Source organism: Salminus brasiliensis, chromosome 20, assembly GCF_030463535.1.
Source record: "Salminus brasiliensis chromosome 20, fSalBra1.hap2, whole genome shotgun sequence".
Lineage (NCBI taxonomy): Eukaryota > Metazoa > Chordata > Actinopteri > Characiformes > Bryconidae > Salminus > Salminus brasiliensis.
The window spans coordinates 11,586,190-11,693,033 of record NC_132897.1 but is presented as its reverse complement, the minus strand read 5'-3'; the positions used below and the strand labels follow the sequence as shown (position 1 = coordinate 11,693,033).

The window sequence follows — 106,844 nt, the reverse complement described above, 5'->3', positions numbered from 1 at the left end:
TTTACTGTCTAAATGAAATTTGATAAATATGATTGAAATGAAAATAATTGAAATGATTCAACCCCTGTTTCAAATTAGGTTTATTAGCAGAATGTACAACTTTCAGCTGTTTGCAATAAACCAATCAAACAAGACAAATTTAAGTAGCTCAACACCTAACAACTAATATAACAAGTGCTTCCTCCACACTCAACACAAAATGCCACTTTTAACAACTACTGCAGTCTCAGAATTATTCAGTCCCTTCATGATGAGCATCTTTAGAGCATCAGTTTGCTGTTATGACCTGCTGCAAACATGATGCATAATTGGACACCAGCTTCTGGCGGTGTTCCTGAGTAATCTTAGTCCATTCCTCATGGACAGTGGCCTCCAGTTCACTGATATTCTTGAGTTTGTATGCTGCAACCGCCTTCTTCAAGTCCCACCAATTTTCTATGGGGTTCAAGTCAAGCGACTGTGACGGCCACTCCAGAGTGTTCCATGACGTCTTCTAAAAAGCCAGGGCTCGATGGACTTTGAGGTTTATTTGGGATCATTGTCCTGTTGGAAGGTCCAATGACATCCAAGCTTCAGCTTCCTCATAGAAGGCATGACGTTTTCTCCTAGGATTTCCTGTTGCTTGATTGAATCCATCTTGCCATCCACTTGCTGCTGTTTTCTAGTTCCAGAGAAAGGAAAGCAGCCCCAGAGCATCACTGAGCCACTGCTATGCATCATTGTGGGCTGGGTGTTCTGATCAGCGTCTGCTTCCTTCTTCCTCTTCCAGACATACCACCAAGAATTGTACCTTTTTATTTAATCGCTCCACTGGACAGAATCCCAAAACGTATGTGGCTTTTTTTATATGGTTTTATTTTATGTGGTTTTGTGTATTTTTTTTTTTAATGGTTTTGAGCAGATCTATTCATCAGTACCATAAACAGGATGTATGTGCTATTAGTATTAGTTCTATACTTTTCCTTGTGAATATTTGTTAAAGTATAATAGTGCTCAATTTATTCAGACCACTCTCCACATAAACAACAAAAGTAGAAGAAGCTCATGCGAATAGTTTATTTTCCTGTTTCAGTTACCTGCACGAACATGTATAAAGAGGGAGGCCATGAAAGATGACTGTCAGATCTGGCTATGCAGCTTCACTAAGGGCACTGTCTTGCACACAAGATTCAGGAAGTAAAATACATGTCAAAACAACTGGCTTTGGGAGTGAATGTACTCAAACATAACTGTACAAGGGACCATTCTACTGTCATCACTAAAAATACATTTAAGGGCAGGTTTTATAAATGAGATGTTTGGTCATTTTCAGCTTACGTGATCAGGTTTCTTCTACATGTACAGGCTTTCTTTGTTAGAGAGAAAGAACTAGGTCTTTCTCTACCTGTTCTAAAAAAGACCTACAGTAACATTCTATAGGGTTTCTATAGTACTGTATAATACTTAGATGCCGTTGCTGTCATGCTGAAACCTTGAATCTATTTTTGCTGTTTTCCACTTTTACCTTTTTACCTTTTGACCTGGTCCAGCTAGTTAAGCTAGTTTACCAACTTTGACCAACATGGGGTATGTCTACAAGAATGGTCAACCTGACCTGGATAGACCACCAGCATGACCAGCAGGAACGAAATCAAATGCAACATACACTATGCTGGTAAAGAGCTGGTTAACCAGCTAGCTTGCCTGTATAGGGTATGTTTTTGTTTGCATGGTCTGCTTTTCAAACACTTTGACCATCAAAGACCAGCTTAGACCATTTGAAAGTTAATCAATCTGGAGAAATGTAAAGTGCTCTAATTGCAAATTAATGTAATAATGATTTTAATATATAGTTGAATGAATCTAGCTCTTTATCTTGTCTTAAATGCATACATGCACCACACCAGGATTGGACATCGATTGTTGAGTGTAGCAGTTTCCTTTATGACTCAGATTGGATCTATGCCTGTAAATCAGTACAGCTGAGGACTTTTGATCAGATTTTCTTTATACCTATATGTATAGGTCTTTAAAGGCACAGTAACAGAATGGCTCCACACTTGGTAGAGTAGTTCCTTATTGAGGTTCGATCAAAACTGCTTTAATTTACTGAACTAACAATTGCACTTCAGAGCCTATAAGGAAAACAAAGCCATAGCAACTCTATTAACTAATAACAAGGAGTTCGGTTGATTCTTCCCAATTTTCAACAGTTTATTCCTTTGTAACTCCTGGTTACTATTTAGGACTACTAGTGTTGGGAGGATGACAGCTAGCTCAGGCTTTCTCCAGGCTAACCACTAATAAAACATGATTGGACAGCTGAACAGTGCTTGGAGGAGAACACTAACTAGCAGCTCTGTTACTTTAGCTAGGATGGCTATGGCATCATTGGGGATCGAATCTGCAATCACCTGTTGACAGGGTTAATGCTTAGACAGTGTAGAAGCCCCTTCTCATTCTGAATATTAGTTTTGCAACATAGCCATTTAAATGTCTAATGTTGAAAGTACTGCTTTGCTTGTAAATAATGTGAAATAATGTGACCACAACCCTAAACTGGATCAAATAAATACAAATATGCTACAGTGACCTTTAGTTTGGAAATCATGCTTTTCTTTAGTGTAAAAAGAAAGAGAATGGGGATGTAACTGCTTTCCATTGTGATGAGAATATGTCATGTCTGAATAAAGTACTGCTGAGTCTGCACAACTGTATTCCAAAATGAATAAAAATGTGAATTGTTCAGTGAGCTTAGCTCACTGTAAACTTTTAGTTCTTCTGTCCTAATTATTTGACTGTAAATAAGCCCATGACAAGAAGATAACTTAATAGTGATATATTAGAACATTTATAGAAAATAACTGGTTTGGGATTTAACTGCAAACCACCTATTTCCTGTTTCCTGCATCTACACAAGCTCACATTTGCTGACTGGGCTAAAACAGTAACCTTTCGTTAACCACCTTCTCTCTGATACCGGCCCAACACTGCACTTTCAGTATCTCACAAGTAGGATCTATGCAAACATCTCACGCCCCTGCATGCTCCAAATGTTTCTCTTGTCAATAGAGTCTTTATGGATCTTTCTGATCCAGCTTACATCATAAGCTTGAAAAGTGTTGGTTAATCAGGACAGGCATATGCAAAATAATGTTTTTTTTAGCCTAAAAGACAAAGGAACACCTAGGCAGCCCAGTAAAATATATTCATTTTTAATGAATTAGTGATAAAGGAGTCTAATAGTATATTCATACTATGGGCAAACCCACGGTATAGCAGAGTGGACAAAAATTTAAGATACATTTAGACCCATTAATTATGGAAAGCCCACACAGTGTACTGACAGAACTTGTGAATTAGCGATTGGGATGGTAGGAAAGCTTCCATGGTATCCGCTGAAAAAGACTGGATTATATGTGATGCTTCCTGTTATCACTAAAGTGAAACAAGCCAAGAAGGGAATTATTTGTGAGGAAGTCACTCATATTTTTTCTAAACTTCCTGTTTAAATATGGATATGGGCACTCAAACAGGAGCCCAGCTGGACTGAATATATGCACATCAGTGTAGGAGGATGCTGTGCATTTTTACACAGCCCAGGTTCTCCTCAAGGCCAGTAACCCAAGAGGCAGACTGTTTTTCTAAGTAAGCATCTGGAATCGGACATGATGAGATTTACTAATGATAGGAGATAACGAATGGCTAATGTCTGTTATACAGTTTAACAGTCCCATATGTAGCAGCAAGCTTCGTTTGGTCACTACACTGATGGACACTCGTGTGACAGTTCTCAGAGGATTTTGAATCTTTTGATTGAGTTTCTGGCCACATCATGATGTGTCTGCAGGAAAATCCTCTCATTTCCGGCAGACATTGAACTTATGATATCCGCTGTGATACCAGGTCATAAAGAGCATCTGACTTCCATTACCATCCACCAGGCTGGAATAAGAAGCAATCTGGCTCAACTCTACACCTGTAAGTGGTTATAGGGACTTCTCTAGTGGCTGTTGCTTGACTGGTATACACATTCTGCACTGGTTTACTGGATTAAGTTGTAGTTTATTTTGACGTTGCAAAGTAAGAGTATTTTGCCTGTACTTTACTGTATCTGACTGTACTTTTTTTCTTTGAGGCCCGTTTATGATACCTGTAAATAACATTGAGTGTTGTATCTACCATAAACGGTCATATTTAATTTTACATGTCTGTTACTCTGCCTTTAGGGCTGATTTATTTAAATGACCTCTGTCCTGCATTGTGTCTCACTCAAAAAGTAGTCCAGGTTGAAATATTCCTTATAACTTCAGTGTGAATGGGTGGAGGTACAGTACGGCGGTGCTGAATATGCAAATATATGCAAATACATGGGGAATGGTGACATCACAAAAACAATAAATTCAAAATGGGCTTTTTGCATCCTAATTTTTAAATATTGGCAGTAATGACATTAGAGGGAATGGCATTGCTTGCTTACGTGCTTGCGGAGCAAGGTTGTATTGTATAAGATGATATCAGATATATAATTCATTGTACACGTTTCAGTGAAAACTGTAGACTTGAATGCAACAAAAATTGAACCCAAGAGAAATTCAAAGAATGCAGAAAGAAATGAACCATAGCTGCGGAAGCAAGTAATACATCCTGTATAACTTCTCACAATGTGAGAGAGCATTGATTCCAAACGGAGGTGAGATAGAAGTGGTCTTCCAAAGTTTAGTGTGCACCCTGCTCAGGTTCAGGACGGGGCTGAGAGGGCCCTCTGTGCACAGTAGAGGGATCCAGTTGCACGGGGCTGAATTGGTGCTCTGTTGGGGCTCTGCTGGACACTGTCACTCGGTGTTTGTTGAGGGTGGGTCAATGAGGGCTCTATTTGGAGGAGGAATTTCACAGTGCTGGACGGCACCAGTGAACCCGCTTCAGGATCGAGAGGGCATGGCTGAAAGCAAGCGTAGAACAAAATGAGTTGCACGATGTACTGTGACTGGCTATTATCATTACAGGCCGTTACTACGATATGCCCACCTGTCTTATTTTAGCATCTCCTCTTATAAAATTCCAGAAACAAATATTTGTTGTTATTATTATTATTATTATTATTATTATTATTATGCTGTTGTTGATATTAAAAGAATCTTAGTTTAGATTTTTTAAAATAAATTGTTTAAAACTAACAGACCTTCATAACAGATGATGTTAAAATCTGGAACTTGAAGTAAATTATTTGTTGTATACGTTCACACGTGAGAAAGATAATTCACTGGATTCATATTAAAAGGTTGGTTTTATCACAATTTAGGGGGATGGGGGGGGGGGGGGCAAAAGAAGCTGAGTGGGACATCTCTAGTTATGAATGTCTGAATATCCAGAAAGACAGCATATCATTTATTGAATTTTGACAGTGTAAACCCTTCTTTTAAAACAATCTTAAGCAACCAGTAAATCAAATACACTGTGGTAGGGAATAAGCTTTTCAATAGAGACAACACTATTTCCTGGGCACCATATCATGAATATTTCTTTAATATCTGGATTCCGTATCAGTTATATCAATAAAAACTGAAAACTGATCACGGTATACGATATGTGGTCGATATATCGCCCAGCACCGTTGGCTGGTCCTAGACCGGGAGATCTGCCACCGTACCAGAGAATTTACACCGTTTACACGTTTTAAATATAACAAGTGTTTGCAAGGGAATAACATCTGTTGCATAAATATAATTACTGCCAAAACTTCAGAACCTAAAAAAAATAAACTGCTCATTTAACACGTCGCATTCATTCGCAACCACATTTAAACCATGTAGCTTCATTCAAAGAGCCATGTAGCTTCACTTTTCCAGAGCAGGAGGACACACCTTCAGAGGAATGGCTTCTTGTCACACAAGCTCAGCGGTGTGTCTCTCTCTCAGAGTCAGTTGAGGGCGACAGAGGGAGGTGTGCTTCACTGTGTCCTGAAATTTCCTCAACATTCCTCCTCAACTTAGTTTGGCTTCAGTCACTGCGGCTCTCGCACGGCGCTTGTCTTGAAGCTTATCTTCTAACTCCGCGAGTCATGGCTCTACCGAACTGGACCTAACTTTCCCTCCTCAGAGTTCTTCACCCGCGGCGTCTGGCTACTCTTCCTCTCAGATGGAGTCCTTCGTATCGCGGCTTGTTGTCGGTCATCTCCTGCAGGAACGAGGTTTTCATTTGGCACTTGGAGAGGAGCACCAGTCCTTGTAGCCTAAACTGCACTTCGCCGTTTTTGCCTCGACACCACCAAGTATTTTCGTGCTGTTTTTTTTTTTTTTTTTTGGGAATGGAAATAGTCCACATAAGCCTGTCATGCCTTGACAAACACTCTCTAGAAAGAATGAAGTAGCCGAGATGGAGACGGACAATGCCCCGTACTCCAAACTCAAACCAGCTGGAGTCGGGGGGTGAGTAACCTCAGAAAACTCAGAAAACAGCAAAATGAACAACTTCTTGTCCTGTCACTCTGAAGGTCATGAGCTCCGTGACTTGTTAGAGCTGAATGTCTGTACTTGTAACTTGGTCGCCCGACATGTTTCTTGTTGGTCTGCTGAATGAGGAGAGGCGAGTAAAGCGGGGTTTATCCGCTGAGTACTGGAAAGAGTGCAACGAACGAATGAATGAATGGGATGTAGCTTAGCCTAGTTAGCCAGACTCCCACAGCAGGGCTCCCACAGTCTGTCAGAGCCAATCGGCAACTTACAAAGACACGGTTCGACAATCTAGTCTGATGTGTTTCGCTCGTTTTATACAGTCATTTGTAACTAATGCATGAATCGAAATTTGACCTAAATTGGGGACTGTTTCACTGTTTCAGCTCCGAGCCGCTTCAGATGTGAACCAGTGAAGAAACTTCTGAACGTTGTCGTCCCGGTAGACTAATGTGTCATCCTATATTATGACTGATGGGTTCATACATGGGCTAGTTTCCACTGTTTCCACAGTCTACTTGATTCACACACTTGATTCAGATTTCTCAGAGTGTTGATCTGGAAAGGCTGGATGGGATAAGAGGTTAGGATAGAGGTTGCTCCTATTCCTCATTCCCTAAATAGGAGTGACTGCAATAACCCATAACCATTCTGCTTTGAAATGAAGCATTGGGTTGACTGAGAAGAAAACGCTTTAAAAGCTGCAGTATGGTAGTGTTAATAGGTCTACCTTTTGGCTGTCTGGTAGTTCTATGTGCTTAGGATGGAGAGTAAATGCATGAGGATGCAACCTCAGTGCTACGCTACATACCAGCAGTTAGTGCCAAACCAAGCAGTTAAGGCATATTCCATCAGACTGAGGCTCTTCATATTCTTATGCGTCCTCTGCTGTGAACTGCTGGAGAAGCAAATTGGAATGGATTTCGGAAATGATTTACTCCAGGTGAACTGGAATTGATCCTTAAAGAGGAATTCCACCAACTCCTCAGTTTTTCAAATTTCACTGAATGTGAAATGATTCATTTTAATTGTACAGAAAATGATGATCGTTACAGTGGCGGTGATTGGCATCAGGGGTTGCAATGGCTAAAACACAAATATAGACATTGTACATATGCCTGTGTAATAGTGATAAGGGGAAAATAGCATAAAAAGCCGTAAAACAAAGGTTTTTCCAGCTATTATTTTACCTTACTATGCCCTGTATGTACGTCTCCACCATGAAATAATATTTTACTCCTGAAACTGAAATCACACCATAGCGTCTTAAGCATCGGGGAATGTATTGATACCATACCTATTTCACAGCTGTCTGTGTGGTAGCTATTAGGTGATCGCTTCAGACTGCTTAAGATGTCTGGTTCTTGTCCCCACCACTGAAAAACAATTCTGACTCAATAAGTCTGTCAACAGTGCCAATACCGTTTCATGTCAAACCACTCCGAATGTAAAATGACAATCTTTAGTCCACTCTTGGCCATTTACTCAGTCACTTGCCACATAAAGTGCATGTCCTCAAGTTGCCTCCTGATGCCTCAATACTGGCTAGGATAGGAAGCGCTGACCTTCTGCATTGAGGGCTGTGAGCGTTTTGGATTCCGGGCAGCTGATAAGTATCTGGTTGCCCTGTGAGCAGCAACAGCTGTAAGGGCTTTAGAGGAAGAGCTGCTCCTTCTGCTGCTGCTGAAGCTGCTGCTGCTCCTGCATCCATTTGCTCCAGGCCCTGAAGGCAGGTGGATCAGTATTCTTGGAGAGTGCTCCTGGAGAGTGACTAGGTTTGTAATTCGGATGAATGCTGTCCCACTGCGGCGCAGACTAGAGCAGTGTGTGTCAGGACACTCGGGGAAGATTGGCGCCTAGGTAGCCACTTTCAGCTCCTCTCACACAGCTTGACCTCTGTGACTTTCCATGGGCTTTTATGAGGGTCTTAGGACATTGTTTCCAGGGACACCTGCTGCTAGCATCCTAGTGTTCAAATGTATGTGGGTAGGTCTTAACAATATAGATCATGTGTAATTGTTTTTTTGATGTTAGCTTGATGTTCCAGAAGGTTGTGGTATGCAGATGAGCTCTTTAGCACTCTGACAGACATCCCAGTTTCAGATGTGCGAATAGTTGGGCATCTTGATGTACCAGGGGTTTCACAAAATCCAGCAAAATAACTAGGAATGTCCCAATCTAGTTGTGTTTGGCCCCTGATCTGAGTACTTTACTGTAAGAGGACTTTTGTTTTTAGTGTTTTTAGTAAGCAGTTTAATATAATTTGACATTCTGTGCTGGCTTATTTTGTTTGGTTGCTTATACATTTGGAGAAAAACAGCTCAAATGCAGTCAAAGCACTAGAACCACAGATTTTACATTAGGTTTATACGTTACACTCTGAGAATGCTCTTTCTTGCTGTGGACTGTGAATAATGTGTGTTAATGGTGGAGTCAAATTGTAACCTGGAATTGGAATCCTATCGATATGGGCAGGTAATTGCTTTAAAAATGACATGAGACAGATAAGTTTTGATTATATTTGACCAGTTTTATGTATGATGTTGTAATATGTACCAAAGGTTTTAGACCAAAAGGTCTGCATAGAGTCACCTTCAGAAGGTTTCCCACCAATTGGAAGAACTCTTTTACCAGGCAAAAACAACATTTAGTAATTCACATGTTTCTTTGAGTTGTCATGGTTCTTTGAAGAACCACTGCCTTTGCTAAAGAACACTTGGAGAGTGTAATTTGTCTATATTGTGTAGCCCTGGTGTCTACTGAGTTATGAGAAACTATGACAGAGTAAAGAGTAAGCAAATGTGGGCGATTATATATATTGCAGTACTTGGAAGACATTTACATTATTCAGAGTCTGCATGGTTTTATTAGCTGCATTGTCCACATTCAAAAATGTTATAGTAATTTTAGGCCACAATTAACTAAATTCACTTTATGTAACACCAAGCTGTATGGCTGTTATTACATTATAGGGATTATCTAGTCAGACACTTTATCTTGTATTTTGAAAAGTGTGTACTCCTCCATAAAGCTTCCTCATGAACTCAAAACACAAAGTGTGCAATATGCTTCTTAGAATGATTCCACAAAGATGTACTTTTTTTAAATCATGAGATGGTTTTAATTGCTAGCAGCTGTAATAACCCAGTTGTAATTGCAATAGGCCAATCAGCCTTAACCCGCTGCATTTCATCTCCCTATATGAATCTTTTATCTGACCGTACAGCCATTCCCTTCAGGACGCTAATGCAGACCAGCGGCTGGGTTCACAACTGGCTTACTAAATATTAGATGCCTGAATGAATGTACCAAAAAACAAACCAAAGAGGGTCTGACCATGTGATTTGTACTGTTTGGAGGTTTCTGGATTGTTTTCCTAAAGCCAGCACTGATTGCTAGTTTTGGCTGTAGTCTATACTTTACTCCTACATGCAGCGGATTTGTGCTACATTTGAGAGATGTTGTGTACTGTATGTCAATTTGGCAGACAGCAATTTGGGAACACACTCAAGGACAATCTTCATCTCATTTAGAAAATCCTTTTTTTACTAAATGGTCTGTGCCTGAGTGGACAAAGAATGAACTATTGATTGAACTATTGACATGATTATATGAATTATATATCTTCACTTTCATTTTTGATTGAGTTTTAAAACATTTGTTGAAACCAAAGAATTTTAGAGTTTAGAGTTTTGTTAAATGCTAAATTGTACATCTGTCAGGACAAGAGCAAGGAATATCTGTAATATGAGGCTTGAGGTTCTGAATGATGACATTTTAATTACATGTTTAAAAATGTCAGTCTCTGTTGATGAATAACTGGTCTATTTGTTTTTTCAGGAGAACTTTATTTCTCTGCACGGTCCTCTACTGTACCTGCTATCTGGGGTTGGCACAAGTACAGTTTGAAGGTGAGATCTTTTTTCTTTGTGTGAATGTCTTGTGTTACATTTGTGATCTAAAATCTTACATAATTTCCATTAACAAAAGACTTGAATGTAACGAAGTAGGTCCTTGGTTGAAAGTAACTTGGTGATTATCCGTAGGTAATAGATACAGTTTGCAAATATTTTGTGGCAGAAGAATGTCACTGAAAACCTATATAAAGGGCTGGCCTGAGTAATTTGAAACATTTAGTATTCATGCATCATGTTGGTATTCATTTATCAATATCATATTCAGGAGCTTTGTCTTTTCGAACTACAAATAAATGTGATCACCAAAAGCCCTAAGTTGAAACAGGCAGTGGTAATATTTGAAAAATGTTTAAAATAAATATGTTACAGCTGATTTAGTGATAACGGTTACAGCTGATTTAGACATCACGGTTTGCTGTCATTGCCGTCTACTAGATATATTTGTTATAACTGTTATAACAACAGTACATAAAAATATAGTTACAAATGATATATAAATATTGTTTTTTTGGGGGATTTTTTTGAAAGACCACTGAGTATTGGAAGCTTTGCCATTCAAGCCTTAGCTAGCGCTGTGCTTTTAATCTCTTAAAACCTGGGCATATTAGTTCAGTAGTATCAGTTAGTCTTATTATTAAGTAATTTCTATGATTTTTCAAGATGACAGAAATAGACTGTGACTCTGTGTACTCTATGTAGTTGTCTATGGTTTAAGGGGTTAAAATACCAGTAGCCAAATGAAACCAAGATCAGACCTTCTTACTTGGCCCTAAAGTTGGCGAGTATTCTTTGCAACATAGTTGAAAAGACATTTGATGGACAGCGATGAGATCGTTTAAATAAGCCTGCCTCTAATATTACAAGTTTATTGGACTTTTCCATGAATTGGAGGTCAGTGAGGCAGCCAGGTCTACGATTCTTCTGTGGACTAGTGTAAGCCTTATTTGCCAGAGCTAACAGTTGTCTGATTTATGCAGAAGCCTCAGATCACTGAGACAGGTCTGCTCCGAGCCTATTTGCTTAGCTCTGGAGCTTGGAAAACCCTCGCTTCAGCACAGATACGCTATCCATCCATCCGCTACCTCATCTGAAAGTAGGCTTGTGCTTAAATTTAGATGGCAAGAGGGAGAATCAGATTGGATATTTCTGTATTTTGAGATTTCCCTGTGGTTAGTTTGAAATTGACCTGAACAATATATCATTAGTTAATATTGTAATATTTGGCACCACAATACTAAATTGCTGTGAAGTCTGAAGTCTGCAGTTTAAAAATGAGCCCTCTAATACAATTACAGAATTGTTTATAGTGCAAGAAGACCATCCTGACCAAATCCTGAATATACATTGATTAGTGTTGACTGTTTTGATTAATTAAGGCTTTTACATAATCCAATAAAGGTAGATGAATTTGTTTAAAACAATACTGTTTTATACATTTTATAAAAATTAAAAAAGTATTTTATTTTTTTAAATATCATCAGGCATTGTGAAATCGTTATCGCATTAATATCTGCACAAGAACTGTGCTCCAAAAGCTTCATGGCATGGGTTTCCATGGCCAAGAAGCTGCATGCACAGCTATACATCACCAAGTACAATGCCAAGTGTTGGATGGAGTGTAAAACACACCACCACTGGACTCTGGAGCAGTGGAAACGTGGCGTAATGAATCACGCATCTCTATTTGGCACCCTGATGAACGAGTCTGAGTTCAGCAAATGCCAGGAGACTGTTTCCTGCCTCATTGCATAGTGCCAACTGTAAAGTTTGGTGGAGGCGGGATTATTCTATGGGTTGTTTTTTGAGGTTGGCCTTGGCCCAGTGAGTGAAAATTATATTGCTTCAGCATACCAACACATTTTGGAGAACTGCATGCTTCTAACTTTGTGGAGGCCCTTTTCTTTCATGGAGCATGACTGTGCCTCAAAAAGGTCCGTAAAGGCATGGTTGGATGAGTTTGGTGTGAAAGATCTTGACTGGCCTGCGCAGAGCCCTGACCTCAAGCCCATGGAACACTTTTTGGTTGAACTAGAATGAAGTTTGCGAGCCAGGCCCTTTTGTCCATCATCAGTGTCTGACCATACGAATGCTCTCCTGGATGAATGGGCAAAACTTTCCACAGGCACTTTCTAAAATCTTGTTGTTTTTCCAGAAGAGTGGATGCTGTTATAGCTGTAAAGGGGGGTACAAACTCCATGTTAATACCTATGGATTTAGAATGGGATGTCATAAATGCTCCTGCATATGTAGGTGGCAAACGTATAGTACACGTATAGTGTTTACATATAGTAAACATCATGACATGTCATAGATTACCTCCATATGCTTCCACCTCAGTTAGTCTTCAGGGACACAAGATGTTGATGAAATGCAGTCAATCCAGAGACTAACTTTTCTAGATATCGATAGATTGAAAACTGACAGGTATTTCTCAAGAAAGAGCATTTGCTTCACAGCAGTGGCTTTATGATAACCACAGAGCCCCACTGGTGAAATCCCACATAAATAAATAAAATGAAGTTGTGACAACAAGATTCTAAGTTGTGGCCATGAGTTAGTAAGGCGTGGGAATGAGATCATGGCCACACTAGGTAAGATGAAATCTTGTTCCTACACCTTAATAAGTCGGGCCACAAAAGTTTATTCACATGGGATGTTACCAGTGGGGCTCCATAGGATACTAGATGGTATGTAAAAAGCAAATAGAGATGCTGTAGACCAACAAAGATGACAATGTTTGTACTTTGTGGAGTCACATCATCTATTAAAGTGAGACTTGGGTGTTGAACATCACGTAATCCTCTCCTTCTTGTACATGTGTACATCACATATGCTCCATGATCTCAAATGAAAATGCTGAGGAACAATGCATGCTCCTGTCAGCTGCATATTACTAGCTCAGCCAGCCAAGTGAACTGACCACATAAAAAGAGGCACAATTCTCCAGCTCACAGAGCTCTGTGAGCCCTGCCTTGTCATCATCATGTAACGTTCCATGACAGCTACTGTTCGATTCGGATGGTCTTTCAAATATCTCTTTCAGCTCTAGTGGAAAGTTTAGCTCAGTGTCCCGTTAAAGCAGTTGACTGAATTAACCGTTTTCACTGTTTCAACTCGCTATTGTGTTTTACGCGGCACTTCAGCTTAATGAAAGATGCTTTTGTTCTGCTTGGAGAGCATGTGTGATGGTTTTTCCATGTGTGGGACTGTCCGTAGAGCATGCTCTCCCACTACAGCATGACTTATCTTCAGACCGTCTTTGTAAGCCACAGTCCGGGAGTTTCTGGAATGTTTCTATCATTGTTGGCTTTAGGTTCGGTTTGTTATACAATTTACAGTTTATGGCTTTCCACCATCAGCTTACACTCCATTCACTACAAGGGAAAAGAGCGCTCAGCTTTCGACAAAGAACCCTTATGTATGAGTTGAATAACAATTTACAGGCTTTCTACTCTATCCTGGGACTTGGAGCGGCTAAGCTAAGCAGTGCAGATGCGGCATTGCCTTCTTTCAAGCGCATCTACAGTCTAGTCTCTGTGGAACATCAACGTCTGCAACTGCAGCCCAGATGCTCTCCGGTCTCCTGCTTTGCTCTTCGAGTTTCCCAACATTTGACTTCTCCATGACTCATTCAGACGGATTTCTCAGAGTAATGTTCTGAATGTAGCATGACTGGCGGCTTTCCACTCATGTGTTCCATCACTAAGTGAGGTGTAACTCCAGGGCTGAAGGTTTAGTTTCACAATCACTTTCTTGTTTCTTTGGTATCTGGATCCCCTCATATTGTAAATGGACATCAGGTGTTCCTCTTCTCTTTGTCAGATGATGATGATGATGATGATGATTTGTCATCTTCTCACGAGTCTCTTCATATCAGATCATAAACTTTAGTGACCATCTGCTCTTAAGTGTAATACACTCATTTGCTTAAAAGATTAGTGCTTTGCAGTTCTAAATGCAAAGGCATGTGTCTATTTCCTTATCTTTTCTTCAGTTCCTTCTTTTCTCTCATTCTTTTGTTCTGTTCTTTCTCCCTTTTATTTTCTTTACTTCATTTCCTTCTGCCTTTCATTGTTTAGTTATGTTGCTTTCCTTCCTTTATTTCTTTTTCTTCCTTCCTTCTTTTATCATTCCTTCCGTCCTTGTCATTTGTTAGTTCTTTCTTTCTTCCTTCTCTCAGTCATTCCTTGCTTCCTTCCTTCAGTCATTCCTTTCTTCCTTTCTTTGTTCTATTTCATTGTCATTCATTTGTTCTTTTTTATCTATTCCTTGTTGAGTTCTCTTGTCATTTGTTCTTTTTTATTCTTTCTTTAATATTTATATTTGTTTACTGAATCCTTCCTTCCATCATTCCTTACTTCCTTCTTTTCGTCTATTATCCATTCTTTGATCCTTTCATTATTCCTATCTTCTTTTCTTGTCATTTGTTCTTTCTTTTCATTCATCCTTTCTTCTTTCCTTCTCGCATTGGTTCTTTCTTGTCTTCCTTCTTTGCTTCTCTCATTCAATTGGTTTTGTTCATCATTTCTTTTTCTTTCTTTCATTCTTGTCACTGTTTGTTTGAGGAATGGTCTGTGTCTTTGTCTCTCAGGGTGGTAGGCCATATTTAAGTCCATATCAGCCGCTCTGTTTTTGCGCACACTCAGCAAAGCTCTATTCTTTTCCTTAAACATGATTTCTATCTCCCCTGGGGAGCTTTCTCTGAGGGTTTTCAAACAAAAACTCATATATCTGTTACATAATCTCCTGACCGTCTTCTGCCTGTTAAGGTTGGACAGTGATGTATGGCCTAAAGCCTGTGGAGCATGATTTAGCCTGCTCATTGACAGTATTTTACCATGTGCTTTTCATTTGGTCTCACAAAGGGTAATCTGCAGCTGCCAATCTTTAGCCAGATTGTGTTTAACTGTGATACTTGTGGGTAGGCATAGAGACTGATTAGGCATAATGACATATTTATTTCTTCTTTTTTTTTCAAATGAGTAACTTGCTACTGGGGTCTCAGAACTGTTAAACAGATGATAGATGATGCTAGGTTTTCCCCTGTGCTGATTATTCAGACATGCTTTGGTTCATTTGCATGAGGGAATGGTGCTAGGAAAGGTAAAACAAATGTAGTTTTGCTTTCCCACTGGCAGACCGCGGCATGCAGTCTCCAGCACTGCTCTAGCTGTAACTCTTGACCAGTAGTGTCAGATTCTAAAGTGTTTTTGATTCTTCTTGACATGGTTTTACTAGAGCTTTCTTTTGCAATTTATGTGCAAATTAATAGTTGATATATTATAGACACTTGTGGTCTCCTAAATATGCAAGTCTGGAAGGCTACTGTGTCCTTGTGAATGTGTAAATCTCATTGAAACATCTTCAATGTTAAAATCACACTTTTCTTTGTGGTTTGTTGCATTGCTCATAAGCTACACTCCTTTCAGTTGATAATGCTACGAAGAACCATTACGGTTCATGATGTACAAGTGTACAAGAACCTTTTTAAATTCCACAAAATGTAAAAGTTCTATACATATGAAAGGTTTATCCTAGACCTAAATGTCCAAGCCTAGAACTGTTGCCCAAACTTTACTTTTCAGAATGCATGAGGCCATGTATGCTAGGCGCAGCTGTGATCCTCAGCCTTATTCTTGGAGAAAACTAAGGTTCTGTTGGGAGAATGTTATGCTATATAAATCTTTTTGTTCATTTCTGTAATGTCTGGCTCCATCTGTTTTTTTGTTTTGTTTTTTTTTTCAGATGTGGACATCCTCCAGAAGCTGGGCCTGGTTGGAAAGAAACCTTCCACAGGGACACGCTCGACTCCACAGGGCATTATTCCCTTCAAATCAGGAGTCATCCTCACTCAGAGGGCACGAATTGAAGTGCCTGTGAGCACTGTGGTGCCGGTACCGCTGGGCACGGAGTTTTCGCTCATCCTCAGCGTATGCTCGCATCGCATCAACAATGCTTTCCTCTTCACCATTGTGTCAAAGAGAAAGAGACTGCAGCTGGGGGTGCAGTTCATCCCTGGGAAAATTGTAGTCTATGTGGGCCAAAAGAACTCTGTATATTTTGATTATGACGTCCACAATGGCCAGTGGCATAACCTGGCTCTGGACGTCCAACATCAAAGGGTTACTTTATATACTTCTTGTGGGAAGACAAGTGTACATGCAAATTTGCATTTTAAAAATGAGGAAACTCTGGACCTGGATCCAGAGGGCTCCTTTCTTCTGGGCAAAATGAGCCACAACTCTGTGCAGTTTGAAGGAGCCATCTGCCAGTTTGACATTCATCCTTCTGCCAAGGCAGCTCACAACTATTGTAAGTACATTAAAAAACAGTGCAGGGAAGCAGACACCTATCGACCAAACCTACCGACCATTTTGCCACTGTTACCCCTGGATCCTAATATCACCTTTCGGACTCCTAGTGCCATAACAGAGCTAGCCAAAAAAGGCTTTACCCCTAGTTTGTCACCAACACGAGGTAAGACGAGGATTAACTCTGACCGCTCTGGAGGTCTAAACTCTTCTGTCCTAACAACATCAAAGTCTCGTTCCTTGTCTGTTGCTACGCAAGGAACAGTGCCTCCAAGGACAGCCAAACCAACCCTACAACTTCCAGTCCAGAGCAAGACACCAACCTTTACTGCCCCCCTTAAGACCAGTGGATCATCAACCCTCCTCAGACCTACTCAACTGAGCAGCACCAAGAAGAGCATACATGAAGGAACTACCAAATCCCAGAAATCCAAGGGGATCAGTGTATCTTTGACTGTCAGGCCGACCAGACAAAAGCCAAGTGTTCCACCTTCTACAGCCACCAAACCTAAACTCTCTAGCACTTACAGTCTTTTGCCTTCCTCAAAGAGGCAGCTGACCACTGTAGCAGTAAAGAGATCTGTCCCAGAAGTGACCACCTTTCTGTCTTCCAAGCCGACCTCTTTTGTCCCGGTTACGCCAGCGGCCACTGACGGTTTTCAGACCTTCGACCTGGAACCAACACAGTTTTCCCTCCTGGCCGGGCCACCTGGATTGAAAGGAGAACCAGGAATACCAGTAAGACATTTTGGTTAATATCTGTAGAAATGACACGTACTATACAGCATGTACAGTATGCAACAAATGGCGGTGGCATGAGTGATAGAAATCTCATATTTTGCATAAATCCTTTTGAAATCAAGAGTTTATCCTGCTTTTGTTGGGGTAACTGTCTGCTGTCCAGGGAAGGCTTTCTACTAGATTATGGAGCAACTCCCAAAAATATTGAATGGCACGCAGTCATTCCAGAGAACTCACTTCCACAGCTCCACAGCTTAATGCTGGAGCAACTGGATGCAACTTAAAAAAGCTGAATGTATTCATTAGATGAGGTGTCCAGAGACATTTGCACAAAGAGTATAGCTCTTCTGGGGCTTTACCTATCTGTACCAAACTGCAGAAAAACTAAAGTTGTGATGTATGGCTCAGTATCAGCAAAAAAGTCTTTCTTTTTTGTTCTATTCTCAATCCTAATCCTCACGCATGTTAAACAGAAAGTCTTATTTAATAGTGCTAAGTTAAAGCACACGCTTTAAAATGTAGGTGTATTCTTTCGTCTCTTTTATTCCTCAGAATGAATGGAAAGGATTTTCCCTGGGAGCAGAGCATGCTTATATGAAGTGTTCTTTCTAGCCTTCTGCTTGGAAATAGTCTGGCACGTAGACAGTCTTCGTCAGTCTTCGAATGTCTGTGCAGGAGGATTGGCATACAGGTGATAGATTCTTCAGTGAGACTGGGACTGCTGATAGTGAATGGGGTAGTATTGAAGCTGGGTCAAAGGTAAAAGAAAGGGAAGCAGCCTGAAACGGTTGAGAGTGTAGACATTAGCGAACCAAAATTAGTGAGTCAAAATGTTGCTTTTTAGCCAGTGATGTTTATCATGTACTGACTAATTAATTATTTCACAATATTAGTTTGATTAGTGTCCTTAAATGGTGCTTTGGTGAGAAGAGATGGGGAGCAGATTAAAAAGATTTAAATCCTAAAAGCTTACTCTGAGCTGTAGGGTTTCTCCCTTTCTGCTCAAAAATGACCAGTTGGATATAGAACACCTGTCGGGGCTGTTACTCTTAAAAACGAACTTCACTGACAGTGCAAAATATTGAAACAGCTTTCAAAACTATAACAAGCTAATATTCAACTAGCAGCAGACCATTGACAGTGCCATGTAGATCATTTTTTCCTACCACATAGCGTGTCTTATGGTAGCCAGATGGCAGACTTAGCACTTTGCTTATTTTTAAGAACTTGTTAAATGTGAGTTATTAGCTGTGTCCATGTGTTCTCAGCCACTGTAGTGTGCTCTAACCTTAATACTTTCTTTTTTTGGATTGGTTGGATTGGAGTGCTAAGTAAAACATACGGTTGAAAGCAATGGTTTGGGCACCTTTGGCCACATAACACATTTTGTCATTTGAGAATAGTAAATGCAGCCTCTGTAGCTAATTAAACATAAAACACAGTGTTTTAATACATGCTTCTGCACACTTACTATACCTGTAATTAAATAAAAAGCTAAATCATTATTGTGGTCTGTGCAAAAGTTTGGACATCTTTCAGAGCCGGTACTTGCATCGCCTTTGTCAGAAATCACAGTTTGGGTTAAAGCTCTTTCAGTTCTTGTAGCATATGAGCAGTTCTCTCCGAGATGTCCTCTTGACCACTGCAGTTCCCTTCTTCTGTCTTTTTAGAGCCGTCCCCTGCCTTGTGGGCATTAATTACCTTTGTTTTTGGATCTACAGACCGTTTTTTAGAGGAGCTCATGTTTGACTAGTGTTGGCACAAGGTTTGATGGGAATGTATAAAGCTTGGAAATGTGATTCAGTTGGCAACTTCTCAATCATTTGGCTATGTATGCTGGAACTGTAACATGTAACGCATCACTTGTTCATTCAGTTTTGTTTACGGCTTTGCACTTTTAATACTCCCATTAATCATGATTTTTAGCAATAGAAAAACATATCTGGATGAAAAAGCATGGCATTGAAAAGGATGGAAACAGCAGTGTGCGGTGTCCTCACTGGTGTGTCTGGTAGACTTGGTTCTCTGCCTGTTTATGTAATCCTTTGAAAAATGGGCACTGCTGGCCAGGGGTGTTTCTGGCTATAGAATACTTACACTGATTTTCCCATTGTTAAAACGCTTAGGTCATTGGGCAGAAGTTCAGTATGCTTTGTGGGCCATGATGACCACCTGATGTTGCATGGCTTATCCCACCAACATTTTCTTTACTTTTGTAACCGTTTCTACTCTGAACATTGATCCTGGCTTCCATGGAGGCTGCCAATCTCCTAAAATAGACAAACAAAAATGAAAGTATAATGTGTAACAACTGTTCTGCTATTACAATGAGCTCAGCACTGGCAAATTATTGTTGCACTGAGACCAGTTAGAGCCTTATTGGCTTTGTGATCATCACTGTCCAACAGATTTTTATGGAGTCAAGAACCACTTTTGATTGACTACAGAACCCAGTGGAAGAGGTCTATTTTTTCTGTAAACAGGAACCACTTTGAAGTTAAAAGAATCTCCACATAATGCAAAGGTTCTATATCAGGGATGTACACTACCTGTCCTAACAGTCCTGATCTACCAAACAGCTCCACTTCAAATCCATCACACCTGAGCCAGGTAACAGTAGTCTTCTGGGTCGTCTAATGTAGTAGAACCAGGTCCAGTGGTAGATCTAGCATTGGGCACCCCTGTTATATACAAAGTAAAGTTAGCTATGTCTAGTCTTAACAAGGCCTGGGTGATGAGGCCTGATGGATTCACATATCAGCAGTGATTCCCTAACAGTGTCAAACATTGAGTACTGTTTTAAGTATTTTGGTCTCTCCCCATTCAGTAGGTGATTCTGGGCTACAATTAATGACAGAAAGTGGGCCTCCAATTTGGACCCGTTTCCAAATAAGCAGAAGGTTGGCTTGTAGGGGTGAAGAGATGCACTCTGTGGACAGTTTAATTTAATTCACAGAACTTTGATGCTGTTTCTCACAATATTCTAAACCAAATGTGAATGAAGAAAAGCAATGGCTTTATACAGTTATTGCATAATATGCTAGGAGAGGTGGGAGAAGCGTGCAGCATGACGTGACCATGCTGGAGGCTGTCCGTGCCGGGTGTTTTGTGTTCTTATATGTTATTATGTTATATATCATAATTGATCAATGACCATGCATCTCCACGCTTTTATATTGCAATGTTACAATGTTTCCATACATTGTTATACTCATTGTTATCACTGGGTTGTGATACTATGATATCAGGCTATGTTCAGGTTTTTAGATTAGAGTAGGGCTTCACTTATATGTGAATAGAGGGCTGATGTCTTATGTAGAAGTTGGGACTAAATCTACCAGGCATGCAGACTGCTTCTACAAACATTTGTGAAAGTATGGGTCGCTCTAAGGAGCTCAGTTCATTCCAGTGTGGTACTGTGATAGGATGCACCTGTGCAACAAGTCCAGTTGTGAAACTTCCTTACTACTAAATATTCCACAGTCAACTGTCTGCAGAGTCAATCGCTACAGACCGTCAGACACTACAGATTATCTCAAGAACAGTACGTAGAGAGTTTCCATTGCCAAGCAGCTGCATCCAAGCATCACCAAGTGCAATGCAAAGCGTTGGATGCAGTGGTGTAAAGCCTGCCTCCACTGGGCTCTAGAGCAGTTAAGATGTGTTCTCTGGAGTGACGAATCACGCTTCTCCGTCTGGCAATCCAATGGACGAGTCTGAGTTTGGTGGTTGCCAGGAGAACGGTACTTGTCTCACTGCATTGAGCCAGGCCTTCATGTCCAACATCAGTGTGTGACCACACAAATGCGCTACTGGAAGAATGGTCAAAATAACCCATAAACACACTCCTAAACCTTGCGGAAACTGCAAACAGTGGCCCAACTTCATATTAAACCCTATGGATTAAGAATGGGGCGTCACTCAAGTTCATATGAATGTAAAGGCAGGCGAGCGAATACTTTTGGCAATATAGTGTATTGTGCACCTGCTGATCTTGAAAGTGGACCTAGTACTCATATGTTATATAGTTTTATTAGCAAACTATCTGACCAGCACTGGCTTAGCAGCTACAAAACAGTATGTGACCTTGCAACCCATCTAACCTGTCACGTACATACTGTGCTAACTGTGAGCATGTTGGGCAGAGTGAACACCAGATGTCCTTGTTAGTATGTTTGGCACATGTACGTACACACACACACACACACACACACACACACACACACACACACAGCAATTTGCAGAAGAAGCAGCTACTCTAGGCTCTGTTTCCTTCTATCCTAATCTCTGCGTTCTTTTAGGAATGAGAGTGAGATCTCTTAATACTCTTCTTTTACTCCAGAGAGGAAATGTGCCACGTGGAAGAGGTTGGGGGCTCAGAGGGGCTGATCTTAGTTTCACTCTCTCTCTCTCTCTCTCTCTCTCTTTCTCTCTCTCTCTCTCTCTCTCTCTCTCTCTCTGCAGTCCTTGTTAAGCTAATCTTCAGCATATCCAAACATTTATACACATGGCTTTTAGCTTTGTAAGGATACAGTGCTTGTACATGCTTTTATATAGCATTTGTTTTGAGTTATAAAATGAGCTAATGAGTTAATTCGTCCATTCATATAGCATGTATTCCTTTAACCACTTAATCCCACACCTCATCACTATCTTAGTGACATCATTGTCATCATGGACATCAGTTTCATAGGCCCCAAAATAGAACCCTGTTGGACTCAACAAGATATGCTAAACCTACAGTTGCCAAATAGTAAGGGGTTAAAGCCACATTCATGTAGCATATTCTGCTTTAATACTTTCTAGAAATATGTGTGGGAATTGTTTTGAAAGAGAACAGAAATCCGCAAATCTCTAGACACTGCAAACTTTCTCCATTCTCTCAAGGTGAATGTAATATTGTTCCCAAGTCAGGTTAAGAAATGATCTTGACTTCAAAGCCATGCCAGTTTTAATGTTATGGCTGATTGTTGTACAAAGCAAATGTAATAAAAGTACATTGAAATCACACAGCATTAGATATCACTCTGTACTGAACCACTTTAGAGTATTGTGACTACATTGTGATAATGCAGCTAAGACTTCACCCAAGCTAATAAAGTAGCGTTCAGGTGCTGCTTGCCTGGAGCGTAATCCCTCCCCCTAGTTTTACTGTATCTGTTCTGATTGAGGAAATGAAGACAAAACACCAGCCTTTAGACCAAAAGAACCGCTCTGTGTTTGGAAGCTGACCTCTTGTTAAATGTGACCCCTCAGTGCTCAGTTAATCCATGTGTGTAATTGGTTTAAAGCTAGATGATGCCCATAATTAACAAGGGTGCCTACGCCTGGAGTCAACGTGGAGATTTCGTGCCAGTAAAATGAGTCAGACTTCACTAAAACTTTAGTGCTTTGGGCTCAATTTATTGGCTACAGAGGAAGTCCCATGCTGCCTCTATAGCTGCGTATTAATTCTACCAATGACATTGTCCAAAGAGAATTCCACCTCTTGGGTGCCAGCAATGCAATGTGCAATATACAGCCATAAAAGCCTGTTTCAAATGTGCCCTATGAAAAACCCTATGAGTGGAAGTGGTTCTAAGTGGTTCTTAGATTCTAGAAAATCACTAGAGAAATTTATCTTGAACTTTTACATTTACAAATATTCTACAAATGGGTTCTTTACACTAAAGACTGAAAACACTTCAGTTGGTATAGGACCTTTACATTATGAGGTTCATCTATAAAACATGCATTGGCTGGTTCTTCTTTGGCATTGCTTTTAGAGTGTAGCAGAAAGCACTGACTTTGGAAGCAGCTCCTCACTGGCTATGGTTCACTGGCTATATCCCAGTACAGGGATTACTGCGATGTTGGAGGCTTCACTGAATGTTAGCAGGTAGACATGCAACACTAAATGGTCTTACTCCTTCTCACAATGTGGCTTTTTCTTTTTCTGTCTTTCAGGGACCTCCAGGACCCCCCGGCAAGCCAGGATTACCAGGGAAGAGAGGGCCTCGGGTAAGCCTTAAAGAACTCCTGCTGACGTGTATTGCCAAGCTCTGCCGCAGGCGAGCATATTCTCAGTGTTCCATCAGTGTGCTCCAACTAATTATTCCGATTAAGTAAATGGTTTTGTCAACCTAGTATTTCTTAGAGCGTGATGACTATTAGAGTTCATTTGCCAGGGCAGATTTTAAAGGTGATGAAGTTTTTTGAAATTTTAAATCCCCCTAAGTGGTTCTTTACACTGAACAAGCTAAAATCAACACTAGCTCACCTCGCTTAGTGAGTCCCAAAGGTCAGTGCTATGACTGTGTGTGTGTAACCATTCCTTTTTCTTTGGAAGACTGACTCAGACTTGAGTGACAACACTGGTCATAATTTCAAAGAAACGTATTTTATTTTTGTTAGAAAACCAGACATGATATTATGACTTAAGTTTGGACTTTTTATTTTTTGTTTGGACAGAAGTTGCATTATTTCATTGCCTGGGAGATTCCCTTTCAGAAACCAAAAACTATGGCACAGAAGATGATCTAAATCAATAAATAACTGCTAATAATAAGTACCATGAGTTATAGTTCTCCTCCAAAATGCTCTCATGTTTCTTATTGAGAAACATTAGTAGATATTCTTCCAGAAAATGAGTCATGTGGGGTTCACAAGCTCTTATAATTCTTTTGCCCCAAAAAAGTTTTGTTTTCCCAAGGCTACAGGCACGTAATTCCAGCTAATACTGAATTTGACCATCAGAATGCAGACTTCTGGAGAGATGGCAGTCCTCTGAGATAAGAAACACAACCATCTTTAGATGAGATATCAGCATATCATCGTTATCACAGCTAGTCAGATCTTTATACCTCCATTCTCCATCATGTATTAAAAACAATACCAGTGTTTCTTTACATTGTGTCACTATTTCCTAATGAATGGACCAGTAGAAACGGCCGTCAGTTATTGAAAAAACATCTAGATAAATGAACTTGCATGGAAGTGTTGTTATGGCAGTGACAGAATCTACTGTATCACAAATTACACTAAGGCATGTTTATTTTCATTTCTGATTTTATAGCCACTCACACATTTCATGAGGCAACAATTTGTTGCCTTGTTTTTTGGACAAAGACACCAAAGTAACAATGTGTAGAACTGCTGAACCGAAAAAATTGAAAAAATTCAAAAAGGCTTTCCTAAATCTTTCCTAAAAGGTTGGGTGTGTGTGAGATACCTGTTGTAGCCTATGAAGCTACCCTTTACCAGGGCCTCTTAGGGCTGCAATGTGGGAACCCAATCTGTAGAACGGAAGAAAGAGGTCTTTGTGGCGGTCTTATTAAAGACATTTACAGCCTTGCTGGTGTTTGTCTGATCTTTAGCTGCTCAAAAAACCTGGTCAAACAGCCTTGGACATCAATGATCGTGAGCAATTAAGTGATTAATATGGGGATATTGTTCATTTTACTTTCTTTTATTTATTTTATTTAAAACATTATATAAATAGAATTTATATTATTTCAATATTATTTATATTATTAGTTTACTGCATATACATATAATTCATATTATTTAACAGTATATACATAGAATATGAAATGATTTAAAACTTTATAAATATAAATTATATTGAGAGGATATAAATAGGAGTTATATTATTTAAGACTTTTAATTTAAAGAACTGGGCATTTTATATAGAAAGAATGCATACTAGATAACATTCTAATAGAATTTATATTGTTTAGGTGTTTATGTCTGCTGAAATCTTTGGCTTACATGTATTTGAATATTTTTTTAAACTTTTCATTTTTCTCTCCATGTCTCGCTGCGTATCTCATTCGCACAAGACATCAGACTTCTCAAGAAGCAAACATATCTGCCAAAACGGAATTGATCTCCTGATCAATCAGAGAGTTCTTGTAGTTTTTTTTATGTGAGTGCAGGACTTCTGTTACAGTCAGGGGCACAGTATGGGGGGGGTATAAGTAAGGATGATTCTAGGGGCCTGTGACTGACAGGGGCCCAAAAGGCTTATTAACGGAGTATTTTGGCAGAACTGTTAGAGTTGTGGGGCCCAGTGTAATAGCTTTTCATGGGGCCCAAAATCCCTGGCAGTACCCTTGGTCACAGTATAAAAGTAAATCCATCCGGCCACATAGCCGGCCACAGTTGTGCGTGAGTCTATTTCGGGTTGTCAGCATTTTCTGCTGCATTTTGCCCGTCCTCAAAAATCACCACCCTAAAGAGCGTCTTCATAAATCTCCATGTACAGTCACCTAACATTATATGTTCATTTGGACAGGAGACCAAAATGCACAGAAAGGGCTCTTTCTGTGCAAAGCCAGATATGTGCGGATGGGGCTGTACAAAAATACAAATGTAATATTTTATTCATTCATCATCTGTGGCAGAAGAAAACAGAATGAATCCAATTTGGTTCTGTAACAAATGTAGCCTAAAATATCAAAGTCAAGTAAAGAAGGTCACTTGATAACAGAAGCCACATGTAGCCTAATGTTAACATAAGAACAAGCCGGCTATTCAGCAAAACACATGTTGGAGCTGCTATAACATTGGCTGTGTGGAAATGCTACGTGCTTTGAGATTGCAGTCTTAAGGGAATTTCTTAATTTAAAAAGAGTTCATTTTAAACCTGAGTGTCATAAATCAGTATAATGTAATAAGTGTCAGTATCAGCTGATTCTCTCTCTTTCAGTATCCGTTTTGGAAAAGCAAGCGTGGTATTGTGCCATCTGTAGCCAATTAATTTATCAGGTTAAAAGCATGATTCAGTGAAAAGCAGCAGCAGTGATTTGTCTGTGCCAAAATGTATCAGTTCACTGCCGATTATTGTCTGTGTGTGCTGAGTTTGGAGCGCAATTTGAGCTTCAATTCTGCATTTCTGTAGATCATATGCACATGGCGGCATCTGATTGATTTAGGGCACTTTAATTAAAAACACAGTTTGTTTGAATGAAGCACTCTCTCTTTGAGAGTTCATGAGAATGTTACAGCCAGTTTTTAAACCCATCCTGTTGTTTATTTCGTAGGCTCTCCGTCATAAAAGCAACTAATGAATTAGGGCTGTTGTTTTGGAGCTTATCTGCATGCCACATTGGAAATGGAAACTCTGAAAGCAGTAAAATGTGCATGTGTGTTTGTGTTCTGCTAATGACACAGTATGCATAATGTGGGAGGAAAATCATACCGTTGGGACCTGTCGCTTGTCCTGGCATTTGACATTTGACCTCAGGGAGAAAGTAGAGCTTGCTGCTGGTTTAAGAGCAGCAGTGGTCTTTCCTTTGCTGGGCTAACCTAACCTGGTAGAGGCATCTGGTCCTGGTTCAGCGCCAATTGGAAGTGGGAATGACCAATCCTCTGCAGAGGCTGCCAGCACGGCCTGTAAAATGTTTAGACTCTTAACTTCAGTTTCTTGCAGACGTCAGACTCTCCATTGTTGTTTACTAACATTTAGAATATCCCTAATGTGCCCTCAATATGGCAGATGCTGTGTGTTTCACTTTCTCATTAGGTCATTGTTTCCTGATCTGTTTCCTGAGGAATTGTATGGCTGAGGCCCTCCAGAATGTTTCTAATGGGCCAAATGCAGGGTCAATAGTCTAGGCAAGCATGGCTCATGAGACCTGACCCATCACATGGACACGCGCACATGTGACATCTTTAAAAAGAGGACCGGCTTGTAGAAACATTAGTCAAAATGAGAATTTTTGCCTTTTGGCAGAAGCCACTATTTTTTTCTCCTCTTGGACTGAGATTTTATGAGCTTTAAGAGAAATGCAAATGCACTGCATGAATGCAGTAGGGCTCTCTGTCTTCCTCTGACCAATCTTAAAGCCTCAAACCCAAAAGCACTTTGAAAAAGCAATGGACAACCAAAGCTTTGTGCTTTGTCATTTTGGCACGGTCAGTTTGAGAACACTGCCTGTAAATCACAGTGGTGGAAAAAAGAACTTCTGCCATTGTTCTACATTACGTCCTCTTGCCAGCCCTCCATAAGTTGGATATATTGTTAATGTTTATAGAGTCTTTTTTCCTATTACATCCTCCCAGCCTGAATGAGCATAAACGAGTCAAAGAAAACTATAAACAGAACTGCTTCCCAGTGTGGCTGAAGTCATGATTTGCGTTTCTGGGTCGTGTGGCTGGTCTGTTCTCAGTAGCTTGTAAAGGACTGTGCTCAACAAGTCACCCCTGTAAAAGTCAGCGATCTCCAGTGTAGATCCGGCCTCTGCTCCTGCTTCTTGTGATGCTGTAGCCTTTGCAAGACTTTGGAAGTCCTCCACCAGTCAGAATGGATTTCAGGACACTGGTGCTTCCCCAAAAATTGGACGGATGGAGTGGAGTGGAATGGAGATTACTCAAAGTGTAGAAAGATGCTTTGTGCACTCGAAAGGGAAGGAGTGGAAAATGGCTCTTTTTAAAAAAGTCGTTTGGCAAAAACTCTATTACACTATTTTTGTCCATCCCTAAATGAACTCCATTAGACAAGACATGTTTGGTGTTCATAGACTTGCTTATGCTGTTTCTATTCCTCATCTGTATATGAGTGGACAACAGTGTGAGCAAATCTCAGGCTTACTGATGGCTGAAGGAACTGCTTTAAGCTGCAGTGTGTAAAAGTGAAACAATGCAAAACTATGCAAAATAGAGGCATTTCTACTGCTGATCTCAGACCCTGCTTTAAATGATATACTGTTGTGCATGCTCGAATATCAGTATGTCATAAAGCAGAGATCTTATAAACATGTCTATTTAGATTAATCAACTTCTTTGGTTAAGGAAAATGTCAAAAATGTTACCTTGTTGGATACATTGACCTTGGCGCCAGTCCAGTGCTTATATTGAAATCAAAGAGAATAGATCCTCCCCCAGGGTCCTTAACAGCTAGCAGTCAGTCTTGTCCTACACTCGTATGACGTAAGTCAGAGAACTTTACCACACAGGTTAGTCAGGCCAAAATATACGAGGTGGAACAAGATGCCTGCCACTGGCGTGGTCCTAGACATCAGCCCACACTGACACAGGCCTGGGGTGGTATTATATAAAGCAGTCTAAGAGATAATGAAAGGGCCCCTGTCTTGGAAACTGACTTTTCTTCACTTTATTGAAATAAAGAAGTATTGTTCAGTTCCAGTCCATACCGTCCGTGTATGGACACTAAGTTGCAAAAACCTCAAGGAAATACAAAAAGAATGTAGGATATGGCCCATTTAAGACCAAAGTGGAAGTAAGACACAGCAATACCCGATAAACCTGCACAGCAGAGTGATGCACAAACTAAACTTAACTTGCTTAGTGCACTAAAATTTTTGGTTCACATGCACAGGGATTGGGTAATGTGAAATGCCCTTTGAATGCACTGTGAGAAGAAGGCTTCCTACCACTCAAACACGTATACTCATTATGTTTTCTACAGCACTGTGATGCTCTATATGATGTGTAACTTAATAAGTTTACCCTAGATATATATTTTTTGTGGCTCTGTCTGGCTGCTAACCACTGCCACATGTGCTGTATCCAAGAAAATTGCTGTATGCAGAGCATTGCACCGAATTGTGGAATAAAGAGGCGGAAATCTGTAGATGAGCTTCTGGTAAGTGTCTCCATATGGCCAGTATGTGCAGAGTCAGCAGGCAGGCAGACCGGCAGGTCTATGGAAAAGAGGCCCACTTACGGCTGGCCCAGGATAGATCATAACGCGCTGCAACTATGACAAAGGGGAATTAGTCATATCTTGCACTAGGGCTGTACAGTATGGACAAAAAGACTTGTACTGCATCAGAACTGCTTTAAATTTGAAATTCAATAGTACAGTTTTTTAAAAGTGATGAGTGAACCAATTGTGACCAAAATAATGTTCTTTTGTCAGTTTACACAAACCTTGCAATTCATCAAAACCCCCCACAGAGAAACAATTATCTGTAACGGTGATTGGTGAGGACACTTGTAGCAATAGCCTTTGTCTGGGTTATAGCCTGGGCTTAGTATTGGTTAGTATTGCGCTGACAATTAACAAACGATATAATGAGCAGGCCCAACCTGCAGTATCTGTTCTTTCTCCATTGATATCCTCACGCTAATGCCAATATCAGCCTTCTACTGGCTTCTGTTGGCAGTAAAACCCCTCTGGCACCTAGCTAGCACATTAGCATTCTGGACGCCAGAGTCTTGGCCTCAATTCTTAAGCTGCCTTGTTGAGTTTAACTGCTAGTGGATGTTATAGCCCCACTCATTTGCTCTCATTATCTTTTCTCACTCCTCCTTACCTGTGACATCTGGACAGAGTGAGCAGGTCAGCTGACCATCAGCTGGTCTTTGAGCTTTTTTCGTCTCTCTCTCTGTTTCTCTTTCTTTCTCCACCTCCCTCCCGCTCTCCCTCCATGCGGGCCTCATGTGTGTGGGTGAAGTGACAGGATGAAGAAAATCACATCCATATGCCATAACTAAAACACAGAGTCATTTTCCATATGGTCCACAGAAAAAAAGGTTTTGTGAGAACACACAAACACACACAGAGGCACAAAGCTCAGGTCAGGCTTGACCTCCCCTGGAGCTCAAGCTGAGAACGACATTAACTCAATGCATGAACTCATGACACAATGCAGACGTGCAAGGGAATTTCGGGAAGCAGCGTTTTAAACATAACTGCTCGCTTGTAGTTGTGTAGCTTCTGAAGCTGTGAGTTCTTGGAATACATCACTCATCTCATTTGTTGGAGCAGGCTAGGACAATTAACAAGGACGATTTCGTAGCCTTGGATGGATCCTTGATGTTATTTTATAGCAGCATCATTTTTTTATTATTATTATTTAAATTACATTGTTCTCTTTCTCTGTCATGATTTGTAACCATTCTAAGCATTGTACAATCATTCTCAGTGATCATCAGTGTACAGTTCTACAATATAAAAGACTGCTTTACATCAACAAAATGTTGCCAACAAATATACAGTAGCTATACTTTGATTGCTGTTAAGTAAAACTATACAAATAAGGGTCCGTGCAAATGAAAAAGGAGACCGGATGAGCCACAAACAAGATAGGATGCTGTAGCTGTCATTATGAATTTATACATAATATAAGAATGAAGCCCAGATTTAAATTATTCGGTTATCATCTTGTGATAACAACTTGGTTTCCCTGACCTAGAATCTGTGGCTTTGGAGAGTAACATCAGCTGTGGTTAGGGGTGCCTGCAATAAAAGATTCAGTCAGGGATCACTAGACACACGGTATCACAAAGCACCTTGGCAGATTAATAAATGATTACTAATACACCATCCTATAAATCATGCCCTGAACAGTTACACTCTCTCCACCTCTACACCAAATGCACACAACTCCAGCAGCTGTGCCTATAACCAAACACAACCAGATTAACCCCTTAAACAGCCTATGGATTGTAATAAGCCTTTCTGTGTAAATACATGTTAAGTAAGGGGTTTTTATCATGACAAAATCTTCTATTTGTATCGTTCTGGATTATGTTAGTATTTCTGCAACAGTGGCCATCTACTTACTTTTTACAAATGGCACCAATTGTGATGTTGAGTATCATCTGATACTGATACTGATAACAATGTGAGCTACTAAGCTTCTAAGCTTTTAAATAAGTTGTTTTAATTGAAGCACTTTGATAAGATTAACCTAAGATTAGCTTCACTTAAGGTTAGCTTCCAAAAGATTCATCCAATCAGATTCACAAACTTTTCCCTATTCGTTCATTTTTCCCACATTTTTCCGGAATATGTGTTGGTGTACAGTGTTGGCGCCTGATATTGATACACATCAATACCAATATGCCACAGATGGGATTCCAGTGTTGCAGAGCTGTTTGAAGTTTGGCTAATTTATTGGAAGATAGCAAGTTTGAATTCCGACAAAGCCAATACTCCTAGCAAACATAATTGAAATTATTGTGACGTATTGAATATGAGATTTCTTTATAATTGATTAATATTTATTGATGCATTGTGCCTGTTTCCGTTTATTTACATTTATATTAATGCCATTTGCCTGATACTCCAGATTGATCTACAGTACTTTTGAGTCATGTTACATAGTATTAAGATAAATAGATAAATTTATTGTTGTGAGTCTTTGGCCAGGGAATTGAGCCCTAGTTTGTACTGCCTAACCATGAAAGCCAACATTTAAGAATTGCACTTAGAACAGCAGCCTATTGTTTAATGTCTGGATGAAACATTTTAAACATGAAAGTCCTGAATGTTTTCTTGCAGTCTAAATAACCGTGCTAATGCTGCAGTGATAACAATTATATGAGGAAAAAAGCTGCAAGCTGTACTTTGAGCTTTGGTGCAGTGGTGCACTGATGGAATGATTCACATCCTTAACCACAAGATAGCAGATTAAAGCTATGTTTGAGATGTCCAAGTTTTAATGTTTTTGACCTTCTATTGTGTTCTGCTGTTGCACCCTCAAATAAGGCAAATTCCCAACACAAAAAAGCTACAGCACTGTGGGCTGTTTTTAAGTGTTTAACTAGTCATCTAAAGCATTTCTTCTTTTAAGAGTAACCCATAGTTCAGAAGAAACTATAAAACCCTGCTGTAACAAAGCCATAAACCAGGATCTTTAACCTTTCACCTTACAATGCTCAAATTTTAGGGGCACAAGAAAGCAGTGGCATTTACAGTCAACACATTGCAGCCCTTGCATGCACAGTGCTCGACATCCATACAGACATGTCCCAGTTAAACAAACTGCTTGGCCATTAACCACTGCCAGACACTGTTTACACTCTTTATGTCCCTCTCCTCCCTTTCTTTTCCCCCGCAGCTCCCGCAGGGAAAAACAATAATGCAGGTCAAGGCCCGCAACCCAGGCCTAAGTACCCTGTCGTGATTGCATTGTAAATATGGAAGTGATGATACACAAATAAAACGTGGCCGTGTGCTTGTGTTGCAGGGTCCTCCAGGTCCACATGGAAATCCCGGTCGCCCAGGGCCTCCAGGACTCAAGGTTTGTACTGATGCATTTCAGCTGTGTTCTATCCGCCGTTACCGTTTTTTAACGGCGTTTTTTAATCTGGTATTTGTTCTTTACATTGTATCACCAAGTTTTATGGTGACTACACCAATAAAAAGGCTCCAAAATGACTTGGAATAAAATCTGCCATCGAAAGTTAAGAATATATATATTTTTCCTTTTCCTCTAAAGTTGTCATTTAGGACATCAAGGTTTTTGTGTGACAGTGACGATAAGATCTTGTGCAGAATAACTTCTACTGTTCCAGGTTCTTTACAAATGTATTTACTGTTTAAATCAGTGTGTTGGCCCCTTCTGATGACAAGGTAGGAGTCGTTAGAAAAGTGGGTGAAACTGCAACTGTTTTTAAGTGTATTTTTGGAGGCAGCTATATGAAGTGCTGCAGATTCACCCACAGTACAATCTACCTCAAAGCAGTTGTAGTGTTTACTTGTAGAGTTCCTCCTGTACTTTTGGTATGTCATCAGAAGAGGGTTTTCCTAGTCTGGCCAGAGAAATGACTGCCCAATTTACAAATAGTGTATCTGTGCAAGTTCCCTAAATCACCTCAACTAGTCTGGGATTACGTGAGAATAGTGTATCTCTCAGGTACAAGAATACCCTGCACAGTAGTGTCTATACTCTCGTTTTGAATAAATAATCATGAGCTCAATTTGAACAGGACTGCTACTATTATGGGGGCTCTGGGTTTAGCTACAGGAGGCCATTAGTTCCTTACTACTGATAAACTTGTAAAACAAATGACAAGCTTTGTTGATTTATACTGATTAATACTATGGATCTTGTCAGTAATCGCTTTATTAATAGTTTTAGTTTTTATGCCAGGTTTACACCACAAAATTTTAGCCCTGATTTTTGAGTCAGCAACTGTTTTTGGGTATCACCAACAAAAGCCTCAGGCAAATCATCTTAATCGCTCACTCGGCCGTTATGTGTAAACTGCTAAAAGACGTCTTTAGCAGGTTTCTAGCAGGTTATCTAGCAGGTTTAATATGAGGGCATGAGACACAAGTGATGTTCACTCCCTGGTGAAAGATCTTGTCATTCGTGTTGCTGATCAGTTGTGAAATATGCAAACCTCCAAAAGATTCCTGACTGCTAGATACGAAGTTGTGTAGTGGAGTGCAATGATCTGATGACTGAAAGTTGAGTAGTGTGTAGAGGGCATTAGTTAAGTTGATTTAGTTACATTAGGCTACATTAAAGTTAAAAGCAGCAGTTTAAGTTTAGTTTTAGCCTAGGCTTCATGTTTGTAGTCCACACATGTTAGAAGTTAGAAAGATTTCTGTTTGTCATTACTTCTATCACTTCTAAATTCACTTCCACCATCACTGTCAACAGCTAAAGCTGCATCTGCTTTATTCAGAGTTATCCCAAACTGCGCTGATGTGCTAGCAAAGACACAGTAGGGATTCACTATAGGGAAATTGTCTTTCAATAATTGGAAGTGGAACACAATTAATGGCAGGATGCGTTTTTAGCGTTTAACATTAACAATTATGTTAATGTTTGAACTGGGCTTTACAAGAGCACCGTTTTTGTATCACTGCTTTTCACTGGTCTCACTGGTTTCACTCTCAGCCTGTCTTGACAGTGAATCAGTGTGGGAAAGCCGGAGCTACTTTTTGGTTGAGGTTTACGAGTTTTGCAAGGTCAGCAGCTCTGCCTTTTTGAGCCAGGATCCAAAGTAACTCGATGTACTTTTGAGGGGAATGTTAATTGCTTGTTGATGCCCAACTGAGTCACCAAATCGCTTCTCGTAGGAGAAATGCTCTCTTTTCAACCCTGCTTACTACAGCTGGCCCCTTACATGCGTCCTCAACTTCCAGCCATGGGCATCACATGGCACAGCTCAGGGCTGATCCAGGCTAATGAGTGCACCTCTGGTTTGTAGGCAGCATTTACTGGTGTGCCCCTCACTGCATAGCTTGCGTCATATACTCTGCAATGACTTAAAGCGTACTGTGTGTAGACCTTAATCACTGAAGAGCTTATTAGTGGTGATCTGGATCTCATTAGTGGATAACATTTGTAGAACACTAGCAAAGGGGTCATTAAAAACCATGCACAAGCTTTGATCTATTCTATAGCTCTACGTTATCACCCATACACACCAAGAGCAACACCTACTTGACTGGATGTTTGTTCCGCTTTTAAAAGACAGTAAGTATGGCGTAATAAAGAAAATGTTTGAAGCATTTCCTTTAAACCCATTTTCTTCATAACCCATTTATTACATGACTCAAAAGGAAATGAGATCATTATGTAAACTATGTTTGTGTATCTGCTCATATAATTGCTATGACTAGCTGGTGATGAGAGGATTGAAGATCTTTCTACTAGGGCTGGGCAATATGGAAAAAATGTGTACCAAGGTGTATTATGTTTTGTGGTTGCATGGTATATTCATATCAATATATTTCAATTTATTCATGTATTATTTATTTTTGCCAGTAAAAGTGAACGCATTTAAAATGAAACGTCTTACTTTTTTAAATAGAATCCTATTAGAAATAGTAGGCCTGTCTTTAAAAGTTAACAGTGGCTTACTTTACTGCTACACATATTTAACAAAACAAGTATATTTCTGTTATGTTATAGCGTGCAAAGCAGAACTCAATCATAAATAAACCTGTCAAAAATGTGTTTTGTAATAAAGTTTTCATTTCAGAAAGCTTTTGTAGCATGTTCAGAAAGTGCTTTGCATCCCACAAGTAATTAAGTCAGTAAGTGTTTGAGTGTGTGTGTGGTGAGAGAGGTGCAGAGAGATTGAAGGTTGGGTTGTACAGTATCATTTGTTGTATTGATCATATATTATGTCACAATATTCTGTGTAAATGATATCATTGGTGTCAACGGTACTGCTTAAAAACCAAAACACTGCACAGATCATAAAATATGTGGATTTGAACCAGTTATATAGAACTTATGAACAACAAGAGATATATGCAGAAATTCGGCATCACTTGTCCTGCTCCTGTCTGCAAACTAAAGATTTCAACATGTGTATATTTGACATTCTGCTGAAATTATATGGTAGTCAGTGTCGTGGGCCTATTTCATTTATATTTTTGAGCTACTACAGGCTATAATTATTTCTAGTAAGCATAAATCAGACTTTATCCTTTTTAGATGCCTATGCATATTTCTGGCAATCTGACTGCCTCATAGTTCATAATTCAAGTGCAGTCTGATTTGTGCGAGAGTTGTGCAAAAACTGTTTAAAATGAGTTCACTCTTTTTTTGTTATCCTTTTATATTATTTACGTATGCATATCTGCATATCTAGACTCGGTTTACATCTGGTCACTTCATGTGACTAGTATCTGGATTGTATCCTGATAAGATTTTAGCCACATGCATTTACACCCGGTCTCTGGTTAGCCAATTATAGCAATTATTACTGGTGTGTTAATGTGGCTCAATTTAGTGTCAGATCACCTCCTGAAGTGGTTTGAGTGATTTGAGTGAGGGCTTGAGTGATTTATGTGCGGCTTGGCCTTATTCAGAAATAATCCTGATACTCAAGACAAATTAGCTGACCAGGTATAAACGGGGTTCTAGTGACAGGTAACTGATGGTTGAGTGGTTTCTCAATCTGGTACATTTTGTATACAGTAAAAATAAGGCGTGACTGAGAATGTACTTTGTGTTAATATGATAATGTTTAGTTTATTAGCACATTTGTCGTTATTGAAGTAAAATATTAGCAACAAAAGCTGTGCTTTCGAGCACCCAGATCAAGCTGTTGTTGGTGATACCCAAAAGAGGGAGACCGGGGTTCGAGTCACGCTCTGGGTGGCTATGCTGCGCTACACCAATAAGAGTCCTTGGGCAAGACTCCTAACACTACACTGACCCACCTCTGTAATACGAGTAGCCTGGAAGTCGCTCTGGATAAGAGCGTCAGCTAAATGCCATAAATGTAAATGTAAATGTTATATGTTAACCTTCTTGCTAACATGCTAGTTACAGTATGTTGAGTGATACAGTGCGATACAACACGATAGGCAGCGATATTGTTGCATTTTTACATCCCTCATAGTTAAGTTTTACATGAACCCGTGAAGGGGATTATTGTTGCAGACTAAATACAACAAATTACTGGTCTCAGTTTATTTTAGCATTTTTAGCTATCTTTAAATGTGACATTACTGACTTACTGCTGGTTTATTTTAATTAATTTATTTACTTTCTATTTTACAAGATGCTCACTTCTCAACTCAGTCCTGTTCAACAGAAATGTTTCCTGAAGTAGCCAGACGTTGTGTTCAACATGGTCAGTTTTGCTGGAACAACCATGTGAGCATGACTCTTTAATTAAACGCAAGGGAGCCCTGGCTTTGTGATGGGTCTGACTGAATCAAATTTGAAGACTATGAGGGCTCACTGACTGGATTAAATATGAGGGATGTTTTCAGTTAAAATGGCCGCAGTCTTTGAGGCACGACCACAAATCCGAACTGTCTCCCATTGCCTGAAAAGGCAGAAGAATGTGCCTGGTGATCCCCAGTGTCTTTGGAGCGGCTTACTGTAAACTCATTCTTGCAGGCATACACGGGCCACTCTCTTGTGTAAATAACCTCGCTTGGGTCCGAGAGCGTTTATTAGTCTCGTCCATGTAAACCGCCCTGGAAAGTCTCACGACTAATAACATTACAGTGTTCTGTAACTGGAGGAGGTGGCACAGATTGTTAGTGTGTTGAGTTCTGAAGCCAGCCAGGGCAAGTCACTGGAGTGTAAATTCTGGAGAATTAACCTCTTACTCTTACTGTATGTCATGGATTAAATACTAGCATTGTGATTTATATTGCTGCGCATTACTGTTGTAGCAAACCTGGCAATACGTTGAAGTTACCTCTCACTCTCCTAGTGCTGCCAGCATAAAGGCTAACATGTGCTTCCTTCAAGACATGTTAAGTGCTTCCACATCTTTCGCATTTCAAATCGTTAATGCATCATCAGTGAACAGCTTATCACATATTATCAATTATTATTATTATTACTATTATTATTATTATTCTTTTAGCCATCAGTAGGCTAAATCAGTGCGGATCTAAGTCATAATCTGTTAACAACAGGGCAATTATTGGATTAGTATAATTCATATTTTTACTGATATATAAATGATATACACTGTTAAATTGGCTAAATCTGACCTCACTTCCTCTGGATCTGCCCTCTCCGTCTATTCAACAAAGTGCTTGCCAACATCAGGGCCTGTTAGTTTAGAAATGATGCTTAATATTCTCCTCCAAGCATGAGCTGCCCAGTGTCCAGTTTAAAAACCAGACTCGTAAGACGGATGTTTTTTTTTACACTATAAGCAAAAAGAGTACTACGTTTTACTTTAAAATGGCCATTTAGAATAGCTGCAATCATTTTAGTGCTCCCTGTTCCATAGAACCCTCTACACCAATCTTAAGACCTTTAAACATGCAAAGAATCATTTAAGTGTCCAAAGGGTTCATTGGCTTGTCATGGTTTTCTATAGAGCCAAAGAACTTTCAAAGAACCCTTGTATTTTAGACTGTTCCCTCCACTGGTAGCATTGTGTAATGGGGGTAATCTAGCTAGTGGGTGGCAATGGGAATTGGTAATGGTATTACCTTTTCAGGAAATGTGACATGGTTGCAGGCTGGCATGTACTATTTTGACCCAAACCCATTTTCATATATATATTTTTTTATTTGCATGCCTTGATTACTCTCTGGAACACTATTCTGGTACAGTGTAGAAAAGTACAGTGATTGCTTATAAAGGACAATATCCTGATATACCTGACGCCAAATGAAAAATTGCGACTGCTCTCAGAGTTTATGCACGCACACAAAACTAAAGTCCATATGTCTCACCGAGTGCAAGCACTTTCACTCTGCAGCTGCAGTTCACTGCCTCAGCATGATGTTCTGTGTGAGAATCAGTTGTTTCCTCTCTCTGTATGTCACAGGGAAGAAAGGGAGACCCTGGACTTTCACCTGGCGGAGCGCCAAATGGAGCAAAAGTATGCAGTTCTTCTCTCCTTCTCCTTTGATGTAGCTGCACTTGTATTTCTGTGTAGTTGCTGATTTAAGGATTTGTATGCATATGTTGTGGTGTTTTTCTTTGCTTTAGCGGAAGGCAGAATGAGCACAGTACTTAAATTAGAATCTTTGTGGAATTCAGTAGTGTATACAGGAGTACTGTGTATACAGGAGTACTGTGATTTCTCACAGAATATGCATGTAATATTTCAAGGATTTTTACATGTTGGTTGTGAATGCACAATGTAAATTGTATATGTTATGTATATTACCTGGAGGATCCAGGGCTGCTGTGACCTAATACTTCCTCACTTCTGCAGGGGGACCCTGGGATCCTGGGACCACCTGGACTACCTGGCCAAGCTGGTCGAAAAGTAAGACGTCTTATCATAGCTAATAATATAGTTTTAAAGTGCCCAATAATACTTTGTTTAGGGTGTATTATTTAATTAGTTAGTGTGTTGTTAGTTAGTTAGTGTAGTGTGCATTGGGGGGAAGGGTTCAGCCTGGAAGGAGACCTGATGAGACCTGATTTACACTGTTGTGGTTGCATAACCATCATGACCACTATAAGACCTTTTCACAGATCCAAGGAATGTGTTTCCAGGTGTTTGAGACTGCTTTGGTTGATTTTTGAATGTAGTCACATTTTCCCAGCAAACATAATTTCTATGGCAGACATCCAGCACTGCTGAGCTAATGCATCTGAAGCCTCACACAATTCACCAGCTGTTTCTCAAATTTTGCTTCTTAAAGGCTTCTATATGGAGCTGTAAGTCTTAAGCCGGCAAACGCTCAACAGCTCTGTGGGTGAGTGATGGCGTGCTAGTGTATGTTTGGGTTTTCCATGAACAGGGGCCCCTGTTTAACTCTTTAAACTCCAGACATGCTATTCAGACTTATTAGTCTGTAAGTATTGAAAAGATCTACTAGGGCCCGGCCGATATATTGTTTGGGCATCTTAGTTCTTGACAGCTGATGTTCCCAGACTTTCTTATATTTTAAGAAACAAACACCACTTATGTGCAGGAAATAATTAGCTTATTTTAAAAAAGGATTTTTAAAATGATCACTAGCAAGGTTTCCATCCATGTATTTATATGCTTAATATGGCATATTTAAGGGATAAAAGATACAAGATAAAAGGGACAATTCATGATCTTCCCATGTAAAATACAGCAATACATTTAAACAAATAGTGAGAAGAAAATGTCTCTTGTCCGAAGAATGTTTTAAGATGCTCAATATTAAAGATTTCTATGCTGGTATCACAAAATATCCATATCAGTCGTGAGCTCTAGTTACTGCTGTGAAACAAATATTCAGGTTATGCCTTTATGAGACTGAGGGATTGAAGTGTTGACCCACATAAGAGCCTTTAGAGTCATCTGGGGTTAAATCAGTACAGTGTGAAATCCCATTGGCATTAGGAAGGATCGTTGTGGAGGGTAGAGCATCTGCCTCACGCTGGATGTTGATGCTGATTCTCACTCCCCCATTCAACACTGAGAGAGTGTTGCAGTGAATTTACTGGATTTAAAAGTGTACAGCATTTCCACTGTAGTAAAACGTATGACATCACAGCAGTTTTGTCTTTTTAGTTTATTTCATTTGGACAGTAATTGTGTTGATGTAATGCATTTTGTTACACATTGCTGTTCAGTGTGGATGCAGTACATTCCCACACTGCTGCTTGAAGAATGCTGTTCCTCTGGGCTGAAGTAGGTCATCGTCAACTACCAGTAAACGAACTAAATCAGCTAATTCGATAGTTTTGGCGCCAGTGACTGGTGATGTCATTGTGTGTTCCCAGCTGTGGGCCCTTGACTTAATGGCCCTTTTGCATGACAAAGCAGTTTTAGAGTGACCTCCCTTTATCCATGTTCAATCCTTCACTGTACAAACTGCAATCCTTCATTTACCCACCATCAGGGGAACTTAGGGGTATCAAATAAGCCAGCTAGTGCTGGTGCCAGTGGGGAAGGCTATTTGAAAAGGATCAGTCATGTTTTCAGAGAGCATATTTACAGGCTCACACAGAACAGATTGAGAGGAAGCGATTGGTTCTGCCAGAGCTTTTTGGACAGCTGGCCCAAATGCTAAAACACTCCGTTTGGCCTCTTGCCTGTTGCTTCTACTCTAAAGTCTAAGAAAGCTCCACGCTTGCTCTGCCTTCAAACAAGGAAAATGGGCTTCTCTGTTTCTAAGAATTTTCCAATTTCATACTCAAAGCAATCTTTCACATCCAATTTTTCTTTTAAGGCCTGATGCCTGTCCAGTACTGTTTTATAATTATTCATTTGTGTGCTGTAATGCTAACCAGTGCATAATGACGCACATCACACTCAGGTCCATACACAGACTTTATAACTTTTCTTTATTTACGTATGAATAGGCTTCTAGTTAAAAAGTATTTTGGAGGCAAATGCGACTCCCTGAAACATTGTAAAGTCATGGAATTACCTGGCTCCTCTAGCTGCTCCCATGTGTTCTTAATCAAAAAGTTGTGGTTGAAGAAATATATTAAATGCTCGCCGGTGGAAAAATACTTGGAGACGCTACTTCTGCTAAATTACTGTTGGCAGCAAACCACAAGGTTATTCCATACATGGTCTACGTCCAGAGGAGAAATCCTTATAAGAAAAAAGGAAGACAGATTCAACAGAGCCAAACATACAGTACCCTATAACAAATGAGCAGAGCACAAATGTGTTTCCTTATATTTCCAGGTACCAATTAGTGGGAAGCGAGCAAATGCTCTTCATTAGCAATTGTGTTTAGCTGTGCACAATCCATCAGACCCTTTCACACACACATTTCTCAGCAGAAAAGCAGATGTCGTCTCTGGCAGTGAGAGACAGTGTTGTGTAATAGGACCAGCGCAGGCTACTATTATCTGCTACAGAGCATCCAGGAATACAGTACTGTGCACTTTCTTTCATAAAAGAATTTGGGCTCCGAGTGGTCCAGCCACTATGACCTGAGGATCGCTGGTTTGAATCCCGGTTCATGCTGCTTGCCATCAGCAGCCGGAGCCTGAGAGACCACAGTTGGCCTTGCTCTCTCTGGGTGGGTAGATGGCTCACTCTCACAGGCATCTACTAGCCAGTGCATCAGAGCTGGGTACCCGGTGCTTTTTTTTGAGCATGTTGGTCACCTGGTAAAGTTGCATCAGTGGCTGTTTAAAAAGATTCCCTGTTTGGGTAGGCACACCACACTACTCCAAGAGAAGTCATTTGGCAAGACTTGTAACACTAACTTCTCTGACCTGTGTAACATAATTAGAATGAAGTCACACTGGATAAGAGCATCAGCCAAATGCTGTAGATGTAAATGTAAAAATTTCAACCATCAGTGATACACTATATGGACAAAAGTATTGAGCCACCTGCTCATTCATTGTTTCTTCTGAAATCAAGGGATTAAGGGTGTTATCCTGCTTTTGTTGGAGTAACTGTTTCTACTGTCTAGGGAAGGCTTTCTATTAGGTTTTGAAGCTTTGCTGTGAGGACTTGATTGCATTCAGAGACAAGAGCTTTAGTGAGGTCAGGATGTTGGATGATCACCACCCCACCTCATCCCTAACTATCCAACTCATTCCAAAAGTATTTGGATGGAGCACAAACATTCCAGAGAACACAGTGCTGCTGATCCACAGCTCTATTCTGGGGGCTTAAAACCCATTTAACCCACGCCTGGCATTAGGCATGGTGTCAATAGGTTCATGTCTATCTGCTCCAAAAAGTCCTGTTCTATTGGCAATACTGCTCTACAGTGACTAGACACGGACCAGGTTTTATATCCCTGTAACTCCCTTTTACTTTACTTTGGCTAGTAGACAGACAGCAAAAAAACAGAAAAAGGAATGCAGTGTACAGCATTATCTCATAATAGTCCTGAATTTTAGCTACAATGATTTATTTAGGAAAAATTATTGACATTGTTTGAGCATGGCTTGAACCTTTTAAAACAAAAACAAAATTACAAAATTTGCTTAGCTAGTTAATTAGCATGCTGAGGCTAGCAATTGCATTCCTGCTGCCTGTTTCCTCTTCCTTTTGGGGCTACACATTTAGTCATGTGGTGAGGCTGTCAAGGGCATGTTAAACCTGTATTAAAGCAAAGCAGTTGTTTCAAGGTTGGAGGCGATACCACTGGGCCTGCTGGGAGTACTCTTGCGCTTGCTAATTCCAGATGCAAAATATAATTGAATTTAGATTTTCAGCTTTCTGTTGGGACCCAATGAGATCTAATTAAATGTAGGTAGCGCAGAACAATGTCTTTCCTTACCTTGGATCAGTTGCTGTTCATCAGTCTTATTGAAGTTCATTGACCATATTAGTAGGAGCTGATCTTGGATCATTTAAGTTTACTCAACTGCGAGTGATACGACAGTCCGGGCCCGGGGCCAGAAATGTCCTCAGGCTGTGCTGAAAATGGGTAAACACTGTAATGAAGCAAGGTCAGGGCCCTGTCACTGACTGAAACTGTTTAAGCAGAGGAGACAAGAGGAGTGGGCAAGCTGACATGCCGCCTGGTTTATAGGCGGATAGAGACTCAGCGGAAAATATATAAAAATAGCTAGTGGACCTGGGAATTGGTACAGGCTTAGGAATGGAAATCTTGGAGGAGGGTCAGTCTCCTGGACAATTGTTGGAACTTTTTGCACGAAAATTAGGAAAGAACTAGTGATGCACCAATGTGGAATGTTTGCACTGATTACAACCTAAATAGTGCCTTAGATCAGCACACCAGTGTACTATTGTGAATATACCACAGTTTGATTGAGCGATTTTGCGACAGTGAAGACTGATGAGTTTATTTACACTCTGCAAAGGAAAATAGTCCCAGTCTATATGCAAATGCTACTAAATAACTGGCTAACCAGAGTAAACAAACTTTAATGTAACATAATTTTATTCCATGTCATTTTAGAGCATTTCTATTGGTCCATTCGCCAAGAAATTGTAACACAAAGTAACGATCAGAATCGAATTGTGTTAGAAAGTAAAATCTGCAAAACTGGAGATTTATGCAGGACAGCAATGATATATTGCTCTGTACTGTGTAGTAGATAACAACTAAAGGATTTACCATAATTGTTTGCTCAGTCATGCCTAAGCCTAAACTCGTTACAGGTTAAGCTAACTAGTTTAAACAGGACTAAACAGTATATCTCATAAATTTTAGCCCTGTTATTTTTTCTGATTTAGGTGGAAATACATGTCTCAGTAATTGGTCATGTAAAGTCATGACGCACTAAACTAATAATGCATTTATCAATCTCAAGGTCAAGTGGGAGCTGGAAATATACATTTAATAATGAGTTATTCAGGTAAGGATACAAAAACATGATATTAATAAGTGTCTTATGGCTGTTCATTGACAAGTAATTCAACACACAGTTGCAGACCAGTCAAAATGTCACGAGTGTTGGAATTGCACCTTGGAGAAATGGAAGGCAGTCGCTTTATTTTAAGGGCTAAAAAAGTTTGGGAAATGGTCATGTAAAATTGTATAGTATGATCAAATAAAATAATATTCCAAATATGGAGGTAGTTCCTTTCATGTGACTTTGTAACTTTTGCAGGTATTCAGTGTCAGCCACTCTGAAAAGAGTCAGCAGCACATTCTGGAGACCTCCATAAGTGTCTGTCTAAACAGATGGGCCACAGCTGCCTGCCACTGGCAGCCAACTCATTTGAGCTTCGCTCTGTCACTCACCTGCCCTCAACCTCAGCCTTGTTTCTTTCTCATGCTGTTTATCCAATCATATGATTACCCTCAGTCTTTGTCCTTTCTTACTCCAGTCCTGTAATCCCTGATCCAATGCATGAGTAGACATAAAAACAAAGAGCTAGCTTTTAGTCTCTGGAGGGAAAAGAAGGGGGGGGGGGGGGGGGGGGAACAAGCGATGGAAAACCCCTGGCCTGAGTCAGCAAATCAGAGGTGAATGTCCATTTGGGAGGAAGCAGATACCGCCCCTTTGGCACAGCAAAATGCAACCACAACAAGCTGCTATTTTGGAATAGGAGACATCCATTCATTGCAACAGAGGTAGAGGCAAGAAACAGCGCAGAACAATTAGAGAAAAGTGAAAGATATACAGGGCTGAAGTGTAAAAGAGCTAAAGCTTGTTCATGTTAGTATGGAACCTTGTTTTCAGATCCAATAAAGAGTGGGGTAGTAACAAGTAGTAAGCTTTGGGTTTGGCAGCAGAGACTGAGCTCTATCCATATCTCAGAATGACCTTTAGTGAAATTTATTCATTTCATCTTCTTCATTATTGTCATTACTCACAGTTGCTGTTGTCTGTTGTCTCCAAAATCTGGGAGTATCACTATATATCATCCCAAGTTTTTAAAGTTGTTGTTGACTGTTCAGAGCCGTTACAAGAGCTGCAGGAGATGCTACAGCTCCGTGGAAGGAGAAGTTCTGTTTAGATTTAAGTGCAGACTATGTCTCAGGTCAGGCAGAGTGCAGTTTTAAGGTGCCACTCATAGGCAGCAGGCTGTTTGAAGCATTGTCAGATGGTTTTAACGCTTTGTATCAGCACTGATAACAGTGCGAGTGTCAAAGGCAGTTAAGAGCAAGCAGCCGGGGCAGGCGCCATCTTGTCTCCATCACCCGCACTCAAAGCTGCAGCATTTAAAGCGGTCCAAGTCATTAAGAGCATCGATTAATCAATTTGTCTGTCAAAAAAGAAAAGCCAGATTTCCAAAAGCCCAAAAAGGGTGTTGGATTGAACAATTCCACACACACAAACACACACACACACACAGATGCACTCTCATTTTATACTCTCCAGCGCAAACAAAAGGCATCAACTACTTTTTTAACCTCTTAATCGCTGCCTGTAGGCCATCTAGTGGCTATTCTGTAAGTGAAATGGAAATCAGATGTTAAGATTTTTTGTATTTTTTGTATATACCAGAGACATTATGAAATATGCATGTTTTGCACTATGTATAGTGAAATAGATCAGCATGTATGATCAGCATTTTGTGTTCTACCAGGTTTTTTATTGCTGTATAACAGACGTACAGATGTTGTTGGATACACTATGTGTTTCCTGAGTGAGAATGAAAAGGGGAGGAGTGGCTTTCTCAATCAGAATGCTACTCGCATTTGGTTACCAAACGCAGGGGAATGTTTTTTGTTAATTTAACAAATCTTTTTGACTGGCTAATTGTAAAGGTAGCATGGTAATGAAGCTGCCAAGCATAACAAATGGAGTAGTTTACTACCTAAAGCCCAGTTTGCAAATGTTATATATTGAAATTCATGATTTTGAAATCTCCTGCTGTTCCCCTGCTGAAGTAGACACCAGTCAGCCATAACATTATCACAGCCTGCCTAACATTTAATCGCCGGCACAACAGATACGACCATTCAAGACTTGGACTCCACAAGACCTCTGAAAGTGTCCTGTGGTATCTGGTACTAAGACGTTAGCAGCGGATCCCTTAAGTCCACTGTTATGAGGCTAATGTAGCTAGCGAATGATAGAAATATATTAGCATTCAATTGGAATTTGACAGACTACATGCCTAAATGCTATCAAACTTCGTGCATAAGCAAGTCTGTTTGAGATTACTTAACATTGTGTTTTAGGGCAACTGAGAGATGTTTTAGATAACATATTTAGTGTAAATTTTACTTACCATGTTGCTTGTTAGGAACACTAGCCTTGTAGCTCCAGTTCAAAAATAAAGAAGCAAAGTTTCTATCTTTGTTATTGATCCACATATGACGTGGAAAATTGTACAAATGAAATATTTAATCAAATGGTTGTTTTTAACTGCTTATCACTTATTATGTGTGTCGTTTCCTCAACAATTGCTTTAAATCATTCTGTAGCTACTAGGAAATTAATACATTTACTATTACAGTGGGGAACTGAAGTATGGACCACATACAAACCCTTACATTATAAGGGGTTAACCACACAGGCACACATACACACACACAAATACTCCCTCAAACACTAAATTGCTTCCTCAGACCACAGTTGCTCCAGATTGTAACGCTAGGGGGCTGTTTTCTCCCCCTATATGTCTGCAAGACAAAAATTGGCTCCTATGGCCAGACACATTCTGGTGCTCTTTTCCATGGCTGTGCAGTTTAGCCAGCCCAACTCCTTCACTTTAACTCTTCTCTCGGGAGCTCGGTTGCCTTATATAATATATTTCCATTCTTCAGGGGGTGGACTCAGCATTGTTCTTTGTCCTCCACTCCCTGCAATCAGTTCCAGTGTAAGGATCACAGGCTGGCGTGTTTTGCTTTTAAACTGCATGACCCACTGTGCGCTCTTCCTTTGATCCCTGTCTCCCCACCCCTCATCTGTGCCAGTCTATTATTTATGTTGTTATTTACTTTGAAGAGAGGCTGCTGTAATTTCGTGGCCTTTTGTGACATGTACAAAGCCAGTGTTTAGTAAAGAGATTCGGCCTCCCAGCCGGCCGTCAGATGTAGTGAATTGATGTTGATGGAACGGCTGGCATTGGCACAGTAGCTGCTACGTGGAGTGTGTTTGTGCAGATGGTAGTCCTCATCACTGGTGGAATGCTGTGACTCGATACAGCAGCCACGGACATGGAGGCCACGCTGGCCTGCTGCAGCGATCACACTTACACAGAGCAGTAGGGCGTAACGGGTACTAAGGGTACTAAAGTAAAGGGTACTTTAGTCATGCCATTTAATGTAGGAGATCAAACTGGCGGTCAATCTTCCAGTTATGAGGCTGCTTCTTTAAACTTCAGGCTATGATTGCCCCGTTTAACTGCTTTATCCAGTAGGAAAATTTCCAAAAAAAATGTTACAGTGTTCTTGTTTCAGTGCTATGCAATGGTCTGGTATGCTATGCTATGCTATGCTGTGCTATGGTTTACTTATGCTATGCAACTCCTGTGAGCCGTCGTGGTGCCCACAACCCTGTGATAATGTGTAATTTCTAATGGCAGCTTTCTTGGAAAGGTTAGAGGAGGTGGCTTTGGACCAGAAGGTCGCCGGTTTGATTCCCTGGGGAATCAAAAAAGTGGGGTCCAGGGGATTAAAGGAACAGTGCTTTCTCCTTCCTCAACATTCCCGACCGGTGGCCTAGAGCAATGCACATAATTCCCAATTGCTCCTGAGGCACACTGCCCATATTCACTAGTGTGTGTGTGTGTGTGTGTGTGTGTGTGTGTTTGTGTGTGTTCACGTGTTCACTGCCACTACACTTTTCACTAATATTTGTAAAATGTAGGCTACATTTTGGCTAGGAAGTGTGACCTTAATATTATAAATTTTTTTATGCATGTCTGTATATATTTTTATGTATGTCAGCAATGCAGTGATTTCCATGCTGCTTCTCCTAATGCATCACCCTCAGATGTTGCTTGGAAAACTATGGACAGTAAGTCATATTTAGGGATCCCCTGCTGGTTAGGGAGTAGAAAAGAATCGCGACTCCCTAGCACAGAAGAAATCACTTCAACCGCTGTTAGTTTCATTCCTCTAACAGCTCAACGCGACGTCTTAAGGGATATTTCAGGGCGGTCTGATTAAAATCAGGCTTCTTGGCACCTCAATTCAACCGCTACTCTCTTTATTACATCTTAGTCAGCACACAAACACACTTTTATTTATTTTAATTTTTTTATAGTCACAAGGAAGGTGATTGTCAGCCGTTCTGCCAAGACACATACTGCTGCATCGCTCGCAATCAAAGATGGAGGAGCTGAGCGTATTAGGATTCCACTTGTTCCATCAGCTAGGCCTGCCAGTGTTGGGTCACTTGATTTACAGTGTTCTACTGAACTGCACTGCCTTTTCCTGCACTGTGAGTTTTATACTGACATCTTTACAAGTTCTGTAATTTCATGTTTCTGCAAGAGCCATGATGGTGCTTTTGAAACATTACTTTTTTTTGTTGTTGTTAACGTTAGGTTCATTAGCTGTTTCTTGTTGCTCCTAATTTACGATACCACAGCACATTTGTCTGGTATTTCATGTGCACTGAAACAAGCTTGCAGGATTCAGTAACATAATAAACCAACGTCATTAAAGATGATGACCTCCAGAAGCCCTGAGAACATATGGAGAACCGATTTCAGTTCCCAAGCGCTGGATGACATAACGCATAGCTGGCCTTCTCCTGGAAGCTTTAAGGAGCCACTCACCAGTTATTGAGGTTGGAAAGTGGTGATAGCTCTGCTTGTAAGAGAGGAATCTGCTGCTCTGTGCTTTGAGAGCTATTAGATCCTCCACCACTTATTGCTTTTCCACTGCTGGTTGTCTCCTTTGCTGGAAACATTTGTAATGTACTAGGTCTTGTACGACTCTGTTTTGCTGTTGCTAATGGAAGCCACACACTGCGCTCTGCAGGAGTTCCTGTTCTAAGATGGGGACTATTCATTGTCTGAGACGTACCAACCCACCAGCAGCTGACTTGAGCTCATTTAGTGGGCTTTGGGTGATAATTGATACTCCTGCAATGCTGAAAAGATCTCACAATTCAGGAAAGCTCCTAGTAAATCGCTGACTTGCACTGTGGTGTGTGTGGTGCCTGTGGTGATGTGCAGTGTTATATCATGTCCTGTGTAAGAAACTGATGTTGCTAAAGCAGTTCTTTGCCCTTGCCATGGTTTCTTCTCTAGGATCCACAGCTGATATCCAGACCTGGAATACGTTGTCTCCCTCCTCACCCCCACCACCTCCCTTTCTGTCTCTCTCTTGTACCTCATTTTCTCTATCTCTCTATAGCTTTCTTTTAGTCTGTCTCTTTTGCACTTTCTCTCTCTCATGCTCTCTCACTGTCTTTCTCTCTTGGTGTATCCTTTATGCTTTCTGTCTGTCTCCTACTGTCTCTTTCTCTTTCCGTCTCTCTCTTTTGTGCGTTTTGTCCCTGTCTCTTTTTCTCCTGCCGTCATTCTCATGTTCTCTCTGTATCTCTGGTGTATCTGGTTTTGTAGTGACCTTTTGACAAGTATTTTAAATGACTAAAACTCACCTACACTCACCTACCTCCTTCATATTGTTTTCTCTTTCTCTCTACAGGGACAGAAAGGTCACCCTGGTCCACCTGGTCATCCTGGAGACCCTGTGAGTGTTTATGCTGGTTCTTCTTTTTTACAGTACAGCTCATGTTCCCACTTAAGTAGAAAAACCAGATCAACCCTTACTTACCCACATAACTATACCCGAAGTAACACAATCTGATCATATCTGTATGATTTAATGTAAGTATAATCCCATATTGAAATATTCAGCAAAAAAGTAACATATGACTCCTAAGATTCTTCTTTTTAAAAAAGAGTTCCCTCAGCTCTCTTCTCAGTCTTCAGTTTACTCTGCCATATGCTGGCGTGTCTGACTAAGCTGGTAAACTTTGGGTGTTCTCTTGAGTTTGATTGAGCCTATGCTCAGCGTAAGTACAGGGGAAAAAATGAATACGCTTCTAAGAAATAACATCTAAGCCAGTCTAAGGACTGTTCGCTGTAGTTTCTCTACATTTTATTGAATTTTTATTTCTGTAAATTTTGATAGTACTGATACTCCAAAAATATTTGGGTAGTGAGAAAATGTTTGTGGGTTTGCGTCCATACACAAGATTTTCAGCTTTAATTCAAAGGGGGTTAACAAAGGTATTGCTTTCACCTTTCAGGAATAACAGTCATGTGCATGGAGAAGAAAAGAAGGGTCATTTGTCAAACTTGATGGAGGCACTGTTGTAGCATGAACATGTATGGGTGCCAGTGGAACTGGATTGTAACTCATGTTGGTTACCCAATCATCTCTATTTAGCTCTGCACTGGGGTTCTTCCATGTTCTTAGGCATTCCTGAACGTGCACTGCAAAGTGCACTTGGCTGTCCCGTGTGATGTGGCCATAATCATACACACAGAGAAAACCTTGTGCTTAACAAATGGCAACATTATAGTGTTTTTATATGTCATATAGGCAGGGAAGTCACAAAGCTAGCCTTGATATGAATCAGACATTTTTCATATGGGATATGACCTCACTGCAATACTCATACAAATACTCACTCTTCAGTACCTCATTAAACACTGTTCAAAGGGGCATCTTGACTTCTTTTACAAGATCCCGGGTTTATATTTCCCGCAAGTTTGAACTCAATCCTGTTCATCTCAACCGGTTTGACTCAGTAACAGCTGGCCGTAACTGTGAATGTCTAAACATTTTCCCCCAAAGTGATTCAGAACAGTTACCCGGCGCAATGTACACGGTTATATAAATTCCTTCCTAACACAGTAATTGCACACGGCATACAGAATGTTTTCTATTTTAGCCACTTTATTGTAGTTGTGGTCTTCAGTAATGATCTAAACTAGAGTCACATATTAACAAGAATTGGAGGGACAGTAAACACATGGCACATCATAAAAAAAGATATGGGTCTTTCATGCATAAATTGTTTCTATGATCTTAAGTTGCAAATCTTTTCTAAACTGAGACTCTTTCTAAATACAGAATATACATAAGCACTGTGACTACTGGCGATGGTTACTCGTTTAAATGATACATTGTGTGTCCAAAAGTATACAGACATCTGCTCTTTCAATGTTTCTTCTAAAATCTAGTGTGTTAATGGGGAGCGTGTCCCTCCTTTGCTGTAAATCAAATCAGAAATCAAATCACATTTATTGTCACATCACATAACATTACGATAAAGTTGGGTAAAAAACTTGAGTACATTGTCCCTCACAATAGTACAAAAAACCCCACAATTTACAAAAAAGAGATATTGAATATTTACACATTAACTTATACTATATATCTACACACACTATACACACATTATTTAGTATTTACTGTACACTATATGTTGAAGCATTGCTGTGAGAATTTGCATAGTGAATTTAGGCTTGATTGCCTGCTCCTGAGCATCCCATTCTATTGGTGCACACAGAATCCTGCCTTGTGTGTGCAGCTGAATGCCTGTTTTAGCAGTGGGTGCACCTTAAAGTAGAAGCACCCATTAATTAAGAGAGGTAATTGCATGTTTTGGGCGTACAGTGTATAATGCAGAATCCTATGAAAAGCATGTTCTTTCAAATTTTCTATAATTGCTAATTCTATAATCCCATGAAGTCCGCTTGGAGGAGTTGGGCTGGGGCGCCAGACTTCACTGTTGAGCCTTCCGGACGTGTCGCTGGCTTAATTCAGTAAAAACACTACAGAAGAGAGGTGACCATCTGATGACCCCTGTAAAGAGCTTGTGGTGCAGTGGGTGATTAGTGTATGTAGGGAAGGTTATGTGTAACTGTAACTGTTGTTGCGTAGGATCTTGTCGTCTTCCTTGTTCCAATTGAAGTGTTGCTGATCAGATCATAAACAAACACTGTAACCTTAACTATCATGTGTAGGATCTTCTGATGTTCGTTGATTATTTCATCTGCTGTTAAATATTGGCTATCAGATCATAAGCAGCCACAGCAACCTTAATTGTCAGGTGTAGGATTTTGATTTGGTGTTGTTAAATGTGTAAGGGAGAGGTGAAGGTGTTGCTGGTCGGATCATAAACGGCCACAGCAACATTGGAAGGAGGTGCATACCTGAAAGACCTTGTGATGTAGTGCCTAATTAGTGTATTGGGGAAGGGAATGGGCTGGGCCCCAACTGTTAGGTGCTGTTAAGTTTTTTTGTCATCTTCCTGTATTAAGTTACGTAATTGCCCATCTCTACTTAATACAGTCTCCCCTGCAAAACCCACAGCAGAACAGTGCATGTTACATAATATGAACAGTGAAAGTAGTAGTGCTGGGAAGGTTTAATACATAATGTTTCAGCCATATAATAACACTGAATCAGAATGGTCATACTGTCCCAACCCTAACCAGAATTGGGATTACATTGCAGGAATGAGGTCAATCTCTTCACCAGTATTGTATATAAAATGAGAAATGTTAGCACTGGTTACACTTTAATGTGATTAATGTATCCATTCTTCTATCCCTCCCCTATGTCTCTCCTTCTTTCTCCACTATTTCCACAGGGGGAGCGAGGGCTTGATGGAAGTCCGGGTGCCAAAGGTTATCCTGGCAGGCAGGTGCAGTAAATCTCCTGTTGTGCTGCTGTGCTGCTTCGTGCAGTAGCCCTAGAAATCTTTGTACTAAGACCTGCAAAATGTGCACTCAGTATGCAGTTATGCAGTTTGTCAGGTAGTTTATAGTCTGTATGATGCCCACTCTGCTGAAGTCACTAGCTTATTTCAATATGCTCAGTCCTTAGAAGCCCCTAAAGCCTCCCAGTAACATAAAACTACCAGAAAGTGCATAAAAAAGTCTGTTGTATTTGTGGGTTTAACACTCGTCAACAACAGGTATAATCTTCTTTGAGGGAGCCTGAGGCATGAATAACATTCCGAGTGCTGAAAAACTTTGTTTGGCACATGACGGATGTCCCTCACACACAGCTGAGCATAATTGCAATGGCTGGCCATTATAAATCTCGCTCAGCTTCCTCCTTACAATCTCCAAACTCTGCACATCTGGCAGAGCGGTTCGGACTTGGCCACAGCTGAAATGTTTATGATAGTAGGGGATCACAAATCTGGACCTTTCTCCTGCCTCCGTCATTAAAGCCTGCTCTAGAGAGCCCAGCTGGAACAGTGGTGGTTGATGGGAGCTTCAACAACCCCATAGCAACTGCAAAGTGGGCCTGTCAATGTCGATTATATCTATAATGAACAAACTGATGTGTTATTGTAATGATTAATTGGGTAAGCAGAGAAAAAGGCTAAACAGTAAAAACGGCTTTAATTGAGCCTAGCCTTTCAAAGATTTATGACCACGTTTACTGGAAACCATATCTTTAATGTGGTATGTAAATATTGTTAGATTTAAAATGCAGTGTTCAATCATTACGACTAGCTAAGAGAGCATATAAAACTGTAGAGATGGCCTTGTATATATGTATATATTAATCTAAAAAAAAAAAAATATATATATATATATATATATATATATATATATATATATATGTTATTGCTTGTAAAAACACCATTTACCAGTCACCTCAGAACAGATGTAACTACACACAAATGCAGTGACAAGTAGCAGGAACTTAACATTTTGAAGCAAGTAGGTGAGATCTTGTGAGCTAGTTTGAAGAAGAATGCTTGGTTCCAGATTTTTCCTGGACACCTCCAGCCAGCATGTGAATGTGTTTAATTCCATCACCAGCTCTCCTGATTTACCTTCATGAAGCACTGATTTACCAAACCAGGTGTTGGATAATAACTGTAAATAGCTGCTAAACTCCTGTGAGAAGAGCTTTAGGGATGTTTTAATGAACGCAGTGATGTAAAACTACTAATATTTGTATTAATATTATATGTATTTAGTCTAATATTAGTGTTTTACTGAATAATCCTAAATAAACATGTACTGTCCATGTACTGTAATTAATTTTGCCTAAAACATTTATAAAAGGGTAGAATTGTGAAAAAAATGTGTTTTCATTAATTATCACATTATTTTGTAAGGTTTATTTTTTTTTGTAATTTAATTGCGTCAATGTGACAGCTCTACTGCAATAGGAGTGTAGATGCACTGTAGCACATGGCACAGATTGAAGGATGGAACAAGCTGCAGGTTCCTCCATGCTGGTGCCAGCACAGCGAAATAAAGAACAGATTCAGAGTCGTTCCCAATAGGCTGCAATAGGCTCCCTACCTCCAGTTGGGAATTTCAGAAGATTCATTCAAGTCACTATTAACTGGAATGTTTCACAACTCAGTTGTTCAGATCATGACATGCTTAGAGTGCTCTGAATTGGCTCCCATCACTGAGCCATTTCAGTATTTGCTTCTTCTAAATATTTGAAAGGATGTTGTAGAGAACTTGGAGCGGTGTTGATAGGAAGTTAGGGAGATGAGTCCAGCTGAAACACGGTTTGCCATTCTCTACTACAGCATGGTTAAGAGAAAGAGACTTTGGCATGGCTCACTGCTTCATCAGCACGGTTTGGACTGGATTTGCAATGCTTGATTTGATTTCAGCCAGCACCCTCTCAAGCTTTCAGTTCAGACCTTTAAATGTTGAAACTTGGATGGACATTGAGTTAAAATGCAGAGTAGAGCTTGTCCCCCTTTGTTGCAGTAACTGCTTCTACTCTTCTAGGAATGCTTTACAGTAAATGTTGGGACATTACTGTGATTATTGATTGTATTCAGCAAAATGTACATTGGTGAAGTCATGTACTGATGTTGGATGTTTTTTTCTGGATCACAAACCACACTCCAGCTCATCCCAGAGGTATTGGATGTAGCTACATCACACCCGAGAAAGCAGTTCCACTGCTTCACAGCCCATGCCCTGAGCATGGTGACTTTAGACTCATAGTTGGCTTCTGCAGAGCTTCCCATTGTATTGCGAAAGCTATTTTATAAGTATTACAGAAGTTGCATGATTGCAATTAAACCTCAGCAGTAGGTGCAGCGATTTTAAAAGGAGGTATATGCATGCTATTGGACACAGAGTTTTGCACAGGCCTGCGTATTCATATTTACAACATTAAATGACTTAATCGAATACCAATGTAACCAATGTAACATGGAAGACATTAAGTTCAGATGTGAGTTCCATAACATAGGCAGCTTCGTTCCTATTTCAGATTATACACTCAGAGCTGTTATTATTGATCCAAGCTGCAAGCAGGAAAACGCTACTTCACAGAATCAGTCTTGTGTTTTGTAGGGTTTTCCAGGGCCTATAGGAAATCCAGGACCAAAAGGAGTTCGGGTGAGTCACAAAGAACTTTATTTTCTACATTTCTTCTTGTTTTTAACTGCATTACACATCAAATACACTTCAAAATAAAAGTGCTCAAAATGGATCTTTGGGACATTGGCATGCAAGAACCACTTTTGGCTTTCAGTGGATGGTTCTTGGTTTATAGAGGGTTTTTTTTTTAAGTTGTAAGAATCTTTACATAATGTATAGTTTCTTTACCAGTATATCCTAGTATTTCCTTTGGGGTTATTGTTTGAGTGTAGTGATTGTAGCTGATGAATTTTTGGTGAATTCATTTTACATGGTCACTGTATGTTTATAGTTCTCTCTGTTGTCAATTTTATTGATGTATCGTGGTGATAACCATTTTCACATCGATGCTGTCATCAAAACCTTGTATCTCTTTTTTTCATAATCATGGATTCACACATCTTATTTTCATATAAATAGATCAAAAGAAATTATCCAAATGGACTTGGAATTAAATCTTACATTAATGTACATCAGAGTGAAGAATGTTTCTTCTTTCTCCATAACATTACTATATAGAATTACAAGGTCTTGTTTTGATAACTCTTGTTACAGTGTTCTTACTTTTCATATTGATACTTAGTGTGTGACAAAGATGCTGCTTAATACACTATTTCACAAAATTTTTCAACAGTCATAACCTTAAAACTGTTAAGAGGCATATAATAAAGAATGATATAGAACATTAACTGTTCTAATGTCTACTGTTATGATTAGACTTCAAGGGTTAAATATTACTGCAATTTCTCTATCACTGTATCTTACATAATTTGTAAGATACATCATATTTCACTTAAGAATAAACCCAAGCTTTAGAAAATGCCATCCATAACTGTTATTCAAACTGTGAGATCTAAATCTTACCAATCAGCAGACTAAACTATAAACACACATAAATTGCTGTTGCCATGGTCAAAGACATATTCACTAATAATGATATACTGTATCGTGGTTTACAAACAGGAAAGGTTTTCTGTGAGATACTTTTATACAAAGACTAGTGTTGGTGGAGTTGATTTGTCATTTTATTCCTGTACATCCTTATATTTCTGAACAAGTGTCATTACCTCATTTTCTCATTAGAGGTTGAAGTTATCACCAGCAAACAAAAGCATGGTATAATTACCAGCTTGGTCTCAAGAGGAATTTATACACATAAAAAAAGACCATGTAACTAAAAGACCATGTACTAAATATTGTAGCACAACCCTGACAACCAAAATCAAACAATTTGAACAGAAAATGTTACAAAGTTAAAGATAAACGTAACCCTTATCCTAACCCTAAACATAACCATAGTAGAGTTTCCATCCAGTAGTTGTGTAAACTCCATTCACTCCTTGTGAATAGTAAATTATGTACAAAATATGAAGTGGGAGGAATTTCTTAGGGTGTGTTTTAGAGGTATATGTAAGTTTTTTTTTTTTATGACTGCTTGTTGATCATGCAGAATTACTGTAGTTATGTATCATTCCTAGCTATATTTGTTTATAAAACCAAATAATAGATATGGTATTTGAATATTAATGTAATGACTAAAAATTTGCTGTTATATTTAAAGCAATGGTCACCAATTCTGGTGATCTATCTTCCAGTGGAGTCGACCACAGTTCAAACCACAGTTTATGACCACACTGCCCCAACTTATTAACTTGGACCAACTCAATCAAATGCATTTGTGTTAAGTAAGGGGGCGGGGAGGCTGCAGCTTGTTAGAGACAAGTTGGAACTAAACTCACTTTAGAACGTAGTTTAGAGTTTAGAACGTAAGAAGGTGAGAGTTGGTGGCCACTGACCTACAGGCTTGTTTTGCAGAATGAAGAACGAACCTTTTCATATTGAAACAAGTGGAAAGTGTCAGAATGAAATAATTCAACCTATTTATATATTTATTTCATATATATATATATATATATATATATATATATATATATATATATATATGTGTGTGTGTGTGTGTGTGTGTGTGTGTGTAAGTAACTTAATGTACTTCATTGCATAACTGTGTAGTTAAATAAAATTAAATTCAGCAGACCAAAGTTAACAACTATCATCTTCTAAGGATTCGCTCTTGTTTTCTCCACTCACACCATGATCATAACCATCATTCCTGTGTGTTTAGCCCAGTGCCTCCCAGCTGGACGCCTCAGTGATCCCTGGCGTGAGGGTATGTGCCCTTGGACTACATCGTGGAAGCCAGCACCATGCAGTCCATGGGCATATACACTTGCCTCAAGGCCTTGTTCTTCATGGAGACTTCCCTCATCCACTGAGGCTATCTGCTGGACTCCTGTAGACTTCACAAGAAGCTTTAGTTGAAGCGAAGCTCAGGGTGCTACAACCACACATTGTTAAAATTTCTGTTTGTCTTCTCTCTCCGTCTCTCTCTGTCTCTCTCGCTTGCTCATTCTCTTCTCTTGTAGGGCTTCATTGGAATTCCTGGCCTCTTTGGTCTCCCGGGGCCTGATGGAGAAAGAGTGAGTCTAGCTGTCGATCCTGACCTTTTAGACAAGCACATGACTCTATCAGCGCTGTAATGGGTAGCTCTTAAAAATGTTCCACTGCCATTTTTCTCTGGGGATACAATGAAACTCTTGAGATTCTGAGTCATTGGGGCTTAAGTTCATGCTGAGACCTTTTTTTATCGCCAACATAACGTAGCAAGAATCATGACCTTCCTAATTCTGTGAAAGGGTGAAGTGGAGTCCCTGGAGGGAGAGTGGCAAGTTCCACTGGAAAAAGCCTCCTTTTGATCATACAGGGGGTTCTGGGCGATATATTGTGGGTTGGTGTATTTATATTGTCACAAAATAGGAATTTATGAAATATAATAAACATTGTATCTGTATAGTAAATGTTTCCAATAGCGTGTAAGGTTTCTTTTGTTTGTTTGTTTTTGCGAAGAAAACAAAAAGTCAAATCAAAACAAGTTGAAGGGATATGCAAGAATTGGTATTTTTGCTCCTGGGAACAAACTCTTCTGATACAGTGATCTATTTAGAAAATAGTGTGCTATTCATTTTGATTATTACAGCCAGCACTACCCACGTGCCACTTCGCTCTCTTTGCCATGGCAGGCCAAAGTGCTCGTGCTGATTGCAGAGTCTGATGAATAGGTGCACGCTCCGCTAAAACTACATGGATCTCGCAAGTGGCGTGGGCAGTCACCACTCTATCAATATTTGCACTGGGTCTTTGAGCTGGTGGAATTCCAGCTAGTCCTACTGTGTGGGAATAGCATTATAAGCTGCTCAGGAGCTGGAAGAAAGCCTGCCCGCGGATTAGCCGGATCAGGTCGTTCGTTTTTAGGCTCCAGAGGGAGTGAGTTGTGCTCTGATAGAGTCTCTTTTGTGCGAGAGGAAAGAGAGAAAAAGCACTTTTCAACACAGACACAGTACATTACATCCACCATGATTGCTTATTAATTGACCCTCTTGGCTCTTTTTCTCTCTCTGCCTCTTCTCTGTCTCTCACTCTACTTTCTTTCCTGTGTTTCTATCTCCTTCATAGGGTATTCCTGGTGTTCCTGGGAAGAAGGGCAAGATGGGTAGGCCGGTAAAGTTTTGTCTCAACATCCTCTCTCTCTACGAATCTCTGTGTATTGTGTATTGGCATTTGTGTTTACACTAGGGCTTGACCAATATAAAGATATTATGACCGTTGCCCATTCTTAAAACTGAACAAATAGCCAACATCATTTTAGATTTTAAAATTTAATTTTACACCTGTAGTTAAGTAGTTAAAATGTGCTTTACTGACTTTACTGATGTGATAGTCAGACACCAGTGAATTGTCAGTTATAACTGATGCTTTCACTTTCTTCAACTTAAATAATTTCTTATTTTAATTATTTCTTTTGAGAGGAAAATGTTGTAGTGTTGTTTTCAGGGGATTTACTAACATTGATAGTAATTCATAATTTAGGTTATAATAAATTAATCACATTAAAAGCAGTGATTTATTTCTATTTATTTCTTATTTCTTAACTATTCTTAACTGTGGACAAAGATTCATCAGAATGTTTTTATTAGTTTCAGTAATTCAATAACACTATTATCATGTCAAGTGAGAGCGACAGTTGCTACATGTTGCAATTAATGAGTATATATATCATTTAGACAGTCTGCGGTTCAGCTCCTCCACAACTGTAACCTCTACATTTACATAGACATAAAGCATCTGGCTGACAATCTTATCCATATTCACTTCTAGTGTGGTGTGCCTGCCCAGCTGGAGAATGAAACCCCAATCTGCCACTAGGAGGGCAGTGTTGTTAATTATTATGCTACAATAACCTCTAGCTCTTGCGCTTGTTGCTAGAACTTTGCTGTTGGGTTTGACAGTTTGCTGCTGGTTGATTTAACTATAGGTCTCTGTAGGTGCTGTGCGGTGTAGTCTACTGAAGGTGCTGAAGACATGCTTTTAGTGTCAGAGAGAGCCACGGTTGCAGATATCAAGGCAGCAACATGCAAATAGCTTGACTTCATTTTGGTTCCAAGGCCTAGGAAAGTGTCTTAATGCTGTGATGTATGTTCAAAGACCTCCACGTCTCCACCTCCATTGGTTTGATTTGAAATTTTAAACTGTGTAGCAAAGGGACATATCAAGGAACAGTGAATGTTTGTCCTAAACATTGTTCAGATTGCCCAGTCCAGTCTGACTATCACTTTAGTAGTCTCTACGAAGACATGCCGACCTTTGTTTCAGGCCATAGCGTGCACTGCTGCTGTGCTGTGGTTCTGAGAAGGATTTCTTAGCTGGGATTTTATGGGCCCTCGTTGAGAGAATATTGGAGTGTTTTCTCTGCTCGAAAAGCCTACCCTGTGTTTAAACATCGCCCGCATGTCCCGCAACGCATCACTGTAAATCAGTCATTGAGCTACTGTGCTGCTGACACAATTGAGCCTCAGTGAGCGAAGGCTGTTCACAGCACTGCTCTAAGGCGGCCCTCGCGCTCTCCGTGTCAGAGGTCGAGGTGCATGTTTCTTAAGAATCTTAGCCGTCAGACTCAGACCCTGGAACCGCACTAATCTGTCTGTGCACAGCAGATAATGACCAACCTGAACTCTGTGAGAACCTGCTGAACTCACTGTAAACACTTCAGCCCTGATTAAGAATACCCTGCTCATGAGTTTGGCAGAAAAAGGCCAAGCACAGGGATAGAAAAGACAAGAAAGAGAGGAAAGGAGGAAAGAAGTGAGAAAATACAGAGAATGACTGAGGACAGAAAGATAAAGAAAAATGGTATATAAAGTAAATAAGTAAGTAAGAAAGGAGAAGTGATATAAAAACAACAAAGTGACGGATAAAAAGACAGAAAGAGAAGAGTGAGAATGGAAAAGAGAGGAAGGAAAAAGTTAAAGGGAAATAAATGAAGGAAGAAATGAAATGATGGAAGAAAAGAACAAGACAATAAGGAAAAATGATGACAGAAAGGAGAGAGAATCAGAAAAAGGAGAGTAAATTACAGAAAGGAAGAAAATAAACAGCAATAAAGCAAGTGTATGTAGTAAGAGAAGAAAGAACAAGGTAAAAAGGAAGGTAAAAAACGTAGTTAGAAAAATCAAGGATTTGATGGAAAACGAGAAGGAAAGTTAAACATAAAAAGGGATTAAAGTAAGGAATGAAATAAATGAAGAAAATAAAGTCAAAAATATTTAAGAAAGAAAGAAAAAGACAGGCCCGGGAAATGGAGTACAATACAAGGAAGGAAATAAATGGGAAAAGGAACTAAAGGAAATAAGTGAAAAAAGGAAGGTAGGAAGAAAAGAAAGAACAAGCTAAAAGAAAGGAAGAGAAAAAGGAAAAATAGCACTAAAGAAAAGGGGAAGAAAAAGGACAGGACGTAAATGAAGAAAAGAAAGCAAAAAGAAGGAAGGAAGAATGGAAGGTTGGGAAGATGGACAGATAAGAAAATGGTGAAAAAGAAAGACAGACAGAAAGTCAAGGCGTCTGATCGGACTCATAACATTACTGTGAGTCATGCGTGGTGTTACATCTTCCTGGTTCTTTATGGTCCTCCTGGGCCGGCTTGGCGGTAATGAGGTCGTTCTCTTATCTGCTCTGCTCTGCTTTTGGCAGGAGGGGGCTGGAGGATGAACAGCACTTCCTCCACTGCATATCAACACTCAGTCCAGCCTTAGAGCAGTGACTACTGCACTGTGATGCATGGTTAACTTCAGATCACTGAGAGGGGTCTGTTTTCTCCATGAAACTTCCTTTAATCCCACTGGATTCAGAGGCCAAAAACAAATCTAGACAAATGGTCGCCTATAGCACATAAACAATTCCCCCCCGGGTTCATGGCGTCTTCTGATATATGAGCGGCAGCACGTAGCACATCTGGGATATTTCTGTTGCCATAGAAAGCTATTTGAGTCGTGTCCATGGAGACCAAAAAAGTGTTCCACATGGTGTTGGGTGTTGAGTTTGTCTGCTGGATTCGCACACGTCCAGCGCACGACAGCGTGTGACGTCATGGCCCTGTGTGCACTTATATAATGAAATCGAAGACAGAGGAGAAAAGAAACCGCACTGTCAGCAGATCCCTGAAAGCCCCCCCTCACTCACACTCTCTCTTGCTTTCTGGCTCTCTTGGCTTTCGCCAGCACGCGGAAACACTCAGCCATGGAATTTCCTGTGTGGCTGACAGAAATGAGCATCGCGCTCATTATCGTGACTTTATATGAGCCTCAGTTTTTCGCCAAAAACTCAAAGCAAAGTACCTGGCCAAGGTCTTGCTTATTAATTAGAGGTGCTGTCAGAGCAGGCCTTCAGTACACCACCCTGCAGCAGTCATTTACCATGTTGACAATTTACAGCAGCGTCTAAAAGTTTGCAGAAGAAATAAAATCTCATCTTCACTTTGAAGCAGTAGATTCCTGCACCTTTCACCAAGACTAATGCTTTCTTTATTTGTTCTGCAACTGCATCAGCTTTGATCATGAATCTTCAGAGCATTTCACACTGCTGGAAAACCTTTTCCAAAGTGAACGTGCAGTATTTCTCCTCTGCTGTGGTTGCACCACACTCTTAAACATGAAAACGCTACAAAACCACTTTTGGTTGCATAAAGAATTTGTAAAGAAGCTGTGAGTGTGAAGAAGCTTTCAATAGACGAAGAGCTGTAATATTAACTTCTATAAATCTATAAAAGGTTTTTCTACACATATGCCTTAACAAAAATAATGAATGTTTTGTAGCACCCTTTTTTCTTTCTTAAGAGTGCACTGAAACCGCAACAGTTCTACTGAAGCCAGTTCAGTTATTACTTTTCACTACAACTGTTTTTGCATGCAGGAACAAACTGTTCTGCATTTGAAGTCAAGAGCTATAACTGAAAGAAACGACCTCCCCATCTGTGTTAAAGATGCTGACAGCTTTACAGGCCCATCCCACCCTGATAACAACATCCTAAGCGCATCTAATAATGCCTGCTTCGTTCTCACTGCCAGTTTGGCCTCAAGCAGAAATGTAGTGGTGGGCCCAGTCATTGACTTTTAGTGCTTTACTTAACCTAAAGCCGTTCCCCTGTGGTGTGCCAACCTATATGACAGACTATGTGAGAATTCCTTCTGTTTCTCTCTGATTCACAACTTCGTTTTCCCAGTTCTCTGTTAAGTGTAGCATTACATTCTTAGAGTTGCATTACACAAAGCAATTCAGGAACCAAGACACATGCAGTTATTTTACTAGTCTGCAAGCTAGTATTTGATTTAGCAATCTAGCATTTTCCCATATCCCATATTTCTCATAATTGGCCATATTGGCCTGGCTTCATAAAATCTTCATTGTGTAATCCAGCTTATATGTGAATTGTTTTTTGTCTATATTTGCATATTTCTATTTTTAGGTCAAGAGAGGAAAAAAGTAAGAACCTAGCCACACAAGTCACAACACAGCAAGCTAGCCAACCAAGAAATTATATCCCATCTTAGCTTTGAAGCATTGAAATCCTTCACCTTTTACCAAGCCTAATTACATCTAGCCTAATGTATGCCAAGAGAGTAGAAAAGTAAATGATTACCTATGCAATTCACAGCACAGAAATCTAGCAAACCAGATGGTATCTCATCTTAGCATCAATTCATTCAATTCCTTCACCTTCAATTGAGGAAAAAAAGTATCAGCCTAGTCACATAAATCAGAACACAGCAAACTAGCAACTAGTGAATACTTAGTTCAAACTGCTGCCAATGTTAACGCTTAAGCTAGCTAAATAGCTAGTTAAGTCAATAAGCAACTCTCAGTTTCATTTTCTTATTTATAGTGATCGAAATCAGCTGGTTCAAATTCTCTCATGTGTTTATATGGTGAATTATCTGAGTTGGCTTTGGCTGGTCAGTGATACAGGGTGAATGGGGTCAGTTCTACCACATGGGCGTTCAGTTGTAAATCTGGTACAGTATCCCTCTGTTTGACTCAGCTAAGATGTGGTCTCTCTTTTCTGTGTTTAGGGCTTTCCTGGGGATTTTGGCGAGAGAGGACCACCAGGGCCTGACGGAAACCCAGTGAGTAACACTGCGGCTGTATGACCTGCAGCCATCTCCAGCACATTCCCTATTTAAAATGAAAGTGTTGTAACTACACCAAGGTTTAAACATTTATAGGGCCCATATCTTTGCATATTTTATTTGTGTATGGTGGTTTTATGGACATATTTATCAACAACTTTTGACTTGTTTTTATGTGACCACTTTCCTACCTCCTCAGACTGAAGGAGTCTCTTTCTGGTAATGTGCCTTTAAGACTGAAATGTAAATTAACACATGTAAATGGGCTGCTTGTTATTGTGGATCATTCAACAAGCAGGCTGAAATATTCCCTAAAACTCATTAAAACATGACCAGGCAGGGCCAAACTGTAGGCTGAATAGGTGCATACATGTAAAGGCACTGGATTTATGACATTACAAAAATGAAATCTTAATGGATAATTTTGCAGCTTGGTCTCCATGTTTGGGATATTTGGAAAAATTAAAAGTATTATTCTCGCTTTAAAAAGAAGGAAATAAAAAGCAAAATATTTATGTGGTATGAGACCTTTAAAATGTTGGAAATAAGGGTTTTTTCAGATTTAAAGGATAATTGAAGACCATAAGGATTACAGACACTCACACGTGCACGCACACTTCATTTTCTCACTCTACTACCTACATAAGGTTCATATTACTTTTGTAATACAGTTGAAAAACATTACATTGATACATTTTAAGATTCATAACTTATATCTTGTATTATAGATAAATAATAGTGTTGCTTGTTGGGAATGTTTTAGCATGAGACCAGTCTAATCTTCTAAGACTTCACTTGCACTCTTCCTGCCCTCCTCCTGCTTTCTTCCTGCCCTCTTCCTGCTCGTCCTGCACCACTTATTATACGAGCTGCCATGGCCACAAGAGCCACCGCCAGCCAATAAATACCACCACTAACTGCAACTACCACAGTTACACATGCCGGCCAGGGGGTTGCTCAGCAACCGCAGTGTCCGCCACTGTAGACCTGGAGACACTTGTAATGAGGAAGTCAGCTGTCACTGCTGGAGCTCGCTACCGAAAGCTGGGATTGCCATCAGATGGATGCTTCACGTCTAATGGTTTTTCCATATTCCGTTTTTACACTTAACATGGCTACTTCACCATTAGTTCAGTGTTTCATGCCTTGTTTTTGACAGCTCAAGTTACAGTTTTCATCCTTCTTGGTCAAAGTCAATCCATTCACGTAACCAAATATCTGCTAATGACAAGAAGTCTTCAATTGAAGTGATTAAAGTTTTCTTATTAATCTCATATATGCACATTTATTTTGTAGCCTGTAATAATGGGATGGTAGCAAAAAGTAAACACAGTAAAATAAAAAACGAACCATTTTTTATTGTAATGTCTTTAACATTTAACTGCAATTACTTTTATTACAATTAACATTAATTATACATTGTATTACATTCTGTATTACAAGTGACAAATGGGGCAAAGGTGTTATTTTAACTGTATTTACTTTATTTAAATTTAAATCCTAAAATAATATCATTAAATCAAATTTGTACAACTCTAATTCAAATTTGAATAAAGTGTTTTGTCTAGTTATGAATATAGTTATAGAATCTATGACTAACAGTGCATTTAAGAATTTAAAGAATTTAAAAGTTCTTTGATGTATAAATAGTATGTATGTGACTTTGGAAAATGCTGTTTTACAAGCCTCTATACAACCCTGTTATCTTGCCTCTATTTGAAACCTGCTTTTCCTTTGATGGTGGACTCTTGGAAAAAAATTAGCTCTGCTTTTTAATGGGTGGTTTATGTCACCGTGAGGAACCATAGCCACATAGCTTAGACTAGCCTAGCTTTTAAGACTGAACATTTTGTTGTTATTCCAGAGTCTTACCAGATAGTGTTGCTGCCCTTTCTGGGTCCTTTCTGTGTTCAGTTGACACTGTGTGCTGTTAGCTAACTGAAGAGCCCAGTGTAGTGGGGTCTGGTAGGGTTCACTTTTAGCCTAATGGCCACTAGCCATTGTGCTCTACCTGCTCACGCTCCTTTGCTGGCCATAGCATCCGGCTAACTTCATCGGCTTTGGCCGAGTGCCTTTGAGCGGTGCTTCACCTGCTTTCAGCCTTTTTACCATCACTTCGATATTTATGTGTGTAAATTTTGCAGACATAACTATAATAAGTCAATACTATTATATAACAGTCTTGTGTTTTTAGAACTGTAAAGCTCTGACTAGGGTGTTGCTTTTGAAAGAGGACAAAACAGAGTTTGAAGTTCACGGTTTGTGAACTATGCCAAGCTAAATACAAATTTCCATTGTAGATTCGCTTTAAATACACACAAAATGCTATAAGGTATCAAGGGCAGGCATGCCATAGAGAATTTAAGAAAGTGAACCACTACAGACATCTTTAGACAACTAATAAAAGTGCTGCCAGCTCAAGCCAACTTTACCTGGCCTTTAATATTCAGCCCTGTGTTTGGCAGCGCTACAGTAATATCCTGACTGGCTGACCCTCTGAACCCCTCTTCTACCCAGTAACCCTAAACGTTCCCACAGGACGAGAAGTTCCTCTCTTCCTCTTAATCTCACTTCTTTATTCACAGCTCACTTGACAAGGGGCTGCCAGCCCGGCAACATCTATCTGCCCTCTTTTAGCTCTCTTTCAGCTCTAAAAAGAAAGGGAAAAAAAGACAGAGAGCAAACACACATGGGATGTTTTTGCACTGCCGGCGGCTGGCGAGGGAGGAAGTGGCCATGGCAGTGAGCAGCAGGCCGGGGCCCAGGCACACAAGCCCCTCTCTGTGCTCCACAGTAGGCCTCTGTCACAGTCCCCCCCAGGGGGGAGAGATGCAAGCCTCAGATTAGCCCACTATCAGGGGACAGAGACTGAGCCCATTTCACCCCCACTATTCTCCATCCCCCCTCCCCTTTTTACCCTCGCCTTTACTCCACCTCTCAACTCTGGCCAGCCTGAGCGGCCTCTGCTGAAACAACCTGTGGCCAATGTTTACAATAGAAGCTAATAAGCTAATTTTGCTCTCTCCTAGGGGGACCTGGGTGCACCTGGTCCTAGCGGAGTTCCTGGCCTTATTGTGAGTGTATCTTTATGTATGTAGTATTAGTGTAAAAATGCATTTATACATCTAAAGATGGCAAGTATACTGTATTTTATTGTTCCTAATTCTAGTAATATTTAATAAGGTCCATTCTCCAAAATAATGGGCAATCTTTACAGCAAGTTTTCAGCAACTTTTCACCCATCCTGTAAATGTGCTTCCTCTATGGCATTGCTCCAATAACCTTTATTCTGACTTTTTTTAAATAATTTTTGAGCTGTTCACAATTTTGGGGGAAATAAATCTAAAAAGCTTAATTTCAATTGTTGATATTTTACAACTGCATAAACCATTGACCGCCATCCCTGTTTATATTGATCTACCTTCCTGCAGACCTTAGCTCTAACCCTAATGGACCCCACTTGAACATCTAATTGCTGCTTTCAGAAGTGCTTGTTTAGGGAAAAGAGTGGTGGTTAGGTTATTTGAGTTGGAGGTGAAAGCTGCTGGGAGGCAGATCTCCAGGAAGAGAGTCGTTGTTCAGTTCAGGGCTCTGTTTGAGAGGTATGCAAGGGAGTCAGAAAGAACAAAAATATTTTTTTTGTAAACTGCTTATTATGTTGCCAAAGAGAGTGTTTGTTTTCATAATGTTATGCCTTTTCATGTAAGGTTTCTTTTTTTTTATTCTGTCCATATTTTGGATTTACACCCCAGGTTGCCTATAATGTGTGAAATATACCAAAGTTCATAAAAACCAACACAATCTCAAACTAAATTTGACCAAAAACAGATGATTCCTGTTGATGCAATCAAATTACAGGAGAAGTGCTGAAAGTGCTGTTTTCTTAACAAAACAAAGAGGAAAAAATATACAGTCCTGAAGACTGTCTGGAATCATTAATACTCAATTGCACATGGCAACAATGTTTATATCTCTGAAAAACTTGCATGTTTTTCCTAAACCCATATTTTGTGTGTGTATGTGTTTGTTGGCAGGGGGACATGGGGCCTGTTGGAATCATAGGTCTTCCAGGTCCAATTGGACTCAAGGTGATTAACTTAACATCATCTTAACTGCAGAGAATCACAAATCTGCTCTTCAAGTTTTCAGCAGTGAGCACTTTGGTAAAATGTGTTGCAGATTTACTAGTTTCTAAAGAAATATACTGTATGAATGTTTTCTAACTTTATTGTAACAACAGTAAGACCGAACTTCCTTTGTACAGTAATGCCCAACTTTGAGAATTTCTTTCAGTTCATATTAGGTCTGAGCAAACACAAGCACACAAATGGCTCCTGCTGAGGTGAAAGCGATCCACCTCCAAGAGAGCACAAAGTCTAATCACAGAAATTTTGGACGGCAGACTAGCACTGGGCACCTCTCACTCTAGAGAACCTCAGCATCATTGTAATAAAGCCTGCATCCGACTGTTTTAGTGCGGGGGGGTTAAATATTTCATGCAAAGTCATGTTTACATAGGAGCCCATTCTGTTTGCTCCCATGGACCACCACTTGATCACTAAGCAACTTATGCACAGCAAACAAGCATTCAAAGCATTTAGAGCTCAGCAGCCCCCTAAACTGACTGAATGCAGGTGGTGTTTATGTGTCATTTTTGGTGTTTTGCAGGGGGTACTGGGGAATCCAGGAGAGCCAGGACTGAAAGGTGATAAGGTGATTTGAATACACTTTATTAGCTTATACTCATACTGTGTACAATATATTGGTGCTGTAGTAACAACAGCTTGCATCTCAGAAATGGGCCGTTTATGCTAGAAGGACAAAGAGTTCTTAACAATTAAATCTAGGTTTATGTAACACGGTTTAACCATTTGTTGTTCAATCCCAAGGGTTGTTCAATACTAACATTGTGGGACAATGTTAGTGTTGAACAATGTTCAGTGTTCTTTTGTCAGACAGCTGGCAGTGATTAACGGTATAGGGTTGTTACAGTGCTAGAGTGCAGTACTGTCAAAATGCTCAATATCAGAAATCAAATACATTATCTGACCATGCTGGGTTTATTATATTAAATGATGAAAAATACAAGATTTTTTTAATTAATTGTTTTCATCAACACTACAATTAAATAACAGGTCAATCCATTGGTTGGATTCACACGTTTCTTAAGAAAGAAATTCTTATTAAGCCCTTTTCAGGCAGGATTAACTTTACATGGGGTGGTGAAGTAATGTAATTTTACGACAGGACATTTTTATGATAATTTTACTCGGGATAAGAACTCACAGCTACTTGATTTACGCATTGCCATCGTCATATGTGGAGTTATGACATAGCTACATTTTGGAAGAAAGGCCAAGCCTAGACCTCCTCCACCTGACCCTCAAGCTCCTTATATGCCTCTGCTTCTCCCCCCTGCTTCTTAGTTCAACTATGTGTCAAACAAACGTTGCATTTCCATCTCAGGGCATTCCCCCCATTAGCAAACCCACTTAGTAATGATGAAATTTTAGTTTTTAGCATTATACATGTTTGTATGTAAGTTTGCATGCATGTATGTAGGCTATGGGCTACACTTCACACTACTAACACTATCTAAACCTACCAGAAGCATTTTTCCTTTGAGGAGTCCTTTGGCTTGTCTTCTGGATTTGACTAAGGTTTGCCACAGAATTGAATGACCTGAGGTATCTGTGTCATGCAAGACAAAACTAAATGCCTCCTCAAGTGCCTCCATACTTGGGAAAAAAATATTGCTTTTCCACAGAATTTGACTAAATATATATACCCACATTTAGATTCACATGTAATTAATATAAACTGAGGTTATTTTTTAAGGTAAAAGGCACCAGAATCTTTACTGACAGTGGAGCACAGTCTGTAAAAATGACTGACATTTGGAGGGGACTAAAATCACTAAGAAACCCCCTTTTGAAACTAATCCCATAACTTCATACTTAAGAAAAAAGAATTTCCTCTTAAGAAAAAGGAACTTTAGAAGGAAAATTCTAAGAACAATTGTCTTTAATAAAAAACTTTAACCTTATGATAGTCACACACTGGTCTAGACCTTAAGAGTTCAGAAGGTCAGCCTCTAAAATCATCACTGTAAAATGCTGAATTACTAGAATTATGTCTTCTTTAAACAGATAAAAAGAGAGACTGTTTTAAAAATAAGCCATCATCCAGTTTTGCTGGCCAAATTATATGTTCTTTAGGCTCTAATTTCTGTTTATTATGAAATGGTAAATGTAAGTAAAGAATGTAAAAGTTAGCCAGTGTTTCCAATGCTGTAATAAAAATAAAAAAAATAAATAACATGAAACCCTTAACTATATTTATGTAACTTTAACTTAATACTGAAACCCTGCTCAACATTAGCACTCAGTCTCGTATGTTAAGTGTTGGCAGCTGAATTCTGGCTCAAAAAGGAACATTTGTTGTCCCTGAGCACTTGATTGAGAAAGCATGCCTGTGATGGCCACCTCCCCGAAGCGTTTTTGAATATCAATGCAAAGTGGCCCAGACACCAGCATGGCTGTAGTCTGCTTGCTGTTTCCTGTGTCTGCTGTGCCATTGCTGTGCAACATCCAGCTGGCAGGGTCTCTGTCTGCCCTTAAGATAAAGCGTTTCATAACAGTGTACTGTCGACACTTCAGCATGGCTGTTCCCAGCTTCTCAGTGTTATTCCTGCTGCTTTTTGCCATAGATCACTTTTTGGCCCTCAGGTTATACAAAACACAGTTGTGCTTAATTTGTCTGTTGATTTTAAATAGCCCCCAAATGCCTACCATTAGAGGAGTTGAAAATCACTATGTTCTTTGCTTTGTCAGGGTGAAGTTGGCTTGCCTGGAGAGCCTGGAGAGCCCGGTTTCCAGGGTGACAAGGTATTTCCATTTAACCTTGTTTATGCTTCTTTCCTGCCCAACACGGCGTGTCTGAGTGTGTTTGTGTCAGTTAAATGAGTGCGTACCTGTAATCCACTGAATTTTCCAGGGCATTCAAGGCTTACCAGGTATGCCAGGCATCCGAGGGAAGCCAGGGCCACAGGTAAGATGAACCATCCTTTATTACCAGACATTACCAAGCCATTAGGCTTGTTACAGGCCTAGCTGAAGGGAAAAAGCAGACATAAATCCTGTCCTTTTTTCCCTCAATCCTCTCAGGGGAAGCCTGGAGATCGTGGCCCAGATGGTTTGCCCGGCCCCCCTGGCCCAGAGGTAACTGTACCATCCATTCATTCATTCAGTCTCTGTTCCACACATTCTCGCAATAGCACAGAGGAAAAAACACCAACTAGCTGAAAATGGAATTGCCCTCTTAGTTACTGAGTCAACCAATAGTACACATGGGAGAGTTGCAAAACCATACTAACTAAAAGTCTTATTTTTGGCAAAAAACACACCTTGGTAGCCTTTAAGCCTTTTGGAATGATGTTCTGTGGACTGAGTTGAAAGGGGAACGTTTTATGAAAATGGGGTCCCATTACATCTGACAAAAAGCCAACACAGCTTTCTAATAAGAACCACATACCAACAGTCAAACGTGGATGTGGTATAGTGATGGCATGGGGATGTTTCGCTTTTTCATCACCTGGGCAACTTACCATTATTAACAAACAATGAATTCTGCTCTCAACCAAAATATTCTACAGGGCAATATCTGGTTAAGTAACCTGTCAGTCAAGTTCAAGCGCAGTTGGGTTACACAGCAAGACAACATTAGCTGAAGCACAAGAGCAATGTCTTGGAAAAAACAAATTGAAAGTTTCAGAGATGCCTAGTTAAAGTCCTGACTTAAACCACATTGAGATGCTGGGCCCCATTGCAGTGTGAAAGACTATTCTCAAGTTTAGTTTTAGGTTTAGGTTTAGAGGTGACAATAGTGTTGCAGAACTTATACATCACCAAATGAAGTGATCATTTAAAGAATAGTGTTTTGTGTTGCTTTACAATGTTCCCAAAGTTGTAGATCATATTCCGACCATATTCATCTCTATATCCAAACAAATAAATTGTTGCTGTTTTTTTTTTTTTTTTTTTTTTAGGGCTTTCCAGGTGATATCGGGCCACCAGGACAAAATGGCCCAGAAGGCCCAAAGGTCTGTCGCTCTGTCATTACCAATATCTCTCTCTAATACATTTTAATGTTATGAACCCTCCAACTATCCAACATTTGAGAGGTTCAATGTCCTCAAATAACAAGAGTATGAAAATACTCCAGCTCCTGCTAAAGAAGATTAAGACACCTGATGCTTTCAGCATTTTTAGAATTGGTTGCTTTAAATGTGTCTCTGATCTGACTGTTATGTGACTAACTCTGTCTAACTGACTTTCACTTAATCACTTTAACTTTAGCTATCAGAACAGTCGATTTCTTCTTTTGCTGTTACTTGCCAACTTGTTACATTAAAGTGTCCATAGCTGGCAGTGCTGGCAGTGGTAAGAATAACATTAGAGGCAATTGTAGTAAGTACATAATGTATTCTCCAGGGGAAGCCAGGAGTGAGAGGCATACCTGGCCCAAGAGGAGCTACCGGACTGGAGGTTAGAGCTTATACTCACACACAATCACTTGCCAGGATTGTTTTGGTGTTATTCTAGTTTCTGTAAATGAAGAACTGAATGAGTATTCCTATCAAATTCGCTGTATTAGTGGACACAGTGTTCTGAAGCTGCAGGATAGAGACATTTTTTAGCATGTGCCAAAAAAAATTTAGCAATGCAGTTCAAAGACAAATGTTGGGGTCAGACTCAGTCTTAGTGTAGTCCAATAAGTATTGATAACTGCTTCCCAAGATCAACTGGTCCCAATAGAAGGTTTACATTTATCGCACTGCATAGTCTACACAGTACTTCCATAGTGTATACTGTAAAATAACTAATAAATAACTGTTGGCGCCATTGGTTCCCACTGGTGTTCGCATCAATACAAAAACAGAAAGCTTGTTAAGGCAAAACATGCTGAGACAAAAGTTTTCTGTACATTTCTAAGTATATGGACATTGTTATTAATAATATTGCATGTGTTGAGAAGATAAACGTTGCTGATTAATTGCTAATATTAATTGCTAAATATTATTTGTGGCTATAAATATTCAATGCTTTGTAAATCATGTCAGTGATTGCTTTTACAGGGTGATGAGGGGCCAATTGGACCAGCTGGGGCCCCGGGACCGGAGGTGAGTGCTTTCAAGATTGTGTACTGCAAACCAGAACCATGGATCCAAGGTGTAACAGTAGCATGAAATTGCCATTACTGTGCACTCATGCTGTAAAGCATGATTCAGGTTTGCGTATTAGAGCATGGTGCTGTTTCGTTGCCATATTAGAGTGCCATAATACATGGTTTTCACTTTCCACATGAATTTTCATGTGTACATGAATTTTAGTGTTTATGATGCTTAACTAATAGATGGATGTGAATCATGGTATTGGATTTTACTGACTGTTCCAAATTGTATCGATTCCATGTGGCCACTTGAAAGTACCTGTAAGGGGCAAGTTGAAAACACATGGAGAACATAGAAGAAGCCAGAAGAGGAAGAAATAAACAGCAGTTTTGTTTGATAGTTGTTTGCTCTTGTTGTCGAGATTCATTTTGCGTGGTCTGAATTAAGCCCAGTCATAGTGTGTGCACAGCATGTAGTTAAGTAACAATTCCGCCCATTGTGTAAAAGGTATTTTTATGCTTTGAGCATTGTCATTATGGTTATGTGACATCAGATGGGTTGAGAAATCAGTATTGTGATAATGGGCCCAAGCTTTTGTTCAAATTGGAGTAAACAAAGTGTCTCTTTTGGTCATGGACGCTTCAGAGATATTAAAAAAGCAGGTTCTATCACTAGTCATACGACAGTGATTCAGTAGTAAGGAATGTTTTGGAGAGTTTTTTATTCTCCTACAATCTCTTCAATTTACAATGTAAGCGAGACTTAAAATGATGTAATCGTCGAGTCCTTCCGAGCTAAATGTTTGTTTTCTTATTCCTTTTTCCATTACTTCTCAAGTGTCCAGTCAGAAACTAGATAGAGAGTCCTCAGTGACCTGTTAGCATACTTTACTATGTCTGTATGCTAGCACACATGGAAATCTCTGGAAAGATTTAACTGCAGACTTAATTCAGCTTTGTTCTTTTATGCTGCACCTCTTTAGTACCATTACCATTTTGCTGTTCTGAATGCAGTGTCTTTATTTTGGACCTGCCCCAGATTCAACACATGACTAAGAATAGCCCACCCTCAGTCCAGTCCCGGTCACTTCCACAGCTTCTGCTTGACAGAAAGACATCCTGAAGAAGACTAGTTGTGATTTATTGAAATAATCACTTTTATCATTCTAATTTCTATGTTTCACCTCCAAAAAACTGACTACAGCCTGTAGATGGACCCTGCAGAGGCTTGGATGGTTTGGCTAATTTAGCTAATGAGGAAGGAAAATTCAAAATTAGCTATTAGCTGTCAAGGCAGAATCTGACCACGCTCCAACACAAGCACAGCTGACTCGCGTCCTGCGCCGGCCGCAGCTTCACAGCATAATGCTACAACTCTTTTTCTGTGTGGTTATTTCATTAAACCCCTTCTCTGAGGGAGCTGATATGGTGGAGGATGGTGGAGGCTGGTGCTAATGAGCAGCTAATGAGATGCCATGAAGTCTCAAAGGGGCTTAGAGAGGTGAGAGTCCAGTACTATGGGTCATTTCTGCTTTTTGTTCAGGGCAGGCCTGGGAGGAAGGGATTCTCTGGAAAGCCAGGAGCGGATGGGCCCAAGGTGAGGTCAAGACAAAGCTTGCAAAGCAAAGTTATTAGAATTCTGATTCATTTGCATACTTTCATGTTTTTTCAGAATTGTTTTTTAAGCCTTAAAATATGTACAGTAGAGTTCTTAAGGTCCTCTATATTGATATGTAGAATGGAAATATTTGCACCATTTCATGACCATTTTTTTTTTTTATATGAAATTAGAAGTAGCTTAAAAAACACCTGTACTGTAAAGGACTGTAAATGGTACATTATGTTTTCTAATTAAACTATATTGCCAATGGAACAAGACTGGAGATGGAGTGTATTGGCAGCATGCAAAATGTCAAGCTAGAGGGATATAAAAAAAACAGCATTGAGCTGTGGAGCAAACAGTGTTCTCTGGAATGATGGCGCTCCATCCAATACTCTGCGAATGAGTTGGGGAGTTTGGGATGAGATGGGGTGGTGATCATTCAGTACCCTGACCTCACTAACGCTCTTGTCACTAAATGCAATCACATACTCACACCAATGCTCCAAAATCTAGTAGATACCCTTGCTTTCGGAAGAAACAATGAATTAGCCTACTTTTGTCCATTGATAAGAACAAGCACATTTGTATGTGTTGCACAGATAGGACTTTTTTAGAAACATCGTAACTACAGATTTTCATTCTGGTTAGAGGCAACATTTCATTCATATTTTGAAACTGTTATAAAGTGCTAACTAGGCCCTCTGCTGTAGGGGGAGCCTGGGATAACTGGAAAAGTTGGAATGCTTGGCGAAAGGGTAAAAAAAAACATTCTAAACATTTGCTTGTTGAAATATTTTGGTTAGTTCACAATGTTTGGTCCAGATTTATAATCTATTTATGCTGTACAGGGACTTGTTGGGTTCATTGGGCCTGTTGGTGAGACTGGGCTTCCAGGCGAGAAGGTCAGTAGGTCATTCATTTCTAATGTGCTTTACTAGTTGGATGATGTTTGTAATTTTAAACCACTAAGTATTATTTATATTTCTGATATTGCCTAACTGTAGGCTGTTTTGTAATATTCCAGTAGAATATTTGCTTTGTCTTGCAGTATTGTTTGTACTGTCTCCCACTAAATTTGCATTGTCTTCTACTGTGGTATTTTAGCTCATTGCGTTTTTGCTTGTGCCATCAGGGAGACCGTGGAGAGATGGGTCTGCCAGGGCCACCGGGAGAAAAGGGAGCGATGGTAAGGAGTAAGTCTGGATCTCGTCTCTGCTCTCAGGGGTACCTTTTTACCTCCCCCCAAAGAAAAACCTGCTCAGGTATTGTAGTGAGGCAACAACATTTAGCAAGCTAAAGTGGAAATGGTTGGAACAGTTGCGGGTTCTGTGTGGGAAAACGCTGGGTCAGCCACTTTTTACTTTACAGCTCACCAACAAGACCACTGAGTCATTTCCTTTCTGTGACATAAGGAAATCATAGCCATTCCCCTACATGCTGTGAGGAAAAGTGGTTTGGGATCAAAGTCAAAGTCCAAACCAAAAGCAACAGTCAATGAGCTCCAATGGCAAACCCAAGGGCAAAATTCAGAGCGCTCCAAGAAAGTTTGACATCATTTACATGTAATGTTTCAAGGATCACCGCTTAATGTTTGGTGCCCATAGCAATCAGAGAAAACATTGGCATGGGTCTGTCAGACTGCCTGTTCTGACAGTAATGGTATCTTCAGTATTAGAGGACTCGTTTCTCATGTGTGCTAGACAGTGCAGTCCGTATATCATTTTTATTGTGTTTGCTTTCTTCGTTCTTTGAGAAGATTTTGACATATAAGACTAGCAGATCATCCGTTTTCTGAGATCTTCTGATTCAGCACCTCTTTTTTTGGCCTTTCTGACAGTATTTTTCCCCTCACCTCTGCTTGAACACAGTGATAAAGTTGGAACAAACTATGCTTGGCTTATAAAGACAGCTAGACTGATGACCTGTCCTGACTATTCATTTATAATAGCTTTATACAAGTTGAAAAAACTATTTTATAACAAATTGGGTGAATCTGCAGATCAGATCTCACTGTGATTTTGATATGAAGCTTTTTCTGTTGTTCTAGGCAAATGTAAACCTAAAGCAATACGTTCATTATGATTGTCAGCGCAATTTGATGAATTGACTACATTCACTGCTTACAAATAACATTAATTAATTGCCAAAGTGTCAAAAAGGACTCAATGTTATTTTATTTTAATTTTGTTCTTATGAATGTTGATGTTAGGGACACCCAGGAACACCGGGTGATAGAGGAGAACCTGGACCACAAGGAATACCTGTAAGTTCTACAGATTTAAACAAATGATTATTATAATTATTATTAATAATTATATATGTCTTTAAATGTAGTCATTTGGTAGGCATAAATGTAGTCAACTCCAAACACAATTATGTCTGTAACACACATGTATGGAGTACTATGCATTTATTGTTCTTTTTGGTTAATGCTGGGATTACACAGAAATTACACAGCCTTACTCTGGTTTCCATATTCTCCCAGCTGATGATAAGCAGAGAAAAAAAACAGATTTGCGTGATTAGATGTGGAAAAGGAATTAATTCCAAATGGTTTGACCAGGTTATAGAGAGTGAAACACAAACCTGGCCACTGATTCAGTAATAGTCAGCTATTTTAAACGCAGCTGTCATCTGTCATTTGTGGGTAGTCAGTAGTTACCGCTACCGACTACACTGTTCCTGCTTAGTAGTTCAGCAGTTTGTGCTTGAAAGTGTATTCTTTTCCCAGCCATTTTCAGTGGAACAGTTTCCATGTACACTATAAAGGGGGATAAGGACTAGTTGGCAGGGAGCATGTTCATTTACTGGAGCTGGTGTCTATGGAGCAAGCCTATGCAGCCTAACCAAGTTGCAACAGGTTAGCTGTTAGCAGGCTGTTTCTTTCAACACCTTCAGATGCTAAGTGCTTAAGCTGCCCTACACACATCCGTGAATTTCATTGTAGGCACTGAGGTAGCTGAAGTGATAAGAATGCCAGGATGTGAGGCATTTCTAGTTCTTGTGAAAAGAGGCTATAATTTTACAAAACATTACATTTCAGTGATACCAGTAAGTACGTGGGAACACATCTGCCCATTATATTGATAATCTGTTGATTGGGCTCTAGTTATCAAACAGTATACTGGGCTAGTAAAGCTAGCATATATTAACGAAGTCACTGAAGTTTCCATAAGTATCTCACGTACAGTACAGCAAAATCTTTTCCCAATGACTTGGTCATCTGCTCTCTATCCTGCTAGGTAAACCAAGGCAGAAGTCTCCATAAGGGTCGAGTCTGTCTCATTTAATTCAACAATTAAAGGCACATTCTAGCTCTGGACAGCTCTGTTTACTTCTATTAGGGATCAAAGACTGCCGAGTTCACACTGGAGGACCTGGCTCATGGCCTGCTGCACATACCTCAGCTCATACTGACAACAGCTGACAGCTCTGAACGGTAGTGCGATAGCTGGGCTTTTTAAATCAAAACGGCAGACACCTTTGCCGAAGCCCCTCCGCCCCTTCGCTGTTTTACACTTCCCTGCTTGAGCTGTCCAAAAGGTTGACATCAAGCTGGCCCTGACAGGAAATGCCTTTTGGAGGCGCTCCGGGGGAGCTTCAGTGGAGGGCAGCGAGTGCAGCATGGCCGAGCATAAACATAAACACAGGCCTTTGAAGGACAGGGCTTTCGCTCTGCAGCTTTAATCAGGTCAAGCGATGTTTGTGAGTGTGCCAGAGGGACCCTTGCTGGGCCTAGCTGCTGTGTTCTTAAGACAAGCTTCTCTTGACGCCTGCCTCACTGTGCCATTTCTCCTTTCTCTTTTTGCTTCTCCAGGGGCCTCCCGGTTCGAGAGGACTTAGTGGCAACAGAGGACCCAAAGGAAGGAGGGTGAGAACTATAGATTAATAGCACTTTTCTTTTACGCAGCCTTTAATAACATCTAACTGATGCATTCTTTAAAAAAATTGTTAAATGGTTATCTAGGAATCAGAAGTGGTTCTACTGTGTCATCTCTCCACAGAAGACTTTTAAGCACTTTTATTTGTAAGGTTTTTAGTTGAAATGTTTGCAAAAGTGAACTTAAACTGTATTCTTAATTGTTTAAAACTTAATACAAAAAAAAAATTATTAATTCACCAATCTCTTCCTAAGAATTTTCTGCAAAAATAAACAAAACGTCTACGTCAGATTCATGATGTGTTTTTAAAACGTTCACAGCTCTGCTTTTTAATGATGGATCCCACTGTCCTCAAATCCTAAATAAGAAAATACTGGTGAATATCAGAACCTTCGTAAAACTGCATAAGTGGATTCTATGTGGTAAATAAGTCCCAATGTTCTTATCTCAGCACTAAGCCGCACTCTTAAAAACAAAGGTGCCAAAATGGTGCTTTGTGTTGTGTCATAGAAGAAACCTTTTTTGATATTTTTGTCTTGTTTGACAAAAATCGGCGTCTGTTAAACGTTACGTTAGATTTTTCACAGAATTGGACTAGATATTTGTGATCAGATCTCTAATAAAAAACATTCTAGTTTGTCATTTTAAGATTGTATGCTTGCGAAATGCACACAAGATACATGCACATTAAAATGTTTAAAGTTGTTCAGTAAACAAAGGGGGATCAAGTCTTGGTCCAGGATCTGAAGAGTTTGTCCAGGATCTGGGCAAATACTTTAAATCAAGCAAAACATTACTAATTTTAATGTTGAATGTTTTAAAATTACCCTTGGAGAAGACATAGGCCACATTTGGAGATGTTCTGTGGAGTTGAGATATTCCAGCTGAGTTATTCTGTTGTCCTTGGATTCACTTTATTTCTCAAGTTCTTACAGAAATAGGCTAGTGGTTGAAGCACTCGCAGTGTTCTCTGCTTGTTTAGCATTGAGTAAACAGTATAAATCATTTTGGGGTTTGATTTTCTTTGACTCTGTGTCCTGACTGGTCTGACTGTTGTATCTCTGATCTCATTACCACAGAAATTGGTCTAAAGCACTTCAATAACTGTTAGAATTTATCATTTTTCACACTACGTCACCGGCAATGATATGATATACAGTGCAATAAGCACATAAAAGAAATCTACACTTGTAAGCATCATCACCTTAATTGTACTTTGCTGTTAAAAAATGCAGCCAAACGCATTGCCAGGCCATTCATAGACAACTGAAAGAAATTACCTCCAGATGCTGTAGAGATTCCTTAGAGGTAAAACAGCACAATCGCGTTAAACAAGACAATACCACCAACAAGGATCTGCACAGAATCAGTACGAGCAACAACAGTTGAGGGCAGAGAAAGGGCAGGCTGTATGGAGGTGATGTTATCTGATGGTGTAAAACTGAAGGTCCAAAGGAGCAGCTTTAGAACTGGTGTATCTCTCATATGTTACCTATTTAGCTTTAGTGACCTGTTGGCAGTGACGCAAGCGTGTAAACATCTGCATTTTTGAAAGGAACATGGTATCTTCAACTAGGATCAGAAAGGGATAATGGAGTAAAGTACATGTAATAAAGAACCTGAATTATGTGAATTCTGTTTTTACAATAACATGATGTATTACCACTATCAGAACAAAACCATACATTACCAAAACAGTACAAAATACAAAGAATTGTGAATGTGGTGAATTATTTATTACAGCGTGCATTAGCCTACTCCTTTGAGTGTTTCTGTGACATATTTTTCTTACCAACCATAATTCAAGAGCAAAGACGAGACAAGAGTGTAGTTTGCTACATAATTTTGCAGACATGGGCAAAAACAGCAAAAAAAAAAAAAAATCAAAAACACAAGCGTCTGGAAGAAAAGCAGCTCAAACACAGTTAAATATTAAATTACAGTTTCATGTTCCATTGTAAAATAGTTCCACACTGCAGACTCTAAACTGTTCTGTTACTTTCTGAGGCTACTGCTGTAGGCTTAAACTAAAATGTGTGATCCATTAAAATACGCCTGCATTGGCCCTTGTCCCAATTCACTAGTCATAGTGTCGTCATGTGGAATTGGAGCTTTTTGTGTGCTAAAGTGTTTTTGTTTTTACCTCTGTGTGAAAGAAGCTCCATGCTGCCTTTGTTGTTGGTTGTGCACTGTGATAGTTGCCTTGTGCACAGATTCAGAACCCAATTCAGATTGGTAATCATTTTTTACTGATTGGTTTAATTAGAGTAACAAAAAAAGGTGCCACTATTACACACCTCATTAAAATATGCATTCTTTCATATTTTAATTGGTCTATTCATGTTGTGTTTCACACAATGCAAATTTAAAAACTGCAAAAATGCACCTGCAAGTTTTTGATCTGAGTGTCATAATATCGTCAAATCACATTTCTATGCATGCCGGTTTGATCATGTAAGCTTTATGGTAATGCATTTTTTATACAAATTGAACACAGCTATACAGAGGTCCTTCTATACCACAGGTTCCCATCATCCACCTTTCCTCCTTCCACAAAAGGCAATAGTCAGTTCATGAATGAAAATCACTCGAGCTAAAACAGGGAAGTCCTTTAGCATTCACATGGTGTGGAAGTGAGGCTGAACAACCGCTACCTTTGCTGCCAGACATGCGGGTTAGATGCAAGTATATCTCATCTCTTTCCAAGAGCGATGGTGAGGCTGCTCATTTCCCATGAACCCCAGGCTCAAAGAGAGTCTGTCTCAGCTTGTCATGGGGATTTGTGCTCCATCCTTTAATTGTGTGCCCCTAAAGCCAGCGTTGTCTTTAAAGGACTACTCCACGTACTCCAAACTAATCTTTGTCTGCCGCATCTGCAGCATATGGTCGGTTACCACAGACAGTAATTTCAACGTGTTCCTCTGTACTTAGAGAATCCATTGCCTGTGAACACACTTATAATCCACGCAATTGGACAGTTGATGAATTCCATCAGTAAATGTTTATGGGAAAAATGTACTTTTGTGAAAAGCTTGTGAATTCTTACAAACAAACGACATTCTGGTGTTTTAAATTAAGCAGTATAATTCTTTTAGTGATGGGACTAGTTTTCCAGATGGAATAGTTTATTTTTATGTTGCCAACATGGTGGTATGGAGAGAGTTTAATAGTATTCTGATTGGTTTCCAAGGTTATTGGAAAACCTTAGGGAATAAAAGAGGCTCAGAGATTTAGTATGTGAAAATTGAACTCTTTGGCAACAATTTAGCAAAGGTGTGCTGAATTTCATGAAAAGAACATCTTACCAACTGTGAAACATACCAACAAATCCTTGATGCCAATGTCAAACCATCTGTGAAAAGTCAAAAGTTTTCTAAAGTTACCATTTTACTCTTTTGCTTCATTCATTGATTTAACCTGTCAATGCTATTCTGTCATACCTTTCTCATACTAACACCTGTACTGGTTTAAGTCCAGAAAGTAATCCTCCCCAGTTTCTGTTTCAACTGCCTGGACAGCTTTGGTTATTTCAAACCAGCAGGAGAGCTGTAAATGTATTTGGAATAAAAACCTGTGGAGGTCTTTTGAGTTTTTGCCACCTCTAGCGAGTTTTGACTGAATGGGGTTTTAATGCATGGAAATGCATAGGAATTGCTGTCTGTGGTGATCAGCTGTACTGTAGATGACTATGCAAGTTTTTTCTGTGATACAGATATGGCAGACTGAGATTGGACAGGACAGGACAGTCTTTTTCTGGAATTTTGCCAATTTTCATAGTACAGTCCCCCCCCCATCATTGGAGGTCTTTCTGACATTCATTATACTACAAATGCATGACTGACCCACTCACAGCACTTTGAGAATCACGCTAGCTTTAGTGTTTTTCATTTCTTTATAGAACATTTATTGGAGCTGTCACTTACGCAACTGGAAACGATTCCTTTTAGAACTGAGAGCTCTCTTTCCAAATTCAAAGAGATTTTTAAAGAAACCCCCCCTCCTTTTCATGAGTGGTGTGCTGAGTCTTGGCCCGATTTGGATCAGTGCAAATGTTGTGATTGGCCCCCTGAAAGGTCAGAGGTCCGCCCCTGACGTTAGATCACAGAGAACCACAGAGAACAGAGGCGGCAGTGTGCACCGAGCCACAGAACCTAGAGCCTTCAGGAGAGCACCACATTGCTGTTCTTCTGCAGGAACCACAGTGGCTGCAGACATAATAATGTCTCCATTCATCACTCTTTCCACCTCCCAGAGCAAGGCAGTTCCTCAGAGTCGTGAGAAATTGCCTAGCCTGTGTGTCGGTTTCATAACGCTTATGAATCACTACAATGGAAATATGATGGCAACTGTCCACTGCAACCAAACTTCCATGATGTCAAAAAGCTTAATGTTTCACAGTTCTTGAAACTTACATTTGTCCCATATGTGTTGTTTCTGGGTGCTTGGACAGGCAACATAGTCGTTTCAGGAACACAAATGCTGTGTAATGCTGTGTGTGCCTAGGCGTGTCGAGCTGTGACAGATAGCCATAACAACACTAAGTATTCCTCTAAATAATTATGTCCACCAGTTCCAATAGGAGTAGAGAGCAGTGCCTCGTTTTTCTTGACCCAGTGCCCTCAGTAACCTTGAATTGCTCACAGTCCCTTCATATTTGCACAAAGTGAGCCCTCTGCTGTTCACCTAATTATTTGCTCAGCCTTTTCCCCCTCTCTCTCTCCTTTCACAACTACCCTTCCACCCATTCTCTCACAGGGGGCAAGGGGGCCTGATGGACCAACTGGGGAGAAAGGGTCAGCGGGAAGCCAGGTAAACAATTGCTCTATGTGAAAATCCAGTCACTTTTTAAAACAAAGTGTTCATAAACGTCATTGTTTTGCATTTTGAACTGTAAATTAAAGCAAAGTTGAAACTTGGTTTTACAGTCTAATGTTGAATGTCAAAAATGACACGTAAAACACAACATAAATATTAATAACCAGTTACTGTATACTATAGAAAATACCTTCTAAATTTTGAGAGAAGGGCCACACCCCGAACTCCTCCTCCGCCCTATAAATATCCATCTTTGTGACAAACAACTTCACACCTACATCCACCCCATCTCCTCTCTTCTTCTCCAAGCTCACCTCAACTGGGAGGGGCTTGGCGTCCTGCGCTCCTACCTTGAAGCCACCTCAAACTTCAGCCCAGTAGTCTTTTGACTTCTGCTTCCTGTAACAGCCTTCCAGAATGTGGTTCCTGCTAGCTTTTACATTAAAGACCTGAATGTCAGAGCACTGAGCTTTTAACTCACCAGGCTAGTTTGGTGTCTATTCCATGTCCAATATGTATTCTTATACACCAGGGGTGTCCAGTCCAATCCATAAAGGACTGGTGTGGCTGCTGTGTGGTTTTCATTCCAGCCAAGCAGAAGCACGTCTGTTTAAAGACTGACCAGTTGATTGAACAGGTGATTAGATGTAATTGATTGGAATCAAGTGTGTTGCTGGTTGTTTAGAATGAAAACCTGCAGCCACACAGGCTTTTTGTTGGACAAGATTGGACACCCCTCTTATACACTACATGGACAAAAGTATTGGGATACCTGCCCACTCATTGTTTCTTTTGAAAGTGAAGTGTTACTGAAGTGTTTCTCCTTCTTTTGTTGGAGTTACCGTATCCAGGGTTGGCTTTGTATTAGATTTTGGAGCATTGCTGTAAGGATTTGCTTGCAGTCAGCCCAAAGAGCGTTAATGAGGTCAGGAGGTTGGACGATCACCACTCCACCTCATCCCCAACTCCCTAACACATCCCCAAATTATTGGATGGAGTACCGTCATTCTAGAGTTCCACAGCTCAATGTTGGGGGGGGCATTATGCCCCTTTTGCAAATGCCTGGCATTAGGCACGGTGCCAGTATGTTCATGTTTATCTGCTTCAGAGCCCCAGTCTAAAATATCTCAAAAGTTGCATATTAGTAAAATGTTTTAAACTGGAAATATTGATATGTTTTCTGATTGTTATGTGAGGGTTTCGTAATTGAGTATTTTGTGCTGTACATAAGGAACACATCAGGGCACTCTCAGAGCTGTTTTTGTTACTTCTTGAGGCTGCAACCCAAGCACTGAAAGCCACTCAGGAAAGCCTGAGATTTTGTTTATAGTCCTCAGTTATGAATTATCATCAATTAAAGTTGAGAAATCTATTTGTCACTGAAACTGCAGCTCTGACAGTGATGGCTTTGCTAAAAGCAACTGAAAGCTGATGAAGGACATTGACTGTTTGTAAAATCTCTCCTCATTCTGCAGGGTCCGGATGGTCCGCCAGGAAAATCGGGTTTTCCAGGGCCGATGGTATGACACATTTTTGATCGGACTTTTGTTTGTTGTGTTGATTCGCTGGTACCACTTTTTCTTAGTAAACTATTCAAACTGATCTGATTAAAGCTGCAGATGGTTTTAGGAACCAGAGTCACCTAAGGAGACTGCTGCCTGTTAGGCCTTGGGGGGCTGCCAAGGTTTTGCGGCAAACATTAGCATTTCCTTTGTTTTGTCCAAATACACTATTTTGCCCTGATAGAATATTTATGCTCCCAGGCTCAAAGATAGACAATGAGAGACATTATTGAGAAGAAGTAGTGTATTAGCAAGCAAGGTAGCGATGTTAATACTGTTGTTGCTTGCTTCTCCTTTGCAATACAAACAGAATCCTTAACTAAATCCGGTGTGTGTGTGTGTGTGTGTGTGTGTGTCTTGATCCAGGGAAAGATCGGTGAAACAGGGGAATCAGGAGCGCGTGGATTTCCAGTGAGTAACTAACTGTAGAAGCATGAATGTAGGCTTAGAATTGTATTAGCTACTGAAATGCATGAATGCTTACGTTGATAAATCCATAAATCCTTCAAGGGTGTTTTTTTATTGTTTGTTTTTTTTACCAGGGTATTCAAGGACCCTCTGGCCCACCAGGAGCAAAAGGAATCCCAGGAGAGCCGGTAAGTTCCTTGCAGAATTTGTTTGAAATGCAAAAAAATAAAAAGTTATTAAAATAGTTTAATAGTCTGTATAGTGGCTTAAACAAATGTTTCTAGAAAAAGACTAGAATGTTTATGGACACAGCTTCTGATGAATGCATCAGATACTTTAAGTTGCGCCCAATAGAATAGGACTCTGTGGAGCAGATACACATGAACCTATTGGCACTATGCCTAATGCCAGGCGTGGGCCAGAGAGGTATAAAGCCCCTAAGCATCGAGCTGTTGAGCAGTGGAACTGGAATGATGGTGCTCCATCCTCTACGTTTAGGAAAGAGAGATGAGGTGGGGTGGTGATCATGCAACATCCTGACCTCACTAATGCTCTTGTCACAGAATGCAATCAGATCTTCACAGCAATGCACAGCAAATTTTCCTTGGACAGTAGAAACAGTTTCTGAAGCAGGATAAACTCTTTTTTTAAATTATATTTATAAGATATTAAATTATTTTTTCCCATATGTTGGCTTGTTTACAGGGACCTTCAGGGCCACCAGGAACAATGGGTCCCCTGGGAGAGATTGGTTTGAAGGTATTGTTCATTTGATTTTGATTATACTGTTAAAACCAGAGGTGTCTTTATGGCCTGGGAGTCGCAAGTTCAAATCCCGAGCCATGGCACATTACCATCAGCAGCTGGAGTCTGAGAGATCACAAATAGCCCTGCTCTCTCCCCTCATCACTCTTAAGCAATGTTGGCTGGCACAGGTATTTGTTAGCTAGTGCGGATTCAAAGCTTCATCGGCAGCAGTTCGTAAACAGGGGGTGGCTGACTTTACCCTCCTAGCTAGTGCAAGGGGGAGTTACGAACGGGTGGGTTAATTTGTCAGTACAAATTAAAAGACAAATAGGAAAATTTGACCTAGAAAAAAAACAGGTGTCAAACATACAGTCCAATGTTCAAATATTTTAAGAATCTGTTTTCCATATGGGACATTTTTTACTGAGTTCAGACACTTAGAAAGACACTAAGAAATCTTACGACTTTTAATTGTCACTAAGTAAATGATATGGCCAACTCCCGTATTGTGATTTCTGAAACTGACTGGCAAGAAAGGTGCAGTAGAGAAAGTAACAGGAGACTAGAAGGATTCATGGTCATGACAGCACAAATGTCCTGTATGGAAATGTACCTAGTTTGGTCCTGTAAAGCAGCAATTCCCCTGATGGAGTGCACCCTGAGAACCCTCTGAGCCAGACCAGTTGTTACCACCATCCAGTTGGATAAGCACTGGGATGAGACGAGGGATGAGACTCTGCCAGGAGTAACCCAAGACACAAAAGGCTGATTCTCAGTTCTCAGTCCGCTCTGTGTAAGGCACAGACCAGAAATGAGTATGAACAACAGCCAGTCAAACTTAAAAGCAAAAAACAATCAAAATCTCCATTTCAGGCAGGATTGAGGTGGATTGAGTTTTTACCCCAACAGTGGCACCAATGCAATTCTGATTTAGCAAGAGCCTTAACTTGTTGATCCAGTTAATGTTTTTACTGCAGTGCGCAAACTAATAATTATACACTTGGTGACACTTTTACAATATATTTCTTACAGCTGCCTCAATAAGACAGGACTTGTTGATGTTCTTCAGTGAGGTTTTCTTTTTAAAAGAAAAGTGGACCCAGTGTAAGGGTTTCCAATACAATTGGTCTGGCCCCTTTGACAATGAACTGTGTCTACCACCCCGGTTTTAAACCTTTGGTTTGGAATCAGAATCACTTAGTAGACCAAGCCCACTTGATGTCACAGGAATCTGTCTTTGTGGAATTGTTATTTAGCTCCTGAAAGTGTGTCTTAAAATACTGCTTGGATACAAGTAATATTTTAACAGAGTAATATTTTACATAGTGGGGCGTTGAAGTTTTCATACAATACCAGTAAACTGCTTATATACTGCAGTACAACACAAATGTTCTGAGCAACTACACTTGTCCTTTTAATGACCTTCTTATGCACTCAAAGAATTCAAAGTCTCAAATTAACCATTAATGTTGTTTGTATAGAAGAGTCATTCAACAAAAAAACCTTCTTAATCTTAGTGTACAATGGCATACTTTCAGACAGGTCTAGAAACTGTACCACAGGCCTTGCTAATTAGAATAATATACCTGATTAAAAAAAGATGACATGCAGGCTTTTGGCCAACCCTCCTTCTGCTTCCAATTACCTGCTCAATACTCCCACACAGCGGTGGCGATGGAGTGGAAGGCTTTCAGATGTGACCAAGGTTTAAGGGGTTACCCTCTTAATGCTGTTTCCTGCTCTCTACGTCAGGGCCCACCAGGAAAGGTCGGAGAATGGGGCTTACCAGGTGAACCTGGAGAGAAGGTGAGCCATCTGCTTGCATTTTGCCATTCAGAGGGCTGATTAGTCATGCGGACCTCCATGTATATAATACAGAATACCATATAGGCTTTATTGGTTGTCTAACAGAGATGAGGAGAATTATCATTGGTTGTTTCAGCATTGTGATGATGTAAAAATTGACACTGACTTCTGTCCTGAATCTAATGATCCGTTTATAGAGGTGTTTTAATTGTACAAATACTGAGGTGACCAAATGACTGACTGATTATGCCTCATTCACAAATGCATTCCTTTTAAGCGAGTTGGACAAGATTTACAAAACATTGGAAAAAATTCTATTCAGCTTAATAAGAAATTAAGCAAATCAGAAAATGACATGGTTTTGACATATTGTGTAAATTTAAGCTCTATTTCAGCTGGGTAGGTTTTATCACAGGAAGTCAGGTATTGTATGTTTGTATGTAATTGGACTTGCCAGTTCATACAAGATACAAGAATGTAATTTCCCCAAATTACTCCAAATGTATCAGATTTTAATGAAACAGGTTTAAACTAAAGTAACATTCTGAGCTGAAAAAACAGCAAAAGGAAAATAAAGTGAGCTCATTCATTTTGCCAAATACCACCCAAGAAGACAGGGATTGAAAAGTACTTTAAGATTCTGTATTTTCATTTTCATTCTAACTAGTCCATCATTAGAAGTGTAGATTACAGTAGTGTTGTATTTAACTTAAGGACAAAGAAACTATGCATAGTTGAGCTCTTTTGTGCTTAGTGTCTTAAGAAAGATTTTTTTTTAGATGTTGTTTATGATAACTTAAAAAAAAGCAGCATATAAAGCTACATTACAAGTTTATTTATGTAGGCCACATAAGGAACCAATGAAGAAAATGAATATGAAAATTTATTAACACGGCCTTGTGCCACAAAAAGAAGTGTCATTGTGTATGAGCAGCTCTTGTTATGGTCGATTTGAATAGAAATTAAAGAAGGTAATTTGCTCTGAAAATTAAACTTAGCAGATATGCAAAAACTACAAATACAACAGATTTGTACTGAATTAAAAACATGGATGTTAATCGCTCAAATTACCTCTCTAGGTGAAATAAAATGGCTTATGTTAGTGTAATTAACATAAGCCATGTAAATGTCACTGTTGTTTCCAACCAGCTATTTTTCAATTAATCACAGTCCAGATTGGCAACACAGCATTTTAAAGCAGAAACTCAACGTTATTTAGTGACTGAATTTTCATTCTTAATGTTTAATTGAATTTGTGTTCAGTGGTAAAACATTTAAGGATGACCAAATGATCAGTTGTAAACATCTTCTAGGGAGCTGTTGGGCCTCCTGGGAACATCGGTGAACCTGGCCTGATTGGAGCAAGAGTAAGTCATTTGATTATGAATAACAAGGTCTTTGCTCACCTGTCGATGCCATCTATGATATTTAGTATGCTTCTTATTTCAGGGTGAGCCTGGGCTTGATGGAGAAGCTGGACCGAATGGACCCGACGGTGCCAAGGTCAGAAAAAGTCACTCATCACACCAGCATGTGTTCAGAATAACCTCGACCGCAAGGTTGCTCCTCACACTGGCATATTTCACAATGAATCTGAATTGTCATTCCATGCAGGGTGAAAAGGGGGATATAGGAGTCGAGGGTGAGCAAGGAGAGAAGGGGGAGATAGGACTGAAAGGAAAGGAAGGGCCCCCTGGAGATCCTGGCCTAGTTGGCGTCAGAGTGAGTCCTTTTCTCTGATGTTATTATAATCTGTATTTGAAGGGACCCAGCTTTTTAAATCAACTGAGTTTAGCACTAAAGATGTTATGCAGTATTTAAAACTGCAGCGTTTTAATCAGTCATTATTCATAAGACCTATTACTCAATGTTTTATACAGTATGTATTTATTTATTATTTATGTATTAATATTATGTTATATGTAATATAATGTAATATTGTAATGTAATATTATATTATTACCAGTTTTATTATTACCACAAATATAGTGAACATGTAGTTTTGAGGAACATTAGCATGGACCTAAATACAGATTTATTTATATACATTTTAATATGTGTGTAATATGTGGATTTTTACTTTATTTCAGGGTCCCGAAGGCAAACCTGGAAAAACTGGAGACAGGGGCAAGCTAGGAGAGAAGGTAGGCTCATATTTTTAGATATATTACATTGGCACAGTATACATATTATTTTTTTATTAAATACTACTAAATAATAATTTGTCTGCAAATTATTTGAAGTCTTTTGTTTTGTTCCAGGGTAGCAAGGGTCACCAGGGTCACCTCGGTGTGACTGGACTAGTTGGCGAACAGGGACCTGTGGGTTTCCCTGGGCCAAAGGGAAACAGAGGAACAATCGGATTTGTGGTAACTTCCACACTTCACTGCCTGATTTACAAGCAGAAAAATACAGCAGCTCCATTTTTCTAACTTAACTGAACCATGTTTTCATGGTATGTTGGTTTTTAGGGTGCACCTGGAAAAATGGGATTGCAAGGAGACCCAGGACTGTCTGGATATGAAGTATGTGTCATAAATAATAGGAACTTATATATATTCATATACAAAAATGATTGTAACAGCAAATATGCTCATATGAGGCTCATATGGGTGGCACATGAGCATGGGCTCTGAGTGGGTTTGTACATGTTATTACTAGGACCCAGTTGGGCTTCCCAAGCAGGCCCTGTTTTAACAGTCCACCTTAATCTCACATGGGTCCTATCTAGGCCCCAATGTTCAATGTACAACCCAGATGGGGCCTATGCCTAACCCCTTGTGGTCTCATCACCCATGGTGGTGGGCATTCATATGTGGGGCAAACATTCAAGCCATTGACAAAACTTTCTAGTTCCCAATTGGGCCCTACATGGACATGTTATCTGGGATAATGTTTGATTTTTGAATCTAAGAACATACTATTATGCCTTACCTATTTCTCTTATTTAATTATAGGGTCACCAAGGACCTCAGGGTCCAATTGGGCCCCCAGGACCAAAAGGTGCAAAGGTACATTTAAACCATGGACTGTCTGTTCACTTCACTTATTGCATAAATGTTTAAATACACTCTGAGCTAAAGAGCTTTATACAGTACTAAAAAGGGATGTCTTCGCCATTTTTGGAGCTATAACCAACTATATTTAGGTTACCCTTGTATATGAAGAACCATTTAACCAGACAAGAACCATTTAAGCATCCAGATGGTTCTTTGAGTTTTACAGACCCATAGCCTTTCTTAGGGAACCCTTGAAGAGCATTTTAGGAGTGCATTTAAATTAAAAGATCAGTATTATTAGTAGACTGATGAATATTGTATGAAAATGTGTTTCTTATAAAATGTAACAGATGCTTCTATTAGCACATTATGTAATGCTGATTGGATGTATTGTATAACTGGCCACAAGCTTCACATATGAGAAGAAACCACACTGCTCCAATAAGCTCATTCTAGCTGAAATAAGTTTATACACGTTATTAACAAGTCCTTGCCTGGCCTCTTTAATTAAGGCCATATTCCATCACATTATGCCTGTTTTACAATGTCATTGTTGCTGCATTGTCCTTCAGCTTTGTCTGAGGAATCATTAAGCTATCCCGCTTCCAGGTTTAATTTTGTCATTTTCTGTGCCATAATAATTGGTGTTATTTTAGTAACTTTTATCTGATGCTGGAATTTAAAAACAAATAAATTTTTTCTGCAGGGTGAGCAGGGAGATGATGGGAAGTTTGAAGGTCCTGCTGGTCCTCCAGGTGACATCGTGAGTCAGTCTGCTCGGTTTTGTTTTTGTTGTTGTTTATGATGATGATCTAGTGGTAGTAATGTATTGTGTTTCCATTTGGACTCAGGGGCCTGTTGGGCATAGAGGAGACAGAGGAGAACCAGGTGACCCCGGCTACCCAGTAAGCAAAGCATGCTGGCCTTACAAAATAAGTGTTTGAAGTGTGTATTACCTTTGAGCTTTCATGGATTTCATGGATTTTTTTGTTTTGTATTTTAGGGTCAGCCTGGTGTAGACGGACAAAGAGGAAAAGCTGGAGCTCCAGGACTCCCTGTAAGTGCCTCTGCATTAGATATATCCATAATCATAGCACCTTCTGCTTCGTCACATGTATTTCTCATAATAGTGGTATTGTCACAGGGCAGTCCCGGTCCAAGAGGCATCCAAGGGCCTAAAGGATCCAAAGGCGATCAAGTAAGAATTTAAGCAATTAAGCCCAAGCTTTTCATTGGTTTGCTTTAAGCTTTATTTTTGACTTGTCTAATGTCTTCTTACCATATTCAGGGTTTGTGTAACTGTTTCAACTGCATGACTGTGACTGTGCTGTCAAACAAAACCTGGTGTCTCAAAAATGGCACACACCCTCTTAGCCATCAATGTAAAGATTCTATTCAAGTTTTGGGGGGATTTCAATCGATTAATTCATCATTACCTTTTCACACAATGTAATTCAAAGTTGCCAGAATCCAGTTGTCAAGAAGTGAAAAACAGGAATTTTTCACTGGAGGAATTGTTCACTAATGGAGAAACAATTAGTGGTCTTAAAAAGCATTTTATTTCTTATTTCATTTATTATCTAATTCAATTATTTATTCATTTATTTCCTTTAAATTATCAGGGTCCAAAGGGCAAAAGGGGCACTCAGGGAGAATCTGGCAGCCGAGGGACCTCTGTAAGTGCCTGTAATCTGATTTCTACTGTAAAACAACAGCTTTTGCAGGACATGCCTGCTTTCAAATGGCTACAAATATGATGACAGAACACCCCAAAAAAATTTTCCTGTGTCTCTAGGGCCTGGTTGGTCTTTTGGGTCCCAGAGGAGTCGTTGGCCGAGAGGGACCTGAGGGCATGCCTGGCATGGATGGACCTCCTGGAAAAGATGGGCCCAAAGGAATGCCAGTAAGAAAGCTGATGTTGTCTCATTTGCACCTTGTTAGGCCTGGTTCTTAAACATTCCTGTTAGCAGCTCTGCATCTCTTCTTGTGCCATTGTGTTAGGGGGAGCAGGGAAGCGATGGAGAAATTGGCTTACCTGGAAACTCAGGTCCACATGGCCAAACTGGACCACCAGGCTTACGAGGCAGTCAAGGATCCTTTGGACCAAAGGTACTTAATTACAGTGATATCCACTCTTTTCACTACTCATTACAAAACTATTTGTTTTTTTACTTCACTCAAAACATATAACATGAATGTAGATAACCCTATGTTTAAACAAAGACAAGGATGGGTTACCCTTAGTTATGACATTAGGGATAATTCCCATAATGGGAATGGCAGTCACTGAAGGCATGTAAACCCTTTTTGGCAGTACCTTGAGTGGCCACCCTTTCTACTTTTCTCTATTAATAACATGATGCCATACTGATTTTCCAATTATGTGATATGTAATGAACATGAATTAACAAAGTTAAGAAAAAAAAACAAGATTTGTAGTTTATTTAATAAATTAATAGGAATATAAGCCACACATCACTGATAAAAAAAACCTTACTAATTTAAATTGCGCTCTGAAGGAGATTCTCACTCTGTGGAAAGTTTCTGGTTTAAAAAACAGTGTTAACAGCATATAAGTATTTTCTACATATGCTGCATGAACATACACTCCTTTGGCTTCAGATTTAGACAGTGAAAACAATATGCAACCAGTCAGTTTTAACTGTAGCCTGTAGAAAGAGGCAACAGATTGTGATTATGGAGGGATGGTTTTAGTCAAGTATGAAATTTAGGATGTCCTCTATCAGGGAAGAGCACTGTCAACACATACAGATGTTCTATGTTCACATCAGGATGCATTAAGGCTCTTCCTCCATGTGTTTTGTACAGGGTGAAAGGGGTCTTTCAGGAGAGACTGGACCCCTAGGCAAGCGTGGAGTCCCTGGAGGCATGGGCAGCCAAGGGAAGCAGGGCGACCCTGGCGTTAAAGGCCAATCTGTAAGTATTATCACTTTACCATCTCTTTATTTACTAGACTGGGGTCCAGTACCACCCTATACCATTAAGGATCCCTGGGCAAGATTCCTAACGCTACATACGACCTACACCTGTAACATGATTACATTGTAAATTACTCTACATAAGAGTGTCAGACAATTTTGTCTGATAACAGTTTTTAGTTTCAGGATAATTAATTTTCTCCTTTAATCAGGGTGATCCTGGTGAGCAGGGATTCCCTGGAATTTTTGGAATGTTTGGACCTAAGGTGAGTCTTTATGCAAACATATGTGTGCACTTTGTGCAACAATAATCAATTATGGGTCAAATTCCACAGTCCACAGCCACCTAACTATACATTACAAATTGGGCCATTACAGCTTTACTTAGCATTACTGTCCTCTATTGAGAAATATTTCGCAAACCATTTTAAACGCTTTTCTGATGGTTACTCTCATTTAATTAATTTTAGATTTCGCAGTTCCCATTCATGTGACCCAATTGGTCACAAAAAACACCAGAAAAGCCTTATGAAAGTCAGGCTCCAGATTGATTTTGGGATCATTTAAATTGTCACCTGTTTTTACTCAAATATATTAAATGGTCTTTTAGCGTAGAGAATTAGTATCTGACAGGGCCAGCATGGTGCATTGAAGACACAGATGAAGCTGAGCAAACAGTTTTTCACATGGGCATGGTGCACCTGCACCCAATTAATCAGACGAACACTGTGGTGACAATTTAATTCATTGCATAGCAGAGTTATGAATGATCTGCCACTAGTTTATTTTAAGTGTTTATATTACAGAAACATATGGTTTACTACTGTGTATAATTTAGTTAAACTGACAATTCACCCAAACACTGAGAATGCCTAGCAACAAATAAAAGGACATTTATGACCTTATGCTAACTGCTAATGTTAATGAACTTTTGTTCATTATTAGACACATTTAACATTAAGTTGAACCTTTCAAAATGTTATGCAGTAGTAAATACAGCAATGAACAAAATTGGTAAGTACATTAGAATATGCAGTATTATTTGATCATAATTGTGATTGTAAGACTATTAATGTTCTTATGTCTTTTCTCATGTGTGATCTCTTTCCTTTCTTATTTAACCTAACACACACAATGGTGTTGATCAGCAGTATACTATCTTTATTGTTCCTAAACACTATATGTACAAAGGTATCGAGGCACTCCCTTTAATGAGCAAGTTTTGCTACTTTACAGTGCATCCATTACTGGCACGGGCATTTACTTGCACATGCACAGCTTGTCTAATCACCATAAAAAAGCATTGTCAATATAGCAGGATGCTCTGGAGCTGCCATGTATGAGTCTGAAGTCACCATGCCTAATGCCAGACCGAAGGGTATAAAGCCCCTCAGCACCAGGCTTAAGTTTGAGTGGCATTTTTATATTGAGTGGCATCTATAACTAATCATCCATTGTAAGTACCTGACTTCATTAATGCTCGCATGGCAGGATGCCATCAAATTCTCACAGCAGTGTTTCAAAATCTAATGTGTAAGGCTTTTGCAGAAATGTATAATACTGTAGCAAAGGGAAAACAAACTCCCTATTGTTACCTTTAATTTCAAGAGCAACTCTAGAGAAGCAGGTGTCTCCAAACCTTTGTACATTATAGGGAATTTATGTGTATGCTTGACTATTGTTGCTCCATTTGCTGCTGTTCTTTTTCACTATTCAATTGACAGCTAAATAAAGAAATTACACTACTCAATAATAATAATAATAACTGAATGTTTCTAGGGTCCACCTGGTGATATTGGGCCTGCTGGTATCCAGGGACCCAAAGGACCCCAGGGCTTGATGGTAAGTACCACTTTGAGCACAGTTGTTACAGATCTTATAGAAACAGCCCAAAACTGATGGATCAGCAACTACTGTAGGCGTTTCTTTTTTTCAGGGAAGGGAAGGGACCATTGGACCAGTCGGGATCATTGGCCCCAGTGGCTATCCAGTACGTGCTGCATAGTCTCTGTCCTAACCATCTGTATTTCTGAAGCATTTTGTCATAGTAACGCAAAAAAAAAAAAAAAAATTGCTGTTATTCACATTTTAACATAATTTGAATGTCAGCTGGTCCTTATATTGTTTCAAGATGCCATGATGAATAGACCAATAGAAATGCTCCAAAACTTCCATAAAATGAGGTTTTTCCTTGATGCATCACAAGTCTGCATATTGGAGATGCAAGGTTTTTGTAAGACAGCAGCGATTTAGGCAACCTCTTATCTGTGGCCTTTGATTTGTAACAAATAATCTGAGATAATCCTGTCTGTATCAGGGACCACAGGGGGACAAAGGAAGTCGAGGCGAAACGGTGAGTAACTGATTCTTGGGTGCTTTCCTGTATGTGCAGGTGTGTTCTTGTTTTGCAATATGTGAAGATAGATTTCAAGCTCTGTACTCATGCAGTCAGTTTGCCCTTATCTTTACCTTTTTTTCTATCTGATCAAGATTTGATTCAACTTTTGATTGTGTGGGTTACAGTGTGGTGATTATACAGAGCTGTAATTAGATGTTAAACAGCTTGGGGTTGGCTCAGATAAAGAAGGTTCTCAAATTGAATGCTGACTAATAACAAGCCTAAGCCTTCATTTATATAAAGAAAAAGACTTCAGAAAGCCCAGTCATTTGAGTGTGTGTGACTACATAGCACAAGGACTAAATGAGATGTACAAAGATGCACCAGAGTTGTAAAATGTTGACTTCAAGCTTGCATCTTTGATACTGTTGTAGTAATTGCACCCTTAAAATGCTGTGCATTGTAGTTTTATTTTTATTTCTACTTTTTGAATAGGGTGTACCAGGACCAAGGGTAAGTATAAATGTTGTTACTTCTTTACAGCTAGTAAAGATTAGTGACAATATAAAACCCTAAATAAATACTGTTTGTGTTCTTTTTTAGGGACCTCCAGGTCCTCGAGGACCACAGGGACTCCCTGTAAGTAATTTTTGGAGTTGATACACACATTACTAAACAAAGATTTTAGGCACTTAAGCACATTATTTAAAACTAAATATTTTGGCATTAAGCAGAAGTTTCTACTTATTAAATATTTTAGACTAGAACAAATGCAGATGAACATAAATACAGTAAAAAGTAAAAAATTGCTCATTTTGAATTTAATTGGATGTAGTGGTGCTTTACCAATGTAAAAATTCTTTACACTCACTTCTCTTTAGCTAAAATGGCTCTTTATGGATCAGAAAATGCTTGAAGAACCATTTCTCTTTGTAGCGCCTTTCTTTTAAGAGTGTATTTTTATGTGAAGAACAATGAGGCACTGCAGTGTATTCTGTTCTTATTGATTTCTAGGGCCCCCCTGGTGTTCCACTGTCACTTGTAAGTACTTCCATCCCATATTCTAAAACCGTAAGCTTTGGCGACATCCTTGTAATGTAGACCAAGAACCTTCTGGCCCTGGTCCAGTGTGTTAAAGGAAATGTGTCATAATTGGTAGGGTAAGCAAAGATAACTATTATATCATGCACTGTCCTCATTCTGATTTAGAAAACTGAAGAGCTTGGTGCTGCTTTTCAAGTTATAATTGATTCATACTCTGCACTGAGGTCTGAGGTTAGTGCTTTACTAAAGATAAAATGGAATAAATGAGTTCAAATTAAACTGCATCCAAGATGTTTAACATATGTACATATAAGGAAAACTTTTCCTCTACTGTTTGTTTCTCTCCCTCTGTTCAGGCATACTCAGACATGGACCTCCCCATGCTGGACCAGGGAACAGAGATCTTTAAGACCCTTCACTACCTCAGTAACCTGATCTACAGCATCAAGAACCCGCTAGGAACCCAGGAGAATCCAGCCAGGATGTGCAGGGACCTGCTGGATTGTGAGCAGAGAATGAACGATGGTGAGTAAAACATCTGCATTTACATCAGTACTGGTGGATAAGTTATGCCATAATTGTGTAGTTACCTTTTGAAGAAAAAAAAAACTTGTTTCAAATAATGCCATTACATTTATATTCAGGTATGAATTCTATGGTTATCTGTTCTTTATAATTGACTATCTAATGCACTGTAATCCCTTATGTTGACAGGCACTTACTGGATTGACCCAAACTTGGGCTGCTCATCTGACACAATAGAGGTGACCTGCAATTTCAACGGAGGAGGCCAGACCTGCCTGAGGCCGCTCACCGTGTCCAAGGTTAACAGACGTTACGGTTAAATGAATCGTAGCCCTTTTTGTTTTCTTAATGCTGTTCTCTAATTCCTTGAGTGAAGGAAGCTTATTATGAATTGAATATTTATTTAACAGTTAATAAATCTATACAGATATTAGAAAATAAATAGTTTTGGTTCCAAAATGTAATGGCTAGGTCACAGTCGAAAATGTAAATACCTAATGTTTACACGCATCACAAGACTTCAGATTCTGTTTTAGTGTGGCAAATTAAATAATCCTTGGTTGTTGTGGTTGCCGAGCAATATAACTGAACGCTGTTCATGAACAACACTTTGCTGTAGTTGGAGATGGGTGTGGGTCTAATCCAGATGAACTTCATCCACCTGCTGAGCTCAGAGGCTGTACAGCTCATCACCATCCACTGCCTAAACGTACCTGTGTGGGCCACAGCAGCTTCTAGACCTCCATCCGCCAAAAGTGTACGCTTTAAAACCTGGAATGGACAGATGATTCAGGCTGGAGGACTCATCCAGCCTGACCTGCTGAAGGATGAATGCTGGGTAAGTGCAGAACATGGAAGTTGGTGACGTTACTTTGTTTCTTTGGAAACTGAACTTCAACCGTGATCAGAAGGTCGCCGGTTCAAACACCAGCGAGAGCACAATTGGCCTACCCCCCCCCCCCCCCCCCCCCAATATGTATAGCAATATTTTAATATGCAGACAAAATGCACAAACAGTTTAAAATATGCTCTGCACTCCATTCAACTTTCTAATGAAATGTGCAGTTAGTCAAGTGTTTACCCAGGGCCCCGGGTGGTCCAGCAGGCTAAGGCGCTGCCACTGTGATCAGAAGGTCGCCGGTTCAAACACCAGCGAGAGCACAATTGGCCTAGCCCCCCCCCCACCCCAATATGTATAGCAATATTTTAATATGCAGACAAAATGCACAAACAGTTTAAAATGTGCTCTGCACTCCATTCAACTTTCTAATGAAATGTGCAGTTAGTCAAACGTCCACACAGGGCCCCGGGTGGTCCAGCAGGCTAAGGCGCTGCCACCGTGATCAGAAGGTCGCCGGTTCAAACACCAGCGAGAGCACAATTGGCCTACCCCCCCCCCCCCCCAATATGTATAGCAATATTTTAATATGCAGACAAAATGCACAAACAGTTTAAAATATGCTCTGCACTCCATTCAACTTTCTAATGAAATGTGCAGTTAGTCAAACGTCCACACAGGGCCCCGGGTGGTCCAGCAGGCTAAGGCGCTGCCACCGTGATCAGAAGGTCGCCGGTTCAAACACCAGCGAGAGCACAATTGGCCTACCCCCCCCCCCCCAATATGTATAGCAATATTTTAATATGCAGACAAAATGCACAAACAGTTTAAAATATGCTCTGCACTCCATTCAACTTTCTAATGAAATGTGCAGTTAGTCAAGTGTTTACCCAGGGCCACAGGTGGTCCAGCAGGCTAAGGCGCTGACACTGTGATCAGAAGGTCGCAGGTTCAAACACCAGCGAGAGCACAATTGGTCTAGCTCCCCCCCACCCCAATATGTATAGCAATATTTTAATATGCAGACAAAATGCACAAACAGTTTAAAATATGCTCTGCACTCCATTCAACTTTCTAATGAAATGTGCAGTTAGTCAAGTGTTTACCCAGGGCCCCGGGTGGTCCAGCAGGCTAAGGCGCTGCTACTGTGATCAGAAGGTCGCCGGTTCAAACACCAGCGAGAGCACAATTGGTCTAGCTTCCCCCCACCCCAATATGTATAGCAATATTTTAATATGCAGACAAAATGCACAAACAGTTTAAAATATGCTCTGCAGTCCATTCAACTTTCTAATGAAATGTGCAGTTAGTCAAGTGTTTACCCAGGGCCCCGGGTGGTCCAGCAGGCTAAGGCGCTGCCACCATGATCAGAGGGTCGCCGGTTCAAACACCAGTTGTGCTGCTAGCCATCAGCAGCTGAGGCCCAGAGAGAGCACAGCTCTCCAGGGGGGGTAGATGGCACTCTCCCCCCCCATATCGCTTCGTTACGGCCATCAAAAAAAATAATAAATCACTGATGTTTAATATAATAAAAAAAAAAAAAATCACTGGTGGTGGGTGTGGTGGTGGGTGTGGTGGTGGGTGTGGTTTGGGTACATGGGTGTGGTGGTGGTTTGGGTACATGGGTGGTGGTTTGGGTACATGGGTGGTGGTTTGGGTACATGGGTGGTGGTTGGTGTGGTTTGGGTAATTATCTGGGTTAGTTTGGGAAGTAGAAAAGCTAATTAAATAACATTCTTGACTAAAATCTACTTGTTCCTGTCGCTCGTTTTCTTCAATACATAGAAGAATCCATGTAGAATTGTCTCCCTACTGACTTGTGTTTAGTAGTATTTTAACTTAGAGGTATCTTCGATCTTTTTTTTAGTCTATTCAAACTAGCTAAGGTTATTCTTGAGTAAATAGGAAAACACTTTTCTGCATAAGACCATCTGCTAAATTCCATAAATGTAAATGTAAATGAACTTACAAGCCGCTCCAACTTTTCTCAGATGACTGATGGGCGGTGGCATCAGACCCAGTTCCAGTTTGTGACCCAGGACCCCAACTTGCTACCCATAGTGGACGTGCTTAACCTGCCCAGCACTAAACCTGGGTCTAACTACCACCTGGAGGTGGGGCCTGTGTGCTTCTTATAGAGCGCAGAGGAGGAGGAGGAGGCTGTGAATCCCTTTTACTCTGCAGAAAGAAAGAGAGAGAGACTGTGAAAGAGCAACATGGAGGACTATGGCCTAGCCTTCTCTGCTCCAGTTTAGACTGCAAACTCAAAACATGGGGAAGATGAGATGAGATCTAGCATTCCTGGAGAAAACAGGACTTCTCACACCAGCGGCTCTGTGGACAAAAAGCTCTTTTTCTTTTCTCTTTGCTTTCCAGCCTGAGACTCAGAGAAACTTTGAGCACTCGTCTCAGACTGTCAGAAGAGTTAATTTATTCACACAGTTGCTCTTTCACCTGCGGCTTTGCACGAAAGCCCTGTTTCCTATTGCAAACAGGTGAAGAAAAAGGAAGCTACACATGTATTTGCATTTACAGTACTTTTGTATCATTTTGTTACACATATGTATTTATACATGTATGTATATTTTCTGTAAAGTGCAATAGAAGACATTTTGTTGTATAAAGATAAATCCTATATTTGGCTGTTATAGGGAATCAAGGTTTACTGTCACTTTTCAGGTTTGGTGGCTGAGTCAGTAAGTGCGTTTTGTTTAAGTTGTGCAAGAGAGTGTGTGCGTGTCTCATTTTGACGATTCCAGCTGGACATTTGCTAAAGGATAGTCCAGGAATCATTGTGCATAAACACATTCATACACACCCCAATGCATAACTAGTCAGGTTCCGTTCACAATTCCGGAGGTGGATTCGTGCTTGAAAGTGTCATTAAATGTCTACCTCCAATCTTGTGCGTTTATGGTGCTTTAGGAAAATCAGCTTCAAACAAATACATACGTATGTGTCCTGTGGTTGGATTGAATCCATCAAGTGTCTATAAATGAAATGCCTTTTGTACTTTTAAAAGGGAATATTTTTGTATAAACAGAAAAAAAGAAAAATAAGTGTCCTTTTTATACAGCCATATTTTCACAAACATTATATGTGCTTCATCTGTACAACTCTGAATTCTAAGCTGACACCTTTGACAGGACAAACTAAGCTACAGTGTTCCTCATTGAAGCAAGCCGTTTAAATCCTGGTGCTACCAAACACAGGCTGCGTCCCACTTGAATAATACGCAATAACACTAGGAGTATTTATACTAATCTTAATCGTGCGGGTTTGGCAGGATAGCACACATTAATGCACTAACCTGCTTTGTGCTAACAAGAAGTGGAGATCTGCAAGTTCTCCAGTCGCCGTTGGCTGCAGTTGCCTCATTATTCGCCATGTTTGCTTCTAGATCTGTCCAATCATAAGATAATAATAATAATAATAAATTAGTCACACAGTGGGGAAATTCACATCATGATCAAACACAGACTAGTTCTGAGTATGGGTCTTAGATATTTAAGTATACTCGACTTTTATCTAAACTACATACCTTATACTCAAGCACTAGGCAGCATTAGTAATTAGTATGCAATTGGGACGCGCCCAAAGTCCACGTAAGTGAAAGTTACCATCCAGTCCCGTGAGCCTTGTCTGACTGCACACGTGCCCTTTTGCCCTTGAGAAAGTGTACAGCGTGATGTTAAAAAAAAAAAAAAAATTACGCCATAAAAATGTATTTACACAGTTTTCCACTTACTCCACATTATTTACAGTTATTATTATTTATGACTTTTCCCTTTGAACAACTATAGTAATCTAGTGTTTATAAATAGCCCAAAAATATACACCACACTAAAGATTACACAGAACATCACTACCTGATTTACCACTCATATCATCTACATTTTGGGTCTGGCAAAGAAATCGGGGCTTCAGTGGACGAGCTTGTCCAAAGGAAGACCCCAATATGCCAGTTTGGTGGCTAATATTTAGGTTCAGTTCAGTATGTTCAGAGCACACAGAGGCTCTGTAAGGCTCACTTGTGGTAGTAAGCAATTGCATTTGTATCATATCGTTAATTTAACTTTACATTAACGTCCAAATTTTGTCAACAGTCCCTCAAGTCTTATATATATATATATATATAGCTAGGTAGGTTACCTGCTCACACACCTCTCTTTAATAAGGTGTTTCATACGGTTAGGTATGGTTTAGGGCCCAGTATAACTTGCCGTGACCTATAAAAATGACCCAGGCTTCACTGTGTAGCTGAAAACCAGGTCCAGCTCTAATAGACAACATGTGCTTGAGCAGGTTGAGAGAAGTGTGTGGGCATGTGTTCACAAAATGATGTGGGTGTCAAGCGGCGTCTAGCGTTAGTTAGCACTAGCTAGCAACTTTAGCTTCGTAGCTCCTACACTAGCACTACACTGAAGAAGCATGTCTTGGCTGTTAGACTAGGTGTGGATTAAGTGGAAAACTTTGTAGCGACACTTTTGTCCGCTGAAGCATTGTGTGCGACATACACTCACCTTTCTGTGTGGCTCTTTCTCTTCGTACACAAGGGCATTGCAATTCCCACTACGAGCGGAAGCTGCAGCTGCAGCCGCGGCCCTGATTACTAGTAGCGCAATTGAACGACGTTCAGTGCGACTGGCTCTCCTTCCTCCATCAACTCTGACCAGCTTACAGATACAGTAAACATTGTGAAGGTGCTTTTTGTGTGTTACATTTTAGCTTTCATAAAGAGTTTGTTTTTTGCGGTTTCGTATAGGATAATTGAAGTGTACCGTACTGTGAGTGTGTTACATCCCATAATTCCCCCAAATCATGCAGTCTGTCTGTATCTGTCATGTTCTGCTTTTCTTTGGAACTTGTTCAAGTCAAAATACCTCACATTATACTTCACACAGTAAGGAAATGTTTGTGTTTCTCCTATGCAACATTAATTTGTTAACAAAAGGTTGAAATCTCTCAAAACGGTGGAGGCCTGTACCATCCCAAATGTTTCTCGGCCGTTTCACCGTCTTCATTTTCCTCTGAATAAACAGCTGGGTGTTCATTAAGCCTCAGAGCCTTTGGTTGAATTAAATATTGATTGTTTTAGTTGACAGGCCGCTAAAGTTGGGCTTTTTTTAGTCCTGATTTTGAATATATTTAGTTACTGAGATCAAAAGCTGTATTCAGTGTTTTCAACTACGCATCCAGCAGATGGCGCTGCTGCATCAGGTTCAGAATATGCGCACTGCAGTTATTCCTTAATTCCTGGGTAGGACTTAAAGGGCCCTCAGCCTATATGTCCTTGTATTTTACCCACATTTAGTCCACATTTAATGTTTGTGTGGTTTCCGCACCAAAACAGTTAGAATTCATTTAGTCTTAGTCTCATACAATTAAATGTGCTGTTTTTGTTAAAGAAAAAGGTGCGCACACGTATTTGTCACTGTACAGCGAAATGTGTATTTAACCCATCTGTGGTAGTGAACACACACACACTAGTGAAATAGGGGCAGTGAGTACACACACACCCAGAGTGGTGGGTAGCCAACTCCAGCACCCGGTAGAGAGAGTAAAGGGCAGCTTGCCGAGCCCAGGAATCGAACCCACAACCCTGTTATCGATAGCCCAGCACTCTAACCGCTGAGCCACCACTGCACCGCAAATTAACTTTAACCTATTTGTTGAAATACTGTAGAGTAAATAGTCAAATATGTAAACGTGCTGTTTGTGACATTAAAACAACACAAGATTAGGTATCACATTAGGACTAACTTGGGGGTAAATGGAACATTTTGAAATGTTTACAAGGATCAAATTTCAAAAATCTGAATAATAGAGGTGTGCCTAATAGCCTTTTAGGTATATGGATCTGTAGATGGTTTCTAAGCAAAGTGTGTAAATATAGTATTTAAGAAAGGTTACAACACATATTTTGAAGCAGCAAAGCCACTAAATAGGGTGCTTTTTCTACATGAAAAGAAGACATGCAGGGTAACTTATTCATTGTGCAGTTTTCCACTAATGAGTAAACATGGCTTTGGTGGCATAATCTTTTCTTTCTGTTGCATAGCAGCACACTTGTACAGGCTATCAGCCGCTTGACTTCACACTGCTGTGATAGAGTGTGCTAAATGGGTGTGTGACACCCTGTGGCCATGTTTAGTCTCATCCCCCAGCAGGATTATACAGAACAAGTGCTTAAGGAAAGCTGGGGAGGTCACTGCAGTGCTCCACTAATCAGGACAGGACTAATTGAGCCTCCTTAGGAGCCTGCAGTGAGATTGATTAACAATGTGTGATCCGAGATTGTGCCAGCAAGACAGAGAACTGCAGCTGTTAAAGCCGGACATGGAAGCGAACATGCAGTGGACATACATGCGGCTGCGTTCCAGTGGCGATCTGATCTCAATGTTGTGCTTATCACAGCTATGTTAATAAATAATTGCTCTCTGATTGGCTACACTGAATCCGGCAGGCTGATTGGCTAGATTGACTACTGATTGGGTTGAACACTTGAATGCTGAATCCTGCAATCTAAAAGACTAGCTCTAAGCCCACTTCTTCAGAAGACGTCCACTGGACGCACACCCTAGGACAATTAAGCGCTACCAATCCATATATTTACCAATGTTTTCAGGCAGTGAGACTAGCTAAACCATCAAACTGGCCAAGAGCTAAGCTGCTCCACCTAGAGGAAGACATCAAAAGTACATCCTTGCCCTGCCTAACTGCTTTAGAACTTTAGAGTCCTCTCCAGGCTGTAAAGTACTCTGGTATCTATAGCAGCAGATGTTTTTGCCACTAGCTCTTGCCAAAAGCTGGCACAAATGCCCTTGAACGCTTTCATGTAGCAGACGCTATTATCTACGGTAGCTTTCAAATGGTAGGTAGATGCAGTGTTAGAGTCCAATGACTTGTCCTAAGATCCATCTTCATTCATTTTCAGTTTCATATACTCAAGTCTAGTTCTACACCATTTACAATTACAGTGCAGTTCAAGCCTGGGTATCTACACTGTTGTCCATACATACATACATACATGTTTGCCGTCGCTCCCTTCCACACCACCCTAAAAACCGACACGTGTGTAAGGGGGGTACAGACCATCTGTCTGTGCCTTGCCCCCCAGCGCTGCAGAACATGAGGGGAATGAGTAGATTTCTGTGCCAGAATAAGGGTAGCCAGAGAGCAGAGCGGAGGCTACTTCACCATTACAGAACTGCCACTAATGCTCTATTTATTTTTATGACGGTCATCTTTCTTGAACCTCTTTACTGTGCAGTCAAAGCCTGAATAAAATGTAATAAAGCGCAGGTGTGTTTGCAAGTCATTAAAGCTGGTCATTTTTAGAATATGCATGGTGAGCAGATATTCCAGCAGGAGGCAAACACACACAGGATGGTACAGGAAGCCCAGTCCTGGCCAGTTCAGCTCTCATCATGGCAGCATTCCAATACAGAGCGACATTTACTCCTTCTATACCAGCATTAGGCCTAATCAGAGCAATTACTCTATAAGTGTGGTTATTTTTCACAGGCATGGATGCAGCTGGTGAGACAGAGAATTTAGTCAATGGAGCAAATTTACCACCATAATTAGCGCATTATTACTGGATTTTAAGATCCAGATGAAACATGATGGCCACCATCCCCCCACAAAAATCTCCAATCTACATGCCCTGAACAGCCTACTGACATGCTTTTTTCTAAACGTATTGAGCTGATCATATTATTTTGCATGCACTGCATACATTTGCAAGGACTGTGATACTCAAGACTTACAAAGTTTACAGTTCATCAAGTGTACAGTTCATACCATGTACAACCCCACACTTACACACTGGCCACGTTATCAGAAACACCTACCATATAGGTTCGTTTCATACGTTTACGGTTACTGACTTACAGTCTCTGTCCAGTCTATCAATGGAAAATTACCATTATAACCAGATCTGACCAGTGGTGTGGCATTCACAGCATAGCAGTGACATTCTGGAAGAACATGAATGGGGAGAGCAGACTAGAACATTATGAATAAGTGGAGAACATTCTGGAACAGTGTGAATGAGGGAGAAATATGTGAATGGAGAACATTAAAGTTACATCACTAAAGATCAAGGAAAACAGCTGAACTGTATGAATTGAGAATGTGCAAGAATAACATGAAAAGAACAGTAGAGAGGATTCCGGATGAGACAATTCTGAAACTGTGAATGGAGAACATTATTATAGAAGAATAAAGGAACACTCGAAACATTTAAAAGGGGGCTCTTCAGGGGGTTCTTTAGTAAAGGCAATGGTCATACACTACTAACTACCCTACTAAATGTTTGTGGATACCCCTTCTAATGAATATATTCAGTTGCTTTAAGTTGCACCCATTGCTGACACAAATGTGCAAATGCACGCACACAGCTTCTCTAGTCTGCGTAGAGAAGAATTTCTATTAGGATAGGACACCCTCGGGC

General features: G+C 40.0%; 1 protein-coding gene across 4 annotated transcripts; it reads left to right on the top strand.

The window, feature by feature from the left end:
* Positions 1–6,001: 6,001 nt before the first annotated feature.
* On the top strand, positions 6,002–103,383 carry col27a1b (collagen, type XXVII, alpha 1b). 4 transcript variants are annotated; one of them, XM_072664542.1, is made up of 61 exons: positions 6,002–6,407; positions 10,272–10,342; positions 16,094–17,397; positions 23,347–23,400; positions 32,322–32,375; positions 38,353–38,406; positions 38,746–38,799; positions 49,466–49,510; positions 52,428–52,481; positions 55,132–55,176; positions 57,621–57,674; positions 58,708–58,752; positions 63,654–63,707; positions 66,740–66,784; positions 67,745–67,798; positions 68,379–68,423; positions 70,544–70,597; positions 70,707–70,760; positions 70,877–70,930; positions 71,758–71,811; positions 72,203–72,256; positions 72,847–72,891; positions 74,425–74,478; positions 75,195–75,239; positions 75,333–75,386; positions 75,617–75,670; positions 76,694–76,747; positions 78,302–78,355; positions 83,121–83,174; positions 84,656–84,700; positions 85,109–85,153; positions 85,285–85,338; positions 85,856–85,909; positions 87,650–87,703; positions 89,017–89,070; positions 89,153–89,206; positions 89,318–89,425; positions 89,794–89,847; positions 89,965–90,072; positions 90,175–90,228; positions 90,661–90,714; positions 91,409–91,465; positions 91,554–91,607; positions 91,706–91,759; positions 91,847–91,900; positions 92,325–92,378; positions 92,498–92,605; positions 92,704–92,811; positions 93,532–93,639; positions 93,854–93,907; positions 95,421–95,483; positions 95,578–95,631; positions 95,959–95,994; positions 96,475–96,492; positions 96,583–96,618; positions 96,994–97,020; positions 97,189–97,254; positions 97,380–97,548; positions 97,738–97,847; positions 98,168–98,386; positions 100,378–103,383. In XM_072664542.1, the coding sequence occupies exons 1-61, from the start codon at positions 6,355–6,357 to the stop codon at positions 100,522–100,524; spliced, it is 5,103 nt and encodes a 1,700-aa protein (XP_072520643.1). In that variant the 5' UTR covers positions 6,002–6,354; the 3' UTR covers positions 100,525–103,383. The 4 variants fall into 4 exon arrangements, with proteins under 4 accessions (XP_072520643.1, XP_072520644.1, XP_072520646.1 ...); XM_072664543.1 differs by lacking the exon at positions 97,189–97,254; XM_072664545.1 differs by lacking the exons at positions 97,738–97,847; positions 98,168–98,386; positions 100,378–103,383 and having other exon boundaries at positions 95,561–95,631; positions 97,380–97,464.
* Positions 103,384–106,844: the final 3,461 nt, after the last annotated feature.

Bases quoted from the DNA above. Each gene is read 5' to 3' on its own strand.
- col27a1b (XM_072664542.1), top strand. From the start codon at position 6,355: ATGGAGACGGACAATGCCCCGTACTCCAAACTCAAACCAGCTGGAGTC. The intron at 23,401-32,321 runs GTAAGCCTTAAA...CTTGTGTTGCAG, and splicing joins CAGGGAAGAGAGGGCCTCGG to GGTCCTCCAGGTCCACATGG. The intron at 71,812-72,202 runs GTCTGTCGCTCT...TGTATTCTCCAG, and splicing joins ATGGCCCAGAAGGCCCAAAG to GGGAAGCCAGGAGTGAGAGG.